The sequence below is a fragment of the Onychostruthus taczanowskii genome, unplaced genomic scaffold (assembly GCF_017590055.1).
Source record: "Onychostruthus taczanowskii isolate IOZ18803 unplaced genomic scaffold, ASM1759005v1 scaffold1, whole genome shotgun sequence".
Taxonomy (NCBI): domain Eukaryota; kingdom Metazoa; phylum Chordata; class Aves; order Passeriformes; family Passeridae; genus Onychostruthus; species Onychostruthus taczanowskii.
Window position 1 is genome coordinate 34,393,054 of NW_024496525.1, and position 143,480 is coordinate 34,536,533.

The 143,480-nt window shown below is 41.4% G+C and overlaps 4 protein-coding genes across 6 annotated transcripts in view; 2 read left to right on the forward strand and 2 right to left on the reverse strand.

Annotated features, from left to right (window-relative positions):
- Positions 1 to 1,098: 1,098 nt before the first annotated feature.
- Positions 1,099 to 3,496, reverse strand: LOC121343742 (collagen alpha-1(I) chain-like). The gene is made up of 2 exons (XM_041419238.1): positions 3,422 to 3,496; positions 1,099 to 2,001 (listed from the first exon to the last, which is right to left on the reverse strand). Exons 1-2 carry the CDS (start codon positions 3,494 to 3,496, stop codon positions 1,099 to 1,101), a joined length of 978 nt encoding a protein of 325 aa, XP_041275172.1.
- Positions 1,789 to 72,424, forward strand: PPP2R5E (protein phosphatase 2 regulatory subunit B'epsilon). Of its 3 annotated transcripts, none has more exons than XM_041415918.1 (14): positions 1,789 to 1,920; positions 4,537 to 4,700; positions 42,840 to 43,036; positions 55,306 to 55,407; positions 58,008 to 58,100; positions 62,424 to 62,554; positions 62,638 to 62,697; positions 63,331 to 63,439; positions 64,521 to 64,574; positions 64,669 to 64,719; positions 65,149 to 65,268; positions 66,366 to 66,493; positions 68,299 to 68,400; positions 71,035 to 72,424. In XM_041415918.1, exons 2-14 carry the CDS (start codon positions 4,544 to 4,546, stop codon positions 71,132 to 71,134), a joined length of 1,404 nt encoding a protein of 467 aa, XP_041271852.1. In that variant the 5' UTR covers positions 1,789 to 1,920; positions 4,537 to 4,543; the 3' UTR covers positions 71,135 to 72,424. The 3 variants fall into 3 exon arrangements, with proteins under 3 accessions (XP_041271852.1, XP_041271765.1, XP_041271935.1); XM_041415831.1 differs by having other exon boundaries at positions 4,540 to 4,700; XM_041416001.1 differs by lacking the exon at positions 1,789 to 1,920 and adding an exon at positions 1,946 to 2,064 and having other exon boundaries at positions 4,540 to 4,700.
- An 18,803-nt stretch (positions 72,425 to 91,227) lies between these two features.
- GPHB5 (glycoprotein hormone subunit beta 5) lies at positions 91,228 to 93,380 on the forward strand. The gene is made up of 2 exons (XM_041419363.1): positions 91,228 to 91,431; positions 93,192 to 93,380. Exons 1-2 carry the CDS (start codon positions 91,228 to 91,230, stop codon positions 93,378 to 93,380), a joined length of 393 nt encoding a protein of 130 aa, XP_041275297.1.
- Positions 93,381 to 97,776: 4,396 nt separating this feature from the next.
- The window catches only part of RHOJ (ras homolog family member J), a 60,814-nt gene continuing 15,110 nt past the window's right edge, over positions 97,777 to 143,480 (reverse strand). The window contains exons 2-5 of the mRNA XM_041401117.1: positions 113,657 to 113,715; positions 107,880 to 108,044; positions 106,680 to 106,775; positions 97,777 to 105,433 (exon numbers count right to left, since the gene is read on the reverse strand). Of these exons, the coding sequence (XP_041257051.1) occupies positions 105,287 to 105,433; positions 106,680 to 106,775; positions 107,880 to 108,044; positions 113,657 to 113,715 (467 nt within the window). The 3' untranslated portion in view covers positions 97,777 to 105,286. The remainder of the gene's footprint in view (positions 105,434 to 106,679; positions 106,776 to 107,879; positions 108,045 to 113,656; positions 113,716 to 143,480) is intronic.

The window sequence follows — 143,480 nt, forward strand, 5'->3', positions numbered from 1 at the left end:
ATCCTTTGCAGGGTTAGGAATGTTGAGAGGATTCAGTACCTGCACAAACAGCAGGCATGTGGCTGACCCACCAAAGCAACCAGCTCTCAAACTGCCTTTGAGCCAATTTCTTAAAAAAAAAAAAGACTTTACGTCAGAGGGATTTCATCATATCAACATAGGAGGGCTGCTACTCATAGATGTCAACTTTTAAAACAGAACATTTATATTAACACCATTACAGAATCACACAATCAGTTAGGCTGGAAGAGACCTCTGAGATCCATGACTGAACACCACCATGTCAACCAGACCATGGCACATCCAGTCTTTCCTTAAACACCTCCAGGGACAATAACTCCACCGATCTCCCTGGGCAGCCCATTCCAATGTCTAATTACCCTTCCTGCACAGATATTCTTTCTAATGTCCAACCCAAACCTCCCCTGGCTCAGCAGGGATGTTCCCTGACATCCCCTACTGCGTCCCTTCGTTTCTATCACTTGTCTGAGAGAGAAGAGACTGAATCCCTGGCTACACCCTCCTTTCAGGGACTTGCAGAGCACGGAAATCACCCCTGAGCCTGCTCCTCTCCAGACTAAACATCCCTAGCTCCCTCAGCTGCTCCTCACAGGACTTGTGTGCTGCAGACCCTCGCCCAGCTTCCTTACCCTGCAGCCATTCCATGTATTTTGGAAAACCCCCAGCAAAAAGCAAACAAACCAAAACCATCAAACACCAAGCCACCGGGTAGATAAATTTAAACAAAATTTATGATATTTCAGCATGGTATCTACAAGCAGTCCTTGTGCTGGTCCCTGGTTCTAAGAATATATAAATATACTTGGGAGCAAAAAAAAAAAAAAAAATTAAAAAAAGCGATGCAGACATCGCTCACACACTGGGCTAAGAAACCCAAGGGCAGCAGAGATGAGTGAGGGGTGCAGCGGCTGCTTCCCAAATCAGGGAGCTGCCGGGTCGGTCCCTCCGGCTGCACCCAGAGCGGCCCCTCGCCCGCAGTCCGCCCCGGGAAGCGGCTCTGTGCCCCCCGAGAGGCTCCGACGGGGCTTTACCTCAGCCTGAGCGCGGTTTCCCCTCAGCAGCGCCGGGTTTTGCTGCTCAGCCGACGGGCCCCGCCGCTCGCCCGGCCGAGGGACGCGAGCGACGCGCGGGCGAGAGAGGCGAGGGACGCGCGAGGCCGCGCTGCCGGGGGAGGGGGCGGCCCTTTCCCGGCGGTCGCGCGGGCGAGAGAGTCGAGAGAGGCGAGGGACGCGCGGGGCCGCGCTGCCGGAGGAGGGGGCGGCCCTTTCCCGGCGATCCCGGCGGCCAAGGCGGCTCCGGGCGCCACTGAGGCGGCGCGTCCCGGCGGCGGCTCCGGTGGGCGGTCGGGGGCGGTCCGCGGGCGGGGGGCGGTGGCAGCAGCGCGCTCGGTTGTGAGCGAGAGCGAGTGCGTGCGAGCGAGTGCCATGGCCGGAGCCCGCTGAGAGCCACAATAGGAGCGAGACCCCGACGCCCACCGGGACCCCCCGCTCGCTCTCCCCCGCGCCAGCCGCCGGCGGAACAGCAGCGCTCCCCGCCCTGCCCGGCACTGCCCCCCCCCGCGCCCGCCGCTCCCCCTCGGCTCGGCTCGGCTGCCTCCCGCCTCGCAGGGCCCTTCTCCGGGAATGTGAAGAGGCAGCAGCACCGCAGGCAGCGGGGAGTGCACGGGACTGAGCGGAGCCGCCCGCGCCTGAACCCGCCGCCGACGCCGCCCTGCGCCGGGGAGGCCGCGCTGCCGCCGCCGCCGAGGCCGAGGCCTACAGGGCTCCTGCGCCGCCGCGGCAGCGACCGAGCCCGGCGAGAACCGCACTCGGGCCGCCGCCGCCGCCAGGCATCGGCCGCGCTCCGCCAAGGCCGCCGCCGCCTCCCTCCGTCTCCTGCTTCTCTACCAGGAGCGCCAAGGTAACTCCATCGGCGGCCCGGCGGTGCGGGAGGAGGCGCGGGGGGCTGCGGGAGGACATGTTCCAGCTGCGGAGATCCCGTCTGGAAATGACAGCCGAGAGCGGATAATTGCGCCTCTGCTCCCTTCCCCGCCGATAGCCGTCGGTATTTTCACTTCCCCCCCCCCCACCCCCACCCCCCCACCCCCGGGACCGGCGGATCTGATGAGCGTGGCTTCGTATTTACCAAAATACTCGGGGAATAGAGCGGAGGAAGCAGGGAGCGGTGGCCGGGTTTGCAGCTTTCCCCCTCGCACACAATAAATAATCTCGGGCTTTATTCCCCCCGCCCCCCCTCCCCCCCAGTGTTGGTGGAAACAGAGTATTTCCCTGTGATAGTGTATGCAGGGCAGCGAATGTTCATTTGGAGAGGCGAAAAAAAGATCAGTGTTTACTGTAAGGTTGTTAGGCTGGATGTAGTCTTGTTGAATTAGAATTAGATTTTAATAATTTATAAAGCAGGTTAGGGAAACTGTTACTAAATTTACAGCAGAGAAGTGTCAGTAAAGCTCCTTGCTGACACAATGATCCTGCAGTTTAAGTGATCTACTTTAGTCGCTGTCCATTATTACTGTTTTTATTATTTTTCGTAATTTCATTTGGAGAGAGCGTGCAAACATTTCTGCAGGGATGGTTACACTTTAATGATGCACGTGATGAGGAGGGGAAGCTTTCTGATGAGATGAGACCGGGCCAAACCGATTCAGGTTTAGGGAATATATTTTTGCTGATATATTCACAATTTGGTTTATGTAACAGGTAACTTTGTGTGTTTTTTGGCGGACTGTTGAAATCTTAGAAGTGGGTTACTAAAGTACAGGCCATTCTATTCCAGTTTATCTGACTTTTTTATTTATTAATCTTGGCTGGGGCCTGAATGCCCTGGTGATGGTGGCTTTTTTTTTTTTTTTTTTCCTTGCCCGGGTGATAAACAAGACCAGTTTAAGGTACGGGTTCATGTTGCTGATAGTATATTATATTTAGAAAGCCTAAGCTGGTAGTGAAAGAATACCTCAGGAGAAATCAAAAAGATGGAATAAGGTTTTTTTCATTATTGTAATGCCAGCTGCACAGTTCAGCTTCTGGGTGCTGCACATGCTTCCTTGAAGAAGCTATGGAGTTTATACTCCATTTTTGATGGATTCAGTGCACGTATATGTAATTTTGCATTAAATAGTTCTTATCTTTTGGAGCTTGTTTACACTGTTGCAACAAATCATGCTTTCAAAAGCTTTTCTTACAAAAGACAAACCCAAATAATGCCTGTTTCAGTGGATTTAGTAATCTACGAAGGACACCAGCTATTTCAATAAAAATAATAAGTACTCGAAAGTGTTCTGTATGTTGTGGAATCAACTTCTTGTAGCACACGAGTCACTTTGGTAATTGAAGTCAACAGACATCGAGGATGAGTAATGCTTTCCAAGGACATGCTCTAAGACCCTGATCCTGCAAGTGCTTACGCCGATGCTTAACTTTGCCCGGGTGCCTGTCCTGGCCGAAATGGACAGAGCTGCCCTCGTTAGTGGTCCTGTCATTAGTGCAGATGAGGCTGCTGGAGTTAACTGTGCGCCCAGCTGCTTGTAACGTGTAGGCCTGAATTCCTCCTGTCTCCTCTCCCTTGAGTATTACTCATGTAATACATCAAGCTCTGATGGGCCTTTTTAACAGACAGGACCAGACTGGTAAATAAAATAGCTGGATGTATTAATTCAGGGTTTGCTAGTGGTACAGAACCAGCTGCAGGAGTACCACCAAGGCAGGTTTTGTAGGAAGAAGCAATGCCCATTGCTTAGGCCAGCTGAAGTTGGGAAACAAACAAACTTTTGCTTGCAGAAGCCTTTTTTGGCTCTCTGCCTCTCTCTGCAAACCTTGTCTGTCTCATGCCCTTAGAGCAGCTACTGCTACCACACTGCCAGTTGTCCAGAAATACCAGGACATGGAATAACTACATGTAAAGGCACTCTCAGGAAAATAACTGAGTGTTTCTGAAGTGGAGAATAAAGAAGTGACATGCGCAGTTTGTCAGTGTCAGTGAAATTGTGAAACGTTTCTACTATAACATTTCTACTATCCTTTCCTAAATTTCTATAAAATCTTGTGTGTAGGTGTGGCAAATAAATGGAGTTTTTGTTCTGTCCTGTGTTTTTTGTCCTGTGCATATAGGTAACCTTAATGCCAAAAAACCATCTGTGCCTTTTTGTGTACCCATTCTTTAGCAGAGTAAGTTGAAATGACTTCATCCCAAGGAATGCATAATTTAAAGCTACAGTCAGGTCTGCAGGTGTATAAAGTTCTGTTCTGATGAAGTTCTGAGTGCAATGATGTCAGCATTAGGTCTGAAATTTTTGGCAAATGGAAGACACAGATAAAAAAGTAAGCAAGAGGAATTACTATGCTAATAATTAAGTTCCATTAAGTTTATTCCATCCATAAGATGGGTTAGCTCTCTGAACAGTTTATCTATTTGAGTTGTCAACAGGAGAGCAGTGCAGGAAGAAGATATTCGGGAAGTTTAGATTAATCTCTACCTGTTTCACTCATTTGGAACACATTTTTAACACATGCTTTCCTTCAGTAGGGATATGTCCTCAGCACCAACTACTCCTCCATCAGTGGATAAAGTAGACGGATTTTCTCGGAAGTCCGTCAGAAAAGCCAGACAGAAGAGGTCACAAAGCTCCTCCCAGTTCAGGTCTCAGGGCAAGCCTATCGAGTTAACTCCACTGCCTCTGCTAAAAGGTAAGATCAAACACAGTTTTTAATAAATAAAATAATTTCTACTCTACAACTGACTTTGAAAATCAAGGTACTCTATTGTCAGGAGTCACAGGGAAATTTTGCAGGCATTGAGAAATGTTTCATGCCAGATATGTATGTATTTAAGCTCTACAAAATATTTTATCTGTGACTTGAGGGTGTGGTAATTGTTTGCAATACTTTTGAAAGTTTCAAATGCTGATGTTAACCCCTACCATGACTTGAATTTTCAAGGCTCTCAGTCTTTGTGCAAGAGGATTCTGGTTTGTGAATCCTCAGCAGCTGACATAAATCTGCAGTAATTTTGGTAAGGGTAAATGGACTTGTGAGCTGAAGGAAACTGCTTTTTAGTATCTTTCCTTGGTGTGTGGATCTGCACCCTGTGGTAGTGGTGCCAACTGCAGCCCCTACAGCAAGAGAGGAGATGGGATCCCCTCTCATACCATTTGTGCATGGATAGCTCCCAGGTCCTGCCTTCTGCTAGATTTTGAAATGGAAAGGTCCCATGAGCTGCAGCCTCCCAAGGGGAAAGATGCTGCCAATCTGGTCTTAGGCAAGGCCCTACTGTTTTGAGATCTTGCATATGCCAATGCTGGTTGAGTTTCTGCTGGCAGATTTAACCTCTAATTGGAGAAGGAAAAATATGATCCAACATACTGCTCTTAAAAGGATGCCAATATCTCTGTGATACCTTGACTGCTTCCCCTGAATTCCAGTTATCACTGAATTTCAGTACAAATCCAGGGGTCAAGAGCACCTCTCAGCATGTCTGGTGAGGAAGGGGAAATCACCTTTCAGAAGTCTTCGACACTGACTTCTCAAATGGTTTATTTACTTCTGTGTATTTTTTTCATTGCTGTTCTTCATTTCTGCCTTGAGTAGTGAAAATAGTCATGGCTGGTGCTGATAATTCTGGAAAATAGGAAGTTTATTAGGTTTAATACTGTGTCTGTCTCTTTTCTTCCTTTTTGGGCAAGTATATTCCTCACGTTCTCTCATCTGCCTTGTTTCACGAATTTGTTAATCAGAGTATTGAAATATGTAACAGATATGGAACTGCACTTTGGTTAGTTCTCAACCCTACTTCATAAGGATACAGTAGTTACAAAAACAAAAACCTCAACAAATCCCAAACCCCCCAAAAATCTCTCAGCCTAATGTGGGTCTTCAAATTTAATTAAAAGTAGGTTTCTAAGATTAGTTCCAGTGGACCTGTCATTGCAGTATTGGGGGCTTCTTTCTGTGGCTTCCTGGAAGAATGCACAAATGGCATATCCTGAGTCAAGCGAAATGTGCACCAAGCCCCCCTGCACTGTGCCTGGTGGTGAATTTTATCCAGTATTTCTCAGTTTAGGGTTGGTTGGTGCCATTGGATTTGACTTTGTAGTCTGCAGTGAATATTATTTGTGATTCTTTGGATGATCCTGTGCAGGACCAGGAGTTGGACTTCAATGATCCTGTGGGTTCCTTTCAACTCAGGTTATTCTGTGATTCTAAATTTTTTTCCTCTCTTTGTTGTTGAACTCTTTTGTTGTTTTGTGACAATATGATAAAGAAGCAAATACTTCTTTCAAATAATTTGCAAGCTCAGTTTTACTTCTTCAGGTAATTTTTGATCTGCAGGTTATTTCATGCTAGTTGTTGCATTTCGGAAGGTGACTGGAGTTTATCCTTTGGCTTAAACGATTGGATTAGTGGAAAACATTTGGATTTGTATTTGTACAAATGAAGAAATTATTGTTGTAATTATTTCACTCTATTCTGTAGTCCCATTCAGGGAGTAAACCAGGCATGGGCACAAGCATAAGTAAAACAGTATGAACCTCGCCTTGCAGAAACACAGGCGTGTCCAGGTGCTTAATTTGACTACTGCAGCCAGTCCTGAGGATTGAGATATAAAACTATAATAAGATAAAACAAACAGATGGGGAGCAGAGAGTGTTGGTGAGACATTTATGATTAGTGTCATAATAAGTTACAATGGTCCAGCTTCAAATTAAGAATGTGATCCTGGGAGTTGGTTTTCCCTCTTTGCCTTAATACGGATTCCCAGAGGCGCAGGGTTCTACCTGTGCAGATTAATTTGTGGGATTTGGGCCTAACAATCTCTAAACAGCAGAGCTGTTGGTCCCTGCAGAAGAGATACTGGCAGCTAAAAATCATGCTACTGTTTGGAAGGTCTCTTGACCTACATTAATATTTGTAACATTTAGGATTGTTAAGTCTGCAAGAAGTGAGGAAATTATTTTCTCCTGTGTTTTTCATCCTTTTCTTGACTAATTTAATGAATGTCCTGATTATTTTTAAACTCTTACAGTTACACTCATCTTCCAACAAGTGACCAGTCCTATTCCTTCTGTCCAGTAACCCTATGATTTCCAGTTTTATCCTGGCAAATTTTGTCTTTTAAACCCAAATAGAGAAGAGATACCAGCAAAGTAGCCTTTTAACGTCTCAGAAAACTGAACTTTGTTTGGAGATGTGCAATTGATAAGCTTTCTGGTTGAGGTAAATTTCAAGTTTAATTAAATCTCTTCAGAAATATTTCAGTATGGGAAGTTTTTAGAAGATAGACCTCAAATTCATACTCATCAGATGTATTTCATATGCATCATGGAGGGATTTTGCTTACACAAACATGCTGTGCTCCCTTCTATTATTTTTTTTAATTTTTTGGTGGATATATTGCATACTGACATTGGCAGGCTGCTTTATCTCAAACAACGCTTTATGGCCTTGAGTATCTTCTGTGATTACAAGAATCATGTATGCAGAAAACTGGGTAACTGCTTGGTCCATTCCTTGCAAGTTTTTATACTCTGCCTGTCACCATAATGATCTGAGCACCTTCCAGTAGTGTATTAAGTGATGTGACTACACATCTGTCACATCTTATCTGCTCTCCTTCCTTTCCCTGGGGGCAGAGTCACATATAGTGAAATGGCTTGTTTTGGTAGTGTTTTAATGCAGTCTGTTGCCTTCTGTGAGTATACACGACTGTATTGCAAAAACAGATAGATAAGCCAGTCTTGTTGTTGTTCATTCGGTAATAAAAATATTTTGGGAAAGAAAAATAAGAGAGATGCTATGTTTTGATGCTGTGTGCAAGTCTGGAGGATAAGCTGCTATTTAAGAAATGGAATAAGAACAACTGGAATTTTCAGTGTTGCTCATTTCAGGAAAAAGTATAGAGAAATGAAGTTGTTGCTCTCATATTTTTTTAAAAAATCATGTGTGTGTGGTATCAGTTTGTAAACAAACAATGTATTTGGAAAGCAAGGTGTTCTTTCTGAGGCTCTGCTGGGCTGAGTTGAGGTTTTGAAAAACCCCAAGTCAAAAAACTGCTGTTTGCCTAGAGTAAAGACTTAAATTTTTAGATGATTTCATTATTTTTTTTATTTATTGCATTGTGACTAAATCTGATTTGATGTTATCTTTTAAAATCTAACGAATGTACAATAAAACACTTTAAACCCAGTGTTTTCTCCCTTGTTTTAAGTGTAGAGGAATGCAATGGGAAGTGCACGCGGGATTTGTGGCACAGTTGCATTTTGCCTGTGCGTGCTCTTCTGTATGTTTCTCACATGCATTTTTTGAAGGTTGCATGCTTTTCCCTGGTGTATCTTGCAGTGCATGATGGATTTTGGCTTTACTTTGAAGAGGCTGCTGGTATTACCCAGGCTGACAGGTGCCTTAGGTGTAACTGGCTTGTGACAGAGCAGTCCTGGTGAAGGGCCCTTGTTTGGGATTGTAATTCCATCTCTGTGCCTGAGATTCCCTCCCAGGTTTGCTAACCAGGTTTGTGGCTTGCCTCAAATCGAGCTTGTTCTGTAGAGGAAAATAGGATTGTAGATGCATTGGATAGGTGTATTATTTATTGGAGGACTATTTTGCTTTCATTTTGTATAGCTGCTCTTTTTACTTAGAAGTCTCTAGAGGTGGAACAGCAGGAGTGCAATGTTAGAAAGCATTTGGCTGGAAAAAGAGTATATTGTAAGTGCTGGACATGTGAAAACAGCAATTTCAGTATTACCTGCAAAAGGGGGAGGGGGAGCTCATTTGTATTTCTGCCTGGTGTCTGTAGAGATAGGGGAGTGTTCAGAGGATGAAAACATACACAGAGATGATTAAAAACATCATGTGTCTTAAAAATACACATTTATCATCCTGAGAAATTGCACAGAAAACTTGTATGTTGCTCGCAGCATCGTTCCCAGCCCCCTGGCCCTCATTACAAATATAGAAGTTAGGCAAAGCAAACCATCCAAAAGCAAGACTGTTAATTGTTAAATCATTTGTATCCCATTTTTGTAATTCAGGGTGTGGTTTTTTTCCTGTCATCCTTCCACATTTTCCAATGATTTAATATAATTAGTGAAGGTTACTTTCATGTTCTTTGCAACAATTGTATATTTTTGTTGAAAACATTTCAAAGTATGATTTTTATTTTTAGATGGTTTTTCCTCCTTTAAATAAGCACTTAGAGCAGAAGTTCTCTGTCAACAGTACCAATTGCTTTGCTACCTCAATATTATGAAATTTATTGAGCTTCTAATACATTTATCAGACAGTTTCCATGGCATTAAAGAATTGGTGTAGTGGCAACAAAAGAGCATTGCATAGTCAAAAAGGGAAAAATCTCTTTCCACTTGCTGTTTGCTTGTGATCATTAAATTATTTCCCTATAGCTGAGGTTTTATTATAAGCTTTTCTTGTGAATCTTACCTATTGGTCAAATGCTGAGGTTCCTAAAGAGTAAAAAATCCTAATCATTCGAAAAGACTCTTGACTGAGAACTGCAAGATGTGAACTTCTTGTTCAAATGCAGTTACTTTTGAATTTTTAAAATATTCCTTTATAAAAAAAGTATCCAGGCCTTTGCAGACCTATGGATGTCACCTAAAACTCATCATATGGGAAGTAGTTATGATTTGAGTTGTAGAAGAGGAAGGATTTTGTTTTCTGTTGGCTTCCATGGGAGCTGCCTGCTTAGCTTGTCTTTGCTGCTCTTGATTTGAGACATTTGGAATGTTTTACAGATATCAGATATACAAATACCAGTAAACTGTTAATAAAATAACTGAGCTAAATGCTCTCTTCTCATATATAAACAGGAATTTAGGGTCATAGTGGTTGTGATTTCCCAAAATAAAATTCAGCTTTATTTACAGAATTAGAAATAGATCTTAGGACTCCTAATTTATTACATGGAAGAAACACTGGAACTTGGTTTGAGCTGCATGTACATAATCAGGGATGAATCCTGGAACTGCTTCTAGGAATTTTATGCCCATTCTGGTTGATATAAATCTGGACATAATGGGCCATCTCTGTGCAAGATTTGGGAACAGGGCCACAATCTCAAAAGGGAGAAGGACTTAGGCCATTTAGTATTTTCTTTATGAATATGTATGATGTTCTAGTCATAAGTAATAAATTTCATCACTTTTGTTGTGCTCTTGTCAGTTGGTTTTTGAATATGCACTTAGCCTTCTTTATAGTCTGTTTACATCTGTTGATTGTAGAAAATTTTTTCCAGTAAAGGTTTCTGGTTGTTTCAATACATTAATTATTTTCTGGGTTGTTTTGGGGTTGTTTTTTTTGTTTTTGTTTTTGTTATGTTGATTGTAGAAAAATTTTTCCAGTAATCTTAAAGGTTTCTGGTTGTTTCAATACACTAATTACTTTCTGCGTTGTTTTGGGATTTTTTTTTTTTTTTTTTTTTTTTTTGATTGCTTGTTACTGTCTCCCATATTGGAAGTGTATTTTTGTAGGACAGCATTTGTAGAGAATGGGCAGGTTAAGTAAAAGAAAAAAGAAATACCCACTTATCTTAACAGTGTATGGGTGAAAATGCAGTTGGTGAGGAATTCTGTCAGCTTACCCCAGTCTCCCAATGTTTGCAGTCAGTTCTCTATATTCATTTCTGAGTCTCTCTAGGACTGACAGTTTTCCTGTGGCCAGAGTGGTGGTGGGTTATTTTTTGTTTTTTGGGGGAAGGTGGTTTTTTGTTTTGTTTTGCTTTGCTTTGCCTTTGAAGCCTCCAGTGTAATTGTTTTACTTCCGGAATTTCTCAGTCTGGCTTCTGGAAGTGTTTAGTGATGATGATTCCCACCTTTTCCTTTTCTTTTTTCTTTTTAATATTTTTTAAAGTGAAGTAAGTTGTAATTATGTAAAATGTGTTTCTGTACTCTTCACAAGATTGAGTCTAAAATCTTGATAATTTTCTGCAGGATGTTTAGACTTTATCATAGAATCACAGTCACAGAATGGTTTGGGTTGGAAAGGACCTTAAAGATCATCTCGTTCCAGCCCCCTGCCATGGACAGGGACACCTTCCACAGACCAGGTTGCTCAAAGCTCCATCCAGCCTGGCCATCATCCTGAAAAACTTTTGGTTTCAGTCTGTACTTGTACAGCATGTCTTTCTAATGTTTCCCAGTAATACTTATCTCTCTAATAATATTGCCATTTTCTTTTCTGTGCCCAAATGTAACTCTATGGGTCTGTAATAAAACCTCCTGTTTCTGTAATAAGTACCTCCTTTATATTCCTTTCCTGAAGTACCTTCAACAAGTACAAGTTCTGCTTCAGCCAAGCTATTATTTCTATATAGCACACATGATTGTTGAAGTATAGTGCTTCCTTTATAATTGATTATGTTATGGAGCTCTACTCCTGTGAAAGAACACATTTTCCATATCTCTGGAATTATGTGTGTATTTATAAAATCTGTGTTTGTGTATATTACATGTGTATAATACATGTGTATATACATAAGCTCTAGACGTATTTAATGTCTTATACAAAGTTTATGTTTTGAGTTTATTTAATTTTCTGTTTTTCAAATGGGAGAGTGCTTCTGTTCATTGGTAGAGCTTTATAGTAAGGCAGCAGTCCTTTCACATTCATCCATTGTAAGCTACTGCGTCCCTGAGAAAAGAGCACTTTCATTAATGCTTTCTGGGGAGTGGGAGGAGGACACACAACTATTTTTAGGTTCAGGGTAACTTCCTTTCACCTACAGTTTTTTCATTCAAGTTATTACTGTTTCTTTGACTCAATCAGGCAAAAATCCTTAGTAACAGAGGAGGGGACTTGGGGAGTTCAGGGAGTTTTGGTAGGGTGGGTATTTATGGATTACTGTACTCTTGATAACTGTATAACTTAAAAGTATCAGCAAATGGGCTCACTTTGCTTCATAAGAGGTTAAGGCAAATCTATTAGAAAAATACTAGAATCTTCCTTGGCAGCCTCCCTGGTAATGTCATTCTGGTTGCAGGTGCAGTGACAGGAGGGTTTTTTCTGGTGGTAAAAACTTCTTCAAGAAGTTCTTGAGCCAAGTGTGGCCTCTCATCTGCTGAGAGAAGTGTCTGGGGGCCACAGTGTAAAACAGATTGTTAGAAACATTCCACCTCCTTCTGATTTCAGTGTGTGCTTGATCCTGTGTCCTCTCAAACAGTTAATTCAGCAAATCTGAAATGCTGGTGGATATTTATGTAGGGTTGATAATTTCTCTGTCTGGTTTTCTGCTTAAAATATAGTGCAGCTACAGTGTGAGTATCTTTATCAATCGTTTCAAAAGATAAGACAGCTGTCCAAAGAATCAGTGTAAAATACTTTTCTGCCCTTGGTTGTTGCACTTGATTGAAAATTTTGTCTGTTTTCAGCAAAGTCTTGAAGTTAGACCAAAAAGGAATCAGTTTGATTAGGAGTAATAATGATCGACAGTAATGGAAGGTTTTTCACCAGTAGTTTTTTTCTAATTGTTGTATTAAACAAATCTAAGAATATGTACAGTTTCAGAATTACACATGTCAGTATCATTTTACTTTTGAATTTCCTGTAGGAAGTTTATTTTTCATGTCACAGTATGTCTGATATTAACCTTTTTTTTTTTTTTGGCTTGAAAACAAAGTATTGAAGATTTTATTTTAGAACACTTGGACATTTTTAGTACATTTTATAAAAAAGGATCATTATTTTGTATTTATTCTCTTTATTGATTTTTCCACTCTTCTTCCTTTCCAATATGTATGACAGATTCTTAGACTGTGGTATTTTCCTTGTGTGTGAAGTGCAAGGTCCTTCCTGTAGCATCTGCAAGAGTCTAGGGCAGAGAAGGAAAATAATACAGCAGGACTGCTGTACCTAGTTAAATGGGCAGAAAACAAAAAAGTGAAATGGATCATTTCTGGGTAGCTTCTCGAAAGAAAAATTAGAATATCAGATTGCTGTAAAGTCTGTTTTACAGGGTTGGACATGGTGCCAGCTCTCCTGTAACAGCAGTTTCTCGTGTTCCCCGAGCTGAAGAGCTTGTTCTAATACCTCAGTGTTGGACTTCAGAGCTGACCGAGTTACAAGAGATGTGGAGACCTCAGACAGCAGTCTGCTGTTCTGATTATAGAAGTTTGTGCATAATTAGGGTATTTCTGAAGATTTTTATGAATTGGAAAAGGTGCATCTCCTGCAAAACATGAGTCACAGATTCTGCTGTCCTTACTTGATAGAATTTTGCAGAAGTTGAAGTAAACCATTAGTGGTATCTCAGGGGTCATGAGTAAATGCTGACACCTTTGTGCCCCTGCTGGTTAAAAGTATCAGTTTTAGAACCTGACCCCCAGCAGGAGATATGATAAACTACTCAGTTACAAAAATTTTTATTCTGAAAAATAAGATACTATCATGAAGGATAAGGTTAAGTTGAAATTGTGTGTTGTCCTGAGTTCTTTGCTGTCAGATTTTGATTAAAACAATGAAATAAATATAAGCATGGTTATCTGTTTGATATTTTTCATTGTGAAGGCTGACTGGGGAAAAATGTAATTGGGGTGTTGGGGGTAGCATTTCTTTGTAAGGTTAAGGAGATCTGTCATTAGAATTGTTTGTGAGTTTCTAACTCTTTGAGGAGAAAAAATGTTTAGTGTCATTAAGAAGTAACTGTAGTTGGATGTGGTCTGTATTTTTCTGTGGGATTCCTGGAAGGTTTTTAGGAAGTTTTAGGGATGCATTGTGTGTGATGTATTTTTTCATAATGCTCATGATGTAGCTACCTAGTCTGAGTTGTGTGTTGTTTGGGATTTCTATGCTTCTTTGCAGTGTCATGAGTTTAATGTTATTATGATTTCCTTGGCTTTTTTTTTTTTTTTTGCATATGCTTGCACTGAACTTGGATTTTCAAGTTTTACAGCGTAGGTGGTAGCAAATTTGTTTGTTGCTTCCAATACTTTTGTCATATGGATTATGCTGCAAAGGAAATCTACTGCAAGTTAAGTTAAATTTCTCATATTACAAATTGATACTGTGGATAGTTAGAAACTGAGGGAAGGATGATTTCAGATTTTTGAGGAATTAAATATTCTGATTTTTCCTTTATGTTACCCAGTAGGATGTACTGTGAACGCATAAACTTTCATTAGTTTTCTTGGCAAGTTTTGCTCATGTGCTCTCCACTTTCACATTCCAACAGCAGGACATAGATGTTATATGCAGTCTCTGCATAAATTAGAAAGTCTAGTTAGTGTTTTCTGATTTCATATAAGGTTAACTGTTCAAAACTGTTTATAGAGAATGTTTTCCCATCGATGTGTAAGCAGAAATGCAAAAGGTGGTGATTACAGCTGAGACAGTACTTGAATTGCTGTCGAGAACAATACTTATTGGTTGAATATTGTCAGCGTTACCAAGGGAGAGTAAATTTGGCAGCTTGCTCTCTTGATGTCTTCAAATAACGTTTTTGGGATAGCTTTTTGAAGAAGTTGAGGTGGTACTGTGTCATCTTGGTTCTCCTTCACTTTCCCTTTATTCCACCCAGCCCGTACTTCTCCTGTTTTCTTCTGTGCTTGTTCCTTATCACTGCCTTCCTCACTCCCACTTCTTTTTCTTCCTGCACTCTCTGATGGATACGATAACATATTTTTCCACAAGAGGGTGATAAAACTCACACGTGTTAAGTGAGCACTCCAGGTGGAGGGGATTGCAGAGGTTATTGACAAACTCAATAGAATTAAATTAGTTGTACTTATACAGAAAAAAATAGTCTGGTCACCTTCAGCTCCATCCATGTGTTACAGTGGTTGTTTGTGTGCACTTACGGAGGCAAGACTAGACCTGTCAGGATGGAGATCCACCCTGGGAAGAACATGCCAGCTCCATCCTGCCTCTGTTGCAGTAATCAGACCTTGCTGCAAGACAGTCTTTTGTATCTGTTATTCGTGCAATAATTTTCCTTTTCCATTCTCCCCTATGCACTCTCATAAGTATTTCTTGCTTTTTTCCCCTCCCTCTCCTGTTTACTAGGATACAAAACCTCCTTCTTCACTGGTCCTATGAAACTGCAGTGGTTGAAATTTCTATTCATCTTTAAAAAGTGCGTAAAGAATGAAAAGGTGAGGCAGAGAGAGAGAGAGAAAAACAGCCACTGCTGTGATAGAGAATCTTAGCAAAAATTTGTATCTGTTTTTGACTGTACCCAGACTTGAACAAGTATTTTACTCAGGACTAGATGCTCTTCAGTTTTTCTTTTTAGGGCTAGGAAGGCTGATGGAAATAAATGGTTCTTAGTCCCTCTGACAAGAGCATCTCCAAAATTGTGTTCCTTAAGTGGTAGAGACCATGACTAGAGTTCTGGCACCTGGGCTTGGCTCTTGGAAAAATGGTGTGGTGTGGCTGGATGACAAAGTTGTGGGAGCAGATCCATTATATATGTGGGAGAGGGTTGGGATGCAGGGCTTTTTAGATGACCTTCAAGAAGAAGTCAGCATTTCGGGGTGGTTGTTAGCCTGGATTTTGGATGCCATAATCTCAGAAGAAGTGTCTGTTGCTGTAAATTGCTTTGGAATATGATCTGAGCTGCCAGATTAAATCTCTGCAGTCACAAGTAAAAAGAGCTGCTGTGAGTCTCCTAATATTAGAGAAATGAGCAAAGGAGCTCTATACTGTGGGTTAGGTTTTAGCCAGGCAGTGGAAAGGCTCCTGGAAAAATTCTAAACACTTCATTGCCATGAGTCAGCTGGAATCGTGGCAAGGAGGGAGAGAGTAACAAAGTACTTGAGGTTATGTTTACTCCATCCTCCTATTAACTGTGAAATTCCAGGTCACAGAGTGAAATTTCTCACTCTTCTTTAATTTCAGGAAAAACAAACAAGTGTCCCAAAACAAACAAGTGTCCCAAATAATAAATAAAAAAGATTCTGTCTTTTTTTAAAAGAGTTGATGGTCTTGTCAGAATATTTTTTAATATTTAGTTGCCCTTTAACTGTAGGAAATTCCAGTGGCAAGAGAAATGTGTTGAATGTCTCAGGACAAGTCTGTTCCTCTTCCTGCTCTTTTATTGTCCTGTTTGTCCCTAAACTACCACATCCATAATGTGCAAAGTCAAGTTCAATAAACAGCATTTGGAGCTCCTGATTCGTGGGCCAAGTTTAAGTTTTGGTTCAGGTATCCCATAATCTCAAATGGGACAAAATCTTCCAATTAACACTCTTGAGGTGAACATCCCACCCTCACAGCAGAAAAAAACAATCTACAAAACCCAAATAATACTTAGAATTTCTGTGTATGCTTCTGAGCTGATTCTGATTATAAGGGAATTGGGGACATTCTAATTTCCATTAGCAATGTAAAACTATTTTTCTTAAGTTTTTGGGTTATTCTCCTAAAGAAAGAATGCCATAGTACCTAGAAAAAAAAGTAAATGGCTAGAAGCAGGCTTTGAGCATCTCAAAGCAAGTTTCTCTAATTTCCTGTTTGGTAAGTAACAATCATTCCTCTTCCAGAAACTTTATTAATCAAGGACTTTACAGAGGAGGATTGCCATGCCCTTCATATAGATTGTAAGGCGACCTCATTTGATATGAGTGCAGTGTTGGTTTGTCTTCCCTTGTTTTGCACAGTTGTTCCCAACATGAACAGGCATTGCACTATGGCAAAAATTCATTTGAGAGCCAAAATCTTCAAAGTAATTTCAGTTGTGGTGAGATGTGCCAAAACTTCATGGTCAATAAAAAGCAAATGGTTTGGAAATGAGATATTTTCATGTTTATTTGCTTTTGGAGAAGTATTATACTTCTGGATTAAAGTGTTCTGATATATCAAATATAACAAAAACGCTCTAAAACACCACATCATATACAATAAAAAATTCACAGACTGTTTTTCATTACAGTTGGTCTTTTAAGCTAAAGCACTCAGTACTTGTTAGTAGTTTTTGCCTATGTAGTTTCAAATGTCTGAACGAACAGGACCTATCTCAAGCCCAGAGCTGCAACAAGGAGTGGAATAGAGCACCCACTCGTGTGTGCTTCATTTTGGAAGAGCTGTCAGATGGGTTAAAGGGAAGTAATTCAGCCTTTCCCCCCTTCCTAGATTCAGTGGCTGGACAGACACTCCCTCCCTCTTTTTTTTTTCTTTTGCCCATGCTGCTTTTTTGTTAATGCAGTTTTTCTGCATTGTTGTTTCCCAGATTTCTTGTCCATATTGAATATCTATATTTGGAATTATTTTTCCCACATGTATTAGCTGATGTTTTTCCAAACTGAATTTCCCATTATTTTCTGGCTGTGTAATGAATGTGCTTAGGTTCCTTTGTATTATTTCTGACTTTACTGCTACTCAAAGTTCTCTATTTAATATCCTCAGAAGATGTTATCTATATGCTATTTTAATCATTAGATCATTAAGGAAGTTATTAATGTCTGGACTAAATTGATTCTTATATCTCACTGGCATTTCTTTCCAGTTGGATACTTGGAGATTTTTATCCTTTTATTTCTAGACTTTTTAGCAGCATTGTGTGTGTCAGCCTCTTCTATCCAGAAAAATTGGAATCTGTTTAAAACGTAGGACTCTCAGGGAAAACTGGAGTGTGATTCATGCTGGAATAGAGTAAACTTTGTAAATCCAATCACAGTTGAAACTGAAGATGTGTTGTAATCCCTACATATGTATCTTCACATGGATTTCAATGTGCTGTCTTTTGTACTTCCATTTGTGCAGTAGTAGTTCTTAAATGATAAATTATTAAGTAAATATTTTCCTAGTGGAATGTGCTTTCTATTTTTGTATATCATCTTGAGAACAGAATGTGATTCCTTTCTGTAGGGTCAGCTACTTGAAATACTTGCCTGTGTTTGTTCTAACTGCATAATCTATAATCCTCAATATGTCTTTAAGCCACTTTATCTCCTACAGAACTGAATCTGTGGAATTGGGGAGAATATAGTGTGATAGATGGTATCTAAGGTAATAAAGTTTGGAAGATTAAATTTACTTCTGAGGTCAGATTGATACATTTTGGCAAATAACCGATAAAATAAATGACTAGTAAAAAATAAATAATTATATTTTCATGCCTATGGAATAAATAATAAGTAACAAAGAGGTTTTGTAGTGTTTCATTGCTAGAAATAAAATAAAATTAAAGATTAAATTTCCCACTTGGCTAATATTAAACATCTCCTACAGTGTTAAGCAAAAGGAATTGATTTATTTTCTGTTTTATTTTTCTTTTGTGAAGTAGAATTGAACTTCAAAATATTTACCTTTGTGTGCATGACTAAGGCAGAAACCAGAGTGCATTTTTTAGCACTGACCACTCGGGAGTGAGTGGATGCATGAAAGTGAACAAATTTAACCTTGTGTTCAAGGAGAAGGTGTGTGCATCCACACATGTGTCTTGAAGTCTGTCCTGAGATGGTTTAGGGTGGCTTTAACACTTTGGGATGCTGGTTTTGCTGAAGATTGCACAAAGTGCTTCTGCGGGATTGCTTCCTTAGAGAAATGGAAGGAGAAAAAACTCCTGGAAAAAAACCCTCTTTTTTTTTTTCCTTAAGTAAAACAAGTTGTCAAAGGTCAGGTGTCTGTGTTTGTCTAATAAAGGTATTAAGTACCATTTGTTAGGGGATGATGGATCTGTATTTCACCTGGTGATAAATAATCTGATTTTATAAGGTGTTTGGGGAATGAGGATAATGATATGTCAAATGGCAGGTTTGCACAGCACAGTCTTTTATTAATGAAGGCACACTGCATAGCAGGCCTGGCTTCAAAGTCTGCAAGTACTTATTTTATTTTGTTTTAAGTATTTGGTGTTAATCACAACTACTCCTGGTTTCATATTTTAGAAGAAGCAAGATGATCAGCAATGTTAAGTAAATCTGGCTCATCAGTCCTAATATTTGTTCTTACAACAGCCTGCATAATACTGAAAAAAACATATGCTTCTAATACTAAACATAAGAAAAAAGTTAGTGTGGAATTTCAGTATAATGTACTTTTAAAATTTAGGACAATCTTGTGAGGAGATGTAAATTGCAGGGAAACTTATTTACATGAGTAGAGATTTCCTTTATAGAAAAAAAAAAAGCTACCATGTAAAACATGGCCTTGTTTGGTACAGACCCTTAGAAATCATTCCATCTGATCCATTCCCTGTCAGGGATGGGAACTGGGACAGGGCAGTGAGCGATTCTGAACACAGAAATATCTCTTTTGCCACAGTGGTGGCATCCATGTGGCTGCAGGCAGGGATGGCCTGCATTTTATTTTTTCCAGTGAGGAAGTAAGTGGGATTTCACTCTTTTTTTTCCCCCTTCAGACAACAAGAAGTTTTCTCCCAGCTTCACTGCTTAAACTTGTGGTGTGCTCTCTGTGCTGCCGTACCATTTTCAGTAAAAGAGCAGTTGCATGGAGACAAAGAGGCTGCTGATTTAAGTCTCAATAGAGAAGTCTGTTAGGCTTCAGCTGTGGGAGGATGCTAAATGTAGCTCAGAGGTTGGCAGATGCTACCTGGACCAAAACTACTTGAAAATATTAGGAAGCTGTTTAGTAGGTTTGCCTAAAAAAGGAGACATTTAATGACTGGAAGAATTAGTGGGACAAATATGACAATGGACTTGTAGTTTAAAAAGGTACTTACTGTCTGGATGTGATGTGCTGTTCACGTTGAATAAAAAAGAGTTCAGCTACAAATATTTTGCTAATCTTGATAGGTGGGCAGAAGAAATCCAACCCCAAGCCCTTTCTCTTCCTACCTTACTTTATTTTTTTTTAGATTGTCAGTTTATGCAACATTTTGAACTTCATTTTCAAAGGGAGCAATACTGTTTCTGATCATGATTATGTAAGTTAAGCTGAAAGCTGTGGAGCAGTGTTTTCTCACATTTTCAGAAAGCTCAGTGTTAACTATTAACATTTTTCTAAGCCATAGCACAATGAAAATTTACCTAAAGGGTTTATTTTGTGCTGCAGCCTTTGGGAGCACCCTAAGAAGACCATAAGCATCATTACTGAAGTGGTGGGACTGGGCTTGGCTTTCTGCTGGGTGTGTGTAGAGCTTCGTGGATGGTCCAAGAGGGGAAGTTTCCTTCATCCCTGCATGAGCATCATCCATCCCTGCAGGTTGGATAGTCCTGGGAGCTGCCATGGTTTCTTACCTTGTTGCTGAGCCAGAGTTTAAAAGCTCTTTAGCCATTTCATTTCTGACCTGTGGGATGCTGTGCAGGACACATGAAATGAAGTATCCCAGCATTGTTTGTTATTTTCTCTTTTAGGGATGGAGAGGGGAGATAAAAATAGTGAAAGTGTTGTGCAGCCTGAGTAAACATAGAGAAAAGGCCTAAGGAATCCACTGCTCAGGACCAGGGTAGTTGATTTAACAGGGAGGATGAACTTCTAATTAATTTCTAAGTGGGGTTCCTGTTAGGGCCTGTTCCATGGGGAGAGTTGATGAGAGGATGTCTGTGCCAGGTTATTAAATAGTTAACTTCAAGGGAGATAGTTTTGCTTCTGAAGCAGAGGTTTGCACACGTGTGGGTAACAAAACGTTTCCAGTAGAGCATGTTTGATACTTAACCTGCAAAATGTCAAAAGAGGTGATTAATGTTTTGTACCTTTGGAATAGGTTTGATTTTGTGTGCCTGAAGCTTCTAGCAGGTGCTATAGAAACCAGGGAAAAACATTTTATCTTTCCAGCATGTTGTACTCAAAGTTCACGTTGAGCCACAAAATAATATCCAAATGAATGACAATCTCTTGTTTGAATCCAAATGGAAAATGGAGTTTTCCATGGCCTACTTATTCTAGAAATGATCATTTCATTGTAGGCAGATTTAACTAAAATCTAGGAGACTTTGTCAAAATTACATGAAAGAAAAAAAGATATTATTCACTTTTAAAGTGAGGCAGAGAAAATGACAAGAGACTTTTCAGGGGGTCTGTGTTGATCTATCTTGCCTGCTAGTTCTGCTTTTGAGGGAAAGTAATTTTCAGTTTTCATAAATACGTTCTTGGTTGTTTGATTATTTTTTTTTTTTGCTACTACACTGTACAGTAATGTGGCTAAAATTGCTGTATACAGTTTCTTAAATTTCAGGGGTGTTTTTCAGAGTTTATAAAAATGTATTTCTGGAAGAGTCACTGTATGCCCACATGAAGTGGTGCTTTAGAACTCTCCTAGTGGTCCCTTGCTGTTTGTCAGGGGTGATGTTTGTGCCCTAGGTCAGCTTTCTGCCTTGTCTGTGAACACCAGCCCAAAACTGGCTGAATTCTGAGACAGCAGATTCCTCTGTGTGTAACAGCTAGATAGGGTTATCATAATTAAGAATGACCAGGCATTTTAGCATCTGTTATTAACCAGAGTGTAGGTGTGTCATCCTCACGGAGCAGATGAGGGTGATTTGTTTCCTCTGAGGTGTGATGGAGGCATCGTTGTTAGATCAGCCTGGGGCTCTGGCAACATCAATATAAGGATGCATCATGGCCAAACTTGCAGGAGGATAAGAGAGATTAAATTTAATTCTCCATTAAATGATGGAAAACCCAGAGAAAATGCCTTACGCAATAAAATTAAAAAATAGTTTTTAATAGTTTATTAAAAGGCTCATGGGCAGATATGGGGGTAGTGTCTTATGGGGAGGAAATACTGGTTAAATAGAAGAACTGATGCTGTCGGCTAAAGCAGGATTCATATGGTTTTAATAGTGAGGAAAAGTCTGTGCTGGCAGGAGCTCTTTAAATGGATGATAAATTCTCTGTGAGTTTCCTAAAAGTCATGACTCTTGATTTGGGAAGTTGTAGTTGAGCACATGTTACCAGATTAATTTGTGGAGGGTTGCTTCTGTAGGATATCTTAGGGACTGTTTTAATTTAGGCTAAACTGCCTGCTTTTGTAGCCTCTTCCAGCTTGCAGTCTCCTAAATCTGTACCTCTAAGACCCCAGCTTCTCCCTCTTGTGAAGCTGTCAGAGTTGTTAGAAAAGCAACAAGGAATTTGGGAAGAAAAGTGAGGCTTTCATGACTTAGACTAGTGGGATGTTTCCTGGGAGGAATTAGCCTCTGTTCTTTCCTCTGCTCTTTGTATCTTGGGTGAATCTCTGCTCATTGTTGAGGACTGCTCGTCTACTGCTTCTGCTCAGCCTGAGACATGAGGTGGTGTTTTTTTTTATCCATTTACAGAATGAGGATGACTCAAAGTGCAAGTGAACTTGGTGGGAGCTAGTCCTGAGCATCACACAGTGCTAAGTAAACATCCAGAGAAATCAGGATGTCTCCAGTTGAGCATTGAGAATTAATGGATGCTTTTAATCTGACTCTTTTTATTTCTCAGTGTTCTTTTACATTGGTATCTTGTGAGTAATACAGCATAAAAATGACAGTCTTTAAAAAAAAATTATTATTGTCAGCTTTGAGGAAAAACAAGATAAAAATTACATACAACATTATGCTAACTCTTTAAGATTCACTGCTTTTATTACAGCAAGTAACTGAAAGATTGCTCTAATTTTAATAGAAACAAATCTGATTGCATTATTTTTGTTTTTCTTTTCAAAAATGAGACTATCACAAAGATTTTTAAAAATCTTTATTAGAGGTGATGAAGTGCCTAGTGAAATTCAAGTATCCAGACTGGAGCGGTGTTGCTTCATTGGTTCATTTTGAGCATGAAGTCTTTTGCTTTCCAATCAGATTCTGTTTTTCTTTAGGAATAAAATATAAAAATTAATTATTTTTGGTTTTAATATAATACAGTATTTCCTGATGTTATTATGCAAAATTAATTAACTTTTTTTCCTAAGAGGTAGTGTACTCTTAGGGTTTTAAAAAAATTTTAACTGAAATCCATAGTTCGTTTTGTTGCTTCACCGGATCTTTTTCCTCTCCTTAGCACATTTTAGCAAGGCTCACCAGGTTAAAGAGAGGCCATAGTGTTAAAATAATTTTAAATTGGGATCCTGCTTAAGCTCTTCTATTTTCTCACTTCCTGACTGAGCACAGCTATCTTTGCCTGCCCTTTCTCCTCTCTTTTGTTTACTGCTGAGGACAGGGCTGATACCACATGCATTGGAGATCCTCATTGTCAGCTGCAAGGAGTTCAGTAGCAAAGGTTTTGTCTTAGGGAATATTGAACAGCACATCCCTACACTGTGAAGTGATCTTTTATGGCATCAGAAAATTCGTCTGTGTGGGATTTCAGTGTTTATTCTACTAATTTGGTAGTGGAGCATGCAGTAATTTATTGTCATGTGTTACATATTCATATATCAAAAAGGAAAGCAAAATAAGGTTAAGTAAGGTTTCCTGGATATTTTATTATTTTATATGAACTCCTTAAAACTTACTTTTTGGTTTATTTTCTAGTAAGTTTGGAAACATGAAACTGTGCTGATGAATCTGAAATTTATGGAGATTTGATATATATCTTATCTATTCTTAAATATATGAAATGTTTATATCAGTGAATTGCTGTTCAGTATATCTTGTTGAAAAAGGGTTTTGCTCTTGTTCTCTGAAAATAAAGGCTTGTAATTTGAGACTGCCTTTAAGAGTTTCCTCCAACACTGTCTCAAGGTAGAGTTTGAAAAAGGAAGTAGTTTATAAACTGCCTAAATACAGCTTAGTGTCAAAGCAACCAAAGAGTAGAATTGCTCAAAAGAAATAGTTGCTCTTGTTTTGAAAGCGTGTCAGAGTGGAGGAGCTTGCTTTGTGCACAGCTGCTATTGGCTGCACAAACCCCTCGTGTCTGTGGCTAGTGCTAGATAGGAATATTAATAATATAACTCATGCCTCGTCGTATTTTGCTGCTTAATCATCTTGTTTGGCACACCCCTGGTCATGTTCTACGTGGCCATAATTCAGGAAAGAAAACTCACTGGGGCACTGGTGTTACAGTGCATCAGTCAGAGAGGATGGGATTATGCAGATGATGAAAGGACCGGCTGGTGTGGGTTTATCCAGGAAAACGGGAGTGAAGTTGTAGCAGCCAGGAGCTGGAGCCACCTCCTGTGCCAGCCCATGGCCGTGGCTCCCTCGTCACAGCTGCCCTGAGGATCCAGGCTGGGTAAGCAGAAACCCGTGTCAGCAGCTTTGCTGCAAGCAAAAACTCCAGCTCTTACAAGTCCTTCCCAGTGTTGTCTTCCCTGTGCTGTTGCTGCTGTCAGAAGTAGTATTTCCAGGAGGCTGGTAATGTTTTGTTGGAAAATACTCGATTACATTAACATAGTTTGGAAAGATAAAGAGGGCCTCTAGCATGAATTCCAGTAGAAGTGAAAAGCAGTATTTTTAAAATTTACTCTTTGTTTTTTCTAAACCTAACATTTCCTCATAGAACAGGACTGAACCCTGTGAATTGCTTGTAATTCAAAGTGTTGCTATATTCATCAGGAAAACTTCTGAAAAAAATGTGCAGTAGAAAACAAATGTTTGGCTTGATCTTAAAGGTGGTTTTGTTGAGGACTATAAAGGATGAAATGATGAGAGGATAAAAGGAAGTATCTAAAACAAATCAAAGGGGAAACTAAATTTGATTGGGTTTTGTTTGGTTGTTTTTGGGGTTTTTCCCCTTTGTTTTCTTTGTTTTATTTTTAAAAATCAAGAAGTCCTTTCCCTCCTTTTAGTTTTTAAATAGTTTGATCTTTAAATAGTGTAGGTTCTTCCAAGAGACCCATGATTTTTTGTGAAGTGACTTCCATGCTCTTGTCAATGCATGAATAAGAAATAATAGAATGGGTGGGGAGGAAGTTGATTGTAATTTGACTTAAAAGCATGAATGTTTTGACCTCAGCGATTGGCAGTTTGAAAAGAATGATTTGCTGTGCTGTTTGTGTGAGCGTTGGGTTGTTTAGTGTTAATCACCATCCAGTTATGAATATAATTTACTTGTTAGACAAGTGAATTAAACTATAGGCTAGTGCTGGACCTAAACATACCTTCAGTAAACACTCAGGTTAAAAGGAGAGATGTTACTTGGAGTGCTTTGTTGAGGGAAAGTTCATATTCATCTTGTGGAAATATTCACCTTGTGGATGTAATGAAGGTAATGCTCTTCAGTTTGGAGAGGTTGGTAAAAATAAGACATTTTAATTATAGTTTTTTACATAGTTAAAAGGTGTATTTTCTAAAATACAGTTTTGACTGTGAAATTTTCATGCATAAACAAAGGATATGGTGTTAGGGTTTCCTTTTTGGTGGGATGTTGTTTTATTTGCTTTTTCTAGTGGTTTATGTTTTAGGCTCTAAATTTCAAGTAGGATGCTTTTTCGTTTGGTTTAAGTTGACTACTTTAGTAGCTGATACCATTTAAGAATATTTTGTCTTTGCTTGCTGTAGCAAAGCAGTGGAGTCAGAGGAAAGCTGATCTGTACTTCTTTTAAATGATACTTTTGTTTCTGGTTTTTAGAGCTTTGAGACAGTGGGTGGAAATCAAGTCAACATATAACATGATCCTAGGTGCAAAGTTCTCCTAGGCTTGAGAGACCCAAATCTGAAGAAGTGTAGGATGAGTCCCCACTTTGTAAGAGTTTTTCCTGCATTTCAGAATTGACCAGTTTTTGTGATGCTCAGAAATAATTCTTATTTGATTATGTTAGCATTTTGCCTGATTAAGGATTGCTGAATCCGGTTCAGTGTTTGAAAGGTGAAGGAAGATGAGTGTTAATGTTTGTGTTACTCTGGCTGGTGTGTTTTGTGGTAACATTTTAATAAAGCAAGGGTTGATAATTGTGTTGAAGGATGTTAAGAGCGACTGTATTTGTATTCTAATCCAAAAGAGAGATTTTCAGTTTATTTCTTGCCCATCTTTTTGCTGAAGACAAGTTTTGAAGTTGTTGTTGAATGTGCCAGGGCCTGAGTTGGTTCTCTTTTGTTTGGAGGTAGAGAATTATGCTCAGAATAAAGGTAAAATTTCCTTATAAAAATAAACTTGAACTAGAGTTTTCAGAGTTTTTATGTGAAAGTTATAAATCCAGAAGTTTTTGTACCAGTAATGTGTTTTCTTAAATATTTTTCATAGGAATAAAATACTATGTTTCAGTTTGGTTTAAGAACCAAACTGAAACCATCAGCACTGCTTATTAGGCATAATAAAATGTTTTAGTTTCAAAATACCAGTCTAGTGGGAATTACATACACCTACTGTGTATTCTCCCCCATGGACATTAAGAAAACATTAGGAGTTTCATGTACTGTAAGCCACACATTTACTGTGGTCACAGGGTGGTTTTGTTTTTCTTTTTTCCCCCCTAAACATTTCCAAATAGTTCTAAACTTCTTCCTACATATTTCAATGAGTTCCTTACTTACAATGAGAAAATAAACTTCCTGTTTTTTGTTGTTGGTTGTTTTTTGTTTGCTTTAAAGGCTCAGGAAGCCCAAGACGAAGGATTGCTTAACTTAGACCTACCCGAAATTTAAGGATTAATGGCAGCTTTCGAGGGGGTGCCATGGAAAAGGTGGGATGATCAGGGAAGGGGGGAAAAGCCAGGGAAGTTTGTTGCTCAGTCACAGAACGGGGAACAGAGAGGAACTGGACAGACCTGTTGTATGGGAGGAGCTGTCAGGAGCGGGGCAGGGAGCTGCAGCTCCCTGGTGCCGGGGTGAGCGCAGGGAGCTCTGCTCCAGCCCTTCTGGCTGCGGCTGAGAGGGGCTGAGTGCTGCTGGCAAACTGCTGGGACAGCTCAGCCACTTTCCCCCCAGCCTTTTAAAGTCTGAGCTCTTTGTAACATGGAAACAGAAGAAAGTTCCCGGCTTACTTGATGTGCTGTTTCTTGGAGATAGTGAGGAAGTGGAGAAATGATAATAAGATTTTATTCCTGAACAGGTAAAGCTCTGTACAATAATACACTACTGTATAATAATGCAATTTTGTTTGCCTTACTGTGATTTTAATCGGAATGCCTGTGCGTGGGCTTACATCTGTCTACCAGTTGGTTGAATTTTGGAATGATTTGATTTTTTCTCAGTTATCTGAGCTATTGAAGGGAGGGCCAAGAGTAAATACTTGCCTCATGAGTGCCCTAAAGTGTTGCAGGTGCCTCAAGGAAGGATTATCTCAGAGTGGGAAGAGTAGTGCCCAAAGCAGAAGAACCTGTCGTTTTCCTCTTCATTACACAAACAGCCTTTTTAATTTCCTCTGCCTTGCTGAATCCTGATTGAAGCCTTGCATTAGGCCAAGGAGGCCTGGGTGCCCAGGTAAGGCTGTATGCAGTGAGAGACGTCTGGCTCAGAGACTGCATGAGAGGAGTCTCCTGTAAAATGGTGAGAAAATCATCAGGCCTTTGCCTGGGCAAAAACTACTTGGGTATGCCTGAACCGTTTCTTGGAGAGTTGGAGTATATAACTAGGAGTAACCATGTCTCTCCACAGCTGGAAACTCCCAAACATGTTTTCCAGCATTTTGGGTGAGCAACCATAAGGTTTGGGAGTTGGAGGAGGAGTGAGAGGGATACTCTCTGCCAGAATCCAGGACATCCCTCTGGGTGCCCTGGATGGCTCGAGCCCCTGACAGGGGGCTGGGGAATCCTGGCAGGAAGCCAAAGGCACTTGGGATTTCGATTTTAACACATGGAGCAAATTACCAACCTTGTATGAAGAATTACAAGTCACAAAAGTTTAAGTAGAATGATAATGAATTTATCACAGGATGAACAGTGGAATTTTGGGGATTTTACTATAGGGGTCTAGGAGGCGAGATGGAGGGATTTGTACATTGTCCTGTCCTCCTTCCTTCTTCTTCCTAGCCTCCATCTTCTGTGTGATGTTGGCACTTTTGGATCGGTTTAGGGTAGAAGTAGACAGTTTAACATAGGTGATAGGTATTGGAAAATAATGGTAAATAAAGTACACCTAGTTTTTAGTATAAAGAGATAGCACCACCTCAGGGCAGTGCAGTGTGCCTTGGACAGACCTGCTGAACAGACCTCTGCAGGTCAGAAAAAGAATGTTTTAGATAAGAGACAATAAACAACCTTGAAAACCAGAGCAAGGAGTTCTGACTCCTTCTTCAACCATTGGGCTGGGAAAAAAGGACTCTTGGGGTGATCCTGACCGCAGGAAACCCGAGAGCTCTCGAGCTGGGTTCTAGGGCCCAGGTTTCCTGGTGCTCTTGTGATGGGCTTGGTGTGTCCTGTGGGGTCTCGTTCTCCCTCTGCTCACTCCGTGCTCTCTCCAGGCACTGGATGTCCCTCGCAGTGCTGTGTCATGGGAAACGGGGATTCCTCATTGGTTTTGAGGTACCTGCATGTGTTTGAACCTGAAGAGATGTGCACACCCTTTCTGTAATTAACTCGAGTCCTGGCTCGAGCCTCAGGACCAAGGCTGTACACAGCCATATGGAACTGTTCCCTTAGAAGGAGAAACAGCCCCAGCCAAGCCCACTAATGTGAGAGTGGGAAGAAGGGATTTGCCAGCTAGTGGTGGTGGTGGTTTGCTGGGCAAGGATTTTGCAGTCCCTTGTATGTGTTCTTTCTTTTCAGCAAAATCACATTTAAAGCAGATTGTTTTAGCCTTTATTTCAAGTGAAAAGAAGTTCCTTTCTCAGCAAAACAAACTATCATAGAAGCATTCAGTTTCTCATTCGCAGAATAAATGATTTTAAGTTCTCTTGAGTTCAGCATGGAAAAAGTGTTCCATCGTTTTACTGGATGCTGTGTTCTCCAAAACAGTTTTTTTAAATGGCTGTTTCTTAATGATCCACAGCTGAAGGTCCTTCTTTTACTCTTGGCAGCCTGAGCTGTCTTCATAAGGTGGAACAGGATCTCTCTTTGGTCCTAGGAAATAGTATTAATCCAGTATTGAACTGAATCCAGAATTGCTAACCTGTCAAAACTCTGCTTTTAGTTACTACAGATGATACTCAGGATATCTGAGAGTTGCATTCATGTTGTCAAAAACACATGATGTATTTGTCTGTGATAACAATCAGAATTTCTAGAAGGGATTTGTTATAATAATATTAAATTATTCCAGTCTCTATTAGTAAAAATGAGTCAGGTTCTCTTAATAAAATGGTAATTTTCTAATTATGTACTATATTTCTAAAGTAATGGCTTTTAAGTACCAAGCATTTAAATTTGGCTTTTTCGTGGAATAATGAAGTATTACAAAGGCTGTCAAATAAATTAGGAGAATTCAGATCATTTAGTTATTTGTTTTTCCCAGTGTTTTCCTAGTAAAAGCTGCTTAACTAGTCTGTCTTTCTCATGGTCTGTTTTTCCTGTTTGTACCAATTTGGTTGATAACTATACAGAAGCAGAGTAGTTGGGAGGAAATTCCAAGATGTTTCAACTTTTCATTAGCAAAGTGATTGAGAAAGAAGGAGGGTTCACTGAGATGTCTGAAACATCATTTTGTAGCTGTGTAGCAAGCTGGGCTGTGTCACATATGTAAGAAAGAAGTCCATGTGGAAAAGCATCCTCCTCAAAATGGGTTGCTTTTATGTGTGTATTGTATTTGCTTGTTTCAGTCTTCAAAAATCTAAATTTACATGGGTTTTTTTGTCATTTCTTTTGAGTAATCCTTGCAAGTTTGCTGGTTGATGTAGGTAATATGTGGGGGGAAAAAGAACCTGGTGAATAGGCAGGGTAAAGTTGATCTCTAGTGCTGCAGTTCTCTCATGTTTTATATGGTGCTTGCTTAAAGGATTTTGAACTTTAAACATCTTGTGCAGGAAGGCTATTATTAAAAAAGAAAAAGTGTGTAAGTCACACTGCTGTAAAATCTTAGAAACTAAATTCTGGTTAATTTGTGTTAAACCCTGGAACAAATTTACTGGAAGCTTCCTTGTCTGAATGAATGTGAGCAGCTCAGAAGGAGTTACTCAGCCAGGTTACTTTTCCAGTTGTGACTAAGGGGCCAATTAGCAGCATCCGGATGAGACGGCAGCGCCTCGGTAAAAATAGATGGCATTTGGAGGAGCTGGGGGCTGGCTTGGAGGAGGTCTTCAGCTGTAGACTGAGAGAAACAAGAGAAGGAGGCACTCTTCAGAACGGAGTAGTACAGGACTGTGAGAAATTCCATGAGCAGGCAGAGGTAGGAGCAGCCCAGAGGAATGGCAAAAAGCAATACCAAATTAGACCCTGAAACCAGCAGGCCTCTGCTGCCAGAGGAGTTCCTGAGCTGGGCTCGTACTTCCATTTGACAAGAGCATAAGGCTGGCATTGATATGAAAATGAAACAAGCTGTAGCATCCTCTGAAAATGACAGGAACCAGAGGTGTGGGTGTACAGCTCGCTAGATTGTTAGCTCTTATATTCAGGATTGATACATTAATGCCTCTGTTGGAGGCAGGAGCAAGTCACACACCAGTGATGCTTCAGTTGATTTGCTTGAAGGCAATTAGTTGACTACTGCTGGCATCTCTGAGACTAAATAATTAACTATCATGTGGGGTACAGGGAGGAGAACTGGATGGGCTGGGATTTTGCTTTCTAGCCTTTAGAGTTACAACTTATTCCTGGGACCACAGCAGCTTTGATGGTCCTGCCCTGTTGTTTTCACAGGATGCTGAAGCTGCTGGATTAGTGTAGTTAAAAACTCATTCTGTTGCCCACTGACCTACATTGGCTGCATGTTAGCTATTGGATTGGGAAAGGACCATCTGTGTATCTGCCCACTGGTACAGCCTGAGTGTAAAGAGAACCTAGGATGCTGTCTGCCTTCTCTTGATAAACCTCAGTCCAGGGGAGACAATTACTTAAAATACTCAAATTTATTGTGAATGGCTCGCTTCACTCGACATTTAATAATGTATTAGTGAATTTGATATTTCATGGAAGAAAGAGAAGGCATGAGGGATGCACTTGAAGTCCTATCTTTAAACACAAAGGGTGTAAGTTAAAGATTTCTTACTAGTGGTCTAGTAGTGAGCTGGCAGCTTTTCTGAAAAGTGCAAGCCAGGGAGGGTGTGATCTGTGTATTCCTTTGGACAGATAAAAAGCATGTTTGCTGATCTGTACCTGCAAAAGCTCTCTACAAATGCTTGCAGAATGTTATGCTAATTCACCAGTAGTGTATTTGGATCACCTCACTTTTAGAGTTGCCTATATTTGTATAAACCTGCAGAGCACACACTTTTCCTGCTGAGTTTTTCTCCATTTAATTTGTGGTGGAATACATAACTGATGTGATTGCTCTTCCTTGTGTTAATTTTTTTTATTCATTAAGCAATGAGCTTTCTGCCAATTAGAGAAAAGGTGTAATCACAGTTGTAATGAACCAGAGTAACACTCCTTGACTTCACTTTGGCCAGGGTACCACCTTCAAGATGAAGTTTGTGACCACAGCACAGCTGGGGATAAGTATTGCTGGAAATCTAATTTCAGTTTATCAATTTCAACAGAGAAGCAGCTGAACTAATGAGTATCTTGCAAGAGGTAGAGAGGTAGCAGTTGATGATGAAGGGTATTGTTTGGTAACCACAAAGGAAATGTTTTAATTATATTTAATGCCTAAACTGTTATGTCTGGTTAATATTTGTAACAGTCCAAACTAAGAAGGCTTTGCAAAGTGACTCTAAACCCAGCAGAGCTATACCTTTGGTTATGTTACTTGCATGACATAACTGTAAAGTTTCTAATTTTCTCAGACTTGTTCTTGAGAATTTAATACAGAACTTTTAATTTGTTATGGGTCAAATATTTATTTTTAATAGCAATGTGCTGTTGTAGACTGATAGTGATATTGCAGAGAGTCTAAGTAACTTCTGGAGAAATTCAGGTGCCAAGGTCCAGTGGTCATCAGATATATTTGTCTGTCCAGGAGCAGACAGCATTTCTGAGGGACAAAACCCCTTATGATGGATTTGCACACAAGCAGGTAGATAATGTTCTGCCTAAGAAGCCCTGGATTATTTTCTTCAGTGTTTTTTGAAGAGGTGAGAGGTCAAGGTCTTGTGAAAAAAGATCCATGTACATCGTGCTAGTGCAAGGTTATGATAAAGGTTGTTCTTTAGACAATTATAAATATTCTGAAATTAGGTCTTTGCTCTCTAGAACCATGTTAGGGAGATAAAATGCCTATGCCATTTAGGGTTCAAGAAGCAGAAGAAAAAGTTTCTGTTCAAAAGAGAGAAAAGTGGCCTAATAGTCTCTGTCAGTCAATTTTGCAAGTTTTAGCAAAAATACCTGGTTTAGGTATAACAGAGCGATAGACTCTAAAAGTGGATAATTACTAGTAAATGACTTTCTCATTTACGTAGCTTTGAAAGCGAGCTGAGCCATTCTGTGATGGACAAGATCCTATTTCTAAAGGAATAGCTGTTATTTTTACATAGATATATGTAATGATAATACATAATAACATAAAATACCCAGCATAGCACATATTAACTTGACAGGTTATAGATGAGTATTATATAAATGTCATGTTTTTCCCTTCTATTGCTGACTTGTTCCAGATCCTGAATAATCTGAAGATCAAAAAGTTGCTGTAGAAGCGCTATAGAATGGCAATGTGTTTCTGTGCACCAGGGAATGTGACAGAGCTCTATAGCAGTTGCAAAAGCAAAATAAAGTCGATTTATATATTTATTTTCTGTCATTTAGACATGTGCACTGGGCTTGGCAGTATGAAAAAGGGTGTTCCCTCTGAATTATTTGAGTTATTGTCACAAGGTGTTGAATAACAGAGTGTGAGGCTCACAGGTGACCGTGTCTGGGGCCGGCTGTGGAGCCTGAGCCCTGCACGCCCTGCAGGGAGTGTGCGGCTCTGGGAGCCGCCTTCCTGGCCAGGAAACCAGAGTCCTCACGTAGCATCTTCTGAGTAATGCTTTGGAGTTTCTCAGCTGGCCAGGAGCTGTTAGCCCAGCAGATCAGGCTGTACCTTCAGGTTTTCCTGTGTTTGCTGTAGCTGGGATGTAGCAGGGGTTTTGTTCTTGTGCTCAGGAAACACGGGGGCTGCTGACCCCGAGGGACTCGCTGCTGCAGGTGGGGCATCCCTGCAACCCCAGCTTGCTCTTGGCATAACGCTGAGTACAGCTCGAGGTGTTGATTCTCATCTTGGACATCTCAGTAGGCTTGAAAGAAGAATTAAAGAAAATAAATGAATAATGAAGGCCAAACCCCATGATTTTGTTGTTGTGTCATGCTGGAGCTTATACAGGAAAGAGGAGATAAGAATAAAATGTGTAAGAAGTTGAGCTTTCACTGTGTCCATTTGGGGACTTAGGAGTGAATTCCCAGCTTGTTCCTGCATCTTTTGTCATAACTTTGGGGAATGTTTAGGAAATACTGGGTTATTTTCTTACACAAACATAGTATCTTAATGATGTGCAGTTCCATAAAATCCTTACTCCATTACACACATTTGTCCCCTCTGTGGAGGGAGTGAGAGAGCAAACAGTTGGGTTGTGTAGCACATTACTGGAAAACGTTGGGAGACTATTGTGGTAAATTAGCATAAAGAAGAATATGTTGCTGACTAAGTTTATACTGCCAAATGAGAAGAGAATGGAAATCATGTTTTCAGGGTTCAATTAAACTCTTCTGAATGTATAAACAGGACTATAGAAATGTATATTTTATATGTATGTATATTATTTAAGCTAATAAATGTGAATATTTTAAAATACAAGCCTGAGCTCTTAGACAGTGGGTTATGTATGTAGAACAGCTCTCACATAATTATTTGTTTCACTCGAGAATGAATTCCTATAACTTCTGGGATAAATTAGTGGGTCAGTATCAAGGAAAGCAGCAATTCTGGCGCTTGCTCTGAGTCTGCTTGGATAAGAGTTATGAGTTGGGTTTCCTGTGCTCTTGATTCAAGCTTTTTTGCAAGTGTCTGGGCATTTCTGTATAAATTTCATAGAGCGGCTCTGTAGTTGAAGCAAAATGAATACTGCATATTTTATTTGGACAGATGGCAGTTTCAGAGCACTTACTAAGCAAGATACAATTTTTGCATTCTTACAGGAAGCACGTACAGATGTATAATTTTATCATTATTTCATTATGTACTTAATGCACTGAAGAAATGAATTGCAATGCAAATCCTGGACTGCCTTGTGACTGCATTTTGGGTGGAAGTTAACTGTAAGATTGCTGTGACGTGTTTGTGTTCTTATATTTAATGATCATTGCAGAGCATGGGCCTCTCATGTCATGCAGGAAAAAAATTGTGATCTGGTAAGAATCTTATCAAAAGAAAGACAATAATCCTCTTAAGGATTCTTCTGTCTTAGGTCAGGAGGCCATCATGGGGTTTTTGCAAAGGTTTATTTCTTAGTGTCCTGGAAGTTGTAAACATTTAAAATTTTTTGGCATCTAAGAAACCTGGAAACAAGGTTCTGTTCATTATAAATGGCTGGTCTTGCCATAATATTGCCATTAATTTACAATGGAAAAAAAATTGTACACATTGTAGCAAGATAAAGCTGAAACTGCAGTGCAATCCATCATGCTCTCTGAAATTAACAGAAAACAAGTATGAGATAAAAGAGATTTGAGCATAGCACGACCAAGTTGAGATAATGAGCTGAGAGTCGGTGTTTCTATTGATGTTTTGGGTTCCAGTGCTTTGTTGAGAACTTTGGAATGGATCTAAGATGGCAGGTCCTAGAGACCAGCAATTAAAAATACACTAAAAAGCACCCTGAAGAACTGTTAGAGATTTTAAATGAAATGGTGATTTCCATGGAGCACTAAGCTACCATTGTGCAGCTTTGCTCTGTATCGGATGTTTGAGAAATCCCTTGGAAAACGAGGTGGCTTTGTTTATGTGCTGTTCCTGCCTCTGGGCTTTGGGATGTCATTTAGGGTAGAGGAGCTGAGCACGTAGGTAAGTTCAGCTTACTTTGCATTTGCTCTACTGTAGCTTTTGCTATTCAAATGTCTACAGAAAAACCTGACTTTAATTCTGGTGTGCAGCTCCTCCTGGTAAGGGCTGAAAGGATCTGGTGCAGGGCTCTGCTACTGGAGGCATTACCAGCTAGAGCTGAGCAAAGGTGGAAGGAATAACACTTAATGACTAATCCTGGAGCCTCACCAGCTGCAAGGATTTCCCATGAAGAGTCAGTCTTGTGTTTGTAACCAAGCACGGTGCTAAAATTCAGGAGATCTGAGTTTGTGGGTATTTTGATTCTTACATTGAGGATGTTCTAGCAGCTCAGGGAATTGCAAAGCATGAGCTGAGTGTACTGTGTTTTAGTGTTGTCTCCCAGGTTTGGCTTTTTTTATACATATGGCTAAATTAAGAGGTTAGTGTCAGAAAAAAAACAGAAGCAATAAATCACCCAAGAAACAAACAGAAAACCAAAGGGAAAGATGCTTATGTTTATATACATGTAGAATTTAGGAAAGAAACAGAGGGGATTGTTTTGTGTTTTTTTCTTTTTTCTTTTAATAAAGAACATTTGCAATCTTTTTACCCCCCTTCTCGGAGAAGACATTGAAAAGTAACAATTTAATGTGTCATGTGTAATGCTGGATGGTATTGGGCAGAAAGTGTGTGGCAAAGGTATCCTGATAACTTCTTCACTACCTCAGGTCAGTGTTTTCAAGCGGCAGGACAGACATTGGCACCAGCTGTCCCTGGTGACTGTTCAGCCAGCTCAGTGACTTCAGCTGAGTGAAGGGTAGCTTGTACTTTGAAAGTGCAATTCAGTAAAAAACCTACTTAAAACAACTGGCATGAGCTTTCTGAGCCAGTGTAAAAGAAACTTGAGTCAGTCCAAGAAACTGGCCACAGTAACTCTTAAGAGTTTCAGCAAAGTATTTTTGTCTTCTTTTGAAACTTTATGCTGTGTGTTCAGTTTAGAGAATTGAAATAATATTTTTCTATATTTTTGCCAGGCTTCTTGCTTTGCTTGAAAAAAGAGAAATTACTAATAAATGTTTTTGAAATGTTAGTTAAAACTGGGTGGGGGAGAGAGCAAAAGCAACCTACAAAACTTTGGATCAGCCTGGGGCTAAAATGTAAGTGTTAATTTGATGTCTAGGCAAACTCACCCCAAGTAATGTAATTGGATATATTAAAGATGTCAGAGTGTCAAGAACCTCCAGATATGTGGCTGCTTAATCAAATCCAGCCCCTAACTTCTAACTCCCTTGTTCTTGTTTTGCTTAACCACTTTGAGCCACTAGGTTTTTTTTTTCCTTTTAAAATATTCTACTTTCATTGTGTACATATTCTCTAAACATTTTTTTTCCTCCATCTTCCAAGTCTCCTGCTCTACCTCATTCTCTGTCTCTTGGTCTTTTAATAATTTATGTTGTTTCCCTGCCTTCTTTAGCTTCCCTGTGTCTACCCTCCTCATAATATTCACAGCCTCTTTGCTTTTCTTCCGTCTCTGCTGGAATTTTTTGGTACACTCATCTACTTGCTGTTTTTCCATCAGTTTTGCCCTGAAATCTTGTCATTTGAATCCTTTTCCTTCTCTTTCCCCTTCTTTGGCCTGGATCATTTTTGGCTTGAATGGACTTGCATGTAGAACAGGTAATCGTTGACTGTCTTGGGGTTATGTCTAAACTCATCCCAGCTCTTGAAGAACTAATGGGGAAATGTTGAAAATGTTGTCAGCTTACCTAAAAACCAAGGTATTGCTACTTGATTATGAAGAGACACGGTTCTGATAATGTACAGACCAAATATCTCGTGAGTCTATTTTTGTGGGCCAGCGGTTGGTGTACCAAAATACCCTGGCAGTCCTGTCTTCCATTAATTGCTCAGGAATTCTCACTATCCACCATGTATTTCCTTGATTCCATATCATTATCTGAGATGTCTGATGAAACTGTTTCATAACAGATTGCTCCTGTAGGTCAGTGATGAGTGAGAGCACCCAAACTTGTAAATACTCAGGTCACTTGGAGTCTCTGCTTACTTGAGGGCACACATCATCAATGCCAGTTTGCACTAATACCGACCTTTTGCAGTCAGTATTCATGGAATAATGTTTGTTATGGCTCATGAATAGCTTTGACAACCAGGCTTGTGGTCTTTGTTCACTTCCAAGTTGTAAGAAGTTCACAGCACAGACATCATTGGTGAGAATGGACAAGTGTTGGTCACAGGTTAAGGAACCATAGCCCAAAGAAGGCCTTTCCTTGAAACTTGACTGCTGCGGCTTTAGATTGAGCTGGATGAAAATTAGAGAAATTAAATTATTGCTTGCACCGTGCCTGCTGTGGAAATAGGCAAAAGGTTCAACTGAAGCTTCATAAAGTGTAAAAGTGTAATTTTGAAAAATATGGTTTATTAAATTATTTTTATTGTCAATTTCTAGCCCTTCATCCATGTATTAGTCTGTTGAGGTACCACATATGTGAGTAAAGGCAGAATTTTTATTAATATATCTACAATATATCTATATTACAAAATTTGGGCAGTTTATATGACTAAGAATACATCTGTTAAGGAGTACCCTGTGTTGTTTGTGATGCTGCCCCATCTGCACTCAAGGCACTCAAATGATATGTTAGGTCTGCACTGAGTTTATGATACCCACCCCAGTAAGTGATGTTTGTTGAATATCTCTGAAATGATTGGGGAGTGTTATAAGAAGCGGAGGCATTTGTGGATCCAGGATCACTGTGGAACTACCCAGGAGACTCCCACTTGGTGAGAATTTGCTCAGTTTGAGTCAGGGCAAATTTATGGCCAGGGAAATAATACTCAATTTTGTGACAGATTAGCTGAAGAGGCAGTGATTATCAGGAAATTGGTGGATTATGTCCTGTATTGCATTTATAATCATGCAGTTTGAATGTGCTGGAAATGGTATGGTAATGTTGTGCTTTTGCTTTCTGAGTGTTTTCACTCAGGAAAGTCAGCTTGAGTTTGTCCCACTGTATTTATTGCTGTGTGAATAATTGTACTGGTTAGATTTTACATATTTGGAACAGAGTGCCTAACTGCTGCCCTGCCTGTATAATTATTAAGTCTAGAGAATAGGTTGGGAAAACAGCTTTGAGAAAAGCACCTCTTATAAATGAATGATTACTGACTTGGCAAAGCATTCATAATATTGACAGCCAGTTAGGAAATTAAATCAATGCAATCAGGATAGTGATTATTTTTCTCAAGAAGTGTTTGTGTAAGAAAAAGAGGGCAAACATTTGTGCTTCCTGGAATGTTAGGACCAATATTCTGCTGTGAAAAGTGACCTATAGACATGGGGTTGTTCTGTATTTCAGGACTGTAAGTTAGGGAAAGCTCTGAGCTGGGTGTTGCTAGACCTTCTGTTGAAGTCAGCTTCTCAAAGAAAACAAAAGGCTTTCAGATTCAAATTTGTCAGTTTTATTGGAATGAAGACTAGAAAGGTAACTTCTTCCATAATAAAATCTTCATAGTGATTTGTGAGGTGTAGCAGAGTTCTGTGCACCACTGCCCCCTTTGTGCAGGTAGGTCTTGATGCAGTATTTGGTTGTATTTAATGTGATTTGGTGAGTGGCAGCACAGTGGGGGCTGTTTAGGGTTTGGAAGATTTTTTTTGTCACAAGGAGATTTTGCTTAAGTAGAAAAAGAATTGTGCTAGGTTTACATAGTAACTGGAAGATACGAAAATTGAAGAAGAGTTAAGAAATTATTTTGCTTTTAAGTCAAAGGGAAAGTTGAATTTTTACAACTTAATTGAGAGGAAATCTCAGAGGCGGAGTGAATACAGAGATCTCAGATGCTGGGACATTTTAAGGAAGTTCTTAAAATTAATGTGAATAAAAATGTTACTATTAGTCTCTCTCCCCCATTTTGGACTTACTTTGGTGTTAGTATGTTTTTCTTATTTTTTGTGTTTAATATGGTGTTTACTTTTGCCATCATACAAGAAGATGATGCCAATTCTCTATGCAAATGTCATCTTAAAGCTAATGAATACCAGTAATGTATATACTGGAAGCAATACTTATTCTGAGAGCATTTTGATTTTAATGATTCATAAATGTTCTGATAGTGCATATGTGGGTGAAGGGTAACTTGTGTGATCATCCTCTAGTTCTGCTTAATACTTCATGTGTAATCTGCATATTTGTCTTGTTTCATCCTGATTTTTACTGCCCTGTGTCTGCAGTCCCATGGCTTTTCCTCACAGTTGTCATGCTGCTTTGAGCAGCTCAATCCCTTCTTACACCTTCACTTCTTCCCAGCGTTTTATCCTTCATTGCAAAATGAGGGGCGGGAGGGAACTGATCCAGGTTCTCCCCCATCTGGTTGTTCACTTGCCAGGGAAAGGAGAGCCAGAGCTCACTTCCCTGGATGCAGTTTCTCTGGTGCATAGTTTGTTTCCTATAATCCACAATGAGTTACTTGTAAATGACTTTAATTAAAACATGAATGTAGTATAAACGTTAATATGTTTTTATAGATGTTAGAGACTTGCAATAAAAGTGTGCCATCAGATTGTTATGTCTTCAGTTGATAAAAGGATGCAGAAGGCAGAGACTGATGAGAAGGGATGGGCTGGTTGGATTAGGATTATTTTGGGAAAAGGCTATTAAGAGAGAAACAGAATTGCTTTAGCCATTTTAGTATTTCAGCCCTTGCAGTAAAAAGTGTTGGTCCATGTCTAAAAAATATTATAGCACTTTCTGTCAGTTTTTCTGATAACTTTATAAAACCTTGACTTTAAAGCTCTGATTCTGTCTTGATAATCAGCATTCAGATGTACTAGTGCATGCTTTCACTAAGCCGATTTCCTTTGAGTCTGTGAATACTCACTGTATTTCAAAAGCTCTGAACAGTTTTAAATGGCTGAAGAGAAAACTGACAAGCCTGAAAATTAAATTGTAGCAAAGACCTGAAAATGAGGAGAGTTCTCACAGTCACCCAAACAGAAATTTATCTTGCTTTAAATTTTGATTTTAATAAATGTATACTCCTCTGTGTATTTGACATAAATCACACATGCCACTTAATAGTGTCACTTTAATTTTACTTTGTAGGTTATTAAAGTGTTAGGTGTATTTACACAGATTTATTAGAGCAGTTGCTCAATTTTCTGTTCTTTTATGTGAAAGTAGATACAATGGTAATATTGCAGGTTATTAAATTTTGGGACCTAAATGTGTTGGCTCTGTGTTAGCATGGGAATAAAATTCATTGAAAGCTCTAAGTATCTGCTGGGAAGAAAAGGGTTTGCTGTCTTTCCTCAGCCAGCTGTGAACATCTGTAAGGAACTGTGTGTTTCATTCCAAGCTGCTGCCTTAAGGAGTTCAGGAGTTCTGCTGTGGGGTCTGTAGGTATGTGCCCCAAATACCAGAAAAAGAATCCCCCACCCCAGAATCTCAAACCAGCTAATGCCATGGTCTGTGTGGGATGGCTGGGAACATGGAATACTCATTTTATTTATTTGTACCACCCTTTTCTTGGCTTAGGACCCCCTAATTTTTCAAGTATATTTACTCTCACATACTTCCCATGTTTCCAAGTACAAAAAAAGCTCTGGCGTTAGGTGTTACCCTGTTCCCAAGGCACCCCCAAATTTCCAGGAACATTGAGAAAAATTACTGAGTGAAACTTCTTAGAATTGTATTCCCTGGCAGGTCAACTTGCTTAATAAAGAAAAGCAGATATGACCAGAACAATTGGTTTGTGGGATTATATTCTGTGGGGTATTGAGGTTTTTTTGTTGTTTGTTTGGAGGTTTTTTGGTTGGCTGTGGTTTGGTTTTTCTTAGCTTCTCCTATGGTTCATATGGCCTGTTGATGTAGTCAGACTGGCATGAATTTCATGAAGGGTTTTAGAGTGGTTTTTCTTGAGAAGAATGTAATTATATTTTTTGTTTTGTTCCCACACCTCCAGATACTTAACTGGAGAAAGAAAAAGAAAACAAACTTTTATGACTTACTTTAATGCTTTAGTAATTTTAAAATTTTTATTTAGTATGAACCCTGCTTAAAATGACTGTAATCTTGAGTCATATATATGAGTCTGGTTTTAACTTGTGCTGAATTGTATTCTAATGGATTCCACTTGATTTCAGCCTGTTTAACTATAATGTCCTTGTTGGTCAAAATAAACATGTAAAAGTCATGTAGAACAGTGCAACCAAAACCCCATTATGGTCATGTAGCAACATAGATTGTATTGATATCTTTGAAATATTTTCAAGGTCTGTGGTAGCTTATAGGTATGATAAAGAACAAAGAGTGTAAGTTTTTAAAGTGACCAGTTGCACTTTATTTTTTTTTTTTTTCAGCCTGTGTATAAGGCTGTCTTTGGAAGAAATATTTCATCATTTAACTGTTGCCTACTTGTTTATAACAGTGAATCCTGAAGTCCATTTATCTCTCTGTTATTTGAAGGCAGGTAGTCAAGAGAGCAGTCACAGAGCTCTGCTTCCCCAGGCCCTTTATGTCCTGTAGGGCTGTAACCTTAGAAAGGTCGTGTATAGAAATGATCTTTTTTGTTGTGGGTGAAGGCTAATGAGTTTCTCTGTGTCCTTGGCTCATCTTACGTTTCAGCTCTGCCTCCTCTGAGATGTTTGAATGTGTGAGAGAGACCTGACCAGTGGAATGGCTTCAGGGTTCCTGGTTTTGGGACCTTCAGTATTCCAGGGGTGTTTGTGGAGGATTCTTCTCCCATGTAGATTGCCTGTTGAATCCTGTCACTACTTCAGTACTGTAAACAAAAACAGGTTGAACAAACTGTTGCATCTTTACTTGTACTGAAAAACCATGTTTATTCTTTTTAGTGTTTAAGCACTGGTTTTAATTAAGTTGAAGCACTTTGTTTAAGCAAAATAGATTTGTGGTACTTAAGCCTTAAAACTACTTAAAAGTACCATACAATTACTAACACCTCCCAGCATTTGCCAGGTATTCCTTACTATGACTTATTCTTGTGTCAGCAATGAGAAGTTCCATCTTAGATTGGCCTTTTAGAAGTTTTAAGGTTTCCAGGTTTTAAGAAATAAGCATAAATTCTTTACTATTAAAGCTTTTTTAAAGTGTGATCAGGAAGGTCAACCAGTGGATTTTGGTGCTGAGGCAGGCATTGGTGCCTTAAATGAAACCAGGTAGTTCAAAGGAAGTGAAGTGCTCCCCAGTCTGAGGACAGACCTTCAGAGTAAAAATGTGGATTTCATCTCTGCAACTTTCTGCTATTGCTATCCTCTTGTGTACATGAACATTGGATAAATGAAGCTGCCTCTGTATTGTTTTGATGCATTTGGTAAAGTAAACAACAACTAAGAAGTTGACATTCCTTTTATTATTATATTAAGTCTCTTCATTTGCTGTGAATTAAGAAAACAGCAAAAGTAGTGAGTTCTGCTTACTTTATTGGTCAAGCACATATTGTTTTTTGTGAAAATGTTCCTATTGATGCATGTTATGTGTTCACAGTACAGCAAAAAGGTCCTCACTGTATTTCAGTGAAATTGATTTTGCCATGGGAAGTGTCAGTGTGGGGATAATTATTGAAACTCAAAACTTGTTTATGGAATTATGGTCTTGCTGTGTATTCATATATATGTATTCATGTATATTCATACAGGGTTAAAAATGATGTGGTGTTTTTAGAAATACAAATTAATCAAGCTTGATGTGTTTGACAGTTCTTTCATCCTTCTTTGGAGTTGAGTTAATGATGGTAAATGCCAGCCTCCAGTCAAAGTAGTTGTTTATTGTAAAATAAAGTCTTGAGTGCTGGTGTTTCCATTTCTACTTCAACCTGGACTTTCTTGGTGAACTTTATTTTCCTCATAGCAGTTGATGATTAAATTCCTTCTACAATATGTTCAAGATCTCAAACACACAATAGCAATACAGTTCCTGTAAGTGGTTCATTTGTTAATCTGAGCTCTGTTTTACAATAATTGTATGAATGCTGCTTTCCTTTGAAATTGATCTTCAAAAAGAAATCCTGTTTTGTATAAGATGCCAGACTCACAAAGATTTCCTTTCTTGTTTCATAGACGTTCCATCTTCAGAGCAGCCTGAACTGTTCCTAAAGAAACTTCAACAGTGCTGTGTCATTTTTGACTTCATGGACACGCTTTCAGACCTTAAAATGAAAGAATACAAGCGCTCCACTCTTAATGAACTGGTGGACTACATTACAATAAGCAGAGGCTGTTTGACAGAGCAGACTTATCCTGAAGTAGTTAGAATGGTGAGTTCTTTCTTTCTCATGATCTCTTTTTAAATCCACTTCCAACTTCCAGTTACACATTGTGGGCGAAATTGAACCCTGGAGTAGGTGGATTAAATGATGCCTTTGGCTTGGATTTGCTAATGGGCATTGCTTGGGGATAATTCTCCAAAGACAAAAAAAATTTGTATTTTTAATGAAAGAGTATGGTTATTATAGTGTCACAAGTGTATGAAAGGAAACTTGGATTGTTTCTTGATAGAGAAAGCCAGCAGCCATTAAATCAGAGTCCCTCATGTTTCCTCCAATCTATCTTCCCTCTCCTCCCAGTATAAATAATGGAATAATTTTTGCAAGTTTTTTATCTATCTTTGAACTGTCTCCAAGTTCTTGGGTGTCTGCTTTAGGTGGAGATACCTTTAAGTATGCATGGATAATAATTTTAAAATAATAAATGCTAAAAAATCTTGTATAGGATTGTTGTGACAATTTCCTGGTTGGGTTATGTGGATTCATTGCAGGTGCTGTTAGACTGAGCAAGATTGCTCAACTATAAAGCCATACCTTGTATGTATAAATTGTTTAAATAATAGTGTTTTCATTGTAAAAATGGAAACAGTACCAGATGCTGTGAAGAATGTTCATTGCAACTGGCAAAATCAATCACTGCTTTAAAGTGTTTGTTCTGTGCTACTGAACAGAACCCTTATAACCTGTTCTCTAAATGAGAAAGCAGTTAATTAAGTATAGATTTGATCTTGACAGTTTCCTAACAGTACTATGTGATTGTGGAATCCACTGGCTCTGTGCTGCAAGAAGAAAAACATGAATAGTTTTTGCATTGCATTGTGTGTGCTCCTTGCTTCTTTTCTGACACACAGATACATGCTGTGTTGCTTGTCTGTAACACTTAAAAATAGCTGTAAATTGTGACAGAACCATCAAGCAGTTAATCTTGAAGGAAAACCAGAATTAAGCGTTTATGAAAAAAATCTTAATATGGTTTCTTTGTGTGTATGCATTGCCAGAAAGCCTATAATTATGAGATCAGATTCTTTCCCTTCTCCCTCACCCTCTCCTGCCCCTTTCTGCACTGGACCAGTCTTGTGAATGAACTGCTTGCTGTGTTATTTCTTCAGAATGTGAACTCAAGCACCATTCAAATACCAGGCAGAATACAGAATAATTTTTTTTGCTCAATTTTTCTGCTGGTGCTGCACTGTAGTATCTAAATGGTTTGCAAATGTTAGTTTAATCTAATGTGTACCCCTTGTGATGAACAAAGTATATCACACCCTTTGCCTAGAAAGGATATTGATACACAGATAACTTCAATAAAATGGGGGTCTTTTTCTGTGTGTAGCAAATGCCTCTAAACTCATCCCCTCAGAGAATTTGGTAATTTTTTTAGCATTTCTGTTACTGAGGTTCTGTTCTTGGGTTGATGCTGGTTATAGTTGTTTACTGCAGCAACATCGCTTGAATAAAAACTCTGCAAGTTAGTGTTGCCTTAGCTCGGGCCCCAGGAAGCAAGAAGAATTTGATTTGTAATTGTTTATGAGGTTCAATTTGAATAATAAATAATAGTCTGTGAAACAATGTGATCTTGAACAGTAAAGTTAAACCCCTTTGGTATCGTGTCCTACTGTCCCTGCAGTCACTTGTATTGATTCACACAACAGTTTTTAACTTAAGGAAATTATGTGTTGCCTAAAGAGTTTGAAAAGCATGGTTTTGAATAATTTCCTTAAATATAGTCTGTATCTACAATATGGAGGAGTTATTGGAAATAAAGTTACAGCCTGAACATTTCCAGTGGATTTCATAGACATTTACTAATGGTGCTTTAAAAATTACAGTTTCACCTTAGATCCTTTTTGATAGAAATCTGTTCTCTCATCTTTTCCTTTCATTGCATCATGCCCTTCTTCATTCTGCTTTCTCCTACTTTGCATTTGTGGTGCTGAACCCAGGCTGTTTCCTCTTCAGTGCTGGGATACTGGAGCAGGGAAGGACTGTGAATATTCTTATGTCCTGTGTCTGGCTACCCAGTGGCCCCTAACTGCCCAAACCTGATTTTTTTTTACAAGTTAAAAGATGCCTAAATATTTAAGGAAGTGAGCATGATTTTTTCTTAAAGTACTTCTTGAGAAATTTTTAGTAAATGTAATTTTAAATGGTAATTTAGATTTTTGGATTAAACTCTAGCCTGCAACAGCCGCCTGAGCTTTGGTGAAGGTGTAAGCAGTTGAAAGCTGGGCTCCCTGATTGTGCCTGTCACAACCAGTAGTGTTTTGGCTGCTTGTCCTGCTGGAAAACCACTTTGGTGGTTGTATTCCATGGGAGCAGGCTGCAGTGCTGTGATACTGAATTTTTGTGAGTGAGCCCATAGCAGATGCATGAATGATTCCTGTCCGTGGTCCCAATGAATGCTGTTGCAGTGTTTCTGCTAAACCACATCACCAGGGCTTTTGAGGTTTGCAGGTATTTTGGTTTTTGTAGATGGACTGTCTGGTAAAAATGTTGTTTTTTCCTGCTGGTCTTTGCCTATGAAAGCAAGACTTCTTCACCACTTCGAGAACAGTTACACAGACCCTAGAAGGAAGGGTAGTTCTTCCAATATGATACAGAGTTAGTTTTCAGCACATACTGCCTAGTGAAGAGATGGCATTAATCACTTTGTACTGAAGCACTGTTTTTTGGTATAACTTATTCTTTGCAGTAAGTACATGTTCTTGTTTCAGGCAGTTTTGTGCCCATAATCATACACTGAGACAGATTTAAATGTGCACAGTTGACTTCATGAGTGCAGCTTACCCCCTTCATGTGCTTTTGGGGATTTTCACCCAAGTCTCCAGCTGGGTTCACAAGGGAGCTGTCATGATAGTGAAGAAAACAGCAGTATCTATGTCCTGACCAAATTAGCATCCCCACTGCCTGCCTGCCACAATTGTCATGGGAGTGTTTTCATTGAAAGAGCAGGATCTTAAAACTGATCAAAAACGAAGCCCAGTTGTTCTGTGTCCCTTCGAAAGATCTCTACCCTGTTATGTTTAATGTTTATGAATCTGAGAATTAATACTTTCTGCTTATCTGTTTGGGCTACTGTGATTAGAGGTGAAGGGAAAAAAAAGTTATTTTCTGAGTTTTAACGTCATCCAGGAGCAGGAAAAAAAGTGTACCAGTCTAAAACTGGTAATTTTAAAGCTACTAATATTCATAGAGAAGGATTAATAGCTGAAGTGTTTTCTATTCTAAAATGTTCAAAAAAGTTATTTCTGTGGAAGAGACTTCTTTTGTTTTAAGGTTTTGTAATGTATGTGTATGTTAATGATCTCTGTTAGTGACCCAAAAGGTGTTCGGCTCTAGACATACTAGGCTAGGAGAAGGTTGCCATTAGAATTCTTTGGAAGAGCTAAGATTTTTAGTTGCTTCTCAAATATAAGGGTTTGAAAAAGTCATTTGTAGCAGCCAGATAACTTATAGATGTTTCTCATGCCAACCATCTAAAATTTATGCCATTAAAAGCTTTATCCATGCTTGTAACATCACATGTTTTCATTTTCTTCTCTTGAGCATGTGATATGATGTTGTATATAGCTAAATGTGAAACCACTTGGCTGTTTGTCAACCTGTGTGCAAATCTGCCTCCTTAAGCCACTCTCTATAGCTTGATACAGTGTGTGGCATGTTACTTGTTATTCAAAAACGTAGAATAAAACAGAATCTCCTAATGACCAGCAAAGCAAGTTGCAGAGGCCTCATCCATGTCATCAGTATCAGTTGGTGGGGAGAACAATTGGGAATTATGGTAATGGCCATGAGCTGAACAGATTTATTCAGGAGGGGATTGCTCAGTGTGCTTCCCCTGCAGTTTGATGTGTTGTTCAGAAGGGCAGATGATATTCTTTAGAATTAGGCAAGTCTTAGGAAAAATGGCCTTGCCAATTAAGCCACACTCTGCTAAGAAGGAAATGCCAGTAATAGGACTTTATGAGACAATAATTGGACACTTAATCTAAAATTTATTCCTGTCTGAGCAAATTGTGGAGGCTTAAACTAATGATACTGATTTTTGCTGGTAGATTAAGCAGTGGTAGTTGAAGGAAATAAATGTTTGTTTTTATCTGTGGTATCCTGAAGAGTCTATGTGTAGAGCTGTTTGTATTTTATGGATGTTAAGATAGAGATGGAGGAAACTGATCTATTTCATTTAAAAAATGGATGAAAAAACTGACAAGCTGTTAAACTGAGAAGTCTGGATGAATCTCTTTCTTTGTTGGTGAGATTCACCAGCTCTCCTTTCTCTCAGCTCTCCTACTTGCTTCTTTAGAACTGTAGACCCTGGCCCTGACGTTTACACATCAGTGTGTGTTTGCCAGCCCACAGAGGATGGCTAATGAAACTCTCCTCAGATACATCTTTTAGAATGCAGTAGTGATACTTTGTTCTCTTTTCTAAGTGCTGAAATGCCTCTGGGTTCCCATTGTCATCTTTATCTTTTCTGTAATGGCAAATTGAGTAAAATAAGACAGTAATTTCAGTACAGCCCAAGTGAAACATCATAGGGGATGTCATGTGGTGTAGAAGCTGTGTTAAGCAACACAGGGAAAGAAACTTGGTTAAATCAATACCCAAATAAACACAAAAAATGCATTTTAAAGGTCAGATTCTGGTTTGGGTTTGTTTTTCTTTTTTTCCCCTCTCTCTCTTCTTTCTACTGACATAAATCTAAAGAGATTGCATTTGTTTTTACTGCAGGTTTGTCTCAACAGATGTGAGGGCAGAGTCTGTTCAGGAGTTTGTTTGTGACAGACCCGTTAAACATAAAGAATATCTTGCTAAGCCATGATTTTTTTAGTATGTTGAGGAACCTATTTTTAGGAAGTGTTCTAGCTGTTAGACTTCATAGGCATGATGGTTTTTATATTTTCTATAGCTTTAGCTGTGTCTTGTGACTAAGTATGACATCTTCAGAGTTTCTGTATTAAAATGTTCTTGGATGGAGATTTTTCTGCAGGCCCACCTATATTCAGTCTTACCTTTCTGATTTAACAAAAAACACGTGTATGTTCCTGTTGCTTCTTGCATTAGATTTCAAAATATAATACTGGATGTCATTTTGAGTTTAAGGGAAATTAGTGAAATCATATACTCTCACAAGAATTGACAAGTCAAATCCCTTCCTAATGGGAATTTTATACAAGTTCAGGAATTCTGTAATACATTAGGAATTAATCTTGAACTTAACTTGACTCAGTGGAAGTAGAACAGATTTTGAAGCCATCTGAAATGCTGTAAGGAAAATGCAATGTCCTTTGATTTTTCCCCCCCCCCCCCCCCCCAAAATGTTTTTTTGATTAAAAATTGTCATGTAGGTGCAGCCATAATGGAACAAACATGCTATTGTTAAAAATTAAAAAAAACCCCAAAAAATGCATAAGGATCACATAATATTTTAAATTCTGTTCTTCTTTCTTTAATGTAAGGGTTATCAATTCTGTAGAAGCAAGAAAAGAATCTAACTTTGATTTCTTTTGTGCATTATTTCAAAATACTTTTGTTAGATGTTTTTGTTATTCACATTCTTTATACACCTAGCTTGTATTAAATGTACAATGCTTATTAAAAGATGAGGCTCTGATGTTTTGTGCCCTTCTCAAAAAAACAGTTGGAGGCAGCTCCTCTTGCAGCAGTTGTCCCTAATAATTTTTCTGGACAGTCTGTAGTTACATTTACCCATATCTGTTATTGCTGTGGTTGGTTACATGGGCCTTGCATCTGTCAGGCTTTATCTGCATAACAGTGCAGTGACTAGGTCTGAAGCAAAGAAATAAACTGGAAAAATACTTTCTTGTTCAAGAAGCACTTGAGATTTATTTATTTAATTAATTACTTAAAGGACCTTTACATCCCCACACCCTCTTTTGGCTGTGTCATCCTCTTAAGTACCTTTAAAGCATTTTGTCTACAGACAAGCACAGTGTTAATCTGCTTCCGAGGGATTGTTTTCCTGAGTTTTGAATTGTATGTTTTGTTCTTTAGTTTGGAGTGCAGGACAGCATGAGTTTTGTAATGCTGTCTAGAGTTCAAGTTCATTCATTGGCAGGCTTTCACTTATCTCCTGCCTGCTCTGGAGGTGAGTGGCTCTTTCTGCTGGTACTGTGCTTGTATTTGGCCAAGATACTTAGCTACTGCTATGATTTTTCAGACTGTATTATAGAATTACCTTGGCACACATTAAATAAATAATTCTTCCATTGAATCATCTGAAAACTTAGTTACAGGGAGATAGTGATGAATGGGGTTGCTGGTAGGGTACCCAGATATAGCTTGGGTCTAGGTGACCTAGAGTGGAATTGCAGAGCTCCAGTTCCCAGCAGGGAGGAGGTTGTACCCAGGGCTGCTGCCTGGGCTGGGGGCTGAGCTAACACTGCTAATTCAGATCCAGAATGTCATAATCCACCTTGGTTCTTGTTAGGGTGAACAAGATTAGAGCAAGGGAGTGTGGTTTTAAACTGGAAAGGGAGAGCAAATGGTAATGGTTTGAATTTGGAAAGGGACAGGGACTGATGACATGTTAGGATGAAATTCTTCACTATTAGGTTGGTGAGCCACTGGCACAGGTTGTCCAGAGAAGCTGTGGCTGCCTCATCCCTGCAACTGTTTAAGGCCAGGTTGGATGAGGCTTGGAGCAATCTGGTCTAGTGGAAAAGTGTCTCTGCCTGTGGCAGGGCAGATTGGAATTAGATGACCTGTAAGGTCCCTTCCAAACCAAACCGTTCTGTGGTTCTAGGAGAAGTTTCAGGGTTTGTAAATTGGGTTTCTTTTGGGCAAATCATCCCCTGCAGGAGTATAGCTACTGCTTTTTTCAGTGCAAGATATCACTAGAAAGCAGCTCCTCCCTCTAAAAACACATGGTGTGGACGTTGCACCTGAGCTCCAGCTGTTTTGTCCTACAAACTTGTTCCTGTTGTAGTTCTGCCAAGAGAAGCATTGCCCAAGGATGTCAGGTTTGCTGCTTCCTCATCTGTGTGGATGGAAGCTGCTACCACCACTGAATGGTAGGGTGGTAGGCTAACAAGTTTAGGAGCCCTGATCCAGAGCTAAATTCTTCCAGGTTATTGATTGAATTTTTAGAAGACTTAAAGGTCAAGGGAAAATGAGAAGAACTGTTTTCCCCCCAGCCTGTGATCTGGATTGTTGACTGTTCACAGTTCAATGTAGTTCATTTTGATGCAGCCAAGTCAAAAGTAATGCTTCTGGGCAAAAGAAGGCACATAATATTAAGCCCTGAAAGACTGTATTCAGGCAAGCAGTGGTGCAGAAAAGAACCTGAGCATTGTGGATTGCTTATCATGAGTATCTTAATATGAATTTCTGGTACGCTGCACTGTTCAAAGAAGTGAATGTCGATAAATTAATATGACAACAACATGCAGGAAAAAAGAGGGACATGGTCTGGCTTTTTATATACCCCAGTGCACTTGTGCACAGGTGGGAGGTCAAAGGAAGGAAGTAAAAATAATCACAGGATTAAAAACAAACAGAGAAACCAACAACTGCCTGGGTTTAGGAGCTTTGTTTTTCCATTTAACGACACAGAGGTTGAGAGTTGTCATGTCTATATAAAAATACCTATCTATAGATAGACACACACTGCATATGCAAATATGTGTACAGGTGTAAAAGAGATCTGGTGGTTTAACAAGAACCAGCAGGGTACCAGGAAGATTCAACCTTGAGATCAGAAACAGTGCTGTAGCTAAATTAGTAGTGAAACTTTAGGAAAAGAGAGCTGGTGGAACAGTTTATATTCTTTTAAGATAAAATTAGGTACTACATTTTGTAAGATGTTCTTTAGTCAAACTTCTGGGAACAATTCAGTGGTTTTATAGAGAGATTATAGCTGAGTGACTGCAGTAGTTGCTTCAGGCTCTAGAATATGTAAATCTGTAAATGATACTAAAAAACTCCACTTATGCAGATACATTTCAGAAGGACAAGTCCAGTGGCTTTTCCAGGGGCCAGTGTTGTCTCCAGGTTAGCATGGCTTCATGTTATGACTTAATTGCATTTTATTGCTTCTCTATGTTATTATTATGCACAGCAGTTTAAACATTGTGAGCAGAGATACTGGGTTTCAATTTTATATGTACATGGGGTTTATTTGGATGATTCCACATATTTTTAATTGAAGAACAGGTGTTCCCTGTAAGGTAAATGGGTATCCTCTTACCCTGGTTTTATATAGAGAATACATTAAACTTTGCTGTGTGTGATTATTTTCATTTCAGCTTTCATTCAGGAAGACTATTACTGATAAAAATCTTTGTTTCAAACAGCACAGAATAGAAGTGCTCAGCTGCAATTCAATTTGTGAAGTGTTTCTGTTACAGTGTTGTCACTTTTATAGCACTCCCCTGAGGGGCAAAGAGAGGACTTCTCAAAACATGAATTTTGAATTCAGACTTTAGCCTCTTACTACCTTATTTTCTAAAAGTTAATTCAAATATAAATGTGGTGATAAAGATTTCTTGAAGCTTAATGCTTTTTCCTGTATATTCCTAATTTTGTGGTTGTGCATTGCCAGGTACCAGCTATCAGATCTGTTCTGGATCTTGCATGGAAATTGCAGCTCACTCTCTGGGGGGTTACAGAGCAGCCTTCCCTGTCTTGTTTGTTTTTAACAAATTGACATTGACTTGTAATTGCTTGGGAGAGTTTTTGTCTTGTGTATGGTTGGAGTTAGGTGTTAGATCAGATCTGAAGAACAAATTCTTTATTAAGAGGGCAGATGAAGCACTGGCACAGGTTGCCCAGAGAAGCTGTGATTGCCCTATCCCTGGAAGTGTTCAAAGCCAGGCTGGATGGGGCTTGCAGCAGCCTGGTCTAATAGGTGGCATCCCTGCCCAGGCAGGGTGTTGGAACGAGATGACCTTAAAGGTCCCTTCCAACCCAAACCACTCCATGATTCTGTGACTTGTGCCTGACACACTGACACAGAGCTCAGAGGTTTCTGTGCGTCTCCAGTCTGGAAATCTGTGACTTGAACATTTCCACTTAGGTCTGGGATGTTTTTGATTCTGTGCCAATGGGTAGATTTAAGTGCTTGTTAAGTTGGTTTCTGGCACTTGGGTGTTGAGAATCTCTGTGGTGGACTTTGTACACTCAGTGAGGTGTGTGCTTCTGAAAGGTACAGCCATGGAGAAGAGGGTGCAGGTTTTTTGAGGACAGAGAGGGGACATCTGTCTTGATACAACTTTGTAGAATATTTGAGTTCTGGTTTGCCTTCCAAAAGGATCATCTGGGCTTGGAGGCGTTCCTAATCAGTGGCAGACGGAAGTCAGTATTGATCCATAGTCATTTGCGTTGGCTTTGGGACAGAAATCACTGGGGAGTGTGTATGCAGGCTGGCAGGGATGTCCTCTGGCTTGATGATCCAAGAAAGGTCAGGAGAGAAATGGTTCAGCTATCCAGCTGAAGGAGTTTTGGCATGCTGCTTGGGCCCAGGGATAAATTCTAAATAGCTGCCTTATGCCTATCTGAGAAAAAGTCTTTCCAGATCTGATGTAGTGCATTCCTGTGTTATGTGGTGGCTGTCAGGGTCTCCACCGTACAGCTGGGCAGTTCATGCATGGAAGGACTTGTTGCCTGCATTCTCCCTTGGAGGCTTATAAACATTAACCACCCAGAGGCTACTGATTTAGATAAGCATGCTATAAATTGACACTGCATGTAAATGAGCTATCGTGCTGTGTTGTGGTGATGAATGTAACTGTAATGGCACACATTATCTCCTGAAGTTGTGATAACGTGGGGAAATCACTTAAAGATAACCTGTTCTGTCTGTTCTCCTCAGGAGAATATCTGCATTTTGGCTCCACATAGCTTATCTTTACTCCTGATGCAAAGCAGAAAATTAAAGAGAGCAAACTGCATGCTAGGACCATATTCTAGCCTGAATTGCATTTATTCCTTCATGTTAATTTTCTTATGCAAAAACCCTGCTTTTGAGTTGCCTTGAGACTGGCATTTTTTAATAGGCACTCTCCAGAGATCATACTAATTTTGTCCAAAGCTCAAGATCCAGGTGTCTGTGCTGGAACTTAGCTAATTGTTGCTGAACCTCTCATACTTCTGTCATGCTGGTAAGGCCCTGGCACTAACTGCTTGAGGCTTGGTTTGGCTTAATTTGAGTCTTGCAGGAATTTGTCTTTGTTTAGCTCTTCATTCTGAAAGTATGTACTTTCCCTTGCAGGTTTTGCTTGTGCCATAATTCAGTATTTGTTCCAGTTTCTAAACAAAACAGCTGATGAGTGATCTGTAGGTACAAGTTTTAATAATACGTGTATAGTTAAATTTGCGGAAAATTTTCTTGTTTCAAATGAAATTTAAAGCAGAAAGGGAAAAAAAAAGCTACCTTTGGTTTTCTTAGTTTCTTATTTTGATCCAAATCCTGAGAGAGCTGGAATTTTTGACTGTGAAGCATTAACAAAAAATGCTTGAGTAAGTATTTTAGAATCCCAAATGTTTGGATACAATGTACATTTCCCACTTTTTACTTAAAAATATTTTCTGCTGTCTGCCTTCTTTTGTGTTGTACCATAGAAACACTGTCTTGCTAATTGTGATCACTCTTCTCCTCTCCCTGCATTTTCATATCAGGGATAGTAGAAGGAGGAGCTCAGGAATCCTTGAGGAAGACAAACTGTAATGTGTGTATTCCTGGAATAGTTATTTGACCTCTCATGAGTTTAGAAATGTCTATTCACGAAGGGGCTCTTGAGGAAAGTGAATGAGTTGGGGAAGAGGCTGGAGAAAGGAGGTAAAGATCTTCTCCTAGTGAATGCTGGCAGTCACTCCGCTGCTGTGGGCACAGGGCAGGAGGAGCTCAGTACCCATCCGCACAGGCTGCAGGAAGAGCCGAGTCTCTCCAGGCTGAAAGCAGTGCTGAGCTCCTGTAGAGCCTGCAGGACTGGAACTGCAGTGGCACACACCCTCTTGTGGCAGGAAGGGACAAGTCCCAGCACAAACCAGTGTGGCCTCTTGTTTTCTGTGCTCGCTGGTTTGCCTTGCTCACTCTTCTGTGTTCAGTCAGTATCCCTCACTGGGTGCACCACGTGTGCTTTCCTGCACTTGCCTCTTTCATTTTTCTGTTTCTGCAGTGCCTGAATCTGTTCTGTTTGTCTTGCAAATTCTAAAACTTCACCCTATTTAAATCTGGTTTTATCAGTATTTGGCTTCTATTTAAACTGTGGACTTTAAAGTGCCCTTTCTCACTAAGTTGCCAACATACTGAAAATACTCCTTACAGACTAAAACATTTAGTTTTAGTCTGTAAGGACTAAAAAACCTGGAAAAATAAACAAGGATGCTGAAGAACATACTAGTTTTGTGTCTTAAATAGCTTAGTTTGTCTGAACTACTATGAAGGGGTCACGTATAGATTAGGGGATAACATGCTGCTTTTCCCAGCTGTTTGATTAACCAGCTTAAGGATGGGTCAAATGCGCAGGAGCAGAGCAAAGAAGGCACATCATCACCTTCCAAGTGCAGAGGGGCCCTACAGCATGCTTGTAGTTATCAGATTTGCTGCATAATAAGCTGTACGCTCCATTCAGCACTCTAATTAACCCAGGAAAGCTCTCTGGCTCAGTCTTTGCTGATAGCATGAACCTCACAAAGCCAGGCAGTCTCACCAAAGTACCTCTAAATAAGATTAAGCAAAGCGAGCCAGCCATGAAATAAAATGTAGGCTAAATGTCAAGCAAATACCATTATTTGCTTTCATTTAGTACCAAGTTCTGTAGTTGGCATGAGGTGTCCAAGCATTTAATGTGTGAGTAGCACTGGCAACTCCTAACAAGTGCTGACAGATGAGACCTTAATCATTAATGTTTCTCTGTACAGACAAAAATAACCAAATGCTGTATGACAACACTTATAAACACGAGTGGATGGTATTTCCTACAAGTCTTAAGCAGTTCTGGCTCCCACTGGTGCCCATCAGGATTGGGAATTACGTGCTGGTGGGCTCCTCTGGAACATGGTGGCAGACTGGGTAATGCTGGGATATCAAAGGAAAGGAGAAAAGCCAAGGCTGGTGGCAGGTTTGTAAAGTGACAGGTTCCTTAGCCCTGTGCTGTTGGTAAAGATCCTTTTCAGGCAGCAGGAAAAAGAAACAGTGTTTAAGTGATGGAGGATGGAGCAGGTACAGACATACAGAGTCCTGAAATCTATTACCTGTTTGCAGAATGGATTTCATCCTCCTTTCTTTGCCTTTTCAGGTATCTTGCAATATCTTCAGAACTCTCCCACCTAGTGACAGCAATGAATTTGATCCAGAAGAGGATGAGCCCACCTTGGAGGCATCGTGGCCGCACTTACAGGTTTTTGATTATTTACCTCAGAAGAAATTCTTGTCATTGTTTAGTGTATCTAATAATTTTCTCAGCTGTTTTTTAAAACCTGTGAATCAGAACTAGTCTGTGAGACACTAACATTTATTAATACTGTTTATGATTCTAATATAGTACCTGCAGAGAAGGGAGAGAACTTTGTGATATTTGCAAAATGTTAAAGCTTTCTTTCAAAATTATATTGATGGTGTCCCTCATTTTCCTGTTTTCCTTCACTGATTTAAAAATTGTTTTGCTTTCCCAACTGCTTTGATGCACAAGTATTTTTCAACAACTGCACCTAGAGCATTGTGAGGATGACACTGCTGGCAGTTTTGCTTTATTGAGAGTGGTTAATATTCATAGGAAAGTGCACAGGTGTTGGCAGCTGATCAGAAAAATGAATGAGAAGCTGCATCCCTATCTAAGTCCTCCTTCCCTTCCTCGAGTCAAGGTTTGCTCCCAGGTGTTTGGAGCAGGATTCAGGCTCACTGAGTAGCATCCCTTCCTCTGAATTTCAGTTGTCAGAACAAGGGATTTTGAGACCCCCATGTGGAATAACACTTCATCCAGGGCTGGAGTTACTAGCAGAAGAAAATTGTGGACCTGTTGGAATGGGTCCAGAGAGGAGGGTGCAAAGATGATCAGAGGGCTGTAGCACCTGTCCTGTGAGCACAGGCTGAGAGAGCAGGGGTTGTTCATCCTGGAGAAGAGAAGGCTCCAGGGAAATCTCATTGCAACCTTCCCGTACTTGAAAGGGAGCTTATAAAAAAACAAGGGAGAGAGTGGCTTTTTACATGGTCAGATAGTGATAGGACAAGGAGAGATTCAGATTACACTTTAATAAGAAGCTCTTGACTTGTGAGGGCCTGGCACAGTTTGCCCAGAGAAGCTGTGGCTGCCCCATCTCTGGGAGTGTTGAAGGCCAGGTTGGATGAGCAGCCTGGTCTTGGGAAAGGTGTCCTGCCCATGGCAGGGGGTGTGAAATGAGGTGATCTTTAAAGTCCTTTTCACCCCAAATCATTCCATCGTTCTGTGATTTTGAATGAACATAAACTAAACTGGAGAAAACACCATTGATACTAATGCAATAGATTCTTTTATAGAAAATATAGATGAAGATCCTGTGTGTGTTAGTCAGGATAATGACTCACACTACTGGTAAATTTGCAGGAAGCTTGCTTGAGTAACAGTTTGTGGAGCTTGGGAGTTCTTGTGAGCAAAGAAGCAGAGTTGATCTCAGCCTGAAATGAGGATTTTATTTTACAGTTGCATGCACAATCCTGTGAGCAGTTTTTTTCACTCTTTTGTGCTCTCTAATTCAGAATCTGTTGAAATGTAGGTTCATCCCTCATTTATATTTATATTTCACAAAAAAATAAGAATCTTCAAAACTTCAAGGCAGCTCTGAGGAGCTGTGCCTGCCTGGAAAAACAGCACATTCAGTGACACTGGTGCTGTAGTTCAAAATGTCATTACTTGCATGGAAATTATGGAGTTTCTTATCCAGTAGATGACTTAGCATTGTCAAGAAGAAACTCACCAAAGTATTTGTGAAAAGTCAATGGAATTGGTTTCCTGATGATTTAATGTTGGTGTTATGTAAGCTGTCACTTTTCCCACAACTTACTTCTAAACCTCTCTCCTTCTTTTTGATTTCCTCTTGCTTCCTTTGAGAAGTCAGAGAACACTGTTAGAAAGTACCAGCAGCAGTTTTGCAGCATATTTCTGTCATGGAAAAGTTTAAAATGATTTTAAAATGTAATTTTTAAGCTTCCTTTCTCCTTTCGGTATCAATATTCATACTCACTAAAGACAAAAAGAGAAGAGTTTTCAGTGGGTGCTCTTTATGAAAAGGTTCTGCAAAGAGAATGGCTGGCTGGTAGCTCATTATCAGTGACAGATCAGAGCTGCTCTTATGAGGCCACAGCAGTCTCTGTTTCACTTGACTTCCTTGTTCCCTGGTTTTTATACTCTTCTTTTTTCTGCACTAAATGAAAAGTCTTGCTGTCCCACTGAAGAGTTTAGGTAGGGATGGAATTGCATGAAAATAAGCAGATTTTCTCCAGCCCTGAGGCTAATCTTTACAATAAGTTAGGAACTTCTGAATAAATTCTGGTTTGTATTCTTCTTCTGTGTTTCAAGTTGTACTAGAACACTACTCCAAGCAGTTTCTAATCTAATTTAAATATTTCCAACTGTTTCACCAGCCCCTTCAGAATTGTAATGTCTGTATTTGATGTGACTTCAGCAGTTCAGAGGGCAGTTTAAATGTGCTTCCCAATTACTCTGGGAAGCTTTACAAGACGATAACAAGCATTACAAGATGGCAGTGCCTGTTCTTGGTGATGAAATGTCTTTGACTGGAGTTAAATAAGCAGAGGCAGCTTAAAAAGCTCATGTAATTAATTTTAACTAAAAGGTGGCAATTCGATAAAGGAGAAAAATATTTTCCATTTTTTTTAACCCTTTGTACTGGGGAAAAATAAGCATTTAATCTTCTAACAAAATAATTTAGGGAAATCCAAAAAATATAAAGAGTAATCAAGTAATAAACTAAACCCATGTTTTTTTTACTTTTTCTTTTGCAGCTTGTATATGAGTTTTTCATACGATTTTTGGAAAGCCAAGAATTTCAGCCCAGCATTGCCAAAAAGTACATAGATCAGAAATTTGTATTGCAGGTAAGCTGGTGTGTTTTCTTTAAGGCTTAGTGCTGCTTTTGGGAAAAAAAAATTCCTTTAAAAATTCAGTTTAGAATTTGAAAGTATAACTTCATTTGCAACAGAAAAAGGCAAAACCAGCATCTACAATGAAAGTTTTCAATCTATGGGGGTAGTGGGAAAAGGTGTGTGTGTTTATATGTCAGTCTCTGTTACTATAGATATATAAAATAGATGGTTTGGATCCAGTTTCAATACCTCAGTCAAAATATTTGAATTACTTAAAGAGCTGAAACAGTAACTGTTGAAAAATTAAAAGTTTGCTACCAGGTAGTCTCAAAATGTTCTTTCTGTATAAAGAGACTACCTGAACACCACTTTTAATGTATCTTAGTATTGTTTATACATTTGTTTTCTGGCATAAGCCAAGACAGACCACAGATGCATTTTTTTGGTCTTCAGATTTGAGAACAGGCCTGTCTTGGTTTTGTTTTCCCTTCGTGAGTTTTTGTGTAGCTGCAAAGTCAAAAATAACTTTGTGCTTGATGCTGTCTTTAGCTTGCTTTTGAAATCAGGGGACTTTAGAATGATTCCCATTTAGTTAGAAAATGGAGTTTCCTTGCAGGCTGACACTTGAATGAAAAAGCAACTAGAGTTGGCAGGAGATAATCAGCATTTCTGAAGACCTTTCTCTTGCCTCTTATCACTCCTGGAGCTTTTATTTTTCCCTGTTCTGCTCAGGCAATAAAAGTTGTGCTTTTATTGTTCATCTGTGTTGTTTGGATGAAGAATACCTGAAAAATGTAGTGAACAGAGCAATTTCTGTCCTTACTTTCAAAGTTTCAAAGAAGGGAATTCAGTTTCCTTCTCAGTATCACAAGACCTTCTTCATCTTACAAAAGCAATATAATTAAGTTTTTATTTTATCCATCTCCTAAACACGGGAGCATTTTTCATCTGGATCAAACCTCTGGTGGTTTCCTTTTTGTTCATCTCAGTACTGATTTGACAAGGAGGTGCACCAATGTGTTCATCGAGTACCTGGTGGAGATAAAAGAATATGCATGACAAATCACTCCTGACAGGTTTTTCCAGGCTGGTTTTAGTTTGATTAGATAGAGCAAGATTGCATTAGGATGAATGCATGTGCTCTCCTCCAAAATCTAGTAAAAATAATTCTTAGATGCTCCTGTTCTGTGCTGCTGAACTTGGTCATGACTGGCAACATCCCACTCACACCCTTTTAAGACATTCAAAACTGTCAGTTTGGCACAGGAGAATGGGTCTAAACCAAGGATTTATTATTTTTTTAATGTTGCTAGTTTTCATTAATTCTACTAAATGGAAGAATATTATCTACTGAAAGAGGGGAATATGAGATTTTATCAGAAAACATGATATGACAATTAAAGGTCAGAGGAGTTGTAAGGATTCCTATGTTCTTGCCATGGGGTTTGGTGATGCACATTTCTATATTGCTGTGCACAGTGTGTCAATTTAAAATTCACATTTTTCTATAGAAAGTTCTACTCAGACATATACATACACACACAAGCAAATAGTTATATTTCCATGTGTGCAAATACTTTGTGGTGAACTGTGGGAGCTGGAGTGTCCTTCCACTTCCCGTTGTGTTTGTTGTGTGTCAGGGGTAACTCCTGAGTATCTGCAGCTGAGGTCTCTTACTCAGGAAAGCAATTTGTGACTTAAGAACATCTAAAATTATTGTGTCTCATGACACTGACAACACAAATGGGACATTTGGAGTATTTGGAATCAGCTTTTTCTGAAAATTAATTTTTAAATTTCTTATTTAAAATTTTAATGAAGTGTTTCTTGGCAGTAAGGATGCCTGTATGAAAAAAAACCCATTAAAAAAAGCTGTTTTAATGGACTTTTAAAAAACTTTTTGCTTGTTTACTTGCTTTTTGCTTTTTTTTTTTTTTTTTAAGTATAGCTGTGTTTCTGGCTTTCAGCTGTATGTTTTTAAAAATACTGTATTTACCAGTGTAGCTATTCATTTCTAAAGCCTGCTTATGTACAGTTTGAAATGGTTGGCAGTGGTTGCTAAGAGACATACTATTCAAATATATCCGCAAGTCTCTGTGTTATGTAGGTTGCTATTTTGGAAAATTAATTTCCCTTTTCTATGTGTGTTTAGAATAGTCAAAATAAATTATGGAAGTCTTGTAGCTTATTCATAAAAATAAGACTTTATTGCTGAAACCTGAAAGCAAATTGGACATAGCAAAATAATAGTCTTATTATTAAGTTTTTGTTTGGTGGTTTTTCTTCCTTTTTTTTTTCTTTTTTTTTTTTTTTTAAGTATAGCTGTGTTTCTGGCTTTCAGCTGTATGTTTTTAAAAATACTGTATTTACCAGTGTAGCTGTTCATTTCTAAAGCCTGCTTATGTACAGTTTGAAATGGTTGGCAGTGGTTGCTAAGAGACATACTATTCAAATATATCCACAAGTCTCTGTGTTATGTAGGTTGCTATTTTGGAAAATTAATTTCCCTTTTCTATGTGTGTTTAGAATAGTCAAAATAAATTATGGAAGTCTTGTAGCTTATTCATAAAAATAAGACTTTATTGCTGAAACCTGAAAGCAAATTGGACATAGCAAAATAATAGTCTTATTATTAGGTTTTTGTTTGGTGGTTTTTTTTGGTTTTTTTTTTTTTTTTTAATGAGAGACTTAGCCTTAGTTTAGCAGTATTTCCAGAGAGGATCTGCATAAGAGAACTGGAAATATAAATACTTTTCAATCCAGTAAGAAAACAAAAAACATAAGTGCTTCCAGCTGTTTGCTGTCTTAGGCTGAAATGTGCTATTTGGGGAAGGATGAGGTGACTATTTATTTATTGAAATCTAGAACTAATTGAGCAGAGCAATGTGTTGATAACCTCTCGAGGGCAACTGACAAACCTCATACTTCCCTCATGAAATCCCCACCACAGATTCATACTGCAAGGAAAATACAGTGAGGTCTCATTGCAAGATGCAGAAGTGTTCCAAACAATGAGGAAGAATGTGTGCATCAGTCCTAGACCTGCATGTTAGAAAGCAAAATCCCAGACAGCCTAACAATGTTTAATCATTTTTTCCTGTCTTTTTTCACCTCCTCAAAGTTGTGTAGCAGTTTCACAGAGATCATGTATAGCATACACTGACATATCTACTTGTAATAGGTATTTATAATTTTATCTGTTTGTGAGTCTAAGATAATTTTGTTTTCTGCTACTCCTGTAGTGATTTTCTGACAGCATCTTGCCCATTTGTAAGACCTGTTTGACAAACTGTCTTTATTTCTTTTGCAAGACAGGTACTGGTTCACAGTCACTTTTTTCATACAAGACAGATACTGGTTGCCTATGATTACTAAAAATTACCTAGAATTCCCTGGATTCTGTACGGTTGTGCCCGTTGGTTGTGCTTTTTGCTTTAAAGTTTACCTCTGAATTTATTCCAAACATCCACCAGAATACTCAATGTCGTGGTGTCATAAAAAAAAATGAAGAAGGTGGCTCAGGGAAAGCTCATACTGTTGTGGCAGAGGACTGAAGGGGAATAAAACAAAGATCTGCAGGTGATATTCCTGCTACTCAATTCGTGCAGCTTCATGTGTCAGTGTCTGGGATATGTTCTGTACAATACCAGACACTACAGCACCTTCTCTCTTGACTGAGTCTCACATAACCATTTTGCTGTATATTTAAGAGCTACTTAGTAAATGTGGGTTTTTTGTTATTGTTGTTTTTTATTATTCATTGTTTTGTTTTGGTTTTTTAATTGGCATTGATAACGAAATCACCATTTTGTTCAAAGTGAAGGATTAATTCCCTCTGATGCTTTTGATTTGTGGCAATTGGTGGAGATCCTGTAGCAGCAGATCCAGTGCTGGCATGGACTTCCCTGTTGAGTCTTTCCACAGCATGAGGGCCATGCAATCACTAGGAAGGCTTAAGAGCTCATCATATGAATTACAAGCAATTAGAAAAATGTGACCTTGACACAGCCTTGTGAGAGCAAAGTATTAGAGCAAAGGAGGATCTTCTGGTTCTGCAGAGTCAGGGAATGGTGAATGGTAAAAGGCAAACTGTCTTATATTTATTTTTGGGGAGAAGAAGAGCAGCATTTTGGAGCTAGTTAATCACAAATTTATTATTCTGAGGTTTATGATGTTGTACTGAGGTTCCAGCAGATATTTTTAATGCTGATTATCTACTCCTGGGGTGCCATTCTTTCATTCATGTGTTTTCATGAATTCAGTTTCATACAGAAGTCTGCACATCCAACTTGTCAAATGTCTCCTGTTTCAGTTCTCTTTTTCCTTTAAACACAGCTGTTGGAGCTGTTTGACAGCGAAGACCCTCGGGAACGAGACTACCTAAAAACAGTCTTGCACAGAATTTATGGCAAGTTCCTGGGGCTTAGAGCATTTATCCGAAAACAGATTAATAATATTTTTCTACGGTAAGTTGTGGAAGAAGGGGCTTTTCACTTATGAACCCTTTAGGAAACTGATATATTGCTTATATTTAACTTTCTTTTTTTAGATTTGTTTATGAAACTGAACACTTCAATGGCGTAGCTGAACTGTTGGAAATTTTAGGAAGGTAAAGGAGTCTTTATTTATTATCTAACTCAGACTTCCCTTGTGGACACATCAGGATAGCGTCAGATTCGGAAAAAGTATTATGATAATCCCTGATTCTGAAAACAGATGTGTGCACATGCTCATCTTTAAGCTCATGTGCAAATCTCTGTCACATCTTTGCCAAGAATATATAACTGCATGCAAGTTACAGCCAAAGTGTTGGATTGATTTTATGTGTGTGAGTCCATTAAATACTGCACACTTCATCCTCACATGCTGCAGGATTATTTTCTTCTGAGCACACTTAGCAGAGTGAATGTTTTGAGTGAATAATCTAATTTTGGTAGGTTAATTACTCAAGACCACCTTGCTCACATGAACTTACAGACCACATAGACAAGGCCTTCTCTGTTTGGCAAAGGGTTTGTGCAGCTGTTTATGTTATTATTCCTAATGGGAGCTGGGCTGCTACCTAGATATGTAGTGCCCTGCTAATGTAAAAGCAGGACCAAAGTCAGCAGCTGCTTACAAGTGCTGTTTGTAAACAGCTGCTGACTGCTAAATATATTTTAATCTAGAAAGTGCTTGCTCACACCTCAGTATTGCTCTCTGTGATGATGACACTAACAAATATTTCTTTTCTCATTTCCAGTATTATCAATGGTTTTGCTTTACCTCTCAAGGCAGAGCATAAACAGTTTCTGGTGAAGGTGCTGATCCCTTTACACACAGTCAGGAGTTTATCACTCTTCCATGCACAGGTAAAAATTACCAAAATGCTTTCTGTTCAGTAAGAATTATATGTATATATTTTAAGGTTGCTATGTAAATTTAATTACATGCACATAAAAAGGGTGGGAGGGGGAAATTCTAAATGTGGAAAAAAATACAATCAATTTTTTCCAAAATTATTTCAATATCCTTTGTATGACAAATATCTAGCTTCTGTTCTGATTAGGCAATTAAAAGCATAATACACATCTGTAATAGTTTGAAAAATTTATTTAGTAGTTAAGCTCGCTCTCTAGGTTTTCCTCTCTGCTCTTTTTTCATTCTCACAAGTTTGCCCTTCCCATTCTCTCTCCTAAGAGGATGTTTGGGTTTTCTTAGTCTTGTCCTGTCAAGGCTCGTCTACACCCTGGCAACCTTCTGAATACTGATACCACATTTTTTCATTTAATATTCTCCCTCACAGATTCCTTAATACTGCATTTATGCTCTCATACATCTTTCTGCATCTTCAGCTTTCATGATATAATTTTTCCTGTATAACTGCTACCTCTTGCCTTTCTCTCTGACTTGCAGATAGTGAAAATTTTCAGTATTTCTTATGGTGATAAAGCTCTGCTTTTTAAGTATGTTATTCCAGGTTTTAACTGTATCGACTCATCTTGCAAGAATACTCATGACTTTGCTGTATAAAATTAGTAAAAAGTTGCACTTTAAGAGAGTAGCAGAAGATTCAAAACATTGCTTGTATGACTGTATTTAGAATTCCAAGTTGTTCTGATTTTTATTTTATTTGCTACTTTATCACTCTAATTGTTCTTGTGTAGTGTCCTCTTGTTTCTCATAAACTGAACTTTGAATGGATTTGTTGGCACTGTGCATCTCAGTCTAAAATTGGCTATAGTTTGAGAGAGCTGAATCGCATCTTGCCTTATTGAACTTTGAATGGATTTGCACAGTGCCAACTGTGCATCTCAGTCTAAAATTGGCTATAGTTTGAGAGAGCTGAATCGCATCTTGCCTTAAGTTTTTCTTTATAAAAAACTTGGGGTTTTGTGGTTTCTTTATAGACATGTTCTAATTTTGTTTTTGTAAATTCTTACCTCTTCACAGCTGGCGTATTGCATAGTACAGTTTCTGGAGAAAGACCCTTCACTCACAGAACCAGTAAATATTTCTTTCATACTTTTTATTCACTATGAATTATTTACCCTGTAGAGAGAAGAGTGAAAAATCTAACTTCTTTTTCCTTCTAATTTAGGTCATTAGAGGTTTAATGAAATTCTGGCCAAAAACCTGCAGTCAGAAAGAGGTAAGTGATATGCTAGTATTACAAAGGAAAAAAAAAAGAATCATTTTGCTCTAAAACATAATAAGCAGGGAATCTTTAAATAATTCGTGGTTGATAGCACATGCTGTGGTGAATCTTGGTATTATTTCTTGCAGATGATTTTTCAATACTTTATTTGTAGTTTTTTGAACAGTTTTGACTGTGAAAATTTTGCTAAGTCTGGTTTTCATTCACAAAATAATTCCTGGTACTGCTGCAGAGGATTTTTTAGAAGGTGAAAATAAACGTAGTTGAGGCTGGTTTTGAAAACTCTGTTAGATTTGGAATTGTTCACTGAGCTACTGAGGTTTCCATTTCTTCCTGAAGCAGTAGAATTTGGAGGTTACCAGCATTCTGCAGAACAAGATGATTTGGAGGTTTTATATTCAATGCTTTCTTTTTTGTCTTTAGGTCATGTTCCTAGGAGAGCTGGAGGAAATCTTGGATGTAATTGAACCATCACAATTTGTCAAAATCCAGGAACCCTTGTTTAAACAAATTGCCAAGTGTGTCTCTAGCCCTCATTTTCAGGTCAGTGGTAAAGGTTATTGTTTATATAGGAATGTATAGTCTCAGTTTCAAACGTAACTGCCCCCAAATGTAAATATTATTCTATGTTATTTTTTAAGTACTTGTCTTCTGTGGAAGAGGATATGTTGGGGTGGAAGGTTAGGTCTGAGCTCTGTGAATAACTTGTTAGAGGTGTTGGGGTTACAGCACAGAGCTTGTCCTTCTGAGCCCCTCACAAATCCTTAACGTGTGTCCAAGCAGGCTTTGAGCCCTTCCCACTGTGGGTGCCAGGTGCTGGCCCTGTAGACCCTGGAGGATGGGTTTGCTCCCTGGTTTTGGTGCAGTCTTGTGCAGTTCCTCTTTTCTGACTCGATTCCTTCTAACCAAGTGACCACGAGTCTGGTTAGAGGTGACACAAACTGTAGCCTGTTTTAATCTCATTGTATAATGGGAGGGAGGGCAATGAATGGGATGTAAATGGATATGTGAAGAGGATAGCGAGTTCATGGCCTGTAGTGTCTCCATATTAAACCTGGTGATCTGTCCTGGCACAAAGACAGATGGGACTTTTCAACTCTTCCTTGGACTACATCTTTTTTTTAAATCATAATTCAGATCCGCATCCTCCTTCCTAACCCCCAGCTTCTCTCCAGGGTAATTCCTGTCCTTGCTACCTTCCCCACACTTAAGATTTCTCCTCCCTTATCCAGCCCAGCTACGGGGTCTTTCCTTGTCTCCTTCCTCTGGTATCGCAGCACTGCTGGATTTTTTTCCAGCTGCATCCTTCCTGATTTTGAGGGAAAGGGTGATGGGAAGTCTGTCTGCTCTTCTTCCCCTCCTCAACTGCAGCACTGATGCTGTGTCTGCACCCAGTCTTCAGTGAGCAAGAACACATTGCTCAGGAAATAGAGAGTGGGTGCTGTGGGATCAGAACTACAGGAAAGAAATTAATTCCATTAATGCGTGTTATGCTACTGATTAGAGTAGTTTAATTCAAAACTAATGACTTCTGTTAGCTCATCTTTATGGAGTTTCTTTGTGATTTGTTTTTCTATCAGAAAACCACAACATTACAGGTATCTGAATTCCTGTTCTTACTTTGTTTCTTTGACTCAAAGGTGGCTGAAAGAGCGCTGTATTATTGGAATAATGAATACATCATGAGTTTGATAGAGGAGAACTCAAACGTTATACTTCCCATCATGTTTTCCAGCCTTTACAGGATTTCTAAAGAGCACTGGAATCCGTAAGTTTGTGCATTTACACTTTATCTCTTACCATTTGACATCCCACTGATAAACTCAGGGAATGTCTGCTGAAGAACATCTGAATGGGAGAGATGCAGACTCAGAGCTGCTCTGAGCAAGTGCAACTCTGTTAATGACAATATATATTAGTCTGCACATGAGCTTGTCTCAGTGTTTTTAATTAACTGGTGTGTGTACAAAAATCACTACTTTGTAGGATAAAAATAGGCCTTCTCACAAGCTGGAAAAAAGAAGAAATTAAATGTTACATTGTTATTGAAGGAAAAATGTTGCTCATCAAGTGTTTCTCCTACGCAGTTTTTTTATAAACGGGTTGGCTCTTAAGCCTGATTCTAAATTGTCTAGAAGAATATCACTTGGCATTAATAAAGCTTTGTGGCTGTATCATCAACGATACCTCTGGGTGGCTTTTGGTGTTGGCATTTTTTTAAACATCCATGAAACCTGTAGGCAGTACATTCTTAGGTTGGATTGTTTTTTCTAAACTTATTTAAATACAGCTGTTCTCTGTGGCAATAATTGAGCAGTTACTTAATATTGATATTGTGATAATTAGGCAATTTTATTCCAAACTGCATGCCCTAGTAAAAAGTGTTTTTACGAAAAATTCTATTACAGTGAGATGATATATATCCTTTATTTTAGTTGGAAAGTTTTTCTAAGTCAAGATGATTTGCATTTAGTAAACTCAGTATTTTTAATGAGCTGTGCTATATGTGCAGGCCCCAGTTGCTTTGATACCTTACTGTAAAATGTTTTATCTTTTCAAACATTTTTCCTGTTCTGAACCTAGTCAAATTCTGAAGTTTGTGGTTTTACATGACAAATCTAATCCTGCTGGAAAGCCTCTGTAATTTAACACTGGTCACAAAAACACACTTTCCATGGCATAGTACTCCAGTACCAGTCTCCAACCTTTTAATAGTATGCACTGGGATGCTTATGGTAATGAGAATATTCCAGTATTCCAATTCAGAGTTTTTATACCCATAGTAATTTTGTTACATGAGCCAGGTGCGGACACATCTAAAATAAAGGAGCTATTTAAAGAATTTTTATATTTATAAGAAAATTGTTCATGTAGGCAACAAAAGTGAAAGTTTATTTAAAGAGATGAGAGACAGGGGTGCTTGGGAAATGGCACATAGTTTGTGTGTCCTGTAAGGATTAGCTCCAAAGGTTCCTGGCACTTGTGCTGTTGATTCACTGCCTCCTGGCTGAAGAGCTGCTTCTTAAGCAGCCCTGGGTCTGAATATGACAGCCAGAGTAGTGGATCAGGAACTGTGAAAGGGAAAATGAATACGAACTGCATGAGCACAAGGAAATCACTCTTGAAATACAGCTTTGTATTTTGCATAGATGCACTGAATATTCAGCCTCATAGAAGAGTCATAAGGAAATATGAATCACTTTCATTTTGTGTTTGAATTCTATTCCTTCTGCCAGCATTGATGATTTGAATCTCTGAAGCTGCATTCAGAATTGCTCCACAGCATGAGGGAAGAGACTGTAGTTATATGTAATAGCTTTCTGTTGTTGCCTTTTGCCCTGGAGTTTTGGCCTGCTCCATTTCAGTAGTCAGTAGGGACATGAAAGCTGATTCTCACCTTTAAGAATGTTAATCAAAAGTAGTTTCAGTGAAATCGAAGAATTTACATAACCATACTTGCAGGAACAGAATTGGTCACAGAAAGGCTGGGAAGAGAAGACACTTTTTATTTCACGTTTGATTTCACCTGAAACTAATGGATTCCTTTCTTTCTTCTTTCTCCATGTTCCACAGGGCTATTGTGGCTTTAGTCTACAATGTGTTGAAGGCATTCATGGAAATGAACAGCACCATGTTTGACGAGCTGACAGCCACTTACAAGTCAGATCGTCAGCGGTAACTTTTTAAAGCTTTTTTTTTGTCAGCTGTGCACATGGCCTGCAGTTTAGTTCTCCCCTTACACTCAGGTGCAGTTGCAGAATCTCAGGCATTGTAGACACTGCCCCATTTTTGCCCTTGCCTGCTGGTTAGGCTTCTCATTGCAGGATGTGACATTGTGTGCAGGTTGTTCTTTAGCCTTTATTAAATACAGTATCCATTGCATGGTTTGGGAATCCACATTCCTGGTGCAATTCCTTTTTGACTCCACATTCCAAAACACTGAAGTGTATCAAGATCTTCAATGATAAAAGGAAAACATGGGTTTAAAGGTAACACTTTGATTAAAGACTTTAAAAAAAAAAAAAGTTACACTGAGATTTGGAAAGAGACATGAGGGAAACCCCTAAGATTTGATTTTCCAAGCTTCTGTTTGTTGGCTGGATGTGCTCCTCTGTGGAGTAAAGGGATATCTCTCAGCCTTTTCATTTCTTATTCAGAGGGTCCTCCTGTATCTGAGTCTTTCAGCATGCAGGATCCATTAAATACACCACTTATAGAGGCATTAGTTCAACTCCGGTGGCTTCTTGTCTTTTCTCCCATTTTCCCTAATCTTTATTTCTCCATTACAGTACAGCATCTGTTCTCAAAAGTTTCCCCTTATGCAAAGATTAGGTGAAAAAAAGGAGCAAATTTCAGGAACTTTGAACACGTTGCAACTTCATTTATGCCATACCTTGGCTGTGACTCAGGGTTCCCCCAAGCAATGCAAAGGGCACTGCATGTCAGCAGAGGTTTTTAGGGTAGTCCAACCTTGAAAGTCTCTTGGCTGTTGTAGTTTTTTGGCTTGTGTGACTGGAGTCACTGGCCTTTCATTCCTCTTTGTTTTATAGCCCAAAAAAATCTGCACATAACAGGCTACTTCATTAATATGGTATTTTACTTGTAGAGACTCGTTTAGAGATCTATTTGAACCAAGAAGCCAGATATTCTTGATATGTATTGATAAATAAGTGCCAATCACATCGAGCAGTTGAGACAAACTCTGTGGTTTCCTAGCAAGAAGGCAGAGAGTTTTAGGACTGATCATCTAGTCCAGATACTCACTGAGGCAGCTTGGTGACCTGAATAAATTTGTGGTTGCACTTTGTCCCTTGAGATGAGAAATTCTGCTCTGAACAGGACCAGACACTGCAGTGGTGTGTCCCATGTCTTGATAGTGGGGGAGGTTTAGTGGCTGAACTGCACAAAGAATTTCTTTTGTGCCTGCTGACATTGTACTTCTTACCAAGGCTGGTGCTAAGCATTTCACCATTTTTATTTACGTCTTATAAATTTAAAATCTGAATGTATAAACCGGGATATTTACCTTAAGGTTTTCAGAAAATCTTTAGCATCTTAATGAAATTTTTGAAGGGTAGCTTTGATATCACTTAAAGCTTGAGGAGAAATACATTCAATATTAATCACTAGGATAGGTCAAATAGGTAGGTTGGATGAGGTGATCATCCTCTAACAGACCTTTAGGTAAGCAGACATGTATTTCCTAATGGTTAGAAGATAAATATTGGTAAGTAGCCTGAAAATGTAAGGCTATTTCACTTACTCTTATATTTAATTTTAAATACTCTCCAGTAATAATAAGCTCTTTTTTTTTCCTTTACTGTTCTTCAGGGATTTATCCAAAAGTTGTTTGTATTTTTTAAAATATTTAAAATCCTCTTGGGAAATCAAAATTCCAAACAAATGAGCCAGATGTTGGTATGTTGAGTGAATCAAAGTGTGCAGGAATGTTTCTAATCCCTTGAAATACTTCTCAAGACTTCTGTAATGTGACTGGCACAGAATCTGTGTATCTGTCATTGTTAGATTTCCATTTCATCTAAACCTACAAGGTGATGTCATAGAACTTGAAAGCATTTTGTGCCTTGCAGTCTCAAGGAGATTTATTCACAGTAAGCTGTGGCAGAGACAGGAAATTTAGAAAGCAAACAATGCAGGTTAAAGTAAATGTTAGGTTTGCTGTTTAATTTTCTCAAATCAGCCACTAAAGTCTGTTTTTAAAGCAAATGCTACACAGATCTTGCAGGAATTTGGTGTGGAAAAAGAGTAACTCACTGAGCAAAAGGCACATCTTGTAGGTTGAACTTGGCCTTGGTTGGTGTCTAAGCTATAGGGAAGCCAGCAGTCAGTGTAAGTAAAAAGAGTGATTATAAAAGGATCAGGGAATGCTTTCTAGAAAGTTGCTGTCTTTTAAAAGATTATTTATGTCTTAAATAAATAAACATAAAAATAATTACATAACTTAGTCCAAAATGTTAATTTTTATAATTTTGACAGATCAGTTCTGTAGTAAAAGTCCCCTGCATTTTTAAATTCCTCAGTGCAAATTAGTGTCTATGAGCACTGTCACTTTGCTCAGCTTACATTTTATGCTCTTCTCATACTGCTTTGTTTAGTTAAATTTATGTAGGTAACAAAAAAAAAAAAAGAAAATATTTAAAAAATGTTAAATTTATGTCAGGAAAATTGCAGTTGTGTTCAAGAAAATTAGTGCATCTATTTAATGTCAACTATATATATTTTTAACATAACTATTATTTATCTCTAGTCTTCTCTCCTGCTAACTCTTTGTTTTATTTCATCTGTCAGTGAGAAGAAGAAAGAGAAAGAGCGTGAAGAACTGTGGAAAAAACTGGAGGATTTGGAATTAAAGAGAGGTCTTAGACGTGATGGAATAATTCCAACTTAACAAAAATACAAAACAGCATTATTAACCTGTGGAGTCACACATTTATGTAGTAGAAGATGGAGCAACAGTTTTCTGTATTGTGCAACTTTACAGTAGATTTCACATTTGTTTCATTATTACAACAGCACTGTATATACCTGTCTCTAAGTAAAGGAAAAAAATAAGGACTTTAATCCAAAGTTTGGACAACAGATGGACTTCTCAGAACTTTGCAAACATAATCATTGTTTTAACCCTTCTTTAAAACCAGTCTTCAAAGATCTGTTGATGAAAATTGCAATGTCAGATTCCATTGTCAGGACCTGTTCCTTATTTATCGTTAGCAGAGAGTATAATACAACTTTCAAATGTGAACAATCTTAAAATTTAGCTTGTCTTTCTGCTAAACTGTTACGTGTATTTATAGTAAAAGAGAAAAAAGACTGTCATTTCCTTATGAGTTTGTGTAACATCCTCCTTCTCTGGATAACTTTACTGTAATTTGACTTTCTTTTTCTTTTGCATATCTTCATAAGTTGAATGTCCATTCAGATCAGGGCCGTGAAAAACATTGGTCCTGAATAAAAGTTTTGTTTACTGGTGTGAGCATTTTTTAGTACCAGGCTGTCTCTGGTGCTTCTTTAATTTGAACATTAGGAATTAAAAAACAAGTAGGTGATAAACATAGTAGGAAAGGGAGCTTTGGATTCATGCACCTATTTATTGCAAATCCAAATCAGTGTCCACAATCCATGGAAAAAAAGGAAAAAAAGGGGCAGTGGTAACACCCTGGACTTCAATACCTAACCAGTATTAGTGATGCAGCATTAGACACATGTACCAGAGTTGGTTTAGAAACACCAATTGCTAAATTATTACAGTATGTTCTTATTGGACCATTCTGAAAGAATAAAGACACATGCTAAACAACACAAACATGAAATTGATCTCCAGTGGTCATGGATCTAATTGGAAATTGAGTTGAGATGGCAGTTTGGACAGTTTGGAGTTGTTGCCTTACTTTTTAATATGTATTTATAAAGTGTTCCAGCAAAAGAGGATGTAGCCTCTAAGAAACATACTCTAGTGTTTTTGTGGTTCTAGTACTATTACTCATCACAGTACCAGCCCTATGGTCTTAGCTGGAAAGGATTCTGGATAATACACTTCTGCATTCTCATCTGGATGCTCATTCCTAACTACTGTATTTGTTACCAAAAGTGGTTCTACAAATGCTACTGAAAAAAAAAATTCTGGAAATCCTAATGTTCTGAGTATTAATAATAAAGTTTAAAATGCTTTTATATCAAAGGTGCATTGTGACCAAATTGTTTAAAACAAAAGAGGAAAAAAATACAAAAACAAAGAAGAGGGCTGTATTATAAGTATACAATATTGGCTATCTGCTTTGTATTTGAAAGTGGAATCTTACATCTTTGGTAGGTAAAATGCTGATAAGACTTCTGTACAGTATATATTTAGCTAATGCAGTTGCATTATTCTATACCGGAAGGTATGTGTTTCAGGATTTTTCTCCAGGATGCTTTTGAACTGTTATAGACATATGACAACAGTGAATTGATAATCCTAAACCATCAATCCAGCAGTATTTACAGTATAAAAATGAATTGGTGTTCATGAGTCTTTGTGATAGTTGCAAACATGAATTTATGACCTGTTGCCATTGATAGAAATACAGTATAAATACAAGCTTGTATATTTTTCTTCCTACCATTTAAATATACAGTAGAATTTGAAGTCTTCTTGTTTTCAGGCACGGAAAAAAAGTAAAAAAGAATTCCCTCCTAGACTACTGACTGTTTCAGGATTATCAGGTCACAGTTTGTACTCCTGGGTCTGCACACACAAATGTTGTAAACTCAAGGCTTTGTAAGAACTTGACATTGTTAATTCTGGAAAAAAAAAAAAAAAGTGGAACTAGTCATATGCAACACCAAACACGACATGATTTAATGGAATTATGAGCTTCTTTTAAGAACATTGACTGGGACTCAATGTAAATTAGGCAGTTTCTGTCATAGTTGAAACATTTTATTTTAAAGTGCTGAAGCAAAGGTGCAAGCTGAAATACTGAAGATTAAATAAATTTATAACAAATCATGTCCCTTAGCCCATTGATTTTGACAGTCTTTTATTTCTGTTACCAAAAAACCGAACTTGCTAGTGTGATTTCTGTGTGAAATGATCGTTTCACAGTACAAGAGGGTGGACTCCAACTCATGCTCAAAGACTATGTTCCATTGTGAAAAAGTGAGAAAGAATGGAGGAATAAAACTTGATGTTCTTCACGTGGTGGAGTAAAACACAACAATGTGAAATTAGAAAAAGCACCTTGTCCTGTACTTAGAGTTTAGGTGAGTGTTGTTTGTTCATAACTATTTTTGGTTTTGCCATGTCATTCTACTATTGATCATACAAAACTGACCAGAACCTGGTGGGTTGCAATATTCCCTGGCCTCTGCCACGGGGACAGCGGGCAGTGTCTGACGTTTATAAATGATTTATCACTTCTGGGAAGGAATGTTCCTTCGAGGAGAAGGAGATGACGTGCTGTTGTTATGAAGTCACTTGACTCTAAAGGCTGGGTGATGCACCTGAAGAAGCAGCTGCTGCCAGGACCCCGCGTGTGCCGCTGCCCCAGCGCCGCGTCCGGCCCCGCAGGGCTCCCGCTGCTCCCGCTGGAGCTGCAGCAGGAGGAAGAGGAAGGCAGCCCGTGGGCCCAAGTGTGATCAGTGCATCATAAATTACACTTTTGTTTGCTTCTTGAGTTCCACAAACCACCTCTGCTGGTGTCAGTGTTGTTCTTGACTGCTTGTCCGGCGGGCGTTGGGTGATCTGCGTGTCCTGGGCCACACTGGTCTCAGGGGGAAGGGTTGAGCGCTGTCTGCTCACAGGAGGGAGCTGCGAGGGCAGTGGGCCATGGGGATGTAACAACTGTACAAGTAAAGTTCCTCTCATGCACTCTGAATTGACCACATGTTGCTTTCTCCATCTTGCACGTCTCCATTAATGTTTTCCTTTACGTTGCTTTCAAGTGTTTTTGTCTCTTTTCCAGAGGTTGGAATGCTTTAAATAAAGGTATTCTAATGCCATTGGAGCGTTCGCTAGCAGGGTTACAGTAAGTTTAATCTTGGTTTTGTTAGCATAAGTAAAAGGGTTTAATTTATTTTTTTATCTGTTCTCATATATGAAAAAATCAAGGGTGTTGGAGCCAAAAATTGCTTGAGTAAGAAATGCAGCAGCTGTACTTGCATTATATGTGCTTAACTACAGCCTCAGGCTCTCTCACTCGATGGAAAAGAAAATATATTAGGAGCTCTAAAAAGCTCTTTATTGTTTTCTGAGGAGTGGGAAAGATGAGATTCTCCCTCCAAGTAAAACTGACATAATTTCCTTTTAGTTCTGTCTTTGAAAACAAAGATGCCCTTTTCTCTTAGTTGTGTGACACCGCTATCCCAAAGCAATTGCCCTTAAAGAAGACAAAGGTGATGATGCTCAAGGTTGAAGAATGTTTTTATTATAGCTTTTTTAATTTGGCTCCTGTGCTTCCCTTAGCAGCTCTGGAGTGAGCCATGAATTAGTTCTTCCCAGTTGGTATGTGCAGCAGATTTTATGTAGCCCAGTTTTCCATTTTGAACTCTATGAAACAGCATCTTGAAAGAGAATGGAGCTACTTTCGGATGAAAACTTTTATCCAAGTGTTGCTTCCCATCCACAGAAGCGTGTGCTTTTTATCACGACCTCTCTGAGTAAGAGTTTTTGTTACTTGGATCACCTGCTGTAAATATGTTGTATTCATAACCTCATGGAGCCATGAGGAGTTTTCGAATATAAATAGTACCAATGCATTTCTTGTTGTTGCCCTGTTTTTGATTGTAGTATAGCGAATGACCTGTCATGCTTTTTTGTTTCAAGGTTAGCATTAGATTCATAGATCTTAATATTTTAGCATTTCATTGTTTAAGCAGGAGAGGGCAGCAAAAGTTCACTTTTCCCCATAGGAATGCTCTGGTCCCATTACTGTTTTTAAACTTAGGTGCATCTAACTATCTGTGGGTAGGGGGGAAAAAATGAAACTTTTTTATATATATATTAAAAGGTGCATATGAAAATACTGGTCCAACCAGACTGTGAAAATGTCTTCTACTCTACATCCAAGTAATAATAAAAATATCTTCCACCTCTGGATAAAGTACAAGCAGGTCTTAAACTCTTGGATTCAAATGTCATTCTTTAGAAACAGTTTACTTTCTTAAAAGTGGTATCAAAGAAACTCAAACTCAATGGTGCTCCCAGCTAGAAATGTGTTATCTTCCTCTTTTGCACATGCTCAAGAGGCTCTGTACTGTGGGTGCATCTAAATAAAGAAGCAATGAAGTGTTTTCCAGGTGCTTGGCTTTTTTTTCCACCTCCTCCCATCTAAACTTCACGAGCCTTTTCAGCAGTGAACTTAGAGCAATCAGGTGCCCATCTGCAGGTATCAAATGTAAGGAATCTTATCTGGAGGAAAAAAAAAAAAGAAGCAGTGAGGTGGTAATTTAAAATTTCAGCCAGAATTACCGTAGTAAATACTAAGCTTTCATTAAGTTAATTTTTTTCAGAGGTCCTGTGATGATGGTGAGTATCCTTGTCCCTCACACAACCCCCCTGTGAGGGAGGTCAGGAGCAGTGGATGCAGGGAAGCGGCATTAAAGCCACACAGAGTTCTTTGGGAACCCTCTGAGCCTTCCACTGTGCAGCTGGTGAAGGAATTTGTTCCTTTGTGGCAGCATTCTAGTGTTTGAGTGCTCGTGCTGCTCTGCCTTGCAGTTTGGAGGTGAAGGGAAAGGCTGGAGGTCATCAGGGGAAACCCTCTGGAGAGAGCCACGCACAGAGCCTGGAAAGGGGCACTGCAGGTAAATGGCTTTAGCAGCAGTGTGGGAGAGCTGGTTGCTTCAATAAAATGAGAAAATATTTATTAAACATCTGATTTTTAAATACCAGGTTTTTAACATTATTTGTTCCAATAGTCTAATCCTTAATTCCTACCAATTTTTTTTCCAACTTTAATTTTAATCAGTAGGATCTTGCCTGCCTTTCTTAGAGGAGCTCATTATCACAAATCTCTTTAAATACTTGTGAGACAATATTCAGAGCAATTCAGCTTAACAACAACTCCATGTCTCTCTACTTATTGCAAGGCAAGTATTTTCTAAAGAAGAATTTAAAAAAAGAACATGCAGTAAGTTGGCCTCCAGGGTAGGATTTGTCTTCTTACTTGCAAGTTAGAAATCAACCTTTACAGGATTGGAATTAAAAACTTAAATTAGTTTCTTACTTTCAGTAATGATAATTGCTTTGCTAATTTTTCATCTTGGTCTTTCCTTCTCAGGGATGTTTTGGTTTCTCATGCAGTAGCAGAATGTCTGGTTTATCTTACATTAAGTTTGGGCCTCAGATCAAAAGTCTGTAGCCTACAGAAGTAGTTTTGTGTGCAGGTACAGGCTGTTCCCAAGGCTGCATTAATTAGTGCCTCAGTGTACTCTGAAGGAATAGCTTGGGAGTTAAACTGGACACTGATACAAGGTCTCAAATTATGATCTGTGGTTTTGAAAATGGAGCTGAAGCTAAATCACATATCCTGAATTTGTTAGTAAATACCTTGAAAGCAAATGTACCAACCCACTGTGAGCAGTGACCACAGGCTCTTCTGGGCGTTTTCATGACATGAAAATAGATCATACAAAAACTTTATCTTGCAATATTTTTATGTTTGGTTTTGTTTCCCCCCTGTCCATCTTGTCTATTCAGTATTATCCCCCCTTCAGTCACTGAAGGTGTGAGAAGCTGGAGGTCACTTGGGAAGGATGGAAAGCTTGAGATGCATTTAAAGAAATGTCTGGTTTTTATTCAGTGGTTCATTCTTCGATACTCACTGAAAGTGTCTGGGAACTTGGCATTATCCCTGCATCTGGGAAGGGCTTCCAAAAAGAGAATGGGAAAAGAATATTCTACACACCACCTGAATCTTGTCAAAACTCTTACTTTGCAAGCTTTTCCTTGTGTAGAAGCCTGTGCACTTCCCTGGCAGAGGAAGCAGTGAGTGTTCCTGGAGCCCCAGCCACAGCAGGAGCACGCTGGGGCAGAGTGGCTCCGACAGCCCGGGAGGAAAGACCTTGTGTTTGCACAAGGATTTGTGCAGCCCTGCAGCAGTGAAGGCAGAGGTTACCTGCAAACCTTTTGTGAACAGAGCAGGCTCGGGTCAGGTTTGAATCTTTGCCTTTTGAACCTTCAGCACACGTGGTTGAGCTGTGTGAGCAAACTGGACAACTGGTCCAGCTCAGTTTTAGGCTTTTATATTAATTCTGCCAAGTGTGCTGCGTGGGGTTACAGCTTATGCTCATCCCAAAGGCTGTGCAGCAACTCCCCAGCCTTTTCAGATATTTGGCAATGTATATGATGTGCATGAGCGGAAAATTGCTGTATATTTATTTAACTGTCTTCAACCAACATGGGCATCTGCATTACATAATCTTCCATTTCAGGCATCTTGGACACACCAAGCTCAAGTCTGCAGGTGCCAGATCTTGGAGTAAACTGCAACTTGGCAAAAGGCACTCTTGATTTCTGGAGGAAGGAAACGTGGAATTCAGACAGTGGTAATTAGTTTGTTAGCCCACAGACTATTTCACAAGCACAGGGGATATTATTGGCATTTGCTCTCCATGACACTCATCAGACAATAATTGTCATGGTTAGTGATTATGCACATTTCAAACATCAGTTCTGGCCAGACAAAAATTACTCAGGAATACGAAGAAAAGAATATTTCCCACTGCAGTGGTGCCCCCAGCCCCTCTTTCTCCTGTGCTGCACTAGGTTCTGCAAACACAAGTGTAAGGACTTCTGTTGGACTGAATTGAAGCAAAATGTGCTGTTCTAGTTGAGACTGCCGTAAGGGGAACATAACCACAGACCGGGGCACTTCAGCCTTTTCCAAACAAATGCCTTTCCAAGTGGTCAGCTAAAGAAATGGGATTTTTTTTAGAGGTCCTTCCACCAGATCAGGTTGTTCCAAACCCCATCCAATCTGGCTTGAACACTCCCAGGGGTGGGGCAGCCACAACTTCTCTGGGCAGCCTGCGGCCTCACCACCCTCGCAATAAAGAATTTTTTCTAATATCCTGTCTATCCCTGCCCTCCATCAGTTTGAAGCCATCATCCTTGTCCTTTCACTACACACCATTGTAAAAAGTCCTCTGATCAATGTCTGCAAAGATTCCAAGCCCACAAGCTGCACAAACCTTTTGGATTCTTCTGCTAATACAGCTTAGACAGGTCAAGCATGTGCTAGCGTTTTTTTTCTTGCTTGTTTTTTGTCTGAATTTGGGAGAGCAGAAGTGGCCGCTTGTCCCATGCAATTTTAGTCCCTCAACTTCCAACTTTTTCAGCTTCTTTTTTTCATCTGGTTTTCTTGCACTGGGTGTGAGTTAGTGACTTTCTCTGCAATTCAAATACACTTTAGTAACAAAGATCCCCCTGGTTTACATCAACTACTTCAGACTTGACCAAACCTGGCATTCAGGTGCAAAAGAGGATTCTTCCAGCAGGAATCAAGTGTGCCCACAATGTACCCTTTACCCTATGAATTCAGTTGCTTGGAAAAGAGATTAACTAAATTAAACTGTAGAAACACACACACAAAATTTTTCCTATTTCCTTCCAATAATAATTTATATAATTTATATTTCTGTTGAGTCCACAAAGTGCTTCTCACTTCCTATTCTAATTTACCAATCCCCTCTAAAATCATTGACAATGATATGTATGCTGCATATAATTTCATGGGACAATATCCAATATATTACTACGATTTGAAATCTAATAATTAAATTTATATGCTTGAATTAATTGTATAGGAAAACAGAAACTATAAATAAAGCATTTAATGTCATAGTGGCTTTTTGGTGGGGTTTTGGGTGTCAGTTAGTCACTGATGTAGAATATCCTGCTTTGATTGCATTATCAGTGCAGCAGGGAGTGTGGGCATGGAATCCAGATCTTACAGCAATAAATAAAACTTGATTTCTACTGCTTAAGTTGTTGCTTCAACATAAGCCTGATTTCATGAGATTGCTGTTGGGGCAACCTTCATTCATTGTGGCAGGGTAGTTCAAGGCAGAAATGGGTTCAGTTTTACATCCCAGTGCTTTATTGACCAGAAACAGAAAAATCAGATGAAAAGAAAGCATTTCTACCACAATATTCTTTTTTCAGTAGCCAGGGTGGGCAAAATACAGGTAAGGCTTAGCAGCAGGGACTTCAAGCTTGCTATGGAAATGCTGGTAGTTAAACTTCTGTGACCTTACTTCCACACTGGCTTGTCTCCTTTGTGCTGCCTGACTTGGCAGCAGATGAACTCCCTAAAACACATCTTTAAAATGTATTTTCCTTTACTGTAACCTTGAATTGTTTTCCATGTGTTCACATTCTCTCATCCCCATCCATTATCCCCATCAGGCCGTTCATGCTAATACATTTTCCAAGTGGAGTCTCGCCTTCTGGAAGTGTCTCTCTCCAGAGCTGGGGCTGTTTCCTCTTTGCCCTCAGAACGAGGACGGAGGAGGTGAGGGGAGGAGGAGGAGGAGAAGGTTTCTGGCATCCCTGTGCCAGTGGGGTGGGAGTGTGAGCGATGCAGGGAGGATATCCCTGCTCCCTACGTGGTTCCTCCCTTCCCTGAGGGGAGAGGGCTGTGGGGTAACCCTCACCCTCTCTCCATTGGATCCCCAGTCCTTAGGCTTTCCATCCCACCACACACTTCCCTGAGTTCTTCACTTCCCAAAGAATCAGATGCCTGGAGGGGAGGATATGCAGAAAAAAGGTCTGTGTTAGTCTGGAATAGAGTTTGTCCCTCTGCAGAAGGGGATTTTGTTTAACTCTCAAAGATAAATCAGATGTTTTCTATCCAAGGTTAAGATCTGGGTTTTTTAAAATAAGATTATTGTATTCTTTTTACCATGACTGCACTAACAGGAGCTTGAATGATGGAGATCTTGCCTCTTCCAAGTACAGAAACACGACGAGACAGATTAAGTACAGCTCTTCTGTAAACTGCAGGACTTAATTCTCTTCCTGCCAGAGTCAATGATGGAAGCCCTGTTGCTGTCACCAAAAGTAAAATAAAGATCTGTGAGGAGATTGGACAAATCTGCTGTGTCTATGTGGGAAAGTGGTCAGTACTAACAGGGGTGACATGGACTCATTTCCCCTTCCTGCAGTAAATGGATCCTATTCACATCATCCACTATTGTGTGTACATTGTCTGCGTGACCTCTAGAAAGCTTTTATGGATATGAGCTTAGAGGGAATGTGTGATCCCAGTTTGCTTCCTGCCTGTTTTACAATGACACCCATCAGCTCCAGAAAAAAACAGAATAAATCTCTGCTGCATAATTTGTGATCTGTACCTGAGCATTCAGGTAAACCCTTCAGCAGATGCAATGAACCCAGCCCTGGGATGTTAAATGAGGCAGTTTTTCTGAGGCTGTCTAGACACAATGTCTGCCTACAAAAGAATTTGGTTATGAACAGGGCAGCATTGTTCAAAAGATGTTATTCTGCTACTGGGGAAATGGAAAAGACTTTTATTTTTCTCTCTCAGGAGCAGGGAACTGCCCTTTCCTGGTGCAGTTGTCATTTCATGACTGGTGTCACTAAAAATTTTCTCCTCTGAGACTCTCCATTATTATTAATTACATAAAACATGCTGTCTTGCAAAAAAACCTGCTAGCCTATTCTTCGACATGAGAAAAAAAAATTGAAAGTAAGCAGTATAATTTCACTTGCTTTGTTTGGAGAAATGCATCCAGGACAGGTATGTTGTATGGACTGCAGTAAATGTCACTGTGATGCTGAGAAGAAAGGCGTGTACCCTCTGTTTTGGCACCCTGTAATGGAAGTGGACCAGCACTTTGCAGACTGTGGAAAAAGGGACCTTGCATGGAACGTGCTGCTCTGCCCCAAACCTGAGAGGAGAAGGAAAAGCGAGGGTTTGGAATAAAGTTTAAAACTGGAGGTGCTACAGTGAAGTGAAAAGACCACTCAAAATCTGTTCAAACACTTATCTGCCTTGAAAGATGATCAGATGTTTAAAGAATTAAGGAGACAAGGCTTTTTTGAAGATGTCACAGGATAGGATTGTCTCAGCCATGTCAGGGAAAAGTTCAGTCTGGATCTCTTGACTGCCTGGGGGTGCTGGTCAACAGTGGCTGAACATGAGCCAGGTGTGCTCAGGTGGCCAAAAGGCCAATGGAGCCTGGCCTGTGTCAGCAACAGCGTGGCCAGCAGGAGCAGGGCAGTGATTGTCCCCTGTGCTGGGCACTGGTGAGGATTCACCTCAAATCCTGGACTCAGTTTTGGGCCCCTCACTACAAGAAGGACATTGAGGGGTTGGAACAGGTCTGGGGAAGGACAGCAGAGCTGCAGAAGGATCTGGAGCACACGTCCTCTGAGGAGCAGCTGAGGGAGCTGGGAGGCTCAGCCTGGAGAAAAGGAGGTTCAGGGGAGATCTTCTCACTCTCTCCAGCTCCCTGAAGGGAAGCTGTAGCCAGGTGGGGATGGGTCTGTTTTCCCAAGTAACAAGGAACAGGACAAGAGAAACCCACCTCAAGTTGTGTCAGAGGACATTTAGATTGGGCTTTAGGAAAAATTTATTCACCCAAAGGGTGGTCAAGCACTGGCAGAGGCTGCTTGGGGAAATGAAATCACCATTCCTGGAGGTGTTTAAAATATTTGCAGATATAGCAGTTGGGGACATGGTTTAGTGGTGGGCTTGGCAGTGCTGGATTAACAATTGGACTCAGTGATCTTAAAAGTATTTTTCATCCTTAATGATTCTGTGGTTTTACCTGTCCTTGTATGTGACTATTTTAGGCTGACCTCTGCATGGGGTTTAGAGAGGTTGTTGTCTTTCTCTTCAGGTGCTGAGGAGAGGGCAGCAGGAGTGGGGAGATGTATTCAGTGCTTCCAGTAATTTCCTATTTCCATGTGCCAAACAGAGAGATTCTGAATAACACCATGTCAGGGATGAAATGTCCTGAGCCTTTAAAAAAATTGTATGAAAATTCAGTGTCCAATGGCTTTGGTGATAAAATCCTTTTGACAATGATGTCAAGAATACCACACTTAAAGCAGGGATCTATCCTTGGACCATGGTTTGAAGTTCCCACTTTCCTGTGACGTGGAGAATCCTTTTTATTCCAGAGTTCCCCTTGGGTCAGGCAAAATCTGTGTTGCTCAGCCTGCAGCCACTGTCTGTTTCTTATACAGTAATTAGAAGGTTTGGGAAACCTTTGTCTGGACATGGTCCTGTGCATGCACTCAAACAACTTAAATGGGGGAAGAGAGTAGATTAGATAATTTTAATCTATCTATCAACACTCTGGCTCCTTGGATTAAAAAAAAAATAAGGCAATTTCTCAGTTGAAGAAGGCTGTGCAACTGTGATTTCCAGAAGCTGCCATTGGTACCAGTCTCTTTAGAGACACATTATACCTCCACCAGTGCTCTCCATGCTGTGCAGGGAATGCCACCCAAAACAGGAAGAGCAGTAAATGTTGGGCTGTGGCTCTGGAGTTTGTTCTGTGTCTGCTTGGCATTCTGTGGCCAGCCTCTGTGAGGAGGGTTTTCTAAAGAAGTCCAGATCAGCAGTTTTCCCCTTTCAGTGTCAGCGGAGATTTGGCCATTGTTAACCCTGGTAAATTTAACCTACAGTGCTTGTTGCTCTTGGGTGATGCTTTATAAAGGGTTCAGAAACTGGAGCCTGCAGGACACCTGATCCTTGACGCTAATTAAAGAGGCAAAACTTAAATTTAATTTTCTAGCCTTATGTTTCAAGTCAAACCCAGCATTTTATTATAATTTCAGCTTAATCTGTGAGTCATTTGTAATGCATTTTCCTTACAAAGCAACATCTGTATGTTGTATTCTTTACATGTCCAAGAAGTTCAGAGCCTTTTAGTACTTTGAGTCGAGTGGGAATCCCTGGGGTACAGTTTGGCACACACCTCTGCAAACATACCTTTTAGTCATTTACTGCTGGGTTAAAACCTAAATGGATGATCAAGGATTTAAGCAGCTGGATTTCAACATCTATTTGCCACATGCCAGCTGCAAGCAAAGCAAGAAATTATTATACTTAGCCATGATTTACATATTTGACCTTTGAACTTCAGAGGATATAGCTGACATTGTCAGAGTCAAATACTGTATGAAGCTCTGTGAAACATGAACCTTGCCTTGTTAGACTGTCTGATCTTTATAAATTAATGTCTGGTTTGAAAGTGTCTTTAAATGACAAAAGTGTTTTGTTTTTATCAGGATTTATCTGTCTGATCTAATTAAAGTAGACATAGCTTACAAAGACTGCAGGATAAAAAGCATGATTGAAGAAAGGCAGAGGTGTGTAGCATTAGCACCATAAAATTGATTTTGTGGTACTTTTTCCAGTTAATCTCTATTGATTAATCCATATGCAGGAGAGTGCAGGCTCTGACCTGAACTTTCAGCTCAGGTGAAATCGTTACTACTGTGATATCAGAATTTGTAAGTAAGCTGTAAACTATAATGACTGATGTTAATTAGGAAGAAATTCTCCCCTGAGAGGGTGGTGAGAAAATCACAGTGTGATGTGCCTGTGACAGTGATGCTCAGAGGTGAAAGATGGATCTTTGTTATCTCTCACTTTTCTTATCTTCCTCCCCATGTAATTCTTCAGTAGCTGATAAGTTGGTGACTCAAGACAGAAAACAGAAATCTGGGCAGCCTCTGATACCTCAGCTGTCTCTGTAGGGTGGTGGGGTTTGTTCCTGCCCTGCTGGAACATATTTTTCTTCCTGGCCTCTGTGAGCCCTGCTGGTCCCATGACATGAGGTGAATCTGCACCCACAAGGAACTTGTTAAAATCAGTGGGAATAGGGTGAAGAACTGGCTCTGGAAATAGTCTGAGGACTCAAAGTGTTGTCTGAGGTCCACATTTCCCCAGGGGGTAAAAAGAGGTCAGGCTGGAAGATTTGGTTCTCTCTGCTTCTGACACTTCTTGCCTTGTCTGGGTCAAAGCTGTGCCGAGGTTTGATTTGGCCAAGTGCCTCTCTGGGGTTTGGGACTCTGATCCTGTTTGGATCCTGGCTGGATTTTGATAAGTTCAATAGTTCTATGAGTTTATTCTGACAGGATTCACAGGAAGAGACAGTAGCTTTGTTTCAGGAGACTTCATTTCCAGCTTTGTCTAATTTGCAAACTTCACTCATCACGAAGGCAATGTTAAAAAGGGAGCATTAGCACTGGGGGTGATGTGAGTCACACAAGGTGTCTGTTCTCCAGTGCACTGGCCTTGAACAGTAGGGAAATTATTGAATTAAGGTAATGTATCTTTGAACTTCTGTGGTTTTGATTAAGAAGCTTCATCTTCAAATTCTGAGCCCAGAGCAGCTGTGTCATTGCTCATTAGTCTCTCCTAAAAGACTAAAATGTCTTTTCTAAAAAGACTATTAGAGGAGAGCTAATGAGTGCAGATGTGACTTGAGATAAAGTGGTTATTGTCAGCCACATGTTTGCATAGCATCTGTATTTATTGGAAAAATCTTTTCCACACTGTAAGGAACTCAGATCAAATCTCCAGGCAATTCCCTGGTGTACAATTAGAGAGCCCAGTTCTCTCTCCCATCAATATTTAGCCAATTCCATTGGATTTGAATCCTTGAATTCAGACTCTGGGCTGAATGTGATCAGCATCATCACCATGAAGGGACAGTTTCATAGGGAAATGACATGTGGCTGTGTTTGATGACAATGTGAGGGTGCACATGCTTCCAAAGTGCCCAAGAAAACTGAGAAGAATGTTTACCAACTGTGTGGTGAAGTGGAGTTTGATTGCTTACTATCAGGAGCTATGCTTGACAAATACATCCTTCCAGAGCAAGGATATGGCACCCTTAAGAAATGAGTCTCCTTACTTTCCTAAGGACAATGACAAAGGAGTTCCACAGCCTGGGCTCAGTGCTGCACCTTTACTCTCCTCCTCATCCATCCTGGAGATGTGGTTTTGTGTTTGTCCCCCACCATTTATATATCACAACACCTGAACCTTCAGGGAACTCCCCAGGAATGCCCCTGCTGCAGGTAAATTCTTCCTGCCAGTCAGTCTTTGAGAAATGTGTCTTCAGCAGCTGTTAATCTTTGCAACATGTAACTTACAGCCACAGTAGAGTAGGACTCTGGAATCAATATTTGCATTAGTTAGACTGGGACAGATATCAGACAAACCGGTCTGGTCTATCTTTTCGTTTAAATTTTTTTATTTTAACATATTTTATTCTAAATTTTGCTATCCTTTGCCATGGGGTCAGGATGAATTTTGTTTGAACCTGTTATTTTCTTGACAATGGAGAGTCTCTACTTCCTTTTTTGCCTTTATATTTTTCCTTCTGATTTCTACTTGCGAAGAATTTTGCTCAAAGTTTAAGGGTTGAGAAACTAGCTTTGCTGAGGTACCCTGTATATAAACATATAAAAAAGGAATTTTAGTAAATGTCTTCAAGATATAGTTTTTGTCCATATAGTACCAAATCAGGTTTTTGTCCACATAGTATCAAATCAGGTTATGGATTTATCTTTATTGGAATTACCTTGTTTAGGGTGCAATACCTGTATGTTAGAGATGTGCACTACCAAATTTTAGAAACTTCAGCTCTTCTAGTGTCTGTAGGACCTTCATTAGTTCTCTTCTGGATTGAAGCCATCATAGCTGCAGGCCTTTTTTAGCAGAAGAGTGTTATCTCTCCGGGATAGATGTGCCTCAAGCAAACTGTGGATTAGTGTTTTTTGTTACTGTTAAGCCTCACCCTTGGACTTCATTTTCCAAGTCTGATGGAAAAGGAAGAGAAGAATAGTGTCTGACAGATTCCTTATAACAGCCGTGCTGCTGAGGCAGTGTCTGTGCTGAAACAGCTGGGATTCTGCTGCAGTCAGCACAGAGCTTTTTCCCAGTATTTCAGATTGCAGGGCTGGATTTTACCGGTGTGCTCACTGGGCTGCTCGGCCATTCCTAACACAGGTACCCCCACAGGCTGCAAGAAGTGTTTATCTCCTCTGTAAGAAGGCTCATTTCCCTGAGTACTGAGTGTGGTGTGATTTACTGCCACGGCAGCCTCAAGAAATCCTCTTTCCTGACTACATTCTTCTCCCCCTAATGCTCATTCAGCCCGTGCCAGCTTGTGTTGAGTTAAGCCCAGGAAGCAAAATGAGCAGAAAGTCTTTTAAAGCAGAAGTGGCTTTGTGTGCCCGAGACCTTCAGCGGGGACTGGTGTCCCATTGTCAGCAGGGAGAGCCCACATTTATCTCATTCCTGCCCGGGAACACATTTCCTGATGGTTGCATTTTGCTCCCTGTGCTTGCACTTGGCAGTGTTTCTGTCAGAGCCTTTCAAGGAGCTTTACTTGCTGCCTTTGATTTTCATTTACAGATCAGCCATGCCCTCTCAAGGTTAAACCTGCTTTGTCTGTCCCTTTACAAACCAACTCTTTGCATTCTTTCAAAATGTAGAAAATGACGGAAAGTCACACTCCAAGACAAACATGCAGCAGCTGTGGGGATGGATTAAACAATCTTAATGCACTTGTTTGAAATGCTGTTTTCAGGACATAAAGGTTATATTTTTTTCAAAACTAACAGAAAAGAGTAAACAACCTATTGACATAAAGTCTGATGTTAACTTGTATAGGGAAAAGTGATTCTAGTGGTTTTTTTTTTTTTTTTGTGAGTTTATCAAATTACATCCAACGTTTATAGCTGTGTATCCTACCTGATAGTTTTATGATTCACTCTCTTCTAAACTGAACCCTAATCTCTTATGGGTGCCACCTCCTGTGAACTTGCCCAGCCATCCCACACCACCTTGATTCCTCACCAATTTCTCCTTCTGTCTTACCTTTGAACTAACACCCACCTTTCCAAACCCCTCCTGTGTGCAGTGTATTAAATATCTCCTGTCCAGTGACTGACTTTCCTTACCCGAATGGTCACCAGGTTCTTTTGGCCTACACGGCTCTGTGCAGTGCTTACCCTGTGCAGCCACTCATCATTGGTATTTCCCTTGGTCACTCTCATTAAATAGCTCATCTCAGCTCCTTTCTCATGATCAACCCAATTTGAGATCCCACTGCTGTATTTATTGATTAACTTAAATGAGATAAACTCACAGAACAGTAAGACAGCAAAAACTCTGCATGGGAAAGAGTTAGCACTCAGGCTTTTCACACAACACAATGCAAATCCTTCAGGAATGGGTGTCTGTCCCACAGACAGGATTTTCTAGAGACAGAAAAAGTGAGAGTCTGCAATTTCTCTTTTGTTTCACTCTAAGAGGCCGTTCAGTACAAATGGAGATGAGAGAACAGGATTTTACTTAGCTGGAGTCACTGAAACCAAGCTGAATTACACAAAAACTCCAGCACCTGGTTTTTTAATCCAGCGAAGAAGAGGGATCTGTCAAAGCTGGTTCATCTGCCATCTGGCACGTATTTCCTGTACCTGCCTCTAATCTTGAGCTGATGTTTGCTGGTACATTTCCAGAATCAAATAAAGGGGACTTAAGCTCAGTATTTTTACTTTTGCATGCTTTCCCCATAAGTCAGGAACTTTTAAAAGGTATATTTTTGAAAAAGCTTTAAAAGTTTGTTTTCTAGCTTTATTTTTGTTCAGTGAAAATTACAGAAAAGTAGTTTTAGGGTTATTTTAATGGAAAGTGATAATTTTAGATCAGTGACAGGACTTGGGCTGATCCTCTTGACTTCCTTTTGATGTCATTTGTCTTTGAATTTCCTGCTTTTCCCTGTTGGTTTCATTGGGGGAAAAAGGTGTCTGAGACATTGTTGATCTGATGGAGACATTTACAACACCTCCATTCAACATTCCACCTCCAAAATCTCACCTGATCACCCTTCACTTGAATCTGGAGTAATTTATTGCCAGTGAGACTGGGAACAACAATGAGGGAGAATACAGGGAGAGATTTTAAAAAACCCCTCCCTCCTAACTTTTCAAATTTTTTATTAAAAATTCTGCTCCTTCTTTTTTTTTTTTTTTATTATTCTTTTGGTGTCTGTTAAGTGAATTAATTATTTGAAGTATCTGTTTCCCATGTCATGATGGTAATATGGCAACAACACTAAATGCCTGCTGCTTTTCTGTTTTTCAGACAGTCCCTTCCCTCTTTCACTTGTTCCAATCACTGTTTCCTAATTTAGACAGAAAAGGTAGACCTTGAGAGTAAATAACCAGCCTTTTACATTCCAGCTTGTGTGGCTGCTCCAAGCTGAATAATGAAACCCAGCAAGTGCTCTGGGGTTCCCAGGGCTCTGAGAACAAGTGGGAGCTCTGCTGCTGCACCAAATGTGGTCAGACCCTGGCAGAGAAACAAGGACCTTGAGCCGTGGGTTATTTACCCTGAAAAAGGGAGAGCACCATTGTGGTGTACCTTGTTTGGTCCTGAATGGTTCAATATCTCTTTTTCCTCAATGTCAATTTGCTCTTTTCCATACCTCATACTACAGAAAACCTGAATGCAATCCATCAGAAGTATGTATGGAATATTTGTAAGGTAAATTAACCAGCTCATAGTAATCACTGCTTCATATTTCATAAGATGCATGTTCTGAACATCAACAAATGCTGTTTTGCTTGGTTGTTGTGGTTTTTTTCCCTCTACTCTTTTTTTGATTTCTATTTATTTTGTTTTTCCCTCTAAGACATTGTAGCATGGACATTATTTGCATCAAGGTTTCCCCTGTGTTTTCTGTTCTCATGACTGGGTTGTATTGCTGTGCCTGCCTCTGACAGCATCATCCTGAGAGCTCCATAATCCCTGACACTTGCCCTGTCTTTCCTGGATTGTTCTGAGTCCAGGAGCTGGGAAGTCACTGTCCATCCATGCTGGAAAGGAAGGCAGCTGGCTTTCTCCAGGCCACTGAGCTAATGGCTGCACTTCTTTCTCCCATTCATCTTTTATGAACTCACTGACCAGCAAGTTTTTCACACAACCAAGTTCCTCATCTGCTCCCTGTACTGTGGACAGCTGAGAATTGGGTTTGCACAGTGAAGAGAGTGGACAACGATTTCTAAATTTCCTTTCACAGTGGAGCTCACCTGTGTTTCAGCTGCCTCGCTCACCAAGAGAACGCTTTCTTTCCTTGCAAGCTCTCACGTTCTCGCCCCATCCCTTGCCCTTGCTTGTACAGAGAAATCTAGTAAAAAAGATTTTCTGCAGTTGACAAAAATCCAGGCAATTTTTTGTACAAGTATCTGAGAAGTTTCCCTTGAGGATGTTTACTTAGGGCTTGTTAATTACAAGGGTGATGATAATGTCAGAGCCAGCTTCCAATTCCTTCACAAAGGTGTTGATAGTCCATTATGGAAAAGAAGATCCATTTTGCCCCAGTGCATGCTCATAATTTCACTCACCGAGATACTCCTTTTTTGATCAGGTTATGAAACAATAGACTGCAATAACAATAATTCCCTTGAAGCTAATCACTGCTGGAAAGGGGAGCCTTGCTTTACAGTCAATGGCTTTGATGCCTTGGGTGGTTCAAGTAAGGATCTGCCTTGATTGACAAGACCCTGTCTATAAATTTGAGCAATTAGACATCCCAGTAGCAGCTGCTGGGGAGATCTACTGGTCACAAAGCTGACAGAAATTGCAGTGCAGGTCTCCTGCTGCTCGCTCTGACATCCTGAAACACCATCTGCAATTTAAAACTGCAAAAGGCATTCTGACTCCAACAAGTTAGGTGAGTGCATGTCCGTGTTTGCTCCCTGTCATGGCTCTGGCTCATGAATAAAGCAGCAGGATTTGCTAAAGTGGCAAAGGATAAATGTTTGATTTGTTCTGAAGTTTGTCTACTTTGCTCTACATATACTTTTCTAAAAATAAGGAATTTTAGGATGTTTTTACCCCATTGAAAGTTATTTATAATCATACGCTCTTTAATCTCATGTAAGACTCTAGTGTATAAATGGTGACATATATGATGCAAACATCACATGCTGATCTGCAGCTCTGATTTAGCAAATTTAAATCATTTTGTTTAAGAGGAGCCTAGAGACTCAAGCATCAGTCAAGCAAATGGCAGTCCCAGCTCACTTAATTTTGTTCTGTCCAGCTGAGGACAGACCCCAGCACACACCAGTCTGTGCCCCATTGCAGTAGCTGACTTTCTCAAATTTCAGTGTCAAATCTGGGGTTTCTAAGACAGATGTATTTAAATGCAGTGATAGTATGTGAATTGTAAAATGGACCTTGTGGCTCAGAGTATTTCCCAGCTCTCTTTTTTTTGACAGAAAAACTGTTCCAGAGAGGTTGCTCGCTTTCTTTGTTGAGACAGAAGGTCAACAGGTATCCGAGGGTCTTGGTGGGTGCTGGCCTGCTCAGGTGTGAGGAGTCCAGGGTTCCTCTGGTCACCTTGGCCAGGTCCCCGTTGTCTGCCCAGCTCTGATCACTGGCGTGGCAGCCTGGGCTGGCTCCGTGCTGAAGGGACAGCCAGCCCCTCTGGCTGCAGCCCTGGGAGAGGGAGGAATGGCACTGGGTGCTGGTCCTGGCAGCTCCAGCAATACTTCTGGGAGATGCTGAGATTGTAGCACAAATTCAGGGATGCTTGGCTCCCAGCTGTGCAGCTCTTGGCTTTGTGTGAGCTCAGGACAGCCCAAGCAGGGCGGTAGAAAGGCATATGCTGCAAAACAAACGTGCAGTATAGAGATTTCAGTGGGGTTGGAGCATGGGCTGGTGATTTTGTGTTTTCCAGGCAAAGTCCCACTGCTCTGCAGGGAAAGCCTTCACACTGCTGCATTCTGTGACAGACCTTTTTACTGAGATTTTCCACTTCTCGGAGTAGCGACCCCTCATTCCTCCACCGGCGCCTCTTCTCCCAGGCTGAGTGAGGATGAGGTCTGAGGGAGGAAGGGCTGCCCCCGCTTCAGCTGAGCCCATCCACTTGCACTTCTTGCCTGCTGGGCTTTGCTGGCTCTCCCAACCCTCTCCTCCTCTCCCCTCTGCCCTCAGCATGAAGCTCCCCTGGCTGATCCCGGGAGCTCTCCTTGTCCTGCTGCTGCCCGGCCGCGCCGCCGCCGCCGCGGCCTCGGCGCTGGACCTGCGGACGTTCGTGGGCTGTGCCGTGAGGGAATTCACCTTCATGGCCAGGAAACCCGGCTGCCGCGGGCTCCGTGTCACCACGGACGCCTGCTGGGGACGCTGCGAGACCTGGGAGGTGAGGCTATGACCCAGGGACATCCCTGGCTGGTGCTTGCCCCTCAGAAAAGCCCTCTGAAGACACCCACCCGCAGTGTCCATGGCCCCCTGGCTGCCCTGTCAGCCTTCGTTGTTGGCTGTCCCCTCCCTCCTGCCGCTGCCCCACAGGGGAATGGAAGCCATGTGATGATATTAATGAAGCACTTATGTAATGCTCTTACTACGCACTCTGAAAGCCTCTTATAGCTTGAACACTTAAGGAGAGGGGGACTTTATTACTTCGCTTGAAAAAAAAAAAAAGTATTCCTTGGAGATTAAGATGGAGCTCCCGATTAATGGGTAATATTTTGTTCCAAAAAGCAGATCCCAAAGATAATGTCTGTTTCTAATTTGGTCCTGTTTTAAGCCACAGCCCTGTACAAATATTAAGTACTTAAGTTTTAAGGGTGTACAGAGGGAGAAAGAAGGAGCATAAGTCCACCCACACAGATGTCAGTGAACAAGTTTCTGACTGTCTTTGACGTTCAGCAACTGGAAAGCTCAAGGGGCCAATCCCAGTTTAATTTGTTCAGAAAACCTTGAGTGACTCAGAGGGATTTTGTCCACATGAAGACAAGGATTCTACATAAGTGACCAGAGGAGGAGCAGGGTCTGTGTGCCAACCCTGACTCCCGTTCTTCATGACTTGGTGGGATGAGGGGAAATGCCACCAGGGCCACATTCCATGCTGGGATAAGGTGCCTGTGAGGGATCTCTTGACCCCTGCTTCCCCTACTCCCAAGCTCAGATCTTGCAGCCTCTCCTGCTGTACTGCAGTACCCCTGGGGTGTAGCTCAGCTGGATGCACCTGGCTGTGGGTTCAACAGCTTCCAGAAGGCACCATGATGTGCTTGGATGGGCCTTTGTAAGAGGGAGGTTTTCTGCACATCTTCTTGCTGAAATGTTGTATTTGTTCTCTCCCACTTCTTGGTTCCCAGGGAGGGCTCTTTGCACAGCACAGAGGCAAAGAAAGAAATTAAAATGTGTCCTGGCTGGGAGACATTAGGCAGTGGGCTGCCATTACTGTGTGTGCTGCCCATTCCTGGAGTCTTTGGAAAATGGGTGCCCCTGTTAAGGAGAAACTGATTTTTCAGCAAGACCAATGTCACTGTGATACCGCATGGCAGGGTGGGTTTCAAGGCTTTCTCCCATCATCTTCTGATGGCTGAGGTCTCTGGCTAAGCTGATTTTCTCCAGAGGAATTGCAGACTTCTCTGCTGGCTGCTGTGCCAAGATCTTTCCCCACAGTGTACAGCCACTGGGATTTGTGGGAAGTGCAGCCTGACAGGGAAGACTGGTCTGGCTGAGAAAAAACCCCAGCCCTTGGCACCTGGATGCACCCCTGCTCTTAGGCAGCTTGTGCACACGAAGGGTTTCCAGCAGAGTGTGTTTAATGGAAAATCAGTGCTCTTGGAAAAAGCAGCTGCTTTTGGCAGCATTTGATCAAAACACTCATACTCTGCTAAAAACCAGCTTTTGGGATAATCTTTTGTCTTCCTTCAAGCAGGTTTTAATTGGAGCTTTATGCTTTAAGCAAACTGAAACACATACATGCACCCACTCCCCTCCATGGCAGGACTCCAAGAGGCAAGCGTTGAAGGATGTAGCCTAAAATTTATTTCCATGGCCCCTTCCACCTGATCCAGTAGCTCCTCTATTCTCACAAAATCCCCTTGAGGAAACTGGGGCTCCAGATGTTTGTCTTGCATCTTGCCTGAGACCAGACTCTCTGTCCCACAGAAACCGATCCTGGAGCCTCCTTACATCGAGTCCCACCACCGGATCTGCACCTACAACGAGACCAGGATGGTGACGGTGAAGCTGCCCAGGTGTGCCCCTGACGTGGACCCCTTCTACACCTACCCGGTGGCCATCCGCTGTGACTGTGACATCTGCTCCACTGCCACCACCGAGTGTGAGACCTACTGACCTCCTGTCCCAGCTTAGGCAAGGAGGGGACAAATTCTCCCCCAGCTTCATACCCTTGGTACCTCCATCCTTCTGGAGGGTTTAAATCAGCCCAGAATTTGATCTCTCCCTGTAATGCTCCTGCTCACTGATTTTTCTGGGCAGATGAAGCTTAATCCCCTCTCCTCATGCTGCTCAAAGCATTATTGCTGTAGAAACCCACATCCTTACAATAGCAAATCCTGTGGTAAAAAGAAATGTTGCAGTTTCCCTTCCTCCTCATGAGCTTTTCACTCTGTGTGACCTTTCTCCTTGCACAAAGTGCACATGGACTGAATGGCCACTGGAGTGTGGAAATACCCCTCAAAGGGTATTTCCACACCCCAGGAAGGAGCATTGCCTCCTCCACAACAGCCTGATTCATCTGGGGTTTAGCTTCTTCCCAGTAACATAAATGCAGTTACCAACACTTCCACCACCTCCCCCACCCAGCCCCATTAGTTAATCTTACCCTGCAGTCATTCAGGAATAACAGTCAAAGAAAAAGGTCTCAAGGCCAATAAAATGGAAATAAGTATTCAGATCACTACCTTGAAATTAGGGAGAATGCATACTCAGCCCTGACTCAGCCAAGGACTTAAGCTCATGATTAAGTGTTTTGTTTAATATCAGTGGCCTTTTACAGTTAAGCATGTATTTCAGTGCTTTGCTTTATTGGAGCTATTTTGTCAGAAAAAAAAAAAAAATACCTCACAAGGGATAATTCCTGAAAAAAAGAAAAAAAAGAGAGATACACATTATGTGCAGAACCATCTGCTTTTGTCCAGGGATTGGAGGGGAAATGGCTTCACGTGGAATCAGTGAGACTCTGCAGAGCCCAAGGCATCTCTCCTGACAATTTCCAGAGTCAGAGGGACCAAGCCAAAATGCAACGATCATGGTTTGGTTTAGCAAGCCCCTGGCTGAGGTGGTGGGAAAGAGGGAGCTGAGGAAGGGTGTTCCCACAGCTCCCTCAGCTGCTCAGCTCCGTGGAGACCTGCTCCTCTGAGGGTGCACACAGAGCTGGGGAACAGCCAGATGTGCTTGCAGCAAAGCTGTGCAGTGTCCAGTAATGGTGGGTGGGACAAATCCAGCACAGGAAAGAGAGCTGACGTTCCACAGGACACTTCACACCTCCTCAGACCCACTCTTTACAAACCAGGGGGACACCTGGGACCTGCCACAAGAGCCCCCTGTGACCACAACCACACAAAGTGCCTTTGTTCCCTGGTTCCCACCTGCAGGAGGACACACTCACATTCATCCCTCATTTCTCCGCTGAGCAAAATGGGAAATTAAGTGAATGAAGGAAGATTTGACAAGTGGGAGAGGCCCAAAGGAGCTCACAAAACAAAGACACCTTCTCAGATAGCCATTAGGAGAGAATTGCTGCTCAGAGTAATACCTGCGCCTGTCTCTCCCACTCAGTGCCTTGTCTCCTGGATGCAGTCACCTTCATTTACACAGATGCTTGCTTGAAGCTACCCCAGGTGTCCTGTCCACACTGAGACAGATTAAATTTAACCCATAATTTATTGGTTGATATAATTTTTTTATCTGTAAAAGCTGTACTATGACTGAGTAGGAAGATCACCCTACTTTCTGTAATTCTGAATAGAGACTGCTCTATCCAACAGCAGGAGAAGCAGGTTTTTTTGCTGATGGAGAGTTTAACTACCCTTTAAAAAGTCCTCATGTTTTGTTTCAAATTGCACCTCCCTATCTCTCTGATATTGTCAATTGTCATTACAGTTATTATGGGAAACCTGCAAATTGTTTTGTGTCCTTAATAAACCTCAAAAATGTAGTATGAAAGCAATTTCAAGCAATGTGTCCACCCTTTTCTTGTGTAGAGATTTCTCACATAGAATATCTATAAGCTCCTACAAACTCTTTTCCAGAGCTGTGAACACCTGCAAAACATCTCCTTGGTGTGAAGTCATTTCCTTCACTGAGTTTCTTTGATGGAGTCTGGCTGTGCTGCAGTCTCAGGATTAGCAGCAGGGTTAGAAAGTGGCAAGCTTCCTTCCTTTACAGCCAGCAGGAAGTCAGGGCTGTACCTGAACATGGTGGGACAGTAGAAACCTCAGCAAGTGATCAGAACAAAACACTGCAGGGTGGGAAAAGGGTTTTGACTGATGCAGCCAGCCTGGGCAACAGACGGGGGAGTTGGGAAGGATGCATTGACTGAAACCAAGTCAACAAAATGCCACTTTGAGATGATCTTTCAAGGAGGAGAGCAAAAGAGATGCTGTGGATCTGTCTTGGGTGACAGACGCTCAATCAACACCAGACTGCAAATGTGGAACTTTCCCCACTGAAGTTACTATGCTGGTAGGTCCTAACTCTGTTAATTCACATCAATTTTCATACTTAAAATCACAGAATAGTTTGAGTTGTTTCTAGTCCAGCCTGCCTGCAAAGAGCAGGAACATCTTCCACCAGACCAGATTCCTCAGAGCCCTGTCCTACCTCACCTAGAACGTTTCCAGGGATGGGGCATCCATCACCTCTCTAGCCAGTGTTTCACCATCCTCACTGAAAAATCTTGTATAAATCGACCATCTTTTTCTTTAAAACCATTACTCCTTGTCCTATCACAACTTGTGACTAGATCTCTAGTTTTCACATCCTTAATTCTGCAGCTGAGGTGGTACATCCTGCCCAGAATTAGTAGGCAGCCAACACAGCCCACATATTTCAGAGCATGAGAAGCTTCTTCCCAGGCAAACATCACCTCCTTGGGAGCATTTTAATGCTCTTTAAAGCCATGGATTTAGATGCCACCACCCAACCTGTCCAAAGAAGTTGAGCAGCTTGTCTTTGGTATGTGTGTGCAAGGAGTGTTTGTCACAAGGGCAGTGACACCTCAGGTATTCTCTCTCCCACGAAAAGCAGTGGATTTCTTTGTGCCTCAGTTTCCCTTTTGGACACGGGGGATGATGCTGCAGATGGTTTTTTCCTCTCTACTGTGTGTTCTGCAGTATGTGGGCTGTGAGGCCCCTTGTGCCCAGTCACATCTGTATCCTTCAGGGCACTCAGTGCCTCAGGTTTATTGCAGCTCATTGAACCTGAACAGCAATGGTCACTGCCATGCAGTTCTTTGATTTGCCAAAATACCCTCCTGTTCCATGGCAGTCACAGTAGTCCAGTGGCCCTGGAAGCTCAGCTCCCCTGCAGCTGGTGTGCCCAGCCCCAATGACCATGCCAGAAATCAGTGTATTTACCCCACCACAGAGCTGAGTTGCCATGAGAGGGAAGGTAGGATGCCTCCCTGGATGGGTGTTCCCTGCACTGACTGGGTTTCTCTTTGGGAGATGGGACAGGCAGCTGCCTCCTGCTCTCATTGTATCCACATGAAGACACTGGAACCAGCACCCAGGCTCAGAGCAAAGCCTGTCTCCCCCAACATCCTGCCAGGGAGTGTAGCCAGCCGTGGGTATTCAGGGAAATGTGAAAGCATCAGGGCTGCATGGCTGCATCCTTCCCTTGGTTACATCCACCCAGCTTTATCTGGCAGCAATTTAGGAATTCTCTGCTCTGGGGATTCCTTTGGCACATTGCTGTTAACCCCAGACATGTGGGTCCTCTGTGCCACTTCTTCCCAGATAAAATCAGACCATGGAAAGTCTGGTGAGTAATGCTACTTTCCTCTGGGGGAAGGTGAATAAAATATATTCCAGGCTATATGCTGTGCCCTTTTGGATTGTCCTGGCTCCTCTGAGGATGTATCCATTTATAGCAGCCAGGGATTTGGGCTGCAGTGCCTTTTTATTAGGAATAAACCTTGATATGCTTTGTCTTTTCTCTGCAAGTGCTGCAGGCAGGGCTAGTTAAACCTGCTGAGGTTCACAAGCTGCAAGAACATGAAAAGAACCTTCCTCTGGTGAAACTTGCTTTGGTCCAACCAAGATGAGGGATGTTGTTCTCGACTGGTGGGATTTCTAGGCTTAACTTAAACACCAGACCAGCTGGTCAATGAGATTTCTTCTTGTCTTGTCTTGAAATGAACTTTAATGAACAGATGGGTAGCAAAGGTGTTTTTTTTTTTTTTTTTTTCCTTTGGTAATTAATTTTGTCATTTAAAAAAAAAAAACCAAAACAACAAGATCCATGTCTCTGCACTGGAAGACTGGAGGCCAGTCATATTCTTATTTCCAGACCAGCAGGGCTGTCTTTTCTCCTGTAAATTCTTCATCACCATAAGCCTTTCACTTTCCCTCCTGACCCTTCCTGCCCTGGCCACAGCTCAACATCTTCCTTACCAATATGTTGATAGGTGTTTTTCCTACCTGGAGCATCCTGCAAGATTGATGTGATTAGCATCTGGGAAAATAAACACAACAGCACACCTCCCCAAAAGGATGCTGTCAAAATACTTTGAAATACATTTATTTTGTTAAAATAAACTATGTACAATAAATGATATTAATGTGCATTACAATATACAGTAATTACATGTTTAAAAGATGATAAACAAAAGAGTACAGAATTATGTGCTCTAAATAGAAAATTAATAATGTTTACGTGATTTTTAAACTATGCAGAATGCATTTGCTTGAAAACTGAATTTCCTTGGTTTGAAATTGTTTTGCTTTGAATTCTGAAGATTTGGTTATTCTTTGGAAAAAAGGCATACCACTTAAAAATCAGACATACTGTTTTAGTGCCCATCCTTCGGTTTCACCAGCCCCATATTCCAGCAATATTGCACATAGCAACTTTTAAGGGAGAAAAATTCAGTTGCTCACATCAAGTATGAGCCTCCTTCTCCTAACTGGCTAAAACTTGACTGGTGATGAGTTAGGTCCTGATTTGTGTTGAGGTCATTACATCTGCTTCACAAACTCAATCTGAATAACTTGTTGAACTGTTAGTTTTGAACATTTCTTAAGGAATAATTTTAAGTATTACTATTAAGTAAGCACAAAAAGAAATGTATGAAGTGTCCTTGTCTTTGTGTTCTTGGGGGAGCAGAGAATCTCTGTACAGTGAAATTCTTGTATTTGTAGAAGTGCATCAACATCATGACACATTAAACTGGATTCAGTTGTCCTCACACTCCATCTCTCTGCTCCTCTCTGAAGCCTTCTTTGAAGTCCTCCCGTCTCAAGGTGCTGCTGAGCACCACGTGTGACTCCGCAGAGGCTCCTCCCAGCCCATTCACCAGCCTCAATCCATGTTTTTTTGGGGCATCAGGGCCACCACACTATGTCCTCCTCTGTAGCATTTCCCACCTGGCACCCTGGGCTTGGGTCACTTTGGCTTGTGAGTGAAGAAGACTTTGCCAGTGTCTTTCCCCCTCACATAATTTTTTGTTATTGCTTATTAGTAAATTAATATTTACAAGCTTTGGGGAGAGTTTGGGCTCATTTGCTCCATGCTGACAGGGCAGTTCAGTGCCTGCCAGGTCTGTGATGCTGTTAGAGCAGCTGCCTATTTAGGGGAACAATACTGAGAGGGACGGCATGACAGCCACACTCTGGATATGATTTACCCACAAACTACTGTGACAGACATCAGACAAATTTTTCTGCATCTTGTCAATGTGAACAAATGTTGTGTTGGAAGATCTGGAAACTGTAGACTGGTGACAACTATTTACTCTGAATTTATTAACCTCCAATCAAAGTCAAAATTCACCAGAGTTGGTATCAGTGAGAGCTCAAAATGATCTTCACCAAAACCACATCAAACCTGGTGTCTTGAATCCTGAGATGAATTAAGTGACAGCAATGAGTTTAGGGTCTTTAAGCAAAGATAACCATATGTCTTGAATATTACACTGTTAATAAAATCTAACTTTCATCTTCAGCTCAGTAGTGGTTGAACTGAAGTGTTTCAGATCCAACCTCCAAAGGTGAGATCAGCAAAGTCTTTGGATGCCCCAACTCCTTTCAGGAGTCCTTAACCAGCAGCCAGAAGGTATAAAGGATTCTTGGACCTGGCTCAGTGTATCTGTGTGCTCGAAGCTTGGTCAGCCAAAATAAAAGGTCAGAAAAGGAGGAAACATAAAGACTCAAACGTTTTCCACATTAGTCATGTGGAAAACCCCATTGAAATTTTCCATTGCCTTCATGAGAATTGAAATTAAGCCAACATAGAGCATCTTTGAAAATCCCACCCTACCATTATAGTTGGAAGCAGCCAAACACTGCATTATGGTCTGTACAATCTGAAAAGGGATGGGGATCCATATTTTCAAAGTTGAAGAGATTTTTCACCACTGACAGCTATTCACATGATTGTTTGCTTGTTGCTCTGGGTTTCTGAACTAATTTTCCTCTTAAAATGAGCTTCTGACTCCTTTTGCTATTATGGTGTGGCTCTTGGAAATGCCCAAGAGAACAGAGTTTTGTTCCCATGTTTCTGAAAGCTTTAACTGAAACAAAGAAAAGAGAATTTGAAGACTTTTTGTTGTTGCTGTTCTAGTTAAGGGCATAAGGGTGTCCCCTCAACATCTTAAAATTAAATTTAAGGTTTAGGATCAAACTGACTAATTGTGGCTCTAGGCCCTGATTTTGCAGCTCTCCCCCGAAGCAGAAGTGATTCTGTTGCATTCATGACTTGGTGATTTTCTCCTGACTTTTTGATGCAAAAATATTTCTATTCCTGTTTTGTTTTGATAGGTGAAGACAGCTGAGATCACAAGCCACTACCGAAATCAGTGGGAGGCTTTTTCCTGCTTTCAGATGGTCTTTATTCACGAGGAGGAAAATAAACATTCGTAGTGGAAATTTGTCTTCATTTTTGCAAAGAGCTCAAATGTGACTAGAAGTTATCTGACGTAGGTCACTCTATGCTCACCTCCTGTCACAGCAGATGCTCTTCCAGTCCTATAGAGTTGTGAACCAACAAAATGTTCTGTTATTTCCAGATTTTCCTTTTTTAATGTAGGATAAAACAACATTACAGGTCCTCCTCAGGGAAAAAGAAAATACATGGAGAAAGGCATGTGCAGCCACATTCCTACATTCTCCCTCTCTGTTTAACAAATGGTCCCTGGGCCAACGTGAGCATATGGATTGCTTTGTGGGAGAAGACAAATGTGCTTTTAGACAATCCTGGCCTGAGACAGATTGATGCCACTGCAAATTATGTTTAATCCAGATGAGGCTTCTGTGTGGTGAGTCAAGAGGTATTTGCTGTGTTACTTGGGGAAAAAATGTACAGGAAAAAGTCACGGGCCCTAAGCAAGGTATAAAAGCAGATGGGCATCTTTCATATATGAATTAAAGGGAGAGACAGGCTGCCCAGGGAAATGATTGAGTCACCATTCCTGAAGGGATTCAAAAGAACACAGGCCACCACCGCTAGAGCAGCTAGCAGAGGTTTTCTGGTAATTAAACTGCAAGGACAGATCACCAGCCTCCCTCATGACCTGAGCAGTGCCAGTGGGATGGAATGAGACATGAACAACTTGGAGACAGTTCCTTGTGAAGAGAGAATGTCTTCAGTATGAGGAGGACTGCCAAAATCTGTCCCTTTAATAAAAGTATTTGGAATAACTTTATTTCATATTAAGATGCAGTGCTATATTTAATTTTGTGTCTATTTTGAATGTTTCGAGTGCTTCAAAAGAGAAAAAAGGTGACAAATATCAACATCAGCTGCAGAAATGATTGTTTAGATTGTCATACTGGACTTGGGGTGAATTTGGTACCTACACAGGGTGTATATCCAGTTGAACAAATGAGAATGGACCTGAGGGGGTTAGAGCCTTGTTTCTGCATTCTCCCCAACTTTTCAGAGCTCTGGGAGGCACAGGACAAACAGTGAGTTTTTGTGGGCCCTCCTTCAAGTCATGCTGGAAGTGGCAGGACTGTCCCAGTTCCACTGTCCTGGTGTTTTCACAGGGCTCTGAGGGGCAGAGGCATCTGTAGGTGGTTTCAATGTGATAACAACTCTCTGATGAATTGAGATCTCTCTCAATTACCTCTAATATCTCCTTGCAGGGGTTTGCATGAAAATACTTTGGGTACTCTGTTTGAAACTGCAGCTTCAGGTTAAGAACTCTTGGTAGAACAGGAAGGTTTCAGAAGAGGCCAAAGGAGATGAGTTTTACAGGACACAGCAAGTTTCCTGTAAGTTGTGAGTGCTTTTGAAATGACAGCAGACTATTAGCTAAGGCAGCTCTGTCAAGAAAGGCTTTGACATCAGCTGCAGTAAGGGGACATTGTCAAATAAGTTCCAGGGATGGTTTCTAACCTTTATGACTCTCCTTAAGAGTGTTCCTTTTAAGGTGAAATTGGGATCTGATTTCTAGCTCATCTCACAGTGAGTAAACCCATCTCCTTTCACCTGGCAGTCCTTTATTGATTTTCTTTCCTTATTACTAATGGTGCTTGAAAAATAACTTGAAGTTTATATCTGTGGCCTTATGCCTGCACTTGCACTATGTCTGGTGTTGTGGTTTTTCTCAAAATAAGCGTTACTGCCTGTTCACACACCATCTGCTGCTTTTAAAAAAGGCATTAGGTATGACTTGCCAGATAGTCAATGACTCTCCTTACATCTGCCTACAATCCCTTTCTAAAGCCTCTTGGCCTGTGCTGTCCCTGCCTCCCCCAAAAAATAGTGTAACAGGGCAGATCCTTGAGAAATTGCCACATTTCATGGACAGGCGTGCGTACGTAACCTTACACAGGAATAATATTTATGGCACCTGCATTAAACATGGCTTTTCAAAAAACATTTCTTTCTGTTGGAAGAAAAATTAAAATAAATGGAGTGCAGAGGCCATTTCTCAGTGGCTTGTGACTACTGTCCCTCTCTTGCAGGTCCCAGAATTCAAATTCTGATCAAAATCAGTTTGAAAAACTTGAAATTTTACTGCCTTACAAGCTTGACATGCTCCATTTTGTAAAGAAACCCCTGCTTAGCCCTAACATTTTTGTATGTATGTTAACACTTTTCTATCTGCTTCCACTATGCAAGGATTTGTTCAGGATGCTGTAGTTTAACACATTAGGACAGCAACATTTTAGCTTCTCCATCACCATATATTTTGTAGGTTATTTCCCTCAAATCACTGCAGTTACATCAGTGCTACAACTTGCCACTTGATTTTTGATTTTACTGCTGATCCTATGTCATTCCATTAAGATTAACAATCACTCCTGGTACTCAGTGGCAGGCAAAAAAAAATTTGGTTATTTGTGGCATTCCCTGCTGCATGCCAGGGTGCTCCATTTCACTTTTCCTGTGCACTCATTAGGATGAGCTCAGCTGTCACTCTGGATTTTCTATTTCCTCTATTTCCACATTTTTTTAAGCACAAAGAAAACCATGCAGCTCTAGCCTGAGCCCTTGCATTGTGCTTCAGCTAAACCAGACTTCACCTTCTTCCACCAGAGACTCATACATCACTCTGCAGCCACCTACATGAGCTAAAACAATCATCCTAATTAATTTCCACTGAAGTAAAAGGCAGCACAGTGCAGATATAATTTCCCTGAAATCTGTTCAAGGCCTTTTTGTTGTTGTTGTTGTTGTTGTTTCAGTGGACTTCCAGTCATGTTGTAAGCCTAAATATTAATTTATTTAATCCATGCCTAGTTCTCCTCATATCCCTCTAATATATTTTTACACATTATAGTTCAGCTGATAGTGTCTTGTTGAGGTGAACACTCACTGGGGATGGACACAAACTCTGTGGCATGGCATGGACCCCTGCACCTCACTCTGAGCTGGGCTTTAGCAGCCAGGCCCTCTGAAGTAAATGCCTGAGACATAATAAAGCCAAACAGAAAATATGCACAAAAAGTCACCAGCAATGAGTGGAACTTGTCTGTCTCAGATATGGCTTAACTGTGTTTTCATCCATATTTGTGTGCAAGGGGAAAGGGATGGTGAGTGGAAGGCACTGGGTAAAAATAAGAGCAAAGCATTTGCCTCAAGTCTGATGGCTTTGGTCAGAGACAACTGTTGATTTCTGCCTGGAAATGTTGTGGGCTGTCAGAGCTGTTTTCTGTAGTGTCCATGGTAAACTGGGGTTGGAATTAGATGATCTTTGAAGTCCCTTCCAACCCAAACCATCCTATAATTGTATGAAATTGAATTAGTGCTGAAGGAGGAGCTCAGATCCATGAGCCTGGTCCTGATGCAGGACTGGGCAGTGCACCAAGCTTGTCCCTTCCATGTGCCCTGGGTGCCGCTCCCATGGTCCTGTTGCAGTCACTCTGGCCAACACCAAGTCTGGAGTTGCCTGGTTTGTCTGGTGACAGGAATGTTCTCAGTCAGGACACTGTGATTCCCAAGGGGAGAGGGCTCCTGGGATGGGATGCAGAGGGGAACAGGGCCCATGCCCCTGGGCTGGCACTGTTGTCCCACTGCTGTCACTTGTTCCTTCCCGGCACTCCTGGACACGCTGGCTACAGACACAGCTTCTGCAAGGAGTTACATCTCAAATCTGTGTGTGCTGGTGCTGGGATTTCCTGCTTGGGGAATGAAATCCAGGACAAGACAGTCTTGTGGCACTGCCAGGGTACCCAGAGGCAGCTGCAAGTAACAAGACACCCTTGAGTTCACCTCTGAGTGTCTGTGTGCTGCAATGTGCAAAGCTGCAGGGTCCTGGGACAGGCTTTAGTGACAAGGCACAATTTCCCCAGCAGGAAGGGGAGGTCACAGGAGCTTTCCTTCCACTGCGGGCTGGGCTTCCCATCTCCATGCTGTTGGCTGCAGCCCATCAGCTGCCACTCGTGGAAAAGTCCACTCCTGAGGGCTGTGGAACAGAACTCTCTGTGGAGATGGAAAAATGGGAGTAGAGAGAGAAGAAACGAATGGGAGGAGGGAGGCTACAAAAAGTCAACAAGTTCACAACTCCACTTTGATGAGGTTTTTTACAGAAATACTTCATTAAAAAAGGATAATTTTAAGGCAATTGGATCACCTCAAAGCACTTAAAGTCAGTATGACCTTTGGCTTTTTTTTTTCTATTATTGGCTGTTGGGTGAGATGTAGAAATCCAGCTGATCTGTAAGGTAAATTCTCAGTTGCCATGGCAATATGTCTCGTTCTTGTTCTCAGTTGGAAGAGAGATTGTTCCATGCTGCTATTTCATGTCTAGGGACACATTCTTTGGTGGCAGAATTTCTTTGTTCCAGTACATTAATGCTACAACTCTGTACTTCCTTTCCCAGCTTAAGGAAACATGGCTCAGCCTGAACATTCTTCTGTAAAAATACAGTTATTTGCATTTTTTTTTCAGTTGTAAGAACATTCCTTGAGTCTGGAGGTAAATGTTGATCCATTTGATAGCTTGGGTGCAGCAACATCCTGATGCTGTGAAGTTTCACCATTAAGTGAAAAAAACCTGGAATCACTCCACCTTTGCTTCCATGTGGTTTGAACAAACTAAAGTATCTCCTGAACAAGCAAGTCTTATAAAAGAAAAGCAATTTTAAAGTACATCCTATCTATAGTGTATATCTTACATATTAGATTTCTACAGATCTCCATGTGTTTTCAGTCAATTCAGATTCAATTCCTAAGGACTGCAAATTCCTAATTTGGATCAATTCTTACTTAAGGCCACAAAAGGAGTTTCTCCTGTTTCTTTTTCTGTCTTTAGCTCTTTGTTTTGTCACAAGCCACCTTCACCTTATTCCTAAGGCGGGGAGCCAAGCAGGCATCCTGGTTTCTGTTGGTGCAGTCTGCAGCAGTGGGAACAGGCTGCAAAACAGCTCTGGAGGGTTAGGAAAGCACAGAGACAGGAGATGGCCAAGGGTGATACAGCTTGGAGGTTTCACAGCATGGAGAGCTCCTATATTTGGGTAAGAAGGACCTTTTTCTGGTCACGCTCCCCGTTTCAGTTGTGTGTGACCTTCATTGCCTTTCTAACCTGCTTGGTTTCACTGAACTCAGCTGGCTCTGCTTCCCAGGGGACGTCACACAAGGGTGCAGCACCTGTGGCACTTTGCACAGCGCTTCTTCTTCTTCTTGGGGTGGAAAATGGTCATGATTGCCTCGTCAAAGACAGTCTTAAGGCCTTTCTGTGTGAGTGCTGAGCACTCCAGATAGCACTGGGCTCCGATCTGAAAGAGAGGAGGGAAAATGAGAGTGAGTATCCACTGCTGGGAGACATAGAGTGATGCTGTTCCAGTATCTTTCTATGTCAGACCATTTCTCTGTTTTGTATCTGGCTGCCTGTGGGGTGAAGGGACAAGTTCATGTGGTCATCCTGAGAAATCAGCATCAACATGAGTATCTGACTACATGGGGGTGAATGGCTGCAGGAATTCCCTACATGACCCTCCAGAGACAGGGGCTGCACTCACGCTGAGGGCTGTGCAGCTGGGGAGGCTTCTGAGGAAATCCTGGGCTGTAGCTGAACCCCTTCACACACTTGGCTCTTCTCCCCTGAACTGTCACTCTTGTGTCCTGCCTCCCCCAGTCCCCGGGAGCTGCTACCTGGGGAGGGCTTCCAGCTGGTTTCTGGGAGCAGGGAAGCATCATTTTGAGATAGGAACTCCTGGGTATGCTGGCATGTCACAAACACCCACAGAGGTCTGGGAAAGCAGCCTCAGCTTGTTCAGCAATCTTGAGGCTTATTCAGCTTGCTCTGCTCATGGACGCTCTGATTTTGAGGGCCAGGCACAGTAATAGCACCTGCAGCATAAAAGAGGACAAGGCCAGGATCCAGAATCCTGCACCCCAGGGCTTGGGGAGTGTTTCTAACCCTCTGCCTTTCCAGAAGAAATGTACAATCCCACAGAAACTTTGGGAACACCTTCTCTGCTGCCTGAAGTGCAATGGATGTGGGAATCCAGCTGTCTGTGCTTTTGTGAGGGATAGGGAGGAGTTTAACAGGAGGTGTCTTGATTGCAGAGAGGGGTTTGCCATATGCATCACCTAGCAGAACCCTGAGCAAGAAACACTTAGATAAAACAGGCAGTAAAATCTGTTTTGATGCCCATTTGCCACCTGCTGCCCTGTGTTCCTCCATGCTTTTCTTAGAGCTTGGTCATGGCACCTGCCAGAGATCAGAAGTGTTTGGACCATTCTCTCTGACACATGGTGTGATTTTTGGGGTTGTCATGTGCATGCCCAGGAGCTGGACTCATTGACCCTTTTGAGTCCCTTCCCACTCAGGATATTCTGTGTTCCCGCTGACGCTGCAGCAGAAGTTCAGGCTCAGGGGTCACAAGGGGTCCAGCCTGTTTGAACAGAGGCTCCGATCTCTGCCTGGGGCCAAGGAGACTTGGGGGAGCCTTGAAGGAAAGAAACCCAGAGGAAAGCTGTGATCAGTCAGCCTCACGTGGCATCAGAAGAAGCTGTTACCTCCTTTGCCAGCTTCACTCCATGCTCATAGGTGAGTGGTTTCTCCTTCATGTAAAGCAGCCGCGCCAAAGTTTTGGGATCATCCCGGAGGTCAATCTAGTGCAAAATACACAAAATCTGTGCTGTAATTCTTGAGGCAGATACTCATGGCTTTACATCAGGGCATCTTTATCACTCCTCAACCCAGGTGATACTTCAGAAATGAATTGCACATTTATTTATCTTTTTATTTTTTAATTTTTTTTTTTTCAATTTACCATGAATTAGTTCTCCTTTGCAGGTTATTGGGCCCCAGCTCAGATGGGTGTGGTACAGGAAAGAACCCCACTGGTAGGGGAAGCTGCTGCAACCCTGCACTGCATCACCCAAACCCCACCCTGACAGGCCAGACAGACACAGCTCAGTCTGACTTGAAACAAAATCCTCTGTTTCCACAGGAAACATCAAAGTGAAGTATTCTGGCGTTTCAAACCTGTCCATTTTCAGACTGTGTGATTCAAAGGATAATGCTTTTATTTTTAAATGGGTGTTTTAAATTATTCCATTATAGAAAACAAAGCCATTGTTTTAATTATTTGCCTTTCCTGTGACATGAAGACTTTGGTTTTGACCAGAATTTGATCTGTTTCTTTAATTTGGCTTAGGTTACTGTCCAGTGCTCTGACATTTTCCATGTGGTTATATCCCTACCCTCACAGTCTCTATCCTCTCTGTGCCTTGGTAACAAACCCATCTTTAAGGCATTTTTATTTGATTGACAGATTAATAGATTTTAAGGCCAAAATAAAGGGGTTTGATCGTTCAGTCTGACAGTCACTGTAACACAAGCAGGATGGTGAGTCACCAGTTGTAATGTTGATGCAAAAGCATGAAGGGAGGCTACTTCCTTCCCATGGTATTTGGCTGATTACTCCCATTCTTAAAATTTAGTTTGAAGTTTAGCTTCATCTTCTAGCCACAAACTTTGATGGTTTTTTTTTCCTCCTCATTTGAGACCTGTATGAAAACTTTTCTCCCTGTAGGTATTTGTGAAACATTAATATACATTTGAATAAAAAGATGGGATGAGCTTTGCCAGTCTGGACACCTGCACGTTAGATTCCTTTCCCAGTCCCTGAAATTTCCTCTAATGGGAAAATCTGGCTGAATTTCCTATGAATTAAATAGGAAACCTTTCCAGATGCTCAGGAGGAGCTTTACCTGTGTTCCTATGAGGACATAAGGCACATTGGGCATGCAGACTTTCAGCTCAGGCACCCACTCCTCCTGCACGTTGTGGTAGGAGGCAGGATTCACCACGGAGAAGCAGATCAGGAACACGTCTGTGTTGGGGTAGGACAGGGGTCTCAGCTGGTTGTAATCCTCCTGCCAGGGGACAACAACAAGAGTGTCACAAGGAGGGGATGACTGCAAGGGAGGGTGTCACGTTGGGTTTGAGGAAGTGGCCAGCACTGTCCCTACTTGTCGCTTTAAGACATGAAATAAAACATGCACACTGGGATTTCTAAGGTAAAAAGAAGGGAAGTTTATTTTCTGACTGTAACATTTATAGATTTTTTAAAAGTGACAGTGGATTGGAGGAGGACAGTGCCACTGCTCCAATGACACTGGACAAGATAACAGTCTATCAATTTTTTTTCCTCCAGGAGGAATGTAAAAACAATAATTATTTTCATAAAGTGTGTGAGAAAGTTCATTACAAGAATGTAAACATCAGAAGACTTAGAAGAATTTAGAAAAACAGGGTGACATACTCATTCACGCTTCTAAGCTCCAGGTGGCTGCTGGAGGTGGGGGGAACTACCCCTCACAGGACAAGGGTGCTGATTTATCAGCATTTTACCAAAAAGAGCTGAAAATGCCCCATCTCTGGAAGTGCTCAAAGCCATATTGGATGGCTGTGAGTAACCTGGTCTAGTGAAAAGTGTCCCTATCCCTGGTGGGGTGTGTGTGTCTGAAATTAGATAATTTTGAAGGTCCCTTCCACCTCAATCATCCTGTGACTGTGTGAACAAGTCTTGTTTGTGTTATCTGTGGAGATGGTGGTGCAGAAGGTGATGCTGAGCAGTCCTGCAGGGTGCACAGCAGTGTGCCAGCTGGCAGAGGACACTCATCCTGGAAGCAAAAAGCAGAGCAAATCCAGCCTGCAGTACCTGGGCACTCACTGTGGGTGATTTAGAGTTTCCACAGGCCACGGATGGTGGCAGGAGGGATGTTTTCTCCATGGGCTAGTGGTGAAGAAGGTGAATTTTCAAACACTTGAATCACAGCTGGGATATGTCATAAACTGGCTTCGATAGCTGAGTTTCAAGGAAGAATTTAGGTCTGTTTTCAGGCTTGAGAAGCTGAGAGCAAGCAGAGGTTTTGCAAGCCATGTGAAAAGGATAGCCTGGCTCTTTCTGACAGTGGGAGCATTTGTAGCTGTGTATGGTGGGTACTATTCAATGAAACCTCTTAGGAAACTTCAGTGCAACGAAACAGATGCTTTTTAGAGGGGATACATTTGTTCCAAAGGCTTTTTTAGGGGTTCCAGAATTTAAAAAGGGGAAAGGAACACAAAGTTGAAGGGTGGGAAACAATAATACATGCTGCTGTCAAGCCTGACTGCGATGTAGATCTGCAGTTTATAGTTTCTGCATTCTGGACAAGTCTCAGATCTCTGCAGTCTGGTCATTTTTGGCTATAACTGTGTGAAAACTCAACTGGTGTGATTTGCTTTGCAGATACAGACTAGTTAATAAAAGGAAATAAGGCTAATAAAAGGGGGGGGGGGGGGGGAAAGACACCTGGGTGCTGTTTCTCAGACTCAAGAACATTTATTTTAGGCAGGGAAAGCCCACATTAGAGGCAGGAACAATGCAAGATGCTACCTGTCCTGCAGGGGAAAGTGATGCAGGGCTGTATCAGTGTCAGAACAGATGATGTTTTAGTGCAGGCTTACTTCTGCCTTGCTTTGATTGGGTCAACAAATGAGAGGACTTAATCTGTGAAGTGAGACTGGCAAATCACCTTTCTGAAGTCTCTTTTTCGCTGACTATATGCTAGTAAGTTGGTGCAGACTACTTCTGAATCAACACTACTTTCCAAAATATACCAATGAATTACTCAAAACCAGTTTGCACCATTTCTAAAAAAATCCCCCAAAATTTAATTATTTATTCTGAAAGGAAGCATGAGCCCAAATTTAGCTCTGTGTCATGAAAGAGAAGTTTAAAAAAACCATCCTAAAACACAAACAGAATGTTTTGTTTTGTCTAACTGGATGTTTATTGTCCCAAACCCACTCTGACAGAAAGAATAAATTCTCATTTACTACTTCCAGCCCTCACAGCCACGATATTTGGGGTAAAACCAGAGTATTTTTCAAGTGGCATAACTGTGTCTTTCCGGTGGCATAGAAAGATCTGAAGAAGGATTTACAGGAGGAGGTGTTTGGATGTATCACCTCCCAAGAAAGTGGATTCTCTACATTCAAGGAATAGCAGGAAAAAACCCCTCAGAGATGTTTGTGGGTACACCAGCGATGCAGTTCATGAAGAAGCAAAGACAGTGACAGGAGATTTATCCAAGGCCCTGGAGATGGCAGCCAGCTCCCAGCAGAGGTTAATAGAGACAAAGTGGATGCCAAGATGATGGGATAAGCAGAGAAATTGCGTTGTAGAGACAGTTTTATGTGGATGCTGTGGGTTAGGAAAGCCTGGCCTGATTATGGGACATTATTTGAAGCCAGAACATCAAACCTGAGGTTGATTGTGGCACAGCCACCTCGGGCTGACACCGGCTGCTGGGCAAAGAGCCTTTCTGTGCTTTTGGTTTAGCTCCTGAGCCAGCCACGTGGTGGCAGCAAGCCTCAAGGAATGCTCATCTAGGAGTTTTTGGGAAGAAATTGGCTAAATATAGCAATTTTCAGTATTCCAGACGTGCATATTTAGAGGGGCTGGGACTTACTGTACCATTAAAACTACAGATTAAAACCATGAGCACTCTGCTTGGCTGCGACAGCTCCAGGAGCACGCATTTAATTTCATTTTCCTTGTTCCTTCCGAATCCCTAGAAAATCCTTTTTCAGGAAGAGGATTCCTGGTTTGAGCTATTAGCACAGAGCATTATATAAGTTGTAAGCAGGGACGGCCATGCATCTCATAGCAGAGGTCTCACCTCCCACCAGGGCACATGGGATTTTTCACAGACAGATTAAAACACAAATATCATGGATAAGAGTCGATCTGGGCTCCTGTACATGAACAGGATCCTCCAGACCACATCAGACAAGGACCTCCTCTCTGTACCATAAAATAAAATAAAATAAAATAAAATAAAATGAAATAAATAAAATAAAATAAAACAAAACCTTGCCATGGACCTTTAGAAAAACAGCCCCTACTGCGTCATTTCTCCTTCAGAGATGGTCAGCCACACAAATAATGTAAAAAAAGAGACTGAACATTTGCATGGGTATGGGGCCCATCCAGGGAGGGCTGCTGTAACAAGTGACAGTCAAGTTTGGGAAGGGACTTGAGTCCTTGTGGGCTTGGGCTGTGGCTGATCAATAATTTATTTTTATTTATTTATTTTCCCAGCTCTTGCTTGCATTGTGCTGCCTGCTATTTAGGGAGCTCGAGGCTTCCCTCTTAACATTGCCTGGCCACTGGTTTGGCCTAGAAATGCCAGTGCCAGACCTGGCCCTGCTGAGTTATTTGCCTGTAACTTGCCAGGACCAAGTCCAGTTGGTGCTGCTCCCTCCCCTCCACCTCAGACATCAGCTCAGCAGTGTTTGGGCCACAAAAATGCAGCAGAATTGTCCTTTTTTTTTGTTTTTATGTTGTTGCTGTGCTGATCTCTTGTACACTCTGCTAAAGCATTTTGCACCTGAGTCCAGCCCAGCAAAAAGACCAGTTTTTTCCTCCTAGGACCATTTGTGCCAGGGATGCAGAAAGCCAGATACCTCAAATCTGGGGTCTCTGCCAGCTCTTCCTTCAGGCTGACAGAGGGTCCTGCTGCAGGAGTACATTTTTCAATTGTTGTTTCATTAGCATATGTTTTATAGCATTGCAGTGTCAAGGGCTATTTCTGGCTATGACTTCACACTGATGCCTTTGGAAAGCCACACAGCACAAGGAGAAGGAGGGAGGAAACAACCCAGATGATCTGTTGTTATAACTGGAGCATGTGGGAAGCATCATCCCTCCAGCCTCCACGGGGACAATCCAGTCATCAAGGGCTGATTCACTCTCTGAGCTCTGGCTAGATGGCCACATCCTCTGGAGCAGGGTTTGGAAGGGACCTGAGCTTGGTGAGCTAGAGAAAGGGTTTGGAGGCAGGTGGTGAACTGTCTAGTTTGAAGCAGGGGATGGCAAAATTATGAGGAATGGATGGAGGGGTGAGGCTTGTCAAAGAGAGAGCTGAGTGTTCCTTCTGTCTCAGGAGGACAAATGAGAGGAGGTGTTGCTGCGGAAAGGGGTGGCAGGTGGAACTGTCAGCCCTACAAACAAGTAGGAATATTAAGGCACGGGGTGAAAACTGACTGGGAACTGAATATAACTCCAGTCTGGCTTGCAAAGGCTTGCAGGGCTGATGGATCGTGGCACAGGCTCTGAGCTCTGTGAACACAGAATAAAAGACTGAACAGGATTTGGACATGGGGCAAGGGCTTGGGCCATATTTTGGGATTGGCTTTTGAATCATCTGTTTGCACCATGTGGATAAGAAAGATGTGTGGTCCGTAAGGGCCACCAAAGCAGCTAAGACTGATGCTGCCTACAGAAACATGGTAAGAATAAAATTAAAGAAAGTGAAACCCAAAGCATCAAAGCCCCAGTTCTGCTGAGTGCAGGTTTTTCTGGAAGTGACAGTCTGTTCTGGTGGGGGTTTTTTGATCTCTCTGCATAGTGCTGCAAAGTATATTCTGCCAGAAGTGGCCTTTTGCAGACAGGAGGGTCTCCTTCTGCACTGTTTGTGCCTTTCCTAGCAGTCAGTCATGGCCAAAACTGTACAGCCAAAAAGAGGTGAAAGCAAAGCCCTGCATCCAGGGCTGCTGGAACCCAGAGGGAGTGAAGCAAGTTCCCAAATCTGCTTTCTCTCCCACTGGCTTTAGTGTCAGCTCTGACTGGAGGAGCTGGTGGATGTGGGTTATAACATTCCCAGTCTGTGAGGAACCTGGAACCTCCTCCCTCTGCTCGCAGCAGGTGAGTTTTTGCAAGCTTTCTGTGCAGACTATGTCCCTTTATTTTGTCACTCACTGACATTTGAAGTCAGGGGATGGAAATTTCACCACAAAAAATGAATTACTCCCTGTACTTCCTTCTGCCCTTCTTCTGGCAGAGCAAAGCAGTGAGAAATAATTTGTCCTCCTCTCCAGGGAGGTGAAATTATTCTGCAAGCTTTGAGTGCAATCACACCATATGAGAGTGTGGACAGTGGAAACAGCAAGAGAATTCTAAATGTAAGTAAGCATGGGATACAGACTCTCTTGTAATGGACACCCTTGTCCTGGGAGAAGAATGTTGGGATGTTGGGATGGATGCAAATCTGGCTGGGTTACCACTTAAAAAGTCAACAGCTGGTGACTGATGCTGAATTATACCAGTTTTCTGATCTTGAAAATGGGAATTATTCTCTGTATCTTCAATGCCACCATGTGGTGAAGGTAAGAAAACACTGATTACACAAAACATCGTATTTGCAGTAGGAGGTGGATATATGGGGGGTTGCACAGCCTCATCAGGCTTTGTTTTTTTCAGTAGGCAAGACACAGTCTTAGGGATGAGTGTATTTGTGTGCATTTTACTGCTGAAACAGAATGGAAACCAAAGGGAGAAGATCAGCAGTTTAACCTTTACAACTCAAACCTGATTGTTATTATTTGTGAAAAAACCCCCAGCAAACTCCACAAACATTATGAACAACAAACCCCAGTGCATGATAGTAACAAAGAAACCATGGGGAAGGAAAATGATAAATGTTTTGCTGTCCTTTACCTGTCCTGCAGTGTCATAAAGCCCCAGCAAGTGTTGTTGTCCTCCCACAGTCACGGTTACTGGAAGAGAGAAACAAGAAATGCTGTTTATGCACAGGCCAGTGGCCTCATTTTGATGTGTTTTAGTCTCAAAATGCTGATAGACACATCAGCACTTGTCCTCCATTGAGCATCCTGAACCCAGCCCGTCTATCCAACCCAAACTGAAGGCAACCTAAGTCACAACAAAAGCAAATCCTTTATACCAAAATCTTATTTCTGTACAGACAGCCAAGGGTGATGAGCTGCACACACTGCTGTCATCAGGGTCCAGAGACAGGGGGACATTTGCCTGTCTCTGCAGCACCAAATGAACATCCTGGGCTCAAAAGCACAGGATTCCTGCCTCCCCACCATGGGCTTTGGGGTGAGTTGGTCATGGATCATTGGGAGGGTCTTTTATTATTTTATTTCTTCCAGGCTGTGAAATGATGAAGCATTTGGCAGTGGCTGGTGTTTGGTGGGTCTCACTGGAGGTGCAGCTGTCCTGCCCCGTGCCATCACAGGTGAAGGGCAGTGTTTAGTATCTGGGCCTATGTGGTGGATGATTTGAAGGACAGGAAGGAAGAGAATATTGAATATTTTCAGGGATGTTGACCACATTCTGTTGCAAATGAAGGAAAGCTTAGGTTGTTGATCACATCCAGCATATTGACTTCTTTAGCAGAAATCATGTTGAACTTCATTTCGAACCCATTGACAAATTTTGACATTGACAAAAATATTTTTTCATTGCCTTTGGATGAACCCCATTATTAGCTGATTCCTGTAACCAGTGTTATTTCTTGTAAAGGACATGATCTGGGTTAATGAAAATAACCAGTTATTTAACCAGTTAATCTGCTTGAATCATTACCACTCAACTGGAAAGAAAGAGGGGCAGTCCAGTTCCACCCATTAGTCAACAGGAAGCCTTCAAACATTTGTCAGGAAAGTTGCTTAAAATAATTATATTGCTGCAGCATATGGACAATTAATTTTTTTAAACATGAGGACAAGTGGAAGAACATAGGAATGAATATAAAGATTTGTCAGGAATGGGGGAAGAAGCTCTGACTGGTGCCCATTAATGAGGGCTGGGAACGAGAAATAGTTATTTTGGACAATAAAAAAAAAGAGACTTGAAAACATCACACAGTATCTTGCTGATTTTTTTGTTTGTTTGTATGGTGATAAAATTTGTAGTAGAAAAGAAGCTAGAAATTTATGGAATTTAATACCTCCTGCACTGGGGAACAATGTCCTATTTGAAATCTCTTGGACTGAAAGTCTCTGCCAGTGTGACTGGACAGGCTGACTATTCAGCAGCTTTATTTGCTTGCAGAGACACAGTAGTGTTGTCAGCACATAAAGAGAGCAAACCTGACATCCTGGAAGTACAAAGGCTCAGTGAGCACCAGACTTGCTGATGAGAACAGGATGGGCTGCACTCACCCACGGCTGGGGCTGCCTTGTGATGTGCACTGGAAGAGGAGGTGGGAAGGGGGGAAAGCTCCCTCTCCTCATCTCCGAGGTAGCTCTGCACTCTGCAGCTCCAGGGAACTCACAGACACTGGGCATGGATGCCCAAGGGTGGAAGAGCTTGCAGAATAAGTACAAGAGTGGGGACATGTGCACCAACACAGACAGGAGACAGTCCAGATGCCCCATCGTCTTCCTTCAACATGATTTGAATGAAATAGTTTAAAATAATCCTCCCTGGCGCCGTGGTTTTCAACTTCTTGTGCTGTAGGGAATCCCAGAATGCCCCAGCAGGGCTATGAACTGTGTAAGTTACTGGCAAGACTCCTGCTTTTCTTAGCTGCCTTCTCAGAAGCAGCGGAGGTTACAGGTGGTCAGCACAGCTCACCGGAGGCAGCGGGAAATGTGCTTTTTTTTCCCCAGTTGCAACTTTGGCAAGCCTCCAATCCACCCTTGTGCCAAGAAATGCAGGAGCCAGACCTGCTCTCAAGATTTTAGTCTGCTCAAGAACCAGATGGGAAGATGTACCCTTCAGCTGAAGGCAATTTTCCAGCTGCAGTGCACAGCTGGCCGAGGTGGTGTTTAGGAGGACACGCGGTCTCTAGGACTGCGCACAGGAGTTGCACTGTCAGTCCTTGGTGGAATGTGCATGGAGCCTGCAGAGCTCCTTCCTCCAAAGCAGGATGCTCTAAGGACAGCTGTGAGGCACATGGAGGTGCAGGTCAGCTGGTGTTTCTGATGAATGTGAAGAGACATGTGCCATACATCAGTGCTGGCAGGGTTATCCAGCTCTGCCTCTCCTGCTGGCTCACCCTGAGCACAGGCAGACTGGGTTGGGTCCTGCTTCAAAGACGTCTTCAGTGTTAAATACTTAAAAGCTGCACTGAAGTTTCCTCTGCTGTGAAGCTTTGCTGGCCCATCTCTTTCTTGGTGGCATCTGACTGAGAGAGCTGCACTGGCAGAAAGCCCTGGTGCAGATACAAATTGCTGTAATGTTCCAGTAATTAATACAGTTTGGAGATAAACTGTTTGGATAGAGGATCAGTCTACCTCGAGTGTGCTACACTCTGCCAGAAGGATTTAACTCCTAGACTCTTATCTGTGCTTTGTGGTCCATGAAGTCACGGTGGATGTTTTGCAGCAGGTCTGTGGAGCCACACACTGAGCAGTGATTGATGGCTTGTGCAGTTCAGTTTGGCTCCTGGTCACCTCTGGGAAATGCTGAGGGGGAATAAAGAGATTGGTGGTGTCCTACCATTACTCTTCTCCCACACAAGGGATAAGAATTGCAAGGGCTGTTGGAGAAATACATCCTGAGTCTACCCAGCTTGCATATCACATTTAATTCTGCTTCTACATCTTGTCGCTTACGTGTCCTGCTGTGAATTTCTATATGGCATCAGTCCTATATTTTTACTTTTTCTCTCTTTCTTTTTCTCTCTTTCTTTCCTTTTTACTTTTTTTACCTTTTTTCCCCCTCCCCCGCTTTTTCTTTTGCCCATCAAACTTTATGTTTTCTTTCTTCTTGTCGATTTTTCTAACCTGTCTCATCATCAGAGGATATTCTTCCTGCCCATATCACTCTGAATTTGCAGCTACCACCCCAGAAAAGCTGCCTTGTTGGCTAAACCTTGAGTGTTGTCTTTGGATTCCTGGCTCTGAATGCAGTGGGGACCAAATGGCTCACACTGGCAAATCAAATGATCCCTGGCTCTTGAAACAGCTATGTCCAGATTAATGTATTGGTGCTAAAATTTTCACCACACTTCCAAGCAGGCAAAACAGATGTGAAAATAGATGGCTTTTGCTTGTGAAATAAATGGCTTTTTCCTGTGAAAACTTTGTGGTGTTTTTATACCACAAGTTTATCAGTCTGCCTCTGTCAGGCAAAAGTCTATTCAGAGTATCCACTTGGTGGGTCATATTTATGAGCTGAGATTGCCCTGCTAGATTTGTAGGCCTTACTTTTGGCTTTATTCCAGTTTACTCCTACTTACCCTGTTATTATCTTTTCCTGTTCTCTCTGTGGACAGGCCTATGGGAAGCCAATGCGGAATTCCTTCCCAGCCACTGGGGTAATGCAGGCTCCTTTATGGGATTGTGAACTTGACTTTATGAGCAGTCTTGGAGTAACAGGACAAATATGAACTCTCCTTGTCATTTACTGACTGTATTGATGTATTGATTAAGCACTGAAACGACCTGGCCTTTAACACTGACTGCAGTAGGGAGTGCAGTAAAATGAAGCTGAATATTTGCACAGTCCTGGCCCTCATTTCTCTCCAGTGTGGGTTGCACCAGATGATGCAGCAGGGCAGATGTTCCCCTCCCTTCACTAGGTGGTTTTAACCAAGTGCAGAATGTATAAAATACTGCTTAAATAATGATTTCTAGGTCATAAATTAGCTGGGTATTGCTTACTAGAGTTTGAATAGCTATTTTGGGTCACTTCCAAGGCTTTGTCACAGGTCTGCATGTCTGGGGTTCTGCTAATGAAGAGCTTGACCCCCACAGCAGGAGGACGAAATGGACTTTGTGTGGGATGGACCTGGTGTGTGGACCATGAACTGTTCTGAGCTGGGAGCTCTGTTTTTAAATCCGTGCTTAGTTTGTGTTTCTGGGGACAATGTGACAATTTTCATTGATGTTCTCGATGCCCAGATTGCCACAGACCAACCGGCAGTGGCCAATCTTTGCCACTCTTCTCCTATTGTGCTTTGTTTGGTAACTTTTAGGGACTGAACTGCACCCATGGAAGAGTCCTTCAGCCAGACAGCAGCAATGTTCACTGCTCTGACAGAAATGGGACATAAATTGTCTGCTGAAATCTCAGAACACCTTCAGTTTGATTAATGGAGCAAAGCAACACATAAATCTCTGTATGACACCAAGCTAGGATGCAATATCTCAGCCATGCTTAGCTGTGGCACGGGAGAGCAGATTTGCACATCAGGGGGAATTTTCCCATGCCAGTGAAGAAGTGCTTGCAGAACCCAAAGACTGTGAAACCCCCAGCCAGTATACACACAAGAGCCAAGCAGTGTTTAATGTGACATCAGACAGGAAAAGTCATCTATTTATTCTAGTGCCTTCCTGACAACAAATTAAGGTCCAGCTGCTTCAGAGAAAGAAGCCAGGAGCCTGTGAGCAAGCAGGGATGGTGGCACCTGCCTGGGTGGAAAGACTTTCTCGTGGTTTTGGGCAAATTAGACTGCTTCAAGCCTCAGACTTTCACAAGGGCCATCTTCTGCCCTAGGCAGCAATCTCTGAGTATTAATCTATTTGACTGTTCACTATGATTACATGTACCTGGTGCATGTTACTGAACACAGAATAATCAAAATATGATAAAATTATTGGGGTGGAAGGGACCTTAAAGACAGTGTAGCTCCAAGCCCCCTGCCATGGCAGGGATATCTGGCACGAGACCAGGTTGCTCAATGCCCCATCCAGCCTGACCTTGAACACTCCCAGGAATGGCCACCAGTATAAGAACAGCTGCAGTTCTGGTTGACATGCTGGCACCAGAAATGCCCAAGTCTGTTTCTTTTTCATCTGGGAAAAAGGATAAAACCAGAGCATGGGCAAAAGGACAGATCTTGGTCAGCAAGTTCCTTCTAAGGCACTTTTCAGGGTAATTTCTGTGAGGTGAAGTTCCTGATACAGTGAATGTGGTCTATTATCCAGCAGCTGATGTCCCTGGGGATACTGACTGTGTGTTTGCTCACTCGGTAACATCTTTCCTTCCTTCCTAAACCCAGTTTTGTGACATCTCTTGTAATGAACTGGGAATTCCCCTCCACTCTACAGATGTCTTCTGCTCTGCGGAGCTTACACCAGACAGGACAGGAGTGTTCTGGTAGGAGTTTGTTTGCAGAAGAATGATTGCAAAAATCTGTTTTATAAATTGCCTTCCTTTTGTACTGCATAGCTCCTAAATAAGGTTCCCTGTCCCAACTAGGCACTGAAACTCAAAAACACCTCAAAGGCATTTAGATCAAAGATATTCAGATCTCTAATTCCCCTTGGTTCCCATAATGGTCAGGCATCTATGTAACTGAACTGGAACTACATTATCCCAGGCTTTAAGAAATAGGAGCTTTGAACATTCCATCAGAAAACAAACTGAAAGTGGGCAGTGCATTTTTATAGCACCTTCTAAGTGCCACACGTGCATTTCTGAATCCTATTTTGGGTGATATTTTTCTTCAGAATATCTTTCTTTGGCTAATCCAGGTGGAGAAAATAAAAGTCAGGAATTAGGTGTCACATGCTGCTTTGATTTTGTTTGGGTCACTGTCTGGTAAACTTAATTTCTGTTGCTGTGGACCACCCTTCAGAAGATGTGACACTGCTGCAGCTGAAGCTGGGAATGTTCTGGAAACTGCAAATCAAAGCCATGGGGGTGCTACAATCCAGCAGACACCAAAGGAAGACAGTAAAAAAAGAGTAAGAAAGACCTTAAGGACAGACATCCAGGCCAATCCATGAGCTCAGCTGAGCTCTGTGACTGGTTTCCACTTAAGCCAGAAGCCTCATTTGCAGTGTTGCCCTTGGAAATACCCCCTATTGCTTTGGCTGAAAGACAATCCTGCAATATTTCATGGCCAACACACCCAGGGCAGGTGAGAGCTGGTGTTACAGGACCCTTGGCTCAAAAAGGGTCTGTGACTCCAGACTGGGCCTTTCTTCACTTCCAGGCTCTTCACTTCCATGCATAAAGGTCATATCCAGGAACTCCAGTGACTTGAGGCTCAAGGAATGTTCCCCCTCTCCCTGCTTCACAACAAACGAGATTTGGTTACAGCCAAATCAATGTTCTACCCCAAACTTACCCTGCAGCTGAGCTACATTCTTCTGAAAAGAAAATCAAAAGCATGCTATTTTACCCTGTAATTGGCCTAAATACCCCACTTTATATGTAAATTTTACTAAATGCTTTGAATTGCTCTTGTAATTATCTACCACCAGTCACACACAGATCTCTGAGAGCCAGTGTTTTCCAAAAGAAGGGCTCTGAGTAAACCTCACCATTCCTTGTCACCTCGTCAATGGATGAGATCTATGTTCTGCTGAGCAAATATTTCTGCCCATCTGATATTTACAATATCTGAAAAACATTTCCAGTCTGCTCCCTGCGGTGGGAGCACAGAGAGGCCTCCAGGGCTGGGATTCAGCTGATTTCACTCCTGTAGCTCTTGGTCTAATGAGGTGGTGAGGAATTCACTGCTTTGTCTTTAGGCCACAGACATTTAGTGATTCTAAAGCCAGATAGGATTCATAGCATCATTTATTCTGCTCTAAATAGCTTATCTAGCATCTTACTACAAGGCATATTTTCTTGTTCTTGAATCATTCTTGCAGCTGTTTTCCAAATATGCTGTTGAGCAGTTGCTGTGACCAGACAGTGTGGTCTAGCAATGGTTTCATTAATGATCTAGCCAGAGGTAACATGACTTTCCTATTCCTACCTGTCTCCCAATCTTGCCTTCCCCCAATCTCATCTAAAACTCTCATTGGTTGATTATCCTCTTTATTTAATGACTCTTGCAGCGCTTTATCCCTTCCTTAAGGCTAAAGTCCAGTCATTCTTGGCTTTTGTATCTGCAAGCCTTTTCATTACATTCTTTTTTAACTCTGTGGCTGAGTGGAATATCTGGAGACTGTAACTCAAACACCCACTGAAGGCATCTCACAATAGAGGAGTGGAACAGCCACACTCCTGCAATGTTCCCAGAGCATGGAAGTCAACAATAAAGGATTTTTGGAAGACAACATTAAAGGTTTTGGGAAGTCTGGGGTTGTCTATGCAGTGACAGGCTTTTTCAACACAATGTTTCAGGTCAGAAAAATGATATCCAAACACTTCTCAATGTTCTCTTTCCAGACATCTCCCCATTGCCTCTAGAGACATCTCTTCACCCTGGGCTCTTATCTCTAAGGGGCACCGCCTCCTCCCTTCCTTGTCCATACAGGTTTGAAGATTCCAGTTGGAATCAGTGGGAAAATGCCCAATCCTGCCTCGTGCTGCAGCCTCCCTGGGGAAGGAGGCTGGCACCAAATGACATTTCCATTGTCCCATTCTGCAACAGCAACAGATTCATGGAGATCATGCCATCCTAGAGGAGGATTCACAACTTGTGCTGTGTAGTTTTTTTGGAACCTGAGAGAAAAAACAATGCAGCTCTTCACAGCTGGGTATTTGCCACTCAGAGACAGCAACCAGAGGAGATGTACCAGTCCCCCAAACATTTTTAATTGAGAAGCTCAAATGAAGTGTTCTAAATCTTTCAAAATGCTCTGAGAAGTCAGACTTCAGCGCTGGCCAGCATACATGACATGGAACACAAAAGCAGTGGAGGTTGATTATGAAAATGAACCAGAAGGAATTTGGTCCAGAAATGGATGAAAGAGAATGGAAATTCCCAAAGCTTTTAGAAACAAGCACAACATTACATCTTGAGCCAGCTTCTTCTCAGTCTGGGACATTACTTATTTATAGGCAGCATGAATGAAGTTGATTTATCGGAATCATCGACCTCATTGTTTGTAAAATCAGCACTGGAGGATTTCCCCTGTATCCCCATGAATTATTGCTGTGCTAATCAATCCTTGAACAAATTCAGCTCTACTGATAGCAGAGTCCAAGGAACCCTGGGGTCTCTGTTTGCAAGAAAACCTTGCCCAGTTTCTCCAGTAACACAATGTGGAGGGAGCTCCTGGGACCTCAAGGTTGTGCAAAGCCCTGCTGGATGGAAAAGGCAAACATGATTAGAGTCCTTGGGGAATTGAAGAGCAATTGACATTGTGTCCAAGAGAGTGTTTTGTTAGATTCCTTTCTGTCTTAAATGGAGGGCTGAGCACAGCCACAGGCTGGGAGGTGCTTCCTGAGAGTTTCAGCTCCCTGTTCACCATCAGCTGTCCTCAGGGAAGGCAGTTCTGCTCCTGAGTTAGAAACCAATAATAACTGCCAGATAAATGCAGTAAATTTGTGGGTAAATAGGCTCTGATGTGTGAATTTCAATGGTAATCTAATTGAAGGTCTTTTTGCTCTTTACTGAAAGTTACAGAACTAAATCCAACCAAATGCAAGACAGAGTAACTGTAGCATTGAGCAACATAACTAGATAGAACCTGATCATGTTCTTTAAAAAGTGTGATTGTTCCTAAACAATGAGGAATACTGGATATTATCTTAATCCTGATGGAGGGGAAATGTCTTTTCTGAGACCATGTGATTGTCTGTGACATTGAGATGAATGAAAGAACAAAATTTTGGCTATGACTGTAGTATAAACCTATTACAAAGAAAAAAAAAGGCAACACGTAGATTTTAAAATATTTTTAGCTCAACTAAATATTTTTGAAGTTTCCATTACTCTAGCACAATATTTAGGAAAATCTATTTTTCAGAACTGGGTTTATGACTCAAGTCAATAGCAACATAGCAAACACAGTAAAGCTCTGAGATTATTAAAGTGAAACTGATAATTTGAGTGTCTTTATTAGTATTTTAACAAGTTATGCTGACCTGACCTGTAAAAGACCAGATACTACAGCATTTTCGGTTTCTTTTAATACAGATAAAGTCAGTCAGGATTCTTAAATAAAATCTTGAAACCTAACAGTGAAGGAAGTATTTGGAGACTCCTAGCAGTGATGCTGAGATCATGGTAAGCAGAGAAAGGAGTGGGAATTTTCCACCAAACGCAAAAGGTGGGAATGAAATGAGAAAAATATAGGAATAAAGAGAGTTTTTGACCATTTTCCTGTCTCCTTTCTACTATTCATGTGAGGCAAAAGTCATTCCCCTAACTCAACTGAGTGCTGGGGAAAAGAATATCCCCAAAGTTATGTCAGGCATCTGGTTATCAAGGGAACATGAGACTTGGTAAATAGCATCAGAATAAATGAGAGATTAGTGGCAAAATGAAACAAATTGCACTGAAATGTATCCAGGCAATATGCAGGGTGTTTCCCAGAGCGTGGGAGGACAAGTCTCCCTGTGTGGCTGGGGGGAATCAGGGCAGCTCATCTCTACACTGCTTGCCCTGTTCAAAGGTCAGGATAGGGGGATATTTTTCCCCAGAAATGAGAGGAATGCAGCCTGCAGAGGCAGTGCTGCCTAACAGTGCTGGCTCCTTGCTCTAGGTGTCCTTCCAAAGCCTGTGGTGATCTGCTTTGGTCTGGGTGAGGTGACAGTGGGAGCAGACAATGCTGATGGAAGGGCACAGAAAGTCAGCTCTGCTGTGGGTGGGTTGTGGGCTGGACCTTCCAGTGATGGAAGTGACCTTCCAGTGACTCTGTCCCAGTGATTTACACTGGCAGAAGGCCCTATCAATAATGGCAGAGGACTATGGCACATCCTACCTCCACCAGGTGTGGTTCTGGGGGAAAAAATGGCTTTTCTGCTTTACCAGCATCTTCAACAAAAAGCACAGATAGCAAAGGTGGAAAGGAAGAAAAAATTGCCTGATATACAAGATGGGGACAAGAATGTGCTTTCTATAAGAACCTGATGTTAGGGGAAATATAATATAATAGAGGAATATAAACCAGGAAACAGCCACAGCTTGGTTGCTGTCTGTGCAAAAAGCCTTGGACTCCTCTTCCTCAGCCTTGGTGCCAGGTAAGCTGGGCAGGCCTGTCCTGAGCTGGCTGTGGTACCTAAAGCCAAGATGTGTCTAGTGCCAGGCTGAGGTGGTTTGGGTGCTGTATTTGGGCACAGACCTGCAGGACACATGTGTGTGTGTGTGTCCCAGGCATTGCCATGAGCACTAGGGCAAGACCTCTGCAGTCAGAGGCACTCCCTGGCTCAGCCAGCACAGCGATGCCTTGGGCATCATTCCAGAGTTAGGGCAGCTTAAAATAGCATCTGATGACTCTGGGTACTGTGCCTTAAAATAGCATCTGATCCTCTGAGCTGTGAACTGATGGGGCAGGGGCACGTTTGGCACACTGAACTGAATCCAGCAGGCTCCAGTCTAATGCTGAGGTCAGTGTGAGAGCTCAGGAGCATCAGCTTTGCCCAAACCCCAGTGCTTCTGTAGCTGACATTTTACAGGCCATCAGTCCTGTTTTGGGCACGGGGAAGATTAAATGATATTTTGCAACCCCTTCCCAACACCAGCCTCTGACACTTTGTCTGCATCTTGTTTAATGCTGGTTTTTCCTATGTATTTTCCCCATGAAGTGTTGCTCGAGAGGCTTGAAAACAAATACCTGTTCCTGAGCCTAAAGAAGACCAGGACAGAAACTCTGATTTGCATTCCCCAGAAAAAGAATCAGGCCCACTGTCCTAAACCTGAGCTGCTATTTGCCCTGCAGCTTGCAGAGATTAGCCAAACATTTGGGCAGCAGCTCAAGCCTGTATGGCTTGAGAAGCAGAAATGTTAAACACTGTAAACAAAAGTCTTGGAAATATTTAAACTTTCTGATAAGAAAATCTGAAGTTAGGAGTTATTATTTTTCTCTTGGCTACCACAAAGGTTTTAAATGCTGCTAATGCTTTCTCTGCATCCTGCTGAGGAGCTTTCCACTCTCCTGTCCAGTATGGCAGCGCTGCAGACAACGGTGTGATTGTAATGTTGGAAAAGCAACAGATGGAGATGGATGAAATGGTCTTAAACCTCAGTGTGTTTTTGTGTGCCTGTGAAAGGAAGAGGTGAGAACAAACCTGAGCTCTGGATACCCTTATCCTTTATTTCAGCATGGTTGCACTCACATGAAGTAGAGGGTGATATTCCATGATCTCAGGAGGGCAATTTTTAGGGATGATTTGGTGGCCCTTGCAGCACAGAACTGGGTCTTGCAGGCTCCTCTCAGGAGAGCAAGAGGTTGCAGGTTGGCTGCAGCCCAGGGTGTACAGAGGAGCTGCTGAAGTGTCTGGTTGAGCTGAGGCCAGAGGATTTTCCATCTGAACAGAAAAAATAAATCCAAATTCCTCTGTAGAGCTGGAGAGGAATTTTCAGCTATAAAATGTGATTTCTACAGAATCTGAAGTTTCCATGGGAAGCTATCACTTTCAACAGAGGAGTTCAGATGTTTCCACTGGGAGAAGTGAGGTGAAATGGTGTGAACCAGCTGACCCTGATCTGAACTGCTCCCTCTGTCCCCTCTTAAGAAGACCTGAGCCAGTTTGAGCAAAGCTCTTTGCCTGACAAAGTGACTCCTGCACCTGAGGCAGTGACCCTGGATGGGAACACAGCCCTGGGGTGCCAGGGGGGCACCACGGGCACTGGGACAACTGGTGGCTTCCTGGGAGACCAGAGCTGCAGCTGGGCTGAAAGCAGACACAAATAACCAGATCTGGTCCTCCAGCAGCCATGGAGTGCTCTATACAAAGGTGAAAACAAGCTTTTAGCACAGAGTCCAGATTTTTCAGGCTGTTGGAAATGCATTAAACTGCTGGCATGGATAAGCACGACCTCACCTTGTTTTAAAAGTTTTGAAGTGAAATGGTTGAGTATTTTTCAGAAGATCCATTTATTTACTTTTTTGTTGTTGTTGTTGTTTGCAGGAAGTTTGTTCTTATGAAAATGTTACAATTTTAAACCTTTCATCCACATGTACAATGAAAATGAATCCTGAAATGTGTAGCTTTTTCAAGTGACAGGGATTAGTGATGGGTTTCTGCTCTAACCAAAGCTCTTTAAACATCTAACTCTCATGTCAGGATTAAATAATTTAACTGTTCTGTTAATCATTCCATGCTTGAATACAATTTCTGAATCAAATGTTCTAATTCAGTGGTATTTCCATGAATTTCTTGTACTGCCTGTTAGCTGTAACTCCATTTAGAGTGTATTTACTCTTGAAAAGATTTATTAGGTTTAATTCACCTTCTCTGCTGCCTTGTGAACAACAGAGGCAGCTCTGCTGAGCTCAGAGGAGTTACTTTTGGTTGGGAAAAACATCAATCATGTAGCTGAAAAACAAGTGAACTAATTTTGAAACAAGCAGTGTATATTTTCATGTCAATTGCTGTTAAAATGTTATGCATGCAAGGGTCACTAGGAGCAGCAAGTAGAAACTTATGAGGAAATTATTATTTTTATAACACTTAATTTTTTGCCTTAGGTGAGAAAGGAACCCAGTCAGAAAAATACAGGATAGCAGCAAATAACACAATTAAAAATCAAATTATTAGCCTATATGAAATTGGGCATCTCTCCAAATTATTCTTTTACCAGGCATCAATATTATTTATTTTATACCTAGCTTTATTTAAAACTGTATTTGCTTAAGGACTGACTGAAATACACAGCTCTTAAGCATTCTGAGAGAGTCTTAAACAACATGCCTGGTAATTTTTCTATTTCCCACTGCTCTCCAGCGAGCCCAACAGTTATTCCCTCTTGCTTTCTGGAGCTTTAATCTGTATTAGAAAACGTTGACACACTTCTTCAGCTACATGAAAGTGTCACTAATGGGGATCCCATCTGACTTCAGAGGAGAGGGACTTTGAAGAAAAATCACAGAAAACTGCAAATAAAGGAGAAATGAATCAAGGTGGAAAATCTACAGCTACTTCCCCCAGCTGATTACCAAGTATGATGTGAATTCTGCCTTTGATTTAAGTTGCTGCTTAGCACAGTGAATGGATTTTAAGCAGTGAATTTTACACAATGAGATACATGAAAAGTCTTGTTTTGAAGAACGACATTGTTCTCCGTTTCTATTTTTGCAGTGGCAACACCTCAGATTATGACTCCATTGTATGAGGCCGGTGCAAACAGGCTGAGAGAGGCCCTGCAGAGCAAGCACCAACAATGAAGGTGGAGAAAGGAAATTTCCTGTTTCACAGCGAGGGAAAAAAGGTGCACAGAGGGGACGTGGCTCCTCGGGGCTGCGCCGGGGAACAAAACCCTGAGCCTCAGTCCGTGGCTTCATCTCAGCACAGAGACTGGGTTTGGCCATCCTTAAAGGCAGCACATGCTGCTGAGTGATGACAGAATCACAGAACCAGTGGGCTTGGAAAAGACCTCTGGGGTCAGTGAATCCAACCTATGACCAAACTGCAGCACGTTAACCAGGCCATGGCTCTGAGTGCCCCACACAGCCTACCCTGACACTCCTCCAGGGATGGTGATTCCATCTCCTCCCTGGACAGCCCATTCTGGTGTCTGATCACCCTTTCTGTAAAGGAATTCCTCCTGATGTCCAACCTAAACCTCCCCTGGTGCAATTTGAGACCTTGTCCTCTTTTCTGGCAGCCTGGGAGAAGAATCTGACCTTCATTTGGCTACAGCCTCCTGTAAGGGAGTTGCAATAAAGTCCCCACTCAACCTCCTCTTCTCCTGGCTAAACACCCCCAGATCCCTCATTTGTGCTCCAGACCCTTCACCAGATTCATTGCCCTTCTGTGAACCTGCTCCAGCACCTCAATGTCCTTCCCGAACTGAGGGGCCCAGAACTGGACACAGGACTGGATGTGTGGCCTCAGAGCCTGGCTGTTGATAAGCCTGACCTGCCCATCCCTGCTCATCCCAGGGCACAGAATTACAGAACCATAGAATCATTAGGGTTGGAAAAGATCTCCAAGATCATCCAGTCCACTTTTTGTCCATCCCATCTCACGCTAAACTGCATGTCAGGATACATGTCTACTTGTTTCGTTGCTCTGGCAGGTGTGTGGAGCAGCAGAGAACAGAGTGCATTGTCCACGTGTGCTTTTGGGAAGTTAAAGTCCCTGCAATATTTTATTTGAGCTGTTTTCCCTGACAACACGATTAGAGTGGTGAAGCATCACTGCTGCTGGAAATTGATGCTGAGCATCAGCAAGGCACGTGTTCCTCTCAGCCACAGCTGCCTGGCAGGGCTTGTTTCTCTGCAGTCACTGGGATGTTGCTGAGTTTTTAGGCATTCTGCAATTTTCTATTGATTTTTAATGAAATATGCTGATGCCTGTATAAAAATGCACCTCAGGGTCTTGCTGATTTTGTTCAGAGCTGAACTCATCAGATAACATTTTTTTCCCAGTTCCTGCCTTGTTGGAGCAATGTGTCTGACAGGTGCACAGAAATCAATTCAGGAAGTACATCCTCGAAGAAATCAGGCTGCCAGATTAAGTAAAACAGATATTAACTCAGACACCTCTGGGCTCAGCTGAAGCATACTTCTGTGCACAGACAAAAGCAAATTTGTTTGCTTTGTTTTCTTGTTTAAAAGGGTTTTGAGCATTTTTGTGAATTCTCATAGCAACACCTTCAGAAAAGACTGAGAAACTTTCAACTTTCTACTGTCACAACATTGGAGTGAACAAAATATTCTGAAGCATTTTAAACCAAGCCCAGAGGAGTTTCAGATGATGAAAGGCTGCAGGGGTGGAAACCTGGGTTTGCAGGGGTTATAGTGGGGCCAGAGCTCTCATGTAGCAACTCCAGGTTGCATTTTGAAGATCTCTGTTGCTGCCACAGGCTGGAATTATTGAGGATATCCCTTTGACTGCTTTCTAACCCATCCATATAAGGAGAGCTGCCACTGAGCTGCGCCAGGAGAGAAATTCAAGGGGGAGGACGGTGCTGGTTTTAAACCCTCTCTGACGCTGCCTGCATGAGTTGGAGGCAGCACCCTGGACATCTGGGATAAATCTGTCTGCCCAGCTGCCAGCTAATGCTCTGATGCACTGGGAACTCTGCTCTGCAGTCGCTGACCACATTGTGTGCTCAGCCACAGCTTGGGGCCAAACAAAGTGGAAGGGAAGACGAAGTGAGCATGGACCACAGAGCTGTGTCCAAAAGCCTGAAGGCACAGCTAAAGTACAACAAAAGGAATAACTTTTGTTTAAATTTCTGATATTTCTAGTGCTCTGAGCAAAACATCATTTCTATTTTCCCTCTACCTGTGTTTTTCTGTTCTCCTTCCACCCAACATTTCTCACAGGGAGGGAGGGTGTAAGTGAAACACAGAAGGCAGAATGAACTCAGTTCCTTTCACCTAGTGTACTTTATCCATCTGTCTTTTTCTTTGATCCCAGGGTTATCCAGGGCTCTTACATCAAAGAAGAAACAGGACAAAGTCTGTGTATGAAAGGGTTGGCTGTAGATATTACACAACCAGGCAAGGAGAGGCAAGGGAAGGGCTGTGCAATATTGACCACATGGAACTGGGAGCAGAAAGGTGAGAAAAATGCTGCTTGGGGTGGTGTGTTTATTCCAGTGTCAGCCTCGCAGCCCCCCCAATCCCTGCACTGCTGCCCCTCTGCCAGCTCTCATGGCAGCTCCCACCCAGGGCTCCCCATCAGCCAGAGCCCCTCTGCAGGTCAGGGAAATGGCTCTGCTGCACCTGAACTGAGCCAGCCCTGATGGAATATGGACATTTTACCATTGTACATGCCCTTCTGAGAGGCCGTGGTGCAATGGAGACCCCAGAGGACCCTTTCCCACCAGCAGGCTCTGTGTGAGCACACAGTGTTTGCTTTGTGTGCCCCTCTGCCAAGTGACATTTTCCACAGATGCTGGCTGGGATCAGTCTGCACCTGCACGTGTGTGTAACCCAGGCTGTGATTAGCCCATTTGTCTGAACAACTGTGGTTTCAGCTCTTTTTTCTTCCCCCCCACCCCATGCTCACAGCTCCCCTTTCTAACAATTTGATCTGCTGCATGCAGCAAACCTGTGCTGCAAAATAGACACACTGCAATTACTGCCCTTTCCTACCACACAAAGTGAACTTGATGTTCCTCTCTTTCTCCTCTGCCAAACAGACACTTTGTTGTTTATTTTCAAAGCATTTAGCATCAGAGCTGAAAAGTAAGCTGCAATATTTGTGGGCTATACCTGCCTTATTAAATAAGACTGAAAATATTCATGGAGGGCTTTCTCTGGTTTAACACACATACTTTCGTATTAGATTGACAGGGCTGCATTTCATAGAATCACAGATTAATTAAGGTTGGAACATAAGATTGTTGAGCCCAGACATTAAATCCATCTCTGCCATGTTGCCACTAAGCCATGTCCCCAAGTGCCACATCTACATGTCTTTTGAACACTTCTAGGGATTGTGATTCCACCACCTGCCTGGGCAGCCTGTTTCAGCCTGAGCACCATTTCAGTTTGCTATGGTTCCTAGAGAGATGCTACAGGAAATGGGCAGCCCTTTCAGTGGATATAAATATGGCAATGTTGAAAGGCTTCCTGGTCTTCTTGGAGAGTGACCATTTGGAGACAGAAAGCTGGAGTGACTTCCTGGCTTGTTTCATCCTTGGAGACAACTCAGATTGGAGACAGTGGTAGCCATGTAAAGTAGTTGATGTAGTAACTGTTGAAATATGTAAGGATTCGGGATCTTTTGTAAATCAGGACCAGGATTTGGAGGAGGATGGGAAAGAGAGCACAGGCACGACTGCAGCCTTCTCTCACTGCAGGATTTCTCCCTGCCTGTTGGGGTAACTGCACCACATGACATCAGTTTAAAACCAGCACAAGGATTGTGAATCAGAAGCTGTGAATCCCTCTGCGCAAAGTCAGTGGAGCCACAGCTCTGTGACAGAGGGATGTGATGCAGAAGCCTGGCATGGGAGCAGGATGGATGGAGTCTCCCTGTCTGAGGTGCACAGCACTATTTTTGGCAATTTAACTACATGGTCAGTGATGAGTCTGGTCTGATGCAAGCTGGCAAGCTTCACTGCTGAGGCTCACATGGCAAGCACTGCTGCTCGGTGCATATTCCTGAATAATTTCCCTTTTGTCTTGCCATACTTCTGTCTTTTCTGGCTGTTTTGAAATATGTCTCTAGTCCATATGTATGGAGATGTCTGCAAGGCAGTGCTGCCTGTGGAAGGAACAGCACCTTGCCCTAGATAATGAATTGTCAGTTCAGCCTTGCCATCCTAAAGATTTATGCAGCAGTTCTGCCTGGAGAACAGAAACCTGCTGCTCCCCTGTGTGTCTGGACAGGCTGGTTAGATATTCTGGTCCTGGTTTTACACACTCTATTTTTAAGAAGCTCACACCTTGGTGTCTTTCCCCCTGACTAATGTAAAAAGGCAACCCACCTCTAATCTGGTTATTAGAAGATCATCCAGCTCCACAGGTCAATGAAGAGTCAAAAGCATCATTTAATTCTTGAACTTTGCTGCTGGCCCCTGGCTGTGGCTGGTGCTTCTGTGAATCCAAAGCAGTTGCACAGAGAGGAGCCAGGATGTGTCTGTGCAAAGGCAGCCCAGGGCCAGAGGCCAATTGCTTCCCTGAGTCGGTGGCATTTTTTCTTCTTGGAATTTTGCTGCATTGTGACTTGCAGATCATCTTTCTCTCAGCTGGGGAAAGAGGCTGACCCTGATCCCACTGCTGCTCTGGGGTCCTTGCTCAAAAGAACTGATGTTACAGTGTGGGTACAGAGGAGGAGTGGGACACACTTCCACTGAGTTTATTCACAGTTCAATACATTGCCAGGAAAGGCCTGATAAATCCCTTTCTGAGGATGTTCCTCTCAAATGCTGGCGTCTCATTGTCCCCTTTCCCCACAAGGTCATCACTGGTGTTAATCTTGCTCTGGTGGTTCATACTGCCCTGTCCTTCCCCACTGGGGGAGAGACTTCCTGCCTCTGAGTCAGTCTGGCAGCTGGACCAGAGCGAGCAGATGGAAAAAGGGATGGGCTCTGCTCACACACTGCACCCTCCTCTGCACCCTGACGTGGAGCATTGCATCCTGCCCGCTCACACCGACACGGAGGGAAGCTCTGCCCTCTCTGCCATGCTGTGCTCACCCCGCAGAAACCAGGGCTTCTACAACCACTGCTGGCTTGCAGCACCAAGACTTGTGTTTAGGGAACAGCAGGCTGACTTCCAGCACGGGGATCTGTAGGACTCGTATTACAGTGCTTAGGAAATACCCATAAAATATCAGCTCATTAGACACACTCAGTGGAAATTAGACACACTCGGCATTGGAGGTACATCAACAATGAGTCAGAGTTGCTGTTTGTCACTGCACCTCGTGGCTGAAGTGCTCTGAATAACAGCAGGGCTCCCTCAGCTGTGTTGTGTGCGACAGAGAGAAGCAGCCAGGGAGGTGCTTAATGTGCTTATGGCTTGCTCTAATGTGGTCCACTTCAAACAATTTATCTTCTGAAGTCCCAGAATCATGGAATCATGGAATCATAAAATGGTTTGGGTTGAAGGGACCTTAAATTTCATCCCCCTGGACCAACAAGGTGCCTGGAGCATCAAAACTGACTCAGCAATGAATGCAAAAAAAGAGTATTTTCTTGTGTCTTGTGCTGGCTTTTTATAATATGTTCATTTAAAAGAACGGCCATTTCCTAAGACGTTTGCTTTCCAATTAAAGTCTGTAAAAGGAAATGTTGTCTATGAGAGTTACTTTTCTCTAAAGACAGATTAAGTGGGAGGTGTAGGTGTTTCTTTGGAAAATATTGAATTGAATTGAATGAAATTAAAGATGGGGAAAGGAAGCCTGGTTTTAATCAGTTCTGTTGAGAATTGTGGCTAGTGCAATATGGCTCAGAGAAGATATGGATTCCCTCTCCCTGGAACTGTTCAAGGCCATGCTGGAGTGAGCTCTAAGACACCTCATCTAGAGGAAGGTGCCAGTGCCAGGGGCAAGGAGGCTGGAATGAGATGTTCTTAAAGGTTCCTTTCCACCCAAACCATTCCACTCTTCTATAATATCTTTTATCCACACTTCAGAAGGAAGGAAGAAAACCTTTTGGACCTGGATGGCAAATGTATGACTTTTTCCTCCTCCTGTATCACAGGTTGTGAATGTTGCCCACACTCACCTCCCTGTCACACTGCTTCTGTGCATGTAAACGCCAAAACTGTTCTTAGGAAGGTTACTTCACGTGTGGACTTGCAAACAAGTGACAGTTGTGCTGACAGCAGAGTTAAAAGACAGGGAAATGCATCTGACAGGCACTGCTTTCCTTGCAGAAGACTGAGGAGATGGTAGCATTCTCTGAGTGGATATGGTGCTCGTGTCTCTGGACTTGCGTGTTACTCTATAGATTTTACAGTTGCGTGACAGCCTCTGTTGCTCTGTGTGTGAAAAGGTCTTTTGTCCCTTTAAATGTCACTTGCTGTCAAATAGAGGAAAAGCTTAGAAGCCAATGTTGACATTTATGCAAACAGATCTAAAAAAATTTCTGGTGAGGTTCCACTGATAAACACTTTGGCCGTGATCTTGCGGTTGGGTGTGTGTGGGCAGATGTGTGTTCCTGCAGACCCTCTCTGTCTGCTGGGAGACGACACATATTTTTAAATCAGCTATTTGCCTTGAGCTTTTTGCTGGGCAGAGTTTTAGGAAGGAGTTTTGAGAGGTAGATGAATGACAGAAGAGCACAAAGCCACCAATTCTCACTGGGAACTGTATATCAGAAAAGAAGTCAGGCTCTTTTGGAGCTCCAAAGTTGCTTTATTATTTAAGAAATTGTCTAAATCTTTCTAATTTTCCTTTTCCCTCTCCAAACATTTATACTTTTCTGTGCTGTTAAGTCCTACCTTGTTACCAGTCATGAGGATCTGAATTTTGCCCTCATCTTCAATTAGACACCAGCTAGGTGATGGATTAGATTAGCTTTGAATGGAAACATGCAGAGATCAATGAGGTTTCCATGAGCATGTTGCATTACATAGTGATTTGTGGAGTATGAAAAATCATTAAATTGTCTAAAAACAAAATTATGTTTTCAGTGAATCTTGATTTTTTACTCAAATCTTTTTGATGACAAACCAGCAGACATTAAAGTCATAGTTAACATTTAGTTTCAGGTATTAGAACCTGGGTTTTGTGTGTGCATCCAAGTTATTTTTGTGGCAGAAATAAGAACTGAGAGAACAGAACTCCTGTAATTCACTTTGTGAATTTTAAGTGAGACCACACCACTTCTGTCTTTCTGTCTCTCTGCTGCTAGAGGCTGCCCCAGAAGTTCGTCCTGCCAAGGCAGCTGTTTGTCTGTCTGTCAGTGACAGTCTCAAATTTGTGTGGAGAGCACATAGGACCTGCGCTCTCAAGAGACATCTGTTCCTAAAAGATGTCTTCCCTTCCAGGCTTCCCAAGGTCGTGCTTCACCATGAGACTTGAAAATCTCACATGACAAGGAATAGTGGGACAATCTGGTAAGTGCACTCAGAGGCTGAGTAAGCTGTCTTTTTTTGTATTGCTGTGTAAGCTTAAAAATGTAGAGAAACTCCATCGACTGTGCTACCAAACTTGGTGTTTTCAGCCTGCTCCTCTGCTGCTGTAGTGACTTTTGTGTAGATGCCCAGAGCCCCCAGCCTATTGCTTTGGTTATGTTTTCTGTTCTTTGGTGTTCCAGCATTTCTGATGTCTCCCTTGGGTAGAATCCCAGTGAGTCAATGAAAAATTGTGTAGATAATATTGAAAGCTGGAACTGGCTTTTAAGACCCTCTTCCTAATCTGACCTTGACACTGACTGTAATTCACAACATATGCAACTAGAAGGATAATAATAGCCTAGGAATGAAGGTTAACTGTCACCCTTAAAAGTGAAATCACTATGCAAAGTGGATACTTGTGTTCACCCCTCTCTACTCTCTCATGCTCTGGTCTTAGAGATCTTTCTTTAGGATAGTAATGATCCGTGGCACCAAAGGTTAAAGAGCTGTCACTTTGAATATGAAAAGGAAAAAAAAAAGATCATGAGCCATGTCAGATGATTTAAGCTGGTGTTCAAGACTGGCCAAACCAGGAGAAAATGGCCATTTGGAGTCCTGTCCTATTAATGAATCACAGGAGCTTCACACCTGATACATGCCCCTTCTGTGGCTGTATGGAAATCATTCCTCAAGCAGCACATGGCTGGTGTGGTCCAACAACAAATGACAGCTGAAGTTTAGGGCACTGATTTGGACTCTCAGATCACCCAGGACAGCTTGCCCTTGCTCTGAAGGCAAGCTCACAGGCGGCATGTAATGATGAATAAGGATGATAGCAGCTGAGCTTGTTGGCCAGCACACCCTACTGTCTTCAGCCCAGGCACAAGAGATGTTACGTATTTGGACTAAGAAAGTAGGGAAAGGAAGAACAAAATACTTCAGGAAGGAGCTTTCAGAAGCACTAAGTTCTGCAGAAGCTGAAGACTCATTTTCACTTCAGAAGAGAGGCAGCTCTGGATCATGTGCTGTGCTCTAGATGTGTGTGTGCTGCATCAGGGACACAATGGGGACTCCATCTGCTGAGAGTGGTGAGGCTGAACTCTGCACACCATGAAAAGCAGCCAATGTCTCTGCTGGATGCAACGTACTCAGGAGAATGGCTCTGTTGTACCCAGCTTTCCATAGGAAATGAAAGAGCCTGCATTGTCCTTTCCAGGCACAGCCTGAATGCAAATCCATAAATACAGTTAATATGGCTAATGTTCTGCTTCCACAAGTTTGTTACAGTCTCTACTTACTAAAATGTTAAGTCCTTAATTGAAATTCCACCTCCAGTGGAAAAGCCCTCCATCAGCTCTCCCTGGGAAAACGGAGCAATGACAGCAAAACCATTGTGATGAGCTTTTCTATCCCCTCCTGGCGTTTTTTTGAAAATTTTCCATTATTTTGGCTAAGAGGTCAGAACTGGTCTGACTAAGTTGTGCTTTTGATTCTCTATTATTGAGCAAAACCTAACATAATTTAAAACAACTACCAAAATCAGAAACCAGCCCTTGCATAACTTGGTAAGGGCCTGCTTTAATAATTTTTTTTTTTTTTCCAATGATCCTGTGTCCCAAGCAGCACTGAGTTACCATACCCATCTGGCATATATATTTAGATATAAATTGTTTTTCACAGCAGAGAAAGTTTGCACATAATTTTACATAAAGGAGTGAAAGTTGTCATAGTTTCCTTGTCCTCCTCCTCTCTCTCTTTCTTTTCCTCTCTCTCTCTCTTCCCTGCCTCCTTAAATTTAATTATTGCTTTTTGTCCTTGTTCCTTTGATGAGTAACCTTTAACTAAAAGCTCTCTGCTCACACAACACAGTTCTCCAAAGACAATTATGTGAGGCTTGAAGATACTACATGCAGGTCCACAAGAAGGGATAGGGTAGAAATAGGGTCCCAGGAAACCTCCTGACTGCATATTTACCTGTCAGTCCAAGGCAAGACATTGGAAATAGGAAATGGCAGATAGCAGGAAAATAGCAGATATCTCCCAGAGGTGCTGACAGGTGATTCAGTGTCTAATATTTGCACACATATAAGATCTCATGAAGATATGCTAAATACGGCAAACCAGAATCTGCCATGGGCTCTACTATGGGTCTGGCTGTCCTTGTACTCAGTTAATGTCCTCAGGGGAAATTGGTATTCTAAAAGCAATGGGTTTTTGTAGGAACATGTTTACACACAGACTTGCACTCACATTTACATTTAGAAAGAATTTCAGATGGACTTTGCAGATTTAAAGCACTCTCTTGTCATCCCTTGCCATGAGCTGGCTTCAACCACTTCTCTGACCAGGGGACTCCCTCACTGTTTGAAGAGATCTACCTCCCTCAAATTTGGCTTTGGTGGAATTGCTCCTGGTTTCCACGGTTTGAGGCAGGCAGTGATATTTTGTAGCTCTGAAATTGACTGGGAGGAGGAGGAGGAGAGAGGAAGAGCACACAAAAGCAGAGGGGGAGGAAGCAGGCAATACATCAGACAATGTGGACTGTTTCCCAGCATCATTTAATGACTGCTTTGAATGACTGGGAAATTACACCAGAAGTCTTGCAAAGGCAGAATATAAGTTTCAATGTATAATTATATGGCTATATTGCAGTCATAAGGATAATTATCACAATTTTAAAACCCCCAAATCATCAAATCATTAATCTGTGCTCTGTCTGTTCTGTTTTATTTTTGCATTACAGCTATTTCATGCATCATAAAGTATTATCCACTACAGGAATTGGAAACTACTTGTTTTATATTGTTGTGGTTTTATTTTGCATCAATATCTACATGTAGTCCATGCATATTTCTCAAGAACAATTCACTGGCAAATAATACTGCTGAGGACCAAAATATTTCTGACCAAATTCTGATGCACATACAGCCTGCAAATGCTGTCCCAGGTGGCTCGGGCTGTCAGGATCTGACCCAGTCAACAAGTGGCAATGTCTCATCTGATCCATGTGGGCATTTTATGGAGCAAACTCCTAAATTTCAAGCCTTATAACTTGCACATATGTTCCTGCCACCCACCAAGGGCTAGTAATATTCCAGCTCAGAAAGGCACTCTTGGTTTTGCTTGTCTTGTACATGATACATGAGCATGCTTGTTTATGTGAAATTTGGGAGAACAAAGGCTAACTTGATCCCACCCTTCCAATAGGTTCTATGTTTTTTCAACCCTGAAGCAAAATTCTATGTCTGTATGTTTTGGCTTTTAAACTCAATAACCTGCAGGCCTCAAACACATCAGAAAAGAAATGGAAATCTCATTATGACACAGAAGGTTTAAAACTTAAAACCAGAGGCTACATCAACAGCAAATGGGACACCACAGACATGCCCTTCTCCTCGGGACTTCCACTGGATTCAGGATGGAGGGATGCTGTGAAGGTTGTTTTACTTTGCCTGTGCACTCTTCAACCATCACAGTATGTTGATGGTACAATGGCTTTTTTTGGATATTACTCTAGATTCTTATTTGACCAAATAAACAGGACAAGAACAGACAGTGTGACTTCAGAAAGTGAAGATGTGATGCTGGGCCATGTGAATGAGCATCCACCCCCTGCCCACTCTTCCTCTGAACTGTATATCTGCTTTGGCCTTGCCACAGGAATTTCACTAGGTAGTTGAATTTTAGTAGAAAACTTTTATTCTAAATTTTGGGTAGTTGAAGGTCATTTAGGCTATTCTGTAGGTATGAACTCCATTTAAAAAAAGAGGATCCTTCTGCCCTGAGCTTCCTATTCTCTCTTCCTCCCTGTTCCCTCTGGACTTTTACCTCGCTGCTCTGTATTGTTTTTCCACACAGTCCCTAGCTTTGATGTCTGCAATGCTGGAATTTTTTTTTCCTTTACACACCTTATTTTTGAAACCTTCTATTATTTTTGTGACCTTTTGGAATACTTTCCATTTCAGGAGCATTCTTTGCAAGACAGACTTGATATAGAGAGAAATAATCCCAACCCAGTCTTACGGGACGTGTTTTTACACCCTGATAGTGTGTGTTTTTAACCCTGCAGTGTCCTTCCCTGTGCTCCCACGGGTGCTGTGCACAGCTCTGGTTTGCACCCAGGGAGTGTGGAGCTTTCCCAGAGCTGTGTGGGTTGCTGTGTTGATGGGGAAGGCTGTCTCCGGAGGATGCTGCCACCAAAAGCAAAATGTCTCTGTCTGCCATCCGACTATTTCCACACAACCAACAGTTTTAAGGCTTTATCTGCACGTATATTCCCTGAAGGCAGTCTCTGGTATCCCGAACTGTTGGTTTCCTAAGGGAAGAAAAAAAAAAAACCCTGCTTGGAGCAGACCCTTTGAGGGATTCAAAGCTCCCTGGAGGAATGTAGCCCTGAACCGAAGGTGTCAGGTGCAGCTGATCCCGGGAAAGCTCAGGGCTTACCAGGGTTCAGTGGGCCATGGAGGGGGGAAGGAAGGATTTCTGGCCAGAACCCAAGGCCAGGCAGCTGGAGATTTACAGAGCTGCTCTATCTGCCCTGATTTCTCGGATGTGGAACAGCCACTGAGGTGTGCAGAGGGCAGTCAGGGACTTGGCAGGTTAAACACAAACCCATGGATGAAATGGGAACTGCAGCAAGAAATCCTTGCTTTTCAGCTGCTGGATATACAGGAATCTGTATCCTGCTGGGCTGGGATATACAGGAACTCCAGCATTCTCCACGATTTCTGTGTGCTCCACACAGGGATACTGATGCTATTTTCTTCAGAGGCGAGCCCTAGAAAGTGTGGCTGGCTGATGTGGCTGCCAAAGCTCTGCCACATGGGCTTTGCTTGTCAGAAGTGGAAAGCATGGCTGGTGCTAAAGGCACTTCCAGAGTAAACACCAGCAACAGTCCCTTCAGTTCTGAGACAGGCAGGTGTGTTTAAAAATGCTTCAGTCCTAGTGAGAAAGGCTGTGGGTCAGGGGACTGTTTCCCAGGGTTTGTTTTTAACCCTGTGGATGTTTTTTAGGGACTGCATCCCTAAAATATTGCCTCTGAAGTTTCCAGTTTGGCTGTGCTGGGGCCAGTGATGCTGGCTGGTGTCTGAGCCTACGCAGAGGGGACAATGCTGGATTGTTACAAATAAAACTGGTGCTAAACAGCATAGAGGCTTTGCATCATCTGCCAAAAAACAGGAATTAAATTATTTTTTGCTTCCACCCTACCAAGAAAATTTAAATCTAAACCTTCAGCCTGTGGAGGTCTTGCGGGGCCAACCCTGTTTAATTTATGCAAAACTTAAGCAGGAGGATGATCATTCTTACTCCCTACAGGCTGGCAGACAAAAAGATTTGGATCACTTTAGTAGGCCCTTATGAGATGCAAGAACAGCATCATTTCATCTGTGCCTGAGTGCTTCAGCATAGTCTCAACACTGAATTGATGGCAAAAGTGTGTGGCAGCAATTACTGCCGTGAGAGTTGCTCTGGAAAGAAACACAAAAAATTAATTTAACTCCTGCACTCGCCACTGTAAGGTAATTTGGACATGCTATATTCCCACCACAGCTGTAAATTCAAAAATAAACACAGCCAGGGCTGTAGTTGGAGAGGGACTGGATGGTGCAACTGATCAAAACGTGCTCCAGAACACACTGGAGTAAAGTTTACAAAAATCTGCCTTTTAAATCTTATGCCTACGATCTATTTCATTCTGGAACAAAATATGGCTCTTCCAGCCTACAATACGGCGTGAGTCATAGTATTGCCATTCTGCTCCCAGCACAACTGGAGCATACCTATGGTATGAAGTGGGAGAAATATTTGGCCCAGAAGAAAGCTCCAGAATGTTTTTTTTTTAATGTACTGTCAAGACATGCTTAATAAATGGAGAGTATTCTTTCCATATTGCGTAATTCTGACTTTCCTCATTCTGGGTTTTTTTTTCAGCGGAACACGCAAGTGTGTGCTTATCTTTAATGAGTTTTTAAACCCAGATGAGTGTAAACATGATTATGGGAAGGACTTTCCTTGCCATGCATGGAGGCAAAGGTGTAATTACACCTGCACAGGGGCTGAATGAAGATGTGGAGGGAATCTTTTAGTGGCAGAAAGCACAGGAAATTGCTGTGGTCCATAGTCCCTCACTCTGTCTTTCTGCTGCTCCCCTCAGGGCAAAGCTCAGTGATCACCAGCATCACTCATGTGAGGATGGACTCAGCAATGCTGGGAGGGACAGCAAAGGGAAAGCCCAGCTGGAAAAGCTTTGGGGCACAGGGTGAAATCCCTGTCCTGGCCATGCCAACGTGAATGTTGCCTTCAGCAAAGTGATTCCACTCCCTGTGTATGAACAGACACTAAAACAGAAAAGAAATCACGATGTGGTGGCGGACTGGGAACTGTTTTGGCAAAGCAAACAGGGCTTAAACCTCGGGCTCTTCCAGGGGAAAAATAAAGGCAGGAGCAGCTTTAGTGCACACAGAGGGGGCAGCGGGCGGGCTGTGGGTAAGGCTCTGCTCCATGACACAGATGATTTGGCCGTGGTTCCTGCCCTGCAGCTGTGTGACCCTCCCAAGCCAGTGCCTCCCTCCAAATAAAATGTGCGTATTGACACAAACCTGCTTTTATGGATTGCTGTGCTTTTACTAGAGACTGCTTATGGGTTGAACTTAATGTTTGCTTAATATATCCCACTCCTTGATGTTAAATACTGTTACTATTAACTGCTGCCCACAGGGCTTTAATGATCAAGGTCATCTAAAATAACAGTGGTTCATTTTGTTTTTAAGCATTCAATAGTGTGCAGTGGGCTGCTTAACATTAGGCAGAGTATGCATTATTATGCTCTGCTCATATATGAAGTGTGTTTTTTGACCAAACAGCCCAGAAACCTTTCTTGCTCTTGGTAATGAGAGCTCCCAGAACTGGAGAGCTCATGAACATTTGAACCCTCCAGAGTGTGAAATAATAATGGCCAGCTGGTGCCATTTCAGTGGGGAAAGCAGTGAGCAAATGGCAAAGATATGAGAATTAAATCTTGTTTATACCGCACCACTGAGGACCACTAAGAAACTGGTTTGGTTTGGTTTGGTTTGGTTTTAAGAGGATTTCAAAACAAAGGGGTTTCTCAAAAATCTCTGCCCTCTCAGAACAGCAACATTCCTCTGTACACTCAGGATCTTTGGACTTTGAGTTAGGAGCAGATTCTCAAATAAAAGATGGATTGACCACTGCTGAGACCCTCTGGAGAAATTAGGATGAGAAAAATGACAGGAAATGTACCCCTGTACATCCCCTTCAGCTAAAATGCTAAATTGTTGCTGGTATGTTCATAAGGCAGCCTGGGGTGTCTGAGGGGCTCCCTGACATTTAACAAGCAGATGGTGGAAGTCAGACACTCCTCAGGTTATGGCTACCTGGTCAGTGATGGATTGGTGTCCACAAAACCAGGGCTAAAGTAAGTTGTGGGTGAGTTATGGAAAAATTACATCTTCTTGTAATCACAGGAATGCACCAGGGACAAATTAACTCGATCCTACGAATAATTTCATCCTCATAACCTTCTGTTCACTTTCTAATTTCGAGGTGAAACAAGGGCTATATCCTTTTGAACTCAGGACCACATCCCTTAGCCTCTGCTGCCATGTTTGCCTGTGTTTGCTCACTCCAAAAAAGCTCTTTTTTTCACCCAAGGCTACGTGGATGATGGCAAACTGCAGAGGTTTTTTTCTAGCAAATATGCTTTCTCTCTTGAACATTTTTTCCCTGGAGTTTTTCCCACCCCTGTTCTTTCAGACATATTGATCTCCACAGTCTCACTTCTTCCTGGTATAAGATCTGTTTTCTTTAAAGACAGCTACAAGTCTGGGAAATACACAGCCTGGTGTCCAAGAGGGCAGAGGGAGGTATTTCTAGAAATAGCTGGATGACAAACAAACTACTAGAAGTTCTAGTCTTGGCTACCTTACTATAAACTCAGCCCATAGATTTTGTTTTTTCTTTTCCAGAACTGAGGTTTCCCATCTGCCAATGGGTGAAAATAAATCCCAGCAGATGTTAAAGAAACATCTGGAGTGTATCCATTGCACTCCCTGTGTCGGTGATCATCTCCCAGTCACTCTGTGCTTTTGCTGAGCTAAGGGAATTTGTGGCCTTCTCTCCAACTGGGTGACTGCAGAAATTGTGATGTCAAACATCCTCTGCTGCAGCTACCAAAGTCTCTGATGCTGAGACTCCCACTGAGCTCTTGTATTTCCATAGCCAAGGGTTTAATGACCACCCAAATAAATGAATGCAGTGGGTGCTGAGGGTGGGCTTCCTGCTGGCCAGCAGGGAAACCCTGATGGCTGTGACAGAACTCTTGGTCATGGAGGAGCTGGGATCCTTCAGCAGCTCAGGAAGCTGAATGAGAGGATTTGAACATCTTAGAAGTCAAAATGAGGGGGAGGGGGGGGATTTCCCAAGGAACCCAATATTTCTGTTTCCAAGGTGAATTTGAACGGGATCTCCAGCTCTACAAGGTGGCTTCAAAAACCCTGCCCTAATTTTCCATTAGAGGTAGATATATTTTTCATCCTCGCACATCTGGCTGTGGCCAGAGGTGTGCAGGCAAGAGAGAAAATTTTCCAGCCAACTACATATTTTTCCACCCTGGGAAAGACTCCATTGTACAGTGTGAATGCCAAAGTCCAGTTTCCTTCTGGGCTCTGCACATTTTTTGAAGTTGGTGTTTATTTTGCCTGATCTGCCCTGACTTTCTGGTTCCTGTAACTGTTCTATCCTATTGTTGCTGGTGAACTCTGGCCCTTACCAGGATTTTGGTGGGGTTGCTTTTCTCTGAGCAGGTACATGGGAGATTTCCCAGAACTGGAGAAATGGCATCTGTATTCCCCTGCTGATCAACCTCTCATTCCTCTGATTATTCCAAAACATGGAGAGAAACAAAGCTCATTAATGAGCCCCTGTAATTAACAGGGATTGAAATAGAGAGGGACATTACTACTGTTGTCTATGCTTAGCAAGAGGCATATGTGAAATTATTTGGGGGGAAATTTCCTGAAATGGAAACTATTGGTACTTCTCTAATTGTTTCTACAAATTAATACAACAAAAAATGAAATTTGGGAAAAAAAATCCCCAAACATATGGCTTGTTTGTAATCTAATTCTTTGACAAAAATAAAGCATGGAATTATTAATACATGAACATTTACCTGCATGTTCTGTAAATATATAAGGAGAAAATTGATACTTTCTTCTTGAGAAATT

Bases quoted from the DNA above. Each gene is read 5' to 3' on its own strand.
- LOC121343742 (XM_041419238.1), bottom strand. From the start codon at position 3,496: ATGACAGGACCACTAACGAGGGCAGCTCTGTCCATTTCGGCCAGGACA. The intron at 2,002-3,421 runs GTAAGCACTTGC...TGTCATTTCCAG, and splicing joins GGGCAAAGTTAAGCATCGGC to ACGGGATCTCCGCAGCTGGA.
- PPP2R5E (XM_041415918.1), top strand. From the start codon at position 4,544: ATGTCCTCAGCACCAACTACTCCTCCATCAGTGGATAAAGTAGACGGA. The intron at 43,037-55,305 runs GTGAGTTCTTTC...TTGCCTTTTCAG, and splicing joins ATCCTGAAGTAGTTAGAATG to GTATCTTGCAATATCTTCAG. The intron at 64,575-64,668 runs GTAAATATTTCT...CTTCTAATTTAG, and splicing joins ACCCTTCACTCACAGAACCA to GTCATTAGAGGTTTAATGAA.
- GPHB5 (XM_041419363.1), top strand. From the start codon at position 91,228: ATGAAGCTCCCCTGGCTGATCCCGGGAGCTCTCCTTGTCCTGCTGCTG. The intron at 91,432-93,191 runs GTGAGGCTATGA...TCTGTCCCACAG, and splicing joins GACGCTGCGAGACCTGGGAG to AAACCGATCCTGGAGCCTCC.